This window comes from Schistocerca gregaria, chromosome X (genome assembly GCF_023897955.1).
Source record: "Schistocerca gregaria isolate iqSchGreg1 chromosome X, iqSchGreg1.2, whole genome shotgun sequence".
NCBI lineage: Eukaryota > Metazoa > Arthropoda > Insecta > Orthoptera > Acrididae > Schistocerca > Schistocerca gregaria.
The window spans coordinates 91,202,756-91,307,689 of record NC_064931.1 but is presented as its reverse complement, the minus strand read 5'-3'; the positions used below and the strand labels follow the sequence as shown (position 1 = coordinate 91,307,689).

General features: G+C 40.5%; 1 protein-coding gene across 1 annotated transcript; it reads right to left on the bottom strand.

Moving 5' to 3' along the window:
- Nucleotides 1-14,535: 14,535 nt before the first annotated feature.
- On the bottom strand, nt 14,536-89,946 carry LOC126299549 (succinyl-CoA:3-ketoacid coenzyme A transferase 1, mitochondrial). Its single transcript, XM_049991543.1, has 11 exons — nt 89,718-89,946; nt 64,380-64,488; nt 56,909-57,135; nt 54,291-54,547; nt 40,272-40,440; nt 37,484-37,601; nt 37,106-37,325; nt 36,829-36,904; nt 35,057-35,227; nt 27,076-27,269; nt 14,536-15,308 (listed from the first exon to the last, which is right to left on the bottom strand). Exons 1-10 carry the CDS (start codon nt 89,817-89,819, stop codon nt 27,111-27,113), a joined length of 1,608 nt encoding a protein of 535 aa, XP_049847500.1. The 5' UTR covers nt 89,820-89,946; the 3' UTR covers nt 14,536-15,308; nt 27,076-27,110.
- Between the last annotated feature and the right edge of the window lie 14,988 nt (nt 89,947-104,934).

Sequence of the window (104,934 nt, the reverse complement as noted above, 5' to 3'; positions counted from 1 at the left end):
TTGATTATGTCGTTGCAAACACAAACAAGTACATAAATAACAAGAGATCATCTGTGTATTACTCAAGGGCTAGAGATTGCATAACTACTACTGCTTCTGAAATAACGGCTCTTTTAGGAGCACTGCTTCTCATTGCTGTACAAAAAGGATGATGCAAAAATGTATTTGAACTGTGGGCATCAAATGGAACAGGAATTATTATTCTAAGGGCAGCATTTAGCTACAAGCACTTTCTGTTCTTGCTCCGGTCACTCAGGTCTGATGATACTTCTACAAGAACAGCACGACTAGCAACTGATAAACTTGCTGCCATCTGCAATTTCCACTCAGCATTTCTGAACAACTGCAGAAACAACTACAGTCCAGGGGAGTTCACAACCATAAACGAAATGCTTATCCCATTTCATGGCCGTTGCGGTTTTGTTCAGTACATTCCCAATAAGCCCGCTAAGTATGGATTGAAGCTGTATGCATTGTGCAATAGCAAGACATTTTATACTTTTAATTTTGAAGTATACTGTGGCAGACAGAATCCTGGACCATATGTTGCAGCTAACCAGCCAATGGATTTTGTGAAGGGGTTGGTTGAGCCAATCAAGGGAACTTACAGGAATGTAACTACAGACATCTACTACAGTAGTTACCCTGTAGCCCAGCATGTTTTAGAAAATGGGCTAACGTTCATTGGAACATTGAAAAAGAACAAGAAGAAAATTCTTCCGGAATTTTTCCCCAACAGACCGCAAGAAATTGGAAATTGTCTTTACGGATTTCAAGATGACTTCTGTCTTGTTTTGTGCCAAACAAAAAGGAACAAGGCTGTGCTTTTCCTGTCGTCAAAGCATGAAACTGCTGAAATCGACACCACTACAGGCAAGTCTGTTGTAAATTTGGACTACAGTGCAACAAAAGGTGGAGTTGATACTGTGGATTATATGTGTACATCCTACTCTACTCAAAGGATAACAAGAAGATGGCCCTTTGCATTGTTTTTTCGTTATCTGGATATTGCTGGGATAAATTCACAGGCCGTTTTTTTGTTTTTTTTCTTTCCCCCCCCCCCCCCCCCCCAGAGAAAGATTTATAAGAAGAACCTACCTAACAAACCTGGCCTTGGCTCTGATGGACTGCCATTTGAAAGAAAGGGCTCAGCTCTCTACTCTACCACAAGATATTCAAGGATTTCTGTCACCTCATCAATCAATACCAGCCAATCACGATGGTGTGGGAGATGCCATCTTTGTTGTGGTAAAAAATAATAATAAAACTGTCACTGGCAATAGCTGCAAAGGATTCGTTTGCAAGCAACATTGCCACAATGTTGTCACATGTAATGATTGCAGAGCTTCTCCAGAGGAAGAAAGTGTGTGATTCTTGATATGTATTTACTGACTGCCTTATTCTTCATTATTACTACAAAGTTTTTATACATATTACACTTTTTGTAAAACTTGCTTTAACAATGGTAAACAATCAAATCATATCTGTGGTTATAATTTATTTAGAATTTGTTATTAAATTAGCGCTTAGGAAATATCCTGGAAACGTATGTCAGATATTCTGTAACAATTTTAATTTTCCCATGCATCTTGGATAAATGTATACAGATCATATTAAAAGTTGCTGTTAAGAATTATGATATAAACAATAAATAATTCCACCAAAAAAAATAAAAAAACTGCTCTTTTATGTACTTAAATGTAGGCGGCGCTGAGTGCCGCACGAGCCTGCTGATACAACAATCTTAAGCATGCCAGCTGTAGGGTTAACAGAGTGTGCATCCAAGTTGCTAATGGTAATATATAGAAGAATGGAAAAGAAAATTGTCGAGCTGTGAGAAGTCGATCAGTTTGGCTCTAGGGAAGGTAAAGGTACCAGAGGAGTAGTTCTGACATTGCAGTTGGTAATGGAAGCGAGACAGAAGAAAAATGAAGATGGTTTCATAGGATTTGTTGACCTGGAAAAAGCATTCAGCACCTTAAAATGGTGCAAGACGTTCAAAATCCTGAGGAAAATAGGGGTAAGCTGTAGGGAAAGACAGTTAATATACAATATGTACAAGAACCAAGAAGGATCAATAAGAGTGGGAGACCAAGAAAAATTGCACTGATTAAAGAGGGTGTAAAACAAGGATGTAGTCTTTTTGCCCATGCTGTTCAATCTATACATCAAAGAAGCAATGATGGAAACAAAAGAAAGTTAGAGTGGAATTAAAATTCTAGGTGAAAGGATATCAATGTTAAGGTTCACTGATGACGTTGCTGTCCTCAGTGAAAATGAAGAATTATGAGATGTGTTGAATGGAATGAACAATGTAATGAGTACAGAATGTGGATTGTTGAGCAAATCAAAGAAAGACGAATGTAATGAGAAGTAGCATAAATTAGAAAAGTAAGAAACTTATCATAATTGGTGATTATGAAGTAGAAGTAGTTGAGGAATTCTGCTACCTAGGCAGCAAAATAATCCACGATGTATGGAGAAAGGACATAAAAAGCAGACTGGTAATGGCAAAAAGGGCATTCCTGGTCAAGAAAGTTTACTAGTACCAAACATAAGTCTCAATTTGAGGATAACATTTCTGAGAATGTGTGTTTGGAGCACAGCATTGTATGGCAGTGAAACATGGACTGTGGGAAAACTGGAACACAAGAGAATAGAAGCATTTGAGATGCAGTGCTACAGAAGAATGTTGAAAGATAGGCGGACTGATAAGGTAAGAAATGAGGAGATTCACCACATAACCAGTGAGGAAAGGAATATATGGAAAACACTGACAAGAAGGAGGGACAGGATGATAGGGCATCCGTTAAAACGTCACAGAACAACTTCGACGGCACTAGAGGGAACTCTTGAGGCTAAAAACTGTGGAGGAAGAAAGACTGGTATACATCCTGCAAATAATTCAGAATGTAGGTTGCAAGTGCTACTCTGAGATGAAAAGGCTGGCACAGGAGAGGAATTCATAGCAGGACACATCAAATCAGTCGGACAACTGATGGACTGGGTCCTCTGTTCCAAGTAAACTTATCATTGATTAGAAATGGTTGTGTTCGTCTATTTGGAGACCGTTTGTAGTCATTTGTGGACTTCATGTTCCCAAATAATGATGAAATTTTTTTGGATGACAATGTGCCTTATCACTGGGCCGAAGTCATTCACAATTGGTTTGAAGAACATTCTGGACAATTTGAGCAACTGATATGGCCAACCCAATTGCCTGACATGAATCCTATTTAACATTTATGGGACATGATCAAGAGGTCGATTTGTGTACAAAATCTTGCACCAGCAACACTTTTACAATCATGGATGGCTATAGAGGGAGCAGGGCTAAATATTTGTGCAGGGGGCTTCCAACAACTCGTTGAGTCCATGCTACATCGAGTTGCTGCATTACACCTTACAAGAGGCCCTACATGATTTCATGAGATATCCCTTGATTTTTGTCACCTCAGTGTAAAACACATGCAATCTTTGAGCAAATAACCTGCATATATGTATATTACGATCACATTGGCATTTCACTTTAAGATACTATGGTATTACATTTTTTAGTTTATTGTTTTAGTTTTTTGCTTACTGTCACTTCAGCAAGCAAAGTGCTAAGAAGAATTACAGTCTAAATTTTAGTTGTTCAAAGTGGAATCAAAAAGTCGGTCACAAGGCAATGATAGAGAGTACTTACGTGTAGGCCTTCTTGAACTCATCACAGATATCGTGACAAAAAGCTAAATTATTGTTTAAAAGAAATTCGAGACAGAACTGCTGTCCACTACTTACTTCCAGGAAACATAATATTTAGCATTGATGATACACATGTAAAAAGTGCAGGAAATTATTTGTGTGCAATAAATGTCACATCGGTGCACGAGTGTACTACGTGCTTGGATACGCAAATGACTTACCATTTCAGTGCAGCCTCACACTGTAGCTAAGAATATTACCATCTACATTCTATATATAAGGAAAGATTGCGCAACCTGTTTCTCATCCACAGATCACATTTAATGTTGTTTGTCATTAAAAGGTTGTGCTGGAATTCAATAGTGACAGGAGTGTGGTCTCCTTAGGCTGTAGTTTATCATTTCAAAGATATTCTGCTTAGATTGGCTGGGATCCTACAGTGCCACACAAATATGGAATAGGCAGGTACCAGAGGTCCATAATATAAAACAGACATATTATTCACTCAGATGAGTGAGAGTGCACAGCCACATCATGAACCTTCATTCAGGAAATGGGCTTGTGTACAATAAGAAAAGGATCCATACAGACAGTGAGATGATGTGTAGATCACTGTTGTGGATTCCCTCAACATGGCAGCAGAGAGGTGTGCTGACAATGGCACACCCAATGAAAACACTGGACATATGATGGCACCTTATTGTCTTTTCAGTGAAGTTCAAGTTCTAGGTCTCCATATATCGAGATGGACATATCCACATGTGGAATCTCCAATGAGAATGAACACTGCCAGGTAGCACCCGTCATCATCATATGGGTCCAGCACCTGGGTACAAAACATGCTCACCTCAGGTTTGCATAGGCAGTAATATGGAGGCAGCCATTACATTTATGACATGTTAAGATCAGTGGTTGTGTACTATCATCAAAGTCTCTTACGTTATCTTTCAACACGTCTTTAACATTATTTTTACGACAAAGTTCACAGAAATGAAGGACTACAAACACTGGAAGTTTAAATTCTCCCCAAACTATGAATAATTTGTTATGAGAAACACGTTCCAGTTACTACCACCTTAACTAACTGTATTTGCTTCTGACTGCACAGGACTACAGTCAGTTTGCTCTGAATATCACAATTATCGCCAATGACCATACTAAAATCATGGACTCTGGTTTCCTTTATTGACCTGGAGCTGAATATGATCTCTAATTAATGGAGCTTTCAGTACCTCTCTCGAGCAGTTTGCATCCAACTACACCAGATTATAAGTAGCTTTACTTTTTTATGTAGCATTTCTTTCTGTGTAATGAATCTGCAAATAGTATCCTGCAGATGCCGAGAGTATTTACCGGTATTAATGTACTGCCCGTGAGTCTGATAGGCTTTGTGATATACGGTAGTTAGCTTAAAGAGACACTTATTAGAGCAAGACCGATACAATACTATTGTTTGACAAAAACTACATACAGTTTCAAATATTTTTAAAATTGGGCAAACTGTTTCTACTGCTAATAGTTTCAGTAGTATTGCATTCTTAAATTCCAAAAAAGCACATAATACTTTTCATTTTATGCATTATTTTATTCTTTACTACACAATTTGGTATACTTCAACATCAATTGATATCACAATCATTAAAAAAAATACTGATTACAACTCAAATTACAAACAATTTTCAACACAGCTAATGCAGATATACTTTTTGTACATTTATACACACAAGAGACAATAAATATCGGGATAAACACATTTTCGCCACTAGGGTGTGTGTCATGGGCCTCTCTGCCTATCCAGCCCATCTCGGTTCACTGTGCAGTGGCATACATCCATATAAATACATGCATCAGGATTCAGCACAGTGGTGGTAAGTACAACATTGACAATGTTGTGGTCAGTCCAAAACTATTTTGGCACAGTGGTTTATGTTCAGAAAACCAATGGCTACACAAATATTACATTGAACACCTTCGACTTACATTAGTTTCTGTTTTGTTTCTACACAGTTCACAACATGCTGAAGGTCAAAGAGTATTCAGTAGACCTCAAAAATGTGGTACTTGATGCCCCACAGCAATGTCAGTCTCGGGCAGATGTTGCTCATGATTTCGGTTTGTCAAAAAAAATTGTGTGTGTTTCGAATAAGAAGAAATGATTAACAGGGACCACAGATAATAAACAAAGAATGGGAAGGTGCAGCAAAGTCACACCACAAACAAAGAATCTTGTAAAGTTGATGTCAATGGGTGACACAAGATGATTGCTGTTGACATAAACACAGAGATGTGTCAATTCCACAATGTGGAAATATCAAACAGTACTGCAAAGCTGATTCTCAGTGAGTCTAATCTTCATGGCTGGCGTGCTAGCAAAAAGCCATTAACATGAGCAGAGAATTGGAAAGCCCGACTTGATTTTGCCACAGCACATAAGGACGGGTCACGTCAACAGTGGTCGTGTGCTCTCCATAGCTATCAAAGTAAGTTTAAATTCTTTTCTTTCAGTGGGATTCTATACGTATGAAGACTAATCAATGCAAGAAATGATGGACAGTACCAAGTATCCACTGTTACACATGGCTGTGTGAATTTTGTGGTGTGGGGTACTTCTTCCATTCAGGTGCTGGTCCCCTGTACCCATTAAGTCATTGTGGATCATTTCAAATACTGTCAAACCTTGAAAACACAAGTTGGCCCATGCCAATTGTAACAGGACATCATCCTCGAGCATTACTTTTCCTCAACAGTAATTGTCAATACCAGTGAATTTTTCGAATTTTGGACAGGTTAATATTATCTCAATTGCTTTCCTGAAAACTTTCATATAATTTTATACACAGTATGCTATATTTCAAGCTAAAATTTATGACAAGGAAAAATATTTTGGTTTCGATGTTCTAATTGATAAGTATTAGTTCCGAATGTACAGTTAAAACCTTTTTTATTTTTAGAAGCATTTGAAATTATGAATTATTTGCACACTTAAAATTTCTATTATTAATTATTAAAACTAGTAGGAATTCATTTGTTAAGAAAAATTGTAAACCCTTTTGAATATGGTTATTTCCACAGAGAGTGGGAGTTGTAAGCTTGCCTACGATGTGATTGGACATATTTTTATACAACAGGTGCGAACATTGTGACTTCGGTTTTGTTAATGAGAAAAACCAAAATACTGTATGTCATACCACAATGTGAGAAAATCAATGGAAAATATATTTACGTAAAAGAAATTCTGCAACAACAATCTTCCAATTTATTTAGTTCAAATCAACTGTGATGATCTGATGTTAGATTTTCAGCTTCAAGAATCAGCCCCTAGACAAGAAGAACTGGAGTCATCTCAACATGACAAACTAAGTAAACTTGAAAGTTTATTGTAATCTTCACTCCTCTCAAATCTTCATAAAAGACTTTGCATATTAATTACTTGGACTGGGCATTGTTTAATGTGGACATTAGATGGAAGAAGGAAGGAGAGAGGAGATTACACAATAATAAAAATGGGACAAAACTGGTAGTTTCATCATGACACCAAACCTAAGCACCCCTCTGCTCATCACAGAATTTTTGAGATGGGTGCAAGGAAGAATGCTTAAGTGGCCTAGCCAAAGCCCAGATCTCAATCCGATCCAATACCTGTGGCAGGAATTTGATCGAAGGCTAAGACAACAAAAATTCTCCAGCCACAACCAATCATTGCAATCTTTTGTTAAAGAATGACAGAAGATCCCCATGCATCATTTGGCTGCCCTTGTTACTACATGCTTTGCGGCTGTAATTAAGGCAAGAAAGGTCATGCAAACAAAATTCTAATGGCTTTGGACACCGATTCAAGTTCCCCAAGTCTAAAGCTGTAAAACTAATTGTGATATTGCCAGTTATGGAACACAATGTTCCTTTTGATGTGACATTATCAAGTGCCATAATTATAAAGAGTTTCCTTTGAATAAGTTGTTTTTCTTATAAAAATTTGTTTGTCAAAATACTTATTGTCACTACTGTACATCCTGACAAAGAGCTTACTGTGCTAGATGCTGATCATACAGCAGGGAGCACAAAGCACAAAAGTAGTACCAGATAAAAAAAAGTCTTGAAAGAATTTTGCCAATGGAAAATTTTGTAGTCACTGCAATATAGTTTTGAGCTGACAACTTTACTCATAGTATTTGAAGTATACCAGGGGTTTGGCATGTGTGTTTAAACTGAGGAAACCTTCGGGTTATGGAAGTGTTTTGATTGTCATAAGACACTGCAAATGTGACAAGGTGCACATATGAATCCATCAAAACACAGGTTGTTCTGTTTATGGTATGGAATAAGTCCTGTGAAAGGTAAAGGAATGATAGAAACAAGCAGAGATATAAGAGCATTAATGGCACACAACACTCAAGAAACATTCCAGGGAATTTTAGAAGTGGCTTTGTACTAAGACGACCTGTACATTCCTGAATTTTATATGTACTGGAATCTACAAGGTCACTAGTGCAATATAAGTTTTTTCCACTGCCAGGACAAGGGCCCCAACATGGATATACACTTGAGATTAATGCACAGTGTCCTAAAACATATACAGTAAAACCCCTTTTTACACTTTTCAGCAGACTGACCCAAAAAAGTGTAAAATGCAGGAAATCACAGGTAACCGAAGTGAAAATGAATAAAGTACTCTTACTGTCATTCTCTTTAACTTGTTCAAAATATGAAATAAAAACAATAAAACTTTTGCCTGTTTAAAAAAGTCTGAAATAATTGTTTTTGTTTCTTTCTAGCACTATTTGGTTCTCCACCGTACACAACACATGAGTTTTTCCTCTTCATTTCGATCATATCCATTGGTGTAAATAAAACACAGAGACTTATTATTGAAAAACATAAAATTACAGTATACAGAATTTGTAACACAATATTGGTTAAACCACTGAAGTTGGCAGTCTTTGTAAACAGAAAACATTAGGCACAAAATCTACAGCTTGTTGCCAACAAGGAGGTCACTGGGTTCAGCGATGTCCTGAGTGAGAAAGAGGGTGGGAATTGTCACGTTACACAGCATCTCAAGGAGGGACTTGTATGTCTGGCATCCGGTTGCACCACATTAACATTATACACTTTTGTTTTTCAGTCAGCACACAGTACATCAATTCTATTCATATAATGGACATTTTACGAAACTGTGTGACACAGTCAACATTGTATCGTAATGTGATAGAAGATGGAAATATTAAGGTCTGTTTATGGTGCTGCAGCAATTGAAATTGAGAATGAAGAAGACTATTTCACAAGCAAGTAAGAGTCGTCATAACCAGACAGAGCTAAATGAAATGAATTGACAGACACCACGGTAAAGAGGCAAAAGAAATTTTATGCTTGTTGCAGAAAAGTTAAGAGGGGTAACACAAAATATGTATTGGTGACCACAAAGAAGTTTAACTGTACAAGATTGTAAAGATAATATTTGATGTAAAGATAATATTTGATGTAAAGATAATATTTTGCAAAATCCCTCGAAAATCATATCAGTATTCTTCAATAAAAGTAATTGTCTAAGTTACAATTTATGGAATTGAGCTATTATTTCTGTTAAAAAACCCAATTGTAAATGTGTTGTGTTGATAACTTTTATAGACAGTTTTGAAAGAGAAAGCTGCATTAGTTCCCAAAAATAACATGATTTGTTTCTTTGAAAGAAATGAAGGGCATAAAGGACATAATGGAGTCTGCTCCAGCATTTGTACACAAAGGCAATGCCTTAATTGCAGTTGAAGTATGTAGTGGAAACAGTATCTTGAATACAGACCAATCACGATTTCAGTATGAAATGGCAAGTGGATGAACTTTATTGAATGTAAGAGAAAAGCACATGTATGCTTATGTGAAAATCACTGTCTGTAACATTTTTAACTGCCCAGCTTCATATGTCATCTGCTGGATTTCCTAGTACAAAGATCTGAATTTGGCTTCAAGAACAAAATTGGTGACGCAATTAATAATATGGGAAAATCCATTTAACATGGAAAATCCATTTAACATGGAAAATCCATTTAAACTCTCACATATTTACACATAACCATGTTATCTGTTGGTTAAAAGACACCACCTTCCTGTTGCTCAACTCTTGGACTGGGTAAAACAGAGCTATATTTCAAGAACCAGAAAAGCAGAAATTTTTAAATGGAAAATTTATTCACACAGAGATAATCCCCACCATGAACCACTACATACATCCAGCCATTAGATGTCTACTTTTTCAGACCATGAAAACTTTTTGTTCGCATGCTTGAAGGTTGTATTAGAAATAAATTTATTTTGGAGGCACTGCACTATACATTACATGGTCAAGTGTTAATAATGAATCTTCATTCAGTAGTTTATCACCAGATGTCTTCATCTGTTTTCAATGACTCGATCATTTATGCCTGCAACGGAGGAATCTAGAACGAATTTCAGTTTCATACTAGAATCAATGTTACTAGTAGAAAATAGGGATAGTATCCAACACTGTGAAGACAGTGCTGTTATTAGCTATTTATACTGTTCTCAAATGTTCTGCCCAGAACATTTGGCAATATGACCTAACTATCACAAATTGACATCATCATACGATGCAGCAAAATACACCAATACAGAAGTGCCATTTTACAATAGAAAAGTACAAGTGCCGCGCGCGGGATTAGCCGAGCGGTCTAAGGCGCTGCAGTCGTGGACTGTGCGGCTCATCCCGGCGGTGGTTCGATTCCTCCCTAGAGTGTGTGTGTGTGTGTGTGTGTGTGTGTGTGTGTGTGTTTTTGTCCTTAGGGTAATTTAGGTTAAGTAGTGTGTAAGATTAGGGACTGATGACCTTCGCAGTTTAGTCCCATAAGATTAAAAAAAAAAAAGTACAAGTCTGCATTTGTAGAAACATACCTTACACTGACTTAATTAGTATAGCCTTTGTACATATAATTATGCATGCTTGTATATATGTTCAAGGATGTAAACAAATGTGTTCATTAGTGTGTAAACCATCTATTACATACTGTACAGTATGTTGCGCAGTTTATTTTAGTCACGAAATAACACTGCCGTTTGTCTGCAAAATGGACATATGGCTCATGAATACATGGCCTTATTGTACAAAAACTGTGCATTTCCTTAAGACTGGATCTTCACCAGTGTGTTCATGGACTCAAAATGAGCCCAATATATAAGAGTTTCACCCAAATACAACTCATACAACAGAAACATCTCGCTTGTCAGATTCACAACAACTTTTTCAGCTGCAAACAGCAAATTAAATGAGCCTGTTTACACATGTTCAATTTAATGGCTGAGACAACACAGCTGCATATGAATTTATGAATTCAGGCTCTGCAGATGGAACAACGTCAGTAGAGCACTAGCCCATGAAAGGTAAATGTCCCAAGTTTCTAGTCTCGGTCTGGTACATAGTTTTAATCTGTCATGAAGTTTCATACCATAGCACACTCCACTGCAGAGTGAAAATTTCATTCTAGGAACAATGTAGTTCACATCTGCAAAGATTGTCTTCAAACTGTTTGATGACGTCTTCTTATTGGTCGTTGCTACTTTCCATCTGCACAAATCATGTTTTGATGTACGCTCCAAGTGAAGATTTGGGCCATTGTCTTATGGCTGACACTTAAGATGTCACTTTTCCCTTATTCAAATGTAGCAACGTGTCATAATTTGTCTGGCAAGTAAAGCATAAGCACATGAATGGCCACATTTTGTCACTTGGGCTTCCTTCCCTTCAAATATATACGTTTCATCATGTCATGCATTCTTTCCAAGTGCATGTTTGTGTCAAGGCCAGTGTGCTGTCAGTAACAATATGCCCAATTTGCACATATGGTCTTTTACGTTTTTTTCTTTTTTTCCAAAATACATCCCAAATTTTGAAATGTACAAGTCTGTTTTCATGTGAAGTATAGCCTTTTCTAAAATTCAGACTAATGTCCTAATATTCTTACATACCTGTACTTGACTTCTATATCTCTTTACCACACAGAGATTTTTTTTCTCCATACTCTGTCAGTGTGCCACAGACAGAACAATCTATGTTTGGTTGGAGCCATTACTTTGCACCATGCTCTGAAAAACACGTCTGCCATATCAGACCAATATGTTTATCTGGAGAACACTTATAAGAATTTTTATGACAAACACTTCCATAACTTTAAGGTCTCTTTTGGGAAACATGAATGAACATGGGAGTCCCTGCCATAATTCACCTAACACCAGTAAAGTTGTTAGTTCAAAACTGTATTAATTTAAACGAGATGTGCTCTCCATGCAAACAGTTACTTCCAAATTTGTATAACATACCTTTTGGGGCATCATTCACTATTATTAAAATTAAATCCTTTCACAGATCCTATTCTTCCGATACACAACCTTCCACTTTGTATAATTGGAGAACAGAAGCTGTTTCCTCCATCTCCTTCACCCTAGATTCTACTTTAGTACCATCATTTGTGTGTCTTGTAGCCTCAGACTTTAGGTTGTAACTTTGAGCTATGTTGTGTGCATCTTTTCTTGACAAGAAGTTATGATGCTGCAAACCACTATCTTGAATCAGATATCCAAAAAAGTCAAGAATGTGGTCAAGTGGAATCTCCATTGCTGTTTTCCTAGCTATTTCCTTCCTTTCAAATTTTGAAACAGCCTATCTCAACAGATTAGCCCCATATGTGCTACAGAAGATAACTAACTTCCCCAGGTGAATGAAGTGTCATGTCCATTTTAGATGGGCAGTGACCACCAATTTTATTATTGCTTAATTTTATTATTTTAAGCTGTGGCACATAAAATATACCTTTACACTTTCATCTGCACTTTTAACCAACTGTCCTTGTGCATGTATGAACTTATTTAAGAATATCTTTTCCTACTTTGTGCTTCCACTCATAAAACTGATTTACATTACAAAAATCACAATTTTCTTCACAGATATTTATATCACAGATCAAAGAACAAAGCTGAAGCATTCCATATTCATTGGGACAGCTAAGTACATATAAAGTACTTTACTCCCACGTTCCATTCAGTAGGCAGCATCACTGTGTTGCTTTAGAGAGTCTACTCGGGGAGTGGAATACCTACATTACATACATATAAATTTTTCACCATCGCCAACTGGATGCTTGCAGCAGATGTGTCAATGTAAGTTTTTATTATTGCTGTATGTTTCAGTGCACAAATTTCCCAAATGAAAGATGTATTAACATAAACACACAATAACCAAAAACTGCAAACAGCATATAGACTAAAGCAAGCTTTTGCTCTCTGCCAACAGAAAACACTAAGAGCTGCAGATCTGAGGCCAGCGAGTGCACACAACTGGCACCAAATCACCAGATCTGCAGTCCCTAGACACAAGTGTGCTGACATATAATAGATAAATACAGTATGTGCCTTTTTACCCCATCAGCACGTGCCCATTCTCTTAACAGAAAACGTCTAGCTACGGGCTGCCGATACCGACTTGCCACTACACACCAGCCACTACAACTCATGTACTCTAGCACAGAGTTAAAGCAGCATGAAATGATATGACTGTATCCATCATCCGAGTTCACTTTCACTTGATGCCCAGCTGGGTCAGAGTAGGTGTGGCCATCACCAAAGGTGACACCTTTGTGCTAAATACACCAAACAACCTACAAATTTAATTATGTACCCTTCCTTATACTGCATAGGCACCATAAGAAAAAGTTTCATTACTAATATCCTACCTGGTGGTGTCATTTTAATGGCCAGTAGCATCCTTGGGGAGGAGAGGTATACGCTGGAGAAGACCCCATCACCCACACCCCATGATGAGGGGGGGGGTGTCAAGTTTTATTGAAGCAAATAAATTATATTTGTTTTGAAGGAAATTTGACTGTGGAGTTCATGTGTGTGATGTTTTTCCTTTTGACTTTCAACTCTGGTCTTATCTTTTTGTGGAGATAATCAGCAAAGTTGCCAAGAGGTATGTGGTGGTGGTGTATGAACTGCGACTGATTTATGTTTTCCAGTCCAGTTGCTGGATCTCTGAATCATTTCTGAAAGTACTCAGACTGCTATAGGGATTTTATTTTTGGTATAGAGGTAGTGACAATTTTTGTTGCGTCTTGTGGGTCAAAGCAATGCTGGCAGCCTTTATTTAAACTGATTTCATAAAGAAATTATCTGCTGCAACATTCCTTTCTTGGTTTACAAGTATCACTATCAGAGGTATTACAACTTACTCTCCTAAAATCTTTTTTTTCTCCTTACTGAGGTGTGCAATATGTATTATATGTAAACAATTCACCCCCACACACGTCGCAAACCTATGTTTGAGACATATTCATCTATCGGGCTGCTTAGGCAATACCAGGGTAAACCTTTTTCTAGGTAGTAGCTCCTCAGTATCTTTCCATTCTCACAGAAGTGAAATTTTTAGCTTGCTGAGGTCTGATCTGGGTTGACTTTCTGACAAATCTAACCCCCTGCCCCCACCCCCAATTAGTCTAGCATTCCATTCCGTTATTTTCTTCTCTCGTGAGACAAAATGTTCACACATTGAAAAGTCCAGACAGCATGATAACAGAGCACTTTTTAGTACTTCTGCAAATATATGAATCCAGAATGTTAACCACCTAACTTGGTTTAATATATTAAGTTTTTGTGATCATACAGATTTTTCCTCCACTGATATTTACCACTGCTTTAAACAAAAGGACTGTACAGGAACAATGAGGATAGCTACCAAAAATTCTAAATAACAGCTGTCACCAATGTAAGACATGTACATTATTTTGAAGTGTGCAAAGTGGAAATGCTTAAAAGTAACTATTAAACTATATAAGCAGTTGCAGTATCTAAAATTCTTCAGTCAACTTTATTATAAAAAAATACAGATTTTTGTAACAATATTTTTCATAATTTGAAGCAACACCTTGCTTTTATATACAAACGAGGCATAACAAAAGTTAAATTTCTTTATAGTTTCTCTCAGTCTTACAATATAGCTCATTTCTTAAAAATCTTACAAAATGGAAATTAAGCAGCAATTCACAGTTATGGTAAAGTAGATTGTTTTATTCACGTAAAATGTCATTGTTTTATTAATATGCATACTGTAGTGTCAGAAATGAAATTTATCAGGCAAAAACAAAATACCATGTCCCATAACACATGTATTAATGAGAGCATGACTGACTTCAGTGGCCAACGCCACAATGCAGAACAATTTAATCCACAAATTGCTGTGGTAGTTGCATCTTTTATATAACAATAAAACCAAGTTTCAACTTGGAACATTTATTACAAATTGCTTAGTCTTAAGACAAAGAACTAGTTCAATTCTCCAATGAAATGACAAAAGTAACTACACCCACTCACTCAGTCCTGGTTTTATAAATGTTAAGCCATTTCCAAAACTGAAATTTTTCTCAACATTCACTCAATTACCAAGTTGTTTTGTGTTGCATACAAACACAATTTTACAGTCATTATCACCATCCTATTTTCTTCATCATCATTATAATTATAATCATCATTTATTCTCATCATCAACATCACCATCTTATTCTCTTCATCATGACCACGTAAGACAGGAATCTGCCATTTGTTGAGTAACGATTTAGCAGAATCTGGAACAAGAATCACACCCATCTTACCCAAGTTGAAATTTCATCCTCTCATGAAGAATAGAGTTTTTCCTCATAAAATGTCTGAAAAATTAATATTCAGTACCCTAAACAACAAGAAATGTATTTCAGAATGGGACTTTTCACTCAGTAATTACAGGAGTAAAATTAGTATACTGCTACAGTGAAAGCCAGAATTTTGTCACTACTGGGAGAAGCAGTATCTTCAGAAAATATATATATACATATATTTAAAAAAAATGTTGTTCAACGTTCATTTGCTACAGTTTTATTTTCGTGGAACACTTATCTTCATTGACACTTTTATTCAGTGAATACTTATGGGTTTCGAATTCCTCAATTTAATTTATATAAGAACTGTCTATAGAATAATATTGCACTAATCTTATGTGTGGCAAGTAGTATAGACCGTTTCATGTGTTTAAGCAACAGTAGAGACCATCAAAAGATGTGAAGAAACATACAAGTTGTGATTCAGAAGTTTCACAACTGATTCATTTCTGAGTAGAGGAGCACGCGCAGACCGGTTCAGTCGGGTGGCGGAAGTAGTGGGGGGTCTAAGGGAACGAACAAACATTGCAGCAGTTGCCTCCAGAACCCTGGAGAGTGCGCATCGCTTGCAGCGTGAGTGCATGTCATTGACCTCAGTCGAAAAGTGGGAGAGGCAAAAATGGAGCAGTGTTATGCAATAAAGTTTTGCGTGCAAATGAAAAAAACTGTCACGGAGACGCTCGGTATGATTCAAGAGGCCTTTTAAGGAAGAAGCCACGTCCTGTGCAATGGTTCTCATGTGGCACAAACGTTTCAAAGATGGGCGTGGGAATGTTGAAGACGACGACCACTCAAAGGCCATCATTAAGGCAAATAGATCAAAACTTTGAGAGAATGCAGGAACTTTTAAGCAATGACCATTGTCTTATTACTAGATTAATTGCTGATGAACTGGGACGTAGAGTACAGTGTGGAGGATTGTGATGGAGAATTTGATGATGCGAAAAGTGTGTGCCAAATTGGTGCCAAAAGTTTTGTTGGTGGATCAAGAGAAACGGCACATGACTGTTTGCCAGGAAATGCTCCAACAGTTGGATGTTGATCCGAACCTTCTGGAGAAGTGGTAATGAGACCTGGGTCTACGAGTACGATCCTGAGTCAAAGCATCAAAACTCAGAATGGCACACTGCTTCCGTAGTGTGAAGTGTATGCCTTTTAAGTGATTCACAAGGAGTTTGTTGCTCGTGGACAGAATGTCAAAGGTAACTTTTATGCTGGAGTGCTCCACCACTTGAGGGATCGAGTTTACCACATCTGCCCGGCAATCGAGGGCATTTGATTCTCCACCACGACAATGCGCCCACTCACATGTCGCGTACTGCTGCCGAAGTTATGGGCAAGTTCAATGTGACGTCGCAGCCACCCTACAGCCCCGACATGGCTCCAAGTGACTTTCTTCTTCCCCTAAACCAAGACAGGCCTAAAAGGGAAGCAATTCGACTCCATCCAGCAGGCTTCGACAAGAGCCGTTGACAGCATGATGCCCGAGGCCTTCAAGAAGGGCTACGAACAGTGGAAGATGTGATGGCAGCACTGTGTTGATGCTGAAGGATCATATTTTGAAGAATTTTAGTCTGCTGTACTTAAATGTCCAATAAATTTCTAGTTCTGAGTTAAGTCTTGAAACTTTTGAATCACATCCTGTATGTAGTTTATGAGAGTCAACTGACAATCGTCACTTACAGCCTTCCTGATTTCTTGTGCAATAGCAGACCAGTGACTCTTGCCACACTATTTGCAGTCATGTGTCTATCAACATAAGCATTCTGTAATTAGCAATTAATATCTGCTACAGAAATGCCATTTTTAAAAGTAAACAGTCACCGCATACTGTTTAAATACTGTCAATACGATGATGAACAAGTGCACAGTACATTTTTCAACAAGAGGGTATTTTTTTCTTTATAAATAAATTCTACAACCCCAGCAACCACTGCTGGTACGGTATCTTTTGTTAAGGTTTTGTTTGTGTCATGATGGATTCTTATAGATTCTACAACTTCAAATGACCCAGATAAATAACTACTGAAGGCGAGGGAACTTTAAAAAGCAAGTTACACATTATCATAGCAGACCAAGTACCTTTTATTGAATGCTGCACTTTACTTCAAAGTGGCCCGATACATGAAAATTTCTCAATATTGTCGCAAAGTCTCTAAACAACTGCCAGAACATAATAGCAATTACTCAGTTCTTTGACAACAGAAACCCAGTTCTTGGTCATGGAGCCACTCAGGAAATGCTGTTTAAATGTCTTCAGTTTTGAAAAACTTCCCTCTTCCTCCCCTTCTGAATCTGCTGTCTATATTCATATCTTTGTCTCCCTGCTGAAAAACAGAATGCGACAGATACTTCAGGCGGACATGAAGGAAAAACCTGAAACACTGAATTGCACCTTCATACTACGCTAGCAACTCTTATGGCCCAAGATCCACGCAAGTCTGTTTTCACAGCCCTAGAAACCGTGGGATGATGATGATGAACTCTACTTATGCCAGTATGGAAAACACGCCATTAAGTGTACCTAGATGTCATTTAGATGTTATAAACAGATATCTATTCCTTTGTAATTGAGTAATTCAGCGCAAAAGCATCTTTCCCCACCAGCAGGAAATGTGGAAGTAATGAGCTGTCTCATACGTTGAAGGAAAAATAGAGAAAACAGGTGTCTGGTTCCACATAATAGTAAAGTGCTGACTTATTAACAGGATTGTGTTTCAGAAGAGACCTTTCAAGTTATGACAATGCTTTCTTTTGAAGAACTTTTCCACAGTGTGTCGTTGCATAGACATTTTTCCTTCAATTTACTGGATTTGAAGGGTTTAACGTAAATGGTTTCTTTTTTCCAGAAATTTCAATAAAATTGAACTGTGTTGTCAATAAAACTGATAAACTCATTTTCATTTCAGCATAACACAAAAACAGCTAAATGAGATAAAAACAACGAACATACAGTACTTCAAAAATAAGAAGTCAAAAACACATACAAGAATTGGCAAGAGAGACACCAAAAGCAGTAAATAACAACTACTATACCCGAAAAAAAACCATTGAAACTGGCTATAAAATAAACATTTCTTTTGCTGTCTTTTTAAAATTTTGAACATGGTTGGAGCAACAAATGTAGGATGAAATCTTTCTGTTGAAATAGTAAACAGCCAACCAGTTGCAAAATGAATGGTTTATTAAAACCCCTTTACCATGGTTTCAGTGTTTATAAAAATGTCTTCTGAAGGAGGAAATACTGACAACTGGCTTACACGTTGTGACAGAGGTGCGTTGACAGGCATCTTTCAGCTATATTTTAACATACGTTTACCACAACATGCAATTCAGTTGTCAGTATTTCCTCCTGAAGACTATGGGTTTCGAAACACTGAAACCATGGTAAAGGCGTTTTAATAAACATTCCATTCTGCAACTGATTGGATGTTTACTGTTTCTACAAATAAAATACTTACAATCTGAGAGTCCACGATTACCTGTAATTTTGCAGCACAGGTAATTTTGATTTTCTGTGCAAAAATCACCGGGGTCTGTAATATGTTTCCCAGCTCTCCCCAGAACCTAAGTTCTTGGAATTTCAACAGTAAACCTCTCCACAATATACAATGTCTCTCTTGTAGCATGTCACCTACAGTTTAATGAGCATCTCTTATGTTTCTGTGCTTACTAAATGATCCCATGATAAAATTTGCCTTTTGTTTGATCATCTCTAATGTGCAATACTCTAACATCCATCATAGAACTGTTCTGTAAGCCACTTCTTTCACTCATGACTTACATTTCCTGAAGTGTCTCAACGAATCTCAGCTCATTATCTTCTTTTCCTGCAATGAGTTGTGTGTGTTAATTTCCACTTCAGGTTACTCTGCATGATTACTTTAAATATTTTGAAGTTGCTACTGTTTCAGCGGTTTATCGCCAACAGCGTAATTGGACAGTAAGGGATTTCTTCCCCTACTTGTATTGGTTGGTTAATTTAAAAGGGGAGGGGGGACCAAAATTTAAGGTCATCGATCCCTTGTTCCTGGTAAAATAATTACACAAGGGAAAGAAGAAAAAGTAAATGTGCAGCACAATAACAGGAGAAAATGGCTCTGAGCACTATGGGACTTAACTTCTGAGGTCATCAGTCCCCTAGAACTTAGGACTACTTAAACCTAACCAACCTAAGGACATCACACACATCCATGCCCCCGGCAGGATTCGAACCTGCGACCATAGCAGTCGCGCGGTTCCGGACTGCGCGTCTAGAACCGCGAGACCACCGCGGCCGGCACAATAACAGGAGAACCAGCCACTCTGTGACACATTAAAACATCCATCCTAAAACCATTAGAGTTGACAACACAAAGGGACAAAGGACATGCGCCAAAACTTATATAGAATGATAAAATCCACCATCACGTATAAAACGTAAAACTAAATTAGCCAATGAGGCCTTGTCAGGCAACGAGTCTGGTAACTGAAGAGTGCGTCGCAGGGCAGCAAAAGAATGACATCTCACCAAGACAAGGGCCACTGTCAGCCGGGTGCAGAACTGACACTGAGGTGGGTCACCATGGCGCAGGAGATAGCCATGTGTCACCCAAGCATGGCCAATGCGAATCTGGCAGAGAACCACAAGGTCCCTGCGAGAGGCCCGCATGGAGGACTGCCACACATTCGTAATCTCCTTAATGGCACGCAGTTTGTTGTGCATGCTGATGTTATGCCATTTCGTCTCCCAAAACCGCAAAACCTTGCGGCCTAGTACTGAATGCAGGTCAGTTGCAGATAAGCCGACCTCCACAAGTGGTTTTGGCATAGCCTGTTTGGCCAGCCTGTCAGCAAGTTTGTTGCCTGTGATTCCGACTTGACCTGGGGTCCAGACAAACAACACTGAATGACCAGACCGTTGCAGGGCATATATGGACTCCTGGATGGTTGCTACCAAAGGATGACGAGGGTAGCACTGGTCGATAGCTTTTAGGCTGCTCAAGGAGTCGGTACACAGAAGAAACGAGTCCCCAGGGGACGAACAGATGTGCTCAAGAACACGAGATATAGCCACCACCTCGGCAGTGAAAACACTGCAGCCATCGGGCAAGGAATGCTGTTCAATATGTCCTCCATAGTCATACGTGAAGCAGACGTGACCATCAGCCATTGAGCAGTCCATGTACACCACTTCGTGGCTCGGTACATGTCAAGAATCAAGAGGAAATAGCAGCAGAGAGCCATGGGCTTAACTGAGTCCTTAGGACCATATGAAAGGTCCAGACGAAGCCATGGCCTAGGTGTACATCATGGAGGAGTACGTGAATGGACCTCAAGTATAGGTGGTAAAGGCAGAAACTCCAGTTCTGAAAGAAGGGATCGCACACGAACTGCAATGGGAAGCCCTGAGCTGCACTGCTGATGCAGGAGATGAACCGCTGTGGGTGGGAAAAGGAGACTGTGATTCGGATGTGCAGGACAACTACAAACTTACACAACATAACTGGCCAGCAGTTGTGCACGCCTAACCTACAATGAAGGGACTCCAGCCTCCACAAGGATGCTGGTCGCCAGACTCATCCTAAAACCTCCTGTCACTTGGCAAACGCCACAGTGAAGCACTGTGTCGAGTACATGCAATGATGCGGGCGCCACTGAACCATAAACCAGACTCCCATAGTCAAAGTGGGATTGAACAAGGGCTCTGTAGAGCTGCAGCAGCGTAAAGCGATCTGCACCCCAGTTGGTGTTGTTCAGACATCAGAAGGCATCGAGATGCTGCCACCACTTCCACTTAAGCTGACGAAGATGAAGAGGCCTAAGAATCGATATGTCTCCACTAAAGCAAGTGGATCGTCATTAAGGTAAACTTCTGGTTCTGGATGAACTGTATGGCGCACACAGAAGTGCATAACAAATGACTTTGTGGCCGAAAACTGGAAACTGTGGGGTAGAGCCCATGACTGCGCCTTATGGATGGCCCCTGGAGGTGCTGCTCAGCAACACCAGTACTAGGAGTAGTACGAAATGCAGAAGTTGTCTGCGTACAGAGAGGGAAAGACAGACTGCCCTACAGATGCTGCTAGACCGTTAATGGCCACTAAAAATAGTGATACACTCAATACAGAGTCCTGCGGGACCCCATTCTTCTGGATGTGCGGGCAACTATGGGAGGCACCAACTTGGACATAGAAAGTATGGAGTATTCTGAATACAAATCGGGAGTGGCCATCTGAGACCCCACCTATATAATGTGGCAAGAATATGATGTTGCCAGGTGGTGTCATACACTTTTCGTAAATAAAAAAATATGGCAACCAGGTGTTGGCATCTGGAAAAGGCTGTTTGGATGGCAGACTTGAGAGACCCAAGATTGTCAGTGGTAGAGCGACTCTGAGAACCTGCCCTTACATGGAGCCAGTAGGCCATGTGACTCCAGCGGCTTACAAACAACATTGGTGAGGCTGATGGGCCGATAGCTCTCCACATCAAGAGGGTTTTCACTGGGTTCGAGCACCGGAATGATGGTGCTCCCCTGCCATAGTGATGGAAAGACGCCATTGCCCCAGATCTGGTTGAAGATGATGAGGAGATGTCGCTTGTAGTCAGATGAGAGATGTTTAATAATCTGACTGTGGATCCAATCTGGCCCAGAAGCTGTGTCTGGGCAATGTGCAAGTGCACTGAGGAGCTCCCACTCTGTAAATGGGGCATTATAGGATTCACTGTGGCATTTAGTGAATGAGAGGATTTTCCCTTCCAGCCGCCGTTTGAGAGAGAGAAAGGCTGGGGGGTAATTCTCTGACACACAGGCTCAAGCATAGTGCTCAGCAATTGCATTTGTGTCGGTAGATAACATGCCATTTATATTAACACTGGGAACACCTGGTGGGGTCTGGTACCCGAAAAGAGATTTGATCTTTGTCGAGATTTGCGAAGGTGACATATGGCACCCAATGGTTGAGACATCTCTCTCCCAACTGTCCTGCTTCCATAGTTTTATAAGTTGACGAATACGGGCATGGTGCCGCTTATGCCGCTGTACAGCTTGCCGACACTCCTTAATTGCTTCAACGTCTTCCAGTGACCACCAAGGGACTGCTTTTCGCTGGGGCACCCTAAAGAGCGAGGTATCACATTTTCTGCCACAAACTATTATTGTAATCACCTGCTTAACCATCATATCGATGTTAAAGTGTGAGGGAGTTTCAACAGTAACATCAGAAGTGAAAGTTTCCCAGTCTGCCTTGATTAAAGCCCATCTGGGCAGGCATCCATGGGCCTGATGCCAGGGCACCGACAAGAAGATAGGGCAGTGGTCACTACCACACAGGTCGTCACGTGCTCTCCAGTGGATAGATGGGAGAAGTCCTGGGCTGCAAATTGATAAATCAATGGCCGAGTAACTTCCATGAGCCACACTAAAATGTGTGGCAGCCCCAGTATTTAAGAGGCAGAGGTCAAACTCCGACAGTATAGTTTCGGCATCTCTGCCTTGGCCAGTAAGCACGGTGCTACCCCACAAGGGGTTATGGGTGTTTAATCTCCCAAAAGTAGGAAAGGCTTAGGGAGTTGATCAATCAGTGCAGTTAATACATTCAGGGATACTGCACCATCTGGAGGAAGATACACGCTGCAGACAGTAATTTCCTTTGTCGTCCTTATTCTGAAAGCCACAGCTTCAAGACGGGTTTGAAGGGACACAGTTTCATTACAGACTGAGTTTAGGACATAAACGCAAACTCCAACCGACACTCGATTATAGTCACTATGGTTCCTGTAGTATCTCATAGCCGCAGAGGGCAGGGGTCCGCATTGCCATGGAGGGCAATGTAGAAAGCAGGTGTAAACTTAACAGTTGCTGCAGCTCAGCCAGGCAGTGAAAAAAAAAAAAATCTGCCAGAATCTCCACCTCATCCACAGACACACAGCTTGTAGATAGTGGTGGTGTGAGTGCAACTGCCATTCCCTTGGTCTTGGGAACCTTCTTTTTGATGTCTCTCATTACTCCTTATGTTTCCCTGGCTGGGAGGACTTCACTGATTCAGTCTCCAGGACTGAGGATGAGCGTGAAGCCCTGTGACAAGCTACTTTTGGGCTCTTCAGCCACTGGCAAGTGTCATCTTTCCCACTAGCACAAACCTGGGAAGGGAGTAACCCAAAGGACTCCTTTCTAGTGAGAGGAGTCAAAGAAGCCTTATGCTTCTCTGGCACAGAAGTGGGGACTGAAATCCTCAATGGTTGGGGGGATGCTGCTCCCGTCTTAAAGTAGGTGGTGCGGGAGCAACAGGGAGGGAAGTGCCCCCCACCGTCATGGGGGCAGGTGTAGTCTCCCAGTTCTGAGAGGCAACAGGAATGCGAGGAACTGATGGGGCACCAACTGTTCTCATAATGGCGGCGTAAGAGATGGTTATAGCCACAGGATGTAGGCCCTCAAATTTCCTCTTAGCCTCAGTGTAGATCAGTCACTCCAGGGTCTTATATTCCATGATTTCCCACTCTTTCTGTAAAATCCTGCAGTCTGGCGAGCAAGGTGAAAGAGGCTTTCTGTAGTTGACACAGATGGGAGGTGGGGCACATGGAGTATTGAGATGTGATGGACGTCCACAATCTCGATATGTGACACTGGAAGTACAGCAAGAAGACATATGGCCAAAATTCCAGCACTTAAAGCAACGCATTGGGGGAGGGATACATGGCTTGACATCACAGCGTGTGTTAGACCATCACCTTGACCTTCTCGGGCAATGGGTCACCCTTGAAGGCCAAGATGAAGGCACCGGTGGCAATCTGAATAGCCCTCGGACCCTGATGGGTGCACCAGACGAAATGAACACCTTGCCGCTCTAAACTGGCATGCAGCTCATTGTCAGACTGCAAAAGAAGGTCCCTGTGGAATATAATACCCTGGACTGTACTTAAGCTCTTATGGGGTGTGATGGCAACAGAAATATCCCCAAACTTGTCACAAGTGAGTAATGCCCGTGACTGGGCAGAGGATGCTGCTTTTATCAAGACTGACCCAGAGCACATTTTGGACAAGCCCTCCACCTCCCCAAACTTGTCCTCCAAATGCTCCACAAAAAAACTGAGGCTTCATGGACATGAAAGGTTCCCCATCAACTCTCTACATACGAGGTACTGGGGTGAATAAGCTTCACTGCCTTCCTTTGACTGGCGTTCATCCCATGGTGTGGCCAGGGAGGGGAACGATTTGAGGTCATATTTCTTAGCATCGAAGTTGGACTTTGCCCACTTAGAGACTGCTGGTGGTGGACCACCAGCAAGAGATGACATACTATGCTTCATGGCATGTCATCTGCCATGATGCCACCCACTCCGACCAGGGGCCTTCTGCACGGGTGCCACCCAGACTCAGCAAGGACCACCTGGCAGGATGACCATTGCCGGGAGTCCTGCTGCCCCAAGGAGATGGGCACCCCTACTCCATAGCATATGTGGGGAGTTAATGGCACAGGCATCAGCAGATCAATCACTGTGTTGTCAGGGGGCTACAATCAACAGGGCACATGGCGGCCTCACCACAACGGACTGGCTACTGTGCTGAATATGAGGTGCTAAGAAGTCCATGGGTCATTGTTGGTGCAGAAAGAGATACTGCATACTGCATGGTGGAAAACACACCCAGGAAGATGTCCTCATGCAAGAGATGGAGAATGAGCATGACCGCAATGCGACGACAAGAAAGTGGGCTGAAGATCTCTATGCACGATGGACACGATACACTATGTAAGGCGCCCTTCCCCAATTGGCTCACTCTTCGGGAAAATTTAGAAAGATGGAGGTGTAACCCGACAGGGAACCATCACATAAAGGTCGAAACGTGTGAGACTCCTTGTAGTCATCTCTTACAACAAGTAGGAATACCTTGGACTTAACCTAACCCAGGACTTGCAGGGGGACCCTATTTGTGTGCAATATATTAACTTTATTTATTATTTTGAGAGACAACTGCTGGTCCTTGCACCAATCATTGATTCCCCACAGGTCTTTTGATTATGTTCCATTAATAACATGTTTAATTCTGTCTGCTAGTAAGTCCAGAGTCCGGTCACAAATGACGGGGGTGGTGGGAGAAAATGCTAATGCGCAAGAGCCTATGGTGTGTCATTGCATGTTACACATTTGGTTAAATTTAGTGACAAGAAAATTAATACAATATGACTTCGCAATTTATACAGCAGACAATGCATTCGAAAATGTGACAATCGACTGTGCGTTCAAACTAATCCTTGCTAAAATGTGGGTTTGTTCTTTCTTCCACTGGCACCTTAAAATCTTATCTAATACACAGAAAGCTTTTATTTTTTCTGAAGATGTTACTGTGGAACTGAATCAATTGCCTTCCAAAAGTTAAGAAACTTAGCATCGATATATGAACCCTTATATACAGCACTCTGGATTTTGTGAGTGAACAGAGCTAGCTATGTTTAGCAAGATCTCTTTCCTCATTATTCCTCCCCCCCCCCCCCCCCCCCCCAATCCATAGTTTATGAACTGTCTATTTAGTCATTGACGTTTCTGTTCTTCTTTAGTCTTGCGAACTGTCATATCATACACTGGTTACATAACACCAGTCATGTGTTAAGAACATATTAGCGTCACAAGTAAACGTGATAAAGTGAGAGCAGTCACACAGACTTCTCACAGAAATTAAAAACAATAGACAGGTGTTAACTGTTTCACAATAAAGAAATTCAAGAGTCAAAACTTCCAAAATTGAATGCAGGAGTCCTAACATGTGGTACTTGTGTAGAACAAATAGGAGGTACATATGCCTGGTGTTCTCTTTGTTACACTTCGTAGTTGTTAACGGACGTTACAAAATGACACAGACACAAATCTGAATACAGATAACAGACACATCAATGTCTGGACAGATAGTTCCCAATTTTGTGATAAAAGAATATAACAGGGCAGGACACAGGTTTGAACACGGATCTTCCCCTTCACAACCCAATACCATAACCAAGACAGTGCCCATTCAACTAAGATCGATGCTGCTCATCTTTAACTTGAACGTTTCACTATTTCTAATTTAATTATTTTTTCGTAGTCAGTACACCTTTCTGTTTTCATGCTTGATATGTGGTCAGTTTTTGATGGACTATCTGCAGGGACATCTCATCACTAAATCTGAGGGGGGTGCAATGGGGAGTGTGTCTTGTATGTGGTTTGCAAGCTCACCCGGGCTGTAAATGGTGGTCGGCTACATATTTAGCACAAAGCAGCCTTCACAACGAGAACCTACAAAAAATGTCTTCATTTTTCTACTCTGACACATGGTAGCTTCAGAATTTATTCTTTACGAGCTCTGACAATAAATGTTTACCTATACCACTATTAGTCATTTGTCGGATAGGTTCCATTTTCTCCCAGATATACCTTCAGTGTTGCGAACTTTTTGCTCATTGTACTTACATTCATCTCTGAATGAAATTTTTAATGTTTAGGACTTTCGACCTTTTCACGTATTTTGTGTCCCTGTTCTGCAATGCACCTACAAATATTTCACAAAAGCAAAAAATAAAAAATGTAGACATATGGAAAATTTCTCATTGATATTCCAAATGATGAAACATAACTTCAGACAACAGCTCCAGCAAGAAATAAACAAACAACACATTCTAGTGATGTAAAAACAAAGGAATAACAATCATCTATTAGGAAAAACAAATTACAGCAGTCATTATACCTGTTGTCTTTACTTGAGGCATGTGATAAGAGGTGTCATTCATCTTCAACATTTACTTTCACTCTGCCCATTGGTTTCAGATCTGATGATACTTCAAAATTGCATCCTGTGGCCTGTATTATGTCTGGCACAGTTGTATCTTCTGCAATTTCAACCAGTGTCAAACCATCTTCTGCATCAACCTCAAAAACACCCTATAACAGATTTTTGATGAACTACAACATTTCATTTCATAAAACACATGAAATATATACACCTAGGGAAAAAATTCTTTGTTATTAACAAAATCCAACAGATAAATTTTACTTATAATGGATACTTAAATCTCAGTAAGTGGACAAATAATATTAAAAAAACCTAAGTGGCCTATCCAGTAACACCTTCCAGCTTTCGAATGTGGGTTATCTTCCAAATTTTACATACTTATGGACACAAATCATTTAGTCAAATTGCAAATTCACCAGATGGTTAAAAATATCTAATGACTGAAAACAAAACTGCTTCCATTGCTGCATGCATGCTAAAATTCCATATAATTATATAACCCGTTTCTATTAACACTTCGGTGGCAGAATTTTGGTTGGGTTCTTTGTGGAAGGAGACCAGACAGCAAGGTCATCGGTCTCATCAGATTAGGGAACGACAGGGAAGGAAGTCGGCCGTGCCCTTTCAAAGGAACCATCCCGGCATTTGCCTGGAGCGAGGGAAATCACGGAAAACCTAAATCAGGATGGCCGGACACGGGATTGAACCGTCGTCCTACCGAATGCAAGTGCTGAATTTTGGTCATGACTTTCTTTCTTAATATTATTTTAGAAAATAGAAAGCTAGTATACCTGATCATTCATGAAATTGTAAAAAATTGATTTTAACCTGATAAATATGGTGTGATCAAATATGATGCACATGGCTCATTTTAAACTTAAGATGCAGCTAGAAGCTTTATATGGCCCTATTCATCACTCGTGACACACACTCTTATCTGATAAAGATATTATTGCAAATAAAAACTCCATTTACCTGTTATATAATTGCTTCAATTAACAAAATAAAAAACTTACATTTTTAGACATTTGGGGGGAAAAAAAAAAAAAAAAAAAAAAAAAAAAAAAAAAAAAAAAAAGTCCACGCACATCAAACTCAGAGGGCAAATCTGACATTTCAATGACACTGCTTGCTATGTTTGATAGCATGCTTTCACCAATCTGCTTCTGGTAACAGTTGTTACATCGTCGTCTCACTGCAGTTTCAACCAGTTTGTGAGTACCATTCACTGGTGTCTCCTTAACATTGTCAATCCCAAGCAACTAATCTGCAAGAGCCTCATGGAAAGCAATGATACCCATTTTTTGTGTTTTAATTTGAACATACAAAGTATGAGCATTTATAAAAGTAGTATTGAAAAGTAATTCAAAGGCCACTTTGAAGAACCACTTCATTGACTTCCATAGATTTTCTTTTGATTTGAAAATCATTGAAGGATCTGGTGTATTGTAATCCACAATTGTATTTCATTCTTTCACTTCATCTCTCCTTGTTTTCACAGTCTGAAGCTAAGGTTTGTGTTTAGTTGTCAAAAAAATGATGTCCCTCGTCATGGCACTTTCTAACAATCACCTTTGTGTTGCTTTCCACAACCACCATTCCCCTCGTCTTCAATATTTTTATGATAATAGTTTTTGGATTTCCCCTTCTTTTTTCATGGAGAGTCCCTACCAGATGTGCTTTTTTTCTAGCAGAATGTGCACCAAGTTAATAGAAGTTTAGAAATTATCTACGAAGAGTGTCCTTCCAGAATTCAAGTGATTCCAATAACTCCATGACAATTTATGTCTATATCATTAATGTCTTTTCCACAACACACTTTAACATTCCAAGTACATCCACTTACAGCACACACTTGATATCATTTCATCCTGTATTTAAAATGTTTTCCAGAAATGTAATGATGAATGTGTAACCTTTCACCAAATGGAACCATTGTTCCATTGGTATGAACAGTTTAACCTGGAATGAAAGCTTCCTGGAATTTTGTGTTCAGACAGTTCACAATCTTCCTAATTTTTAACACTTTTTCATGTTTTCACTGTCACAAAAATGTATGCAGCAAAGCAAATATGCACAAATATGCATGGTGCATGATTTTTTTAAACAACGAAAATGATGTCTCCATGTTTCTCCCTATAGATGCATTTGAGACTGGGCAGTGCCCAAAACTAGTAGTGATGATAACGAGTATTTACAGGAACACAGAAACATCTATCACTACAACAATTTGAAGGAACCATAAGTGGCCTGAATTTGGATTATTTTCATGATCTAAAGTCCAATCAAGGAGGAAACATTAAGATAGCAGTTAAAAGGCTATTTAGTGTGCATTACATACATATAGATCTCAACATGAAAAATGTATGAAGGTGCTGAAATGCACATTGCCCACATCTCCAGTATTGTTTCCATGCAAATTAACATATTTCTCAATTTATTCTTTTCTGAATCCTGAAATGAACTGATTACTGCATGGCTTCGAATAATTCATTAACTGCGGTTCTTCTTGCTTCCGTCCCCAACAATGTACATAGCCAATTTCATGGTGCAACGTGTTTGATACCTTACTGTTTCACGATATGGGATAAGGTTGATTTCCAGTTATTTTTTATTCCACTGAAATAAGCTTTCATTCTATCAATATGTTTGATTTGTTTCTGTTTCATTAAAATTGTAATCATGATGGAAAATTATACACCTCCATATTTCACATGCCATATCTTCCACGAGCTAACCTGCCACTAGCTTAGACATCACTATGTTGATATTATATAACACTGAGATTAACAGCCCACTTCCACACTGGAAAGCTTAAAAACAGAGAAATTCTGGATTAAGTGCAATAGACTGTTTTACATACAGATAGTCTAAAAGGCGACGTTAGAATGTGTCAGGAGATAACAATATGACGAGTCTGTATAGTATTTCGCTACATGGCTTCTCCTAGACCAGCTAGGAAGCGGCACCATCACCACAAATATTTGGCAACACAGAGTGCATGGCCCTGAATAGACCTGCTAACTTCATTTGACATTCATTTCCTTGCTCAATGATTTATGCTATATAATCTTCATGTAAGGTGAGACACTGAGAAGTAAGGTTTCATTTCTGAACTCCACGTATTCTGTTCTTTATGTAAGTCAACTGTTCTTATGTTTGATGGTGCATTATGAGGCTCACTGACTGATCTTGCGATGAGAGCGCTGCTGTCAACAATGCCTCATTAGCTCAGTAGTTCTGCACACGTTACGATGTGACAGTGGTGGGGATTGCAACTTCAAATCATGGTGGGTACAAGGCCACTCAAAGTTTTCAGTTCCCATGGAGCTGAAAATTGCTAGAGGAAATTCTTTAACGAAATGAGAAGAAAACCTTTAAACATTCAGCCTTCTTGCACTCTTGACTCTGAACTGTTTTAATGGCCCTAGGTGTCCAATTTGCAAATATCAAGCTCCATCAATATACAAAGGTCTCTGAATAGATGTGAATCAACTCTCAATGATACCAATTTGAGTTTTGTTCGTCACATAGAACCCACATTTCAAGGGGAATAGTTATAAAGTGAACATACTGATTAATATAGTTCCTCTGTGCTAAGTTTCTGTAGTAGCAGTTAGGCACCCCCTTTAAACGTATGCTGACACTGGAGTTAGCAACTTCTTTACATTCTAGGTGGCTTTGAAGATGGGCAGACTTTTTGGTTTTTAAATCTAATTGAATATCTTAAATATTACTTTTGATTAACGTTAAGTTCTCCACGAGTCCATATGTGATCCTCAAAATGTGCAGTGTGTGTGCGCGCTGCTCTGAAAAGTATTTGTAGAATCTATCACATATATTTAATGTAAGAAAGCAAACAACAACAGTAAAATGCTGTGCACCACCATTACCTCACTGTGGCTTGCCAAAAATAGACTAATTCCTGACAAAATATCTGCATGAAGAAGCACTCCAAAAGAAGAAAGTGACCTATAAAGCATTAGTAATATTTAAAAATGTGGAGAGGTATTTTAATTGAATCACAAACTATAACAATAATTTTAGTGTAGGAAGTTTCAAAAACAAGGAAATAACTAACAAGTGAACCTTCCAGTCTCTAAAATTCAGTTCAGGATGAGACTTCACAGGTCGGTAGTAGACATCAGACTCACAGAAGTCTTAAAGTACACTATCTAGAAAATTCCGAGAAAAAAGGCTCTAAAGTTTTAAGCGTAGCTCATATGTACCTCATATACCATCAGAAATAGCATCACAGCATACGGGTGAAACTGTTAATCATTAGCATTCTAGAATGTTGTATGACCGATCTGGGTTTGATCCTACCTGCTGGCTCAATTTTATTTTGTTTTCTTAATTGTTTGAAAAATTATAACAACTTTTAAGTAAAATTAATAAACTAATGTATTATCAATTAAATCATAAATAATTTCATTTTGTTTATGAAATTGCTGTCCCAGGATAATTAAAATTTGAATTACACTCATCAATACTATCCTTTTTTACCTTGTCAATGGAGGTAAATTACAGTAGTAGTAATTACTGTCATTCCTATGTTATTACAAAATCGGGCAACATTTTAAGCTGTGGAAACGTTATAAATATTGTTGTAAATTTGAGGAACTGGAGTCTTCATAGAAAATCAGAGTATCACTACTGCCCTATTGTATATACAAACAGGAAGTGTCAAGGCCTGCATGGAACTAATCGAGCAATGTGCCTTACTTGTTACAGTGCCAGTCCTTTCCCCTGACTTTTGCAGAGACTGGAGCTTTCTGTACTGTGAAATATTATCGGAACTTTCACAATATTCTGAATTTAAAAAAATTGATCAAGGAATATATTATGAAAGTATCATAAGTTGCAGATTTATTATACAATGAAGTATTGAAGGTGATGTTAAAAAATGTGGTTGTTTGTTATGAAAGCTTGCTTGCCACAAATAACGTGATTGCATTGGAATCTTTAATGACAATTTCTCATGAAGCAGTGTTGATGGGAGAAGAAATTTACTGAAGTACTGTGGACATGTTGGTTGAAAAAATACTTGTGACTGATGATGAACTTGCTCGTGAAAATGAAAACTGTGAAGATGAACCTATCGAAAAGTATGAAGACCATAGCTCATCGGATGAATATGAACCAGAAGAAAAGAAGGCAAGAGAAGCATACTTTCTTAGGACTACAAAATTAACATTGTTAATATCACAAAGCCTCATCCCACGAGGAAAATACAAACATGACAAAAGGAAGAATGCAGCCGGCTAAGAAAGAATGTTTATCCCAATGGGAAAAAGAAATATAAAAAAAATGGAGAACTCAATTTGATAAGTATGCAGCAGTCAGTTCCTGGATGTATGATAATTTTGTTGAAGCCTGAGAGAAGTATGAGCAAGTGACTACATGGAATTTACAAGCATGGGCTTTAGCTGCAGCACAACAGTTTACATATTTTGAATTTAAAGTTTCAAAAATAAGTATGGGAATCGCCAGAGAAAAGTGACGAGATTTGTTTCAAGAAAAGAAACAGCGACAACTGAAAAAATGTTGCTAGCTGCAGACACTTTACAAACCCAGATGTTAAAACTGATACCAAATTTCAACATAGATTTTGTTATCAACACTGACCAGACAGGTACTTATTGTGGGGTATTTAAGAATTCATTTTCCTCTATTTTTAACAATTCTCTGACAAAATACTTCAATTTTTGTTTTTTTCCTTTTTTTCCTGTCCAGGATGTCAGTATTAGACGGTTCACAACAAGAGTCTGGCTGTCAGAGGAAGCAAAACTATTTTCGTCAAAATACACGACAGGAACAAAGTGACACACACATATACCGTTCAATACACTCTCCCTCTGTCTGGACACATCCTAGCTCAAGTGTGTTTTGTTTACAAGAGGCAACCGGTAACTTTTTTTAACACAGCAAGCTCCCAGTTCAGGTTAAGGCATTCACAAGCCTGCATGGATAACCAAATACATGAATAATCCAAAATACACATTTTTACCAGAAACTGCTGCTTACTGTATCAACAAAACATGCTACATGTCAAATTTGAAAGCCCACTGCATTATTTGCCAGGAATTAACAATTTATTTACAATATCACTTAAGACACACCATATTTTTTCTCTCTTGCTTTCAGCCACTATTGACAAACTGTTGTCCACCTTCTTTTTCTCTTTCTGCTCTTCATGAAATTGTTTTCTGATCATGGTTCACATTTTATGGAAAGCCATAACATTGGTATAATCAAACATATTTTATTCTGCATACACTAATAACAGATAAAAGCATTTTAGTGCCTCAGTGAGTGTGATACTGGTTCCTCGATCATTTAATTCACTATATCTGGGTGACTTACATGTAGTGGTAAGTTCATTATGCCTGTGAATGCACGCAGTTTGTTTGAAATTTTTGCTTATAGCGAATTTTTTCAATTTGTGTTCACTCACTAAATTCACAGTCTTATGTTCAGCAGCATGTGTTAAGTTCTATATATAGGCATGCCCTTCCACTACAGTCCTGTTTCATCAGTGTTTTAAATTTGTCTGGGAGAAAAGATTTCTATTCTTTGCAACTGGAGAATTTGCTGCAAAAAAGCGTAAGTTGTGTTTTTGTTAGCATTATGTTTCCCACTCTGAACAGCAATTTCTCAAATTTCAAAGCAGGGCTTATCAAGCTAGATATTCTGATAAAACATTACATTTTTATCCATTCCTCAAATTTTCTTCAAATCTGCTGCTTTCTATATCAACATTGAATCAGATGTGGTAACTTGTGCTGCTTCTGTTCTGAAACTACAAATGCAGTGCTTCATATAGTTTTTGATGCATCTAGTTTTCAACAAGTTGCTGTTTTCAGGTACTTATTCTTTGACAGCCTTTTGTCAGCTATTGTTGCAAAATTTAGTGTTTCTTTATTTTTCTTCAAGTCTTTCACTGTTTGTATGCATATTCCAAGATTCTGGGAAAGTTTTACTGTAGGTTCTCTCTTTTCTAAGCTTCTGTCTGCCTATGCTTGGATTAAAATAAGTGTGACTGACATTTCAGTGAGTCAAGTGGTAGGGTGCAGTAGCTTGCCAATTTAAGCCCCTCACTGAGCACCGTCTGGCTGGATCCTGACAATACTGCACCCCAGCATTCTACTCTGTCAATCGAAAAGTTATTTTATTCATTCCGTAGTACATATAACCATCCATAACTTCAGCAATTTAAAAAAAAAAAGATATATTTTGGTGAACACTCACTCAATGTCACTAATATAATCTAGACATTATGCTATTATTGATAAAGGTCAACAGCTAGAAAATTTGATCAACAACGTGTTCCTTCTGTCAGCACAGAGCAAGAATTCTGGATGTAACTGTCCCAGAAGAAAATCTAAATATTTTTTTTCCTATAAACTTCAAGTAAGTTGGAAATTATTGAACTTTGGCTTCTAGGGTACATGTTAGGTGAACATACAGACAGAAAATCTGCTACACTCATGTTAGAAATGTAGAGTTACTGCATTTATCTGAAGATTAAATGGGAAACAATGGATAAATATTTCAGAGATGTCTGACAGCACAACTGGAGCCTACGTCACTTTCTGGTGATAAAACATGAATTACATGCATAGTGGTGTATTCCAAACGAAGAAGTTACCCTTTAGTGAGGAACTAATGTAAACTGTAAAGTTTAGTCTTGACAATAAGTGATATAATGACTGTCAAAAGGTAGCAACTGGAAAGAGTAACTAAGTGCCATTATATAAAACACAACAATGCGAAAATCTGTACAGAATAAATGTCTCCCTTACACTTACCATTAAAATAAACTTCCCTTAAGACAATGTAAGGTGTGCATATGGAGTAGTACAACTGTTTTTAGTATTTAACATTCTACTAAAAAAATGAAAAAATGAAAAACATGGTCATTATTACACCTTACCTTTTCCGTTATTATCATGTCTACACAGCTTTTCCCTGTCAGTGGTAATGTACACTGTGACAGAATCTTGTGTGCACCTCCTTTTGCAGTATGCTCCATAGTCACAACCACTTTTGTTCCAGGGGCAGCTACCAAGTCCATTGCACCCCCCATTCCTTTGACCAGCTTCCCCTGAAACAAGACATAACGCAAATTTGATTTATCTGTATTATGTCATTATCAAATTTTGATGACCAAACTGTGTATTTTTTTCCTGCTACTTCAAATGATCCATTCCATTTCTGCTTGAGGACAACTTATCTTCAAACTATATAGACATCCAAATAAATGGTATATCAACAAAAATATCACTCTTTAAAAATATAATAGATCAAGAATCTACTCACCAAGTGGTGACAGGAGAAAACACATACAGAAGTTCAGGAAACATTAAGCTTTTGGAGCCAGGGGTGGTGCCTTCTGGCATAATGGTTGAAGGGGAAAAGAAGAATACAGGAAAATGACTGGTGAGATTTAAGAAGAAACGACAGTTAGGAAAAAGTCACCCAGAACACGGAGTTGGAGACTTACCAGAAAGGATGAGAAGGAAAGTCACCATTCCTCTTCCTTCACTCCTCTTCCATCCCTTTCAAACCTTCTGCTAGGAGGAGGAGCCACTGGCTCTGAAAGCTTGTACATTTCCAGAACTTTTATGTGCATTTTTGTAACGCAAACATAAGATACAGCCGAAGCTAAACTATTCTACACCATAACTATGCTTACATTCCTGCAAAGTATATAAGACAGCATAAAGATATTGGCCTATTGAAGCTTTAAACTGGTATAAGAAGTATGATCCAAATGCTCAGTTTGGTAGTGTGTTTCATGTGAAACTTAAGGACCAGGATTGAGACCTGGTCTGACTCATTTTAATAAGGTTAATGGCATACACAATGCCGCAGACAGAGATATATTCTGAATTTTTATCAGAATTCATCCTTCAGTGATCACACCAATAACACTGTCACACTGATAATTGATGGTATTTACCATGTAGTTTATTGGTTTAGTTAAATTCCAGCAAAACCCCTGTTTCTTTAAAGAATCAAACTCCAATGTATAAAACAATGATAAAAAGTTTAGAAAAGGTTTGAAATGATATGTAACCTTTGTTTGAAGCCACTAAGTGCTCCAAATCTCAAATACCAGATGAAGTATGAGTATTTGTGCACCAATAGTTATGTTTCCTCAAGACAAACACGCAGTTTGTAACTGTAATATTTGTCTTACTGTGTTAAACTTTTAACATCTGATTACATCTCTAAATGAGTAGATTATGACAGCATTTTAATGTTTTTTAAATTCGGCCTATAATTATGCAAAATAATCTACTCTAAGTTGTCCCTATGCTGAAGCTGGTATCGTGTTCCAGATAAGCATTTTAGTAATACAGATTATCTTCAATCAAGCAATTACAAGGGGAAAAACGATAGTTTGATAAATTCTTAAATTTTGAACACAACATAATTTACTAATAAGGGAAATAGTGGTAACTTTGACTAGTAATGAAATTACAGAACACAGTCTTGAACACCCAGTGGTGATAACCACAACAAAGCTGGATGACCAAAGACAAAATAATTTAGAAAATTTAAATGATTACCACAACCATAACCACCACCACATCAAAACACACACACACACACACACACACACACACACACACACACACACACACACACACACACACACACACACACACTCTTTACTCCAGTTAGTTGCTGAATACTTACTGGTATCATCCAATTAGCAAGATCGCCATACTGTGAGACCTGCATGGCTCCAAGGATAGTCAGGTCAACGTGTCCACTAAATTAATATAAAAAGAGAGAACATGATAATGATGATGATGATGATAATAAAAATAATAAAAACATCAAAACTGTAAAAAATAGGACTGCTAACATGATAAGAAAAAAATAAACAGAAAATGTGGGCTTTAATTGCAAGGCCATTAATCACATAAGACGGCATCTCTCCATTATTATTGTACATTGAAAAAATACAAACCCTCTTATCATTGCAAAGCTCTCATCACTGCTAAAAAATGACGCTCCAGGTTGAACTGTCACAGTTTGTTTGCCAGCATTAATCAGATCTGGATCAACCTCTTCCTGAGTAGCTGGGAATGGTCCTAGCCCTAATATACCATTCTCACTCTGCATGCAAACTGACATACCTTCAGGAATGTAGTTGCTGGCAAGCATTGGTATACCAATACCAAGATTAACTGCAAATATCATTAAGGACACACTCCCAAGTAATGTTAAATACAGTTATACAGAAATTAATTATTAAACAAGGAAGATTGGCATACAAAGATTACAAATTGCTTTCTATTCTGACCTAGAAAAGGGAATAGTTAGCAGACCACTTTCAAAAGGATACCATACATGCCATCCTTGAATTCAAGGGCAGCACGCCTAATAATTCTTTCACGCATTGCGGCTGCTGGGCTTGAACTTGCTGCAGAAGAGCTCTTTGATTTTTTCAGTAAGGTTAATTGCTGCAGAACACAAAACTACAGTAAGAATCAAAATTATGACTTACTGTCAACAATGAGAAACTTTGTTTCTATTACACTCAGTTTGCTGTGAATTATTTCATAACACACAACTCATAAAATCATCTAAAGCTACTGATACTGTTAGCTACAAATGCAAATGGAAGCACAGTTCTAAAATTAACTTATGGTTATCATGTTGACCCAAATATTTTTACAATGCAAACTCCAGGCAGCTTCTGGCCACATAGCACATGCAACCACCAATTCCAACATCTCGGGCCGGAATGCAACTTCACATGGGATCCAAGCAGCAATCCGGAAGGGAAGGGATAGTAGTGTATGGGTGGGGAGAGAGAGAAACTGTCTGGTAAAGTATGCAGGGACTAGACTGCCAACATGCACAGCATCAGGAGGTTGTGGGGTAGGGAGATGAGGAAGAAAGGAGAGGAGTGGGGAAAGATGGGCAGATGCATTGGGAGGGGGCAGCAAATAAACAGGTTGGGCAGAGGGTGTGGTGACAATGTTTTACCATAGGCTGTGGTCGGGATTATTACCGGAGCAGAGAATGTGTTTTAAGGATAAGTTTCCACCCCTTCTGTCCCATCATTTTCTCCCCATTCTCGTCTCCCACCCTAATATTTGCAGCAAACTGCCAACCCATCGGCCCATCTTTCCCCCACTACTCTCCTTTATGCACCTTTTCTCCCCACATCCGTGTCTCACAACCTCCTGAGGCTGCACCTGTTGGCAGTCTAGTGCCTGCTCACTCCAACAGACAGCATTCATCTCTCCCCCCACCCGTACACTATTATCCCTTCCCCTCCAGATCCCTGCTAGCATCCCACGTGATCTTGCATTCCAGCCCAAGACACTGGATTTGGCGCGCGTGCGTGTGTGCTCCGGGAGGGGGGTGGGGGTGGGGGGGGGGCGTATGTGTGTGTCTCTTAATGACAAAGGCTGTCGCTGAAAGCTATATGCAAGTGTCTTAATTGTGCCTATCTGCAACTTGACATGTCTTCTTCACGATACGTAGCACTCTGTCTTTTTCCCTACATTGCAAATCTACATCATTACTCTGCAATTCACATTTAACTGCTTGGCAGAGGGTTCATCGAACCACAATCTTACTATCTCTCTACCATTCCACTCCCGAACAGCGCACGGGAAAAACGAACGCCTGAACCTTTCTGTTCAAGCTCTGATTTCTCTTATTTTATTCTGATGATCATTCCTACCTATGTAGGTTGGGCTCAACAAAATATTTTTGTATTCGGAAGAGAAAGTTTGTGACAGAAATTTCGTAAATAAATCTCTCCGTGACGAAAAACGTCTTTGCTTTAATGACTTCCATCCCAACTCAGGTATCATATCTGCCATATTCTTACAATAATTTTAAAGGTTATCTTCACTTCTGTAGGACACCCACAATTATAGCATTACTTTATTTAATTTCTAACATCATTAATCCAATATACAAGGGTTATTGATCTGAAGTTGCTAGCTTTGTGGCTGCACCATATAATGTATTTCTTAGTGTATAGGTCAGCAGAATAACAGATGTGCTATCTTTAATTATTTTATTAATGAAGCAAATAAGTGTCAAAATTATCTGTTATGTTTTCCAAATTCTCCTTTACCTACAACAAAATAATTTTAGATGTAGCTATTGACACTTGGGAAGAAGATCTTGAAGACGCTGAGCACAGTTTTTTGGAATCAACCTAGCAAAATCCAAGGCATCTAAATATAATTGTCTGAATTTATTCTTTACATGCTCCAGAAGTTTCTTATGAATCTAAGTGGATGAAGAAACTGAGTTCTATACCATTTCTGTTTATTTGAGCAGTCAGAGGAGGGAAATAGATTACCGGGTGGCACCTTCCTGCAGAAATGGCTACAGGCTGTGTTAGGACTACCTTATTTCTGAACTCATTTTTGTCAAATGATCATTTAATAGAAGCTCTACATATGGACAAGGATATTTTAGCATGGTAATTATGCAGTAAATAACTGAAAATCTCAGAACTCTGCTAAAAAAATGCTGCCAATCATAGACAAATAAATAACTGCTACACATGTCTGTCAATTTCCATGAAATGCCCTCTCTGGTGTCTAAAAGACTGCAGCTAAGCATCGAGTATATTGTGCAGAATACAAATCATTTCAATTCAGTTCACGAGATAAGAAAATTATAAGCTCAGTGGAATGCGGGGTCAAAAATTTACATAAGAACAGTCCAGTACAGATACACACATTCCTAAAAACTGGCATAATTTCAAACAACTGTGTTCCAGGTATATTAATAAGCACACTATTGTCCAGTAATATACTGACCACCACAGTATAACAAAACTATACTGAACAAGAAAATAAAACAACACATCAACACTTAAAATAGTGGACAAGCAACAGAACAGTGAATACCAGCAAGAAAATGAATATAGATATGTTTAAAGTTAAAGAGAGCATATCATATAAGATACTAAAGCTCTACCACTGTTCCCAAATATATTCAACAAATTCTTGGAAATCATAAATACAAAGCATTATTTTAAGTAAACTGGTGTCTATGGTATTAGACTAATGATTTAAAGAGTTCTCAAACAATAAAAAGCAAACAGAATATATTTTTATTGTGTTACTTCTGCCAATGATTTTGCATTTTTTTACCTCTATCCTCTTTTCATAATTCTGTCCAGCAATTACTCGATCCACGTAAATACCAGGAAGATGAACTTCATCTGGGGGAATCGCACCAAGTGGCACTAGCTCTTCAACTTCAGCAATGGCCAAGCGAGCAGCTTTACACATAGCTGGATTAAAGTTCCGAGCACTCTTCCTAAAAGAAAAAGAAAGATCAATTTTTATGCAACACACAGTTTGAGGTGATTTCTACAAAATACAATGAAAATAGTTTTACAATTAACTGAAATTTTACAATATGCAAACTGAAGAACTCTGTACTGATGTTTCTTTTTTACATGTGTTTCATTTCAATTGATCATCAGGCATATTCAGAGGCCTGACCTTTAAATGTGATAAAATCTGTAAAGAATGTGTAACAGAATACTTTTTGGTTATTAACAGTTCTAGCAATCACGCCAACAATGCAAAGTAATAGAACAGGTTGTCGTTTTATCAGGTGTAACCTGTTAAAGAAACTAAGATCACCTGGCAGATTGTGGTAAAAGGCAACTTTTATAATTGTTCACCAACTACATCCATCCATCCAAGTATTTAATGGAAGAAGCACATGAAAGAGAATGAGAGGGTAAAGGGGAAAAGAAGGAGGAGGAGAAGAAGAAGGAGGAGGAGGAGGAGGAGGAGAAGAAGAAGAAGAAGAAGAGAGTAACATCATACTCACAATCATGCTATCATACACTAAGTGCTAGTTCAGATTGGACAAAGATGAAGAGGTAAATCAGCTATGAACTTTGCAAATAAAACAGTAACTTTCACCTTATATGATTTGTGAAAACTGCAAAAAACTATGGGTAGTTTGACAGGCATTTTCAGCCTTCACTTCCTGGATGTAGGTCCAGTGGAGAATTGTGGCAGTATAATTGCCCCAAGTAATGTTGCTGATTTATTTTTCTTTCGAACAATGTTATGTTCTACTGAAATTTATGAGAATCTTTGCTGGGAATGTGTAACAATGTTAACATTTAGGAGGGCATGACGAACTGCCCCTCCAAGCCAAACCTGTGGGGAGAGCTAACTCCTACAATCCACATCAATGCCAACACTGTCCAACTCAGTAATACCTTCCTCAGGTTGGGCAAATCCACAGTCTTCCCTGTTATCACTGGGTAGCTCTCACTGAAGGTCAAATAATGTTAGATACAAATGATCCAAATCTATGTAGTATGAAAGTCTTCACAAATCAGCAGGTTGAGAACATTTGGGAGTGTGTTGGGGGCTGCCCCTTTGGGCAAAATCTACTAAGGGGATAGTAATTTATGTTCAGTAATGTATATCCTCCACATAATGATTCTCAGTAAGCAACTCCCTTGAGGAAACCAAAAATACATTTCACCCACCCAAAACCACTGAAATTCAGCAGTAGTTAAGTGCAGTTGTGGTTGTTAAGGGTGATATACCTTTGATAAAATATTAGTTGTTTACTCCAAGAAGACTAGCATCTTGGTGGCTAAAGGAAGTAGCCGTTTCATTAAAAGGAAATTAGCAGTGGCCAGTGCTGACAGTTTTTTTTAAGGGCAGCCAATACAGTCAACCACAGTTAATAGACAACAGTGCTTCTACACACACTTAAACAAAAGGTGACATAGCACACAAAGATCACAAAAATGTTGTGTGTATTTGAAGCTGAAATAGTTTCGATTTGCTGATATCTTCAAAAATGATACTCTTTGTGCACAGTATTGAAAGCAAAGGTTGGTAGTGACCGGAGCAAATAAATATCAATCCAACATCCTACTTATACTGATTTCTATCAAAAGATCTACTCTCGTCAGCTATGGTGCGATACCTCTTCCAACAAGAACAATAATAAATACACAGCTACATATGCTCCCACGTGGAGTTACACCCATTCAGAAATTCGGTGACTGCATCATTGACTGCCATATAACATTAGTTTATTAAGAAGAAATCATTCTGCAAAAAACTAAAAATATCAGTCACTCAATATGTGACAGATTCCGATATCCTGAGAATAAAGCAGTCCATGATAATGACGCAAAAAGCAAACCTGTCAGTTACTAAAATACTGGACTCTTCCATTTTAAAGGAGAGGTCCCCAGCAGCAGGAACGGCTTTTTGAAATAGTCTTTCTAGTAAGGTGGGTCAAGGTTCCAGGTATCACACCCTGCAGGCATTCACCCTAGTGGGGCCTCTTTTGTGAGCAATCGATGACAAAAAATTTCAGAATTTCACTTGGATCCCTACAGTTTTCATAACGAGGAAATGCAACAGACTGATTGTGCAGTGTAATGGTTAATGTACAAGCTGCACATGCAAGAGGTTGTGGGTTAAAATCTCATCTTTTATTTTTAAGTCTACTGGAATGGCTTTGGTAATTATTTTTATTCAATTAACTGGGTTAAACCTATATTTTTAATTTTTATTCCTTTGTCACATCATTTTAATCACCAGGTAACTGCTTTAATTGCTCCTCATTTCCTTCCTATTATTCTTTTTCCACTTTGAATACATGAGCATGTGAATTAAATTATTTTTATTTAGCCACCATAATGTTTAAACATTTAGAACTGCTGATGTATCAGTCAAAAAACTAAAGACAAAATAATCTATTTGTAATAAAAATATTTTGGATGGCAATTGTCATACAAACATTTTAAACAAATTCTTATTGCACTACAGACAAAGTATTACAGATACAGATTTAAAAGTAAAATTAGATTATAAATAAAACAAAATTCATGCAAAATCAGGATTGGATATAATGAAGGTAGTAACGTGGACAAAAATATAGATGCTAAAACTGACGAAATTAAATCGAAGTTAATACATAAAAATACATAAAATCAAATCAACAAAGATTCCACATGGAAAAAGATTGACAGGAAGAAAAACCGAGCAATTGCACCCTGCACAACCAATTTGTTACATGGTGCTCATCTAAAGTTTTAGAGCATCACACGAAATTTTGATTACTTGCAAATACGGACCCATCAGGGTGAATGGCTGCACGGTTTGGCACATGGGACCCTAACCTACATCACTGTACAGGTGATTTCAGAAAGTCTAACTCACTGCTAGGGACCTCTCCTTGTAAGCACAAAACGGTCAACAACTTATCTCGATCTTGCACATATGTGATGCTCTCAGTCAATGCCTTTGTAACCACAACAGTTCCTGTCGTGGGGTTGCCACTAACGAAAACAAGGCGGGACCAAAGGGGGACGGCCTGCGAACGAACAAGACAGACGGACAATCGGGAATGGAAGCACAAGCACAATGACAGACAACTGAGCAAGACACCAAGAACAGCAATAAAGTATTAGGCAACAGGGTCACAAGAGACAACTTCAACAAACCTAAACAAAGCTCACTCATAAACGGGGAGTTCGCACCCGTAACATAAACACGATGTCTGTAAGCGAGATGTCAACTGAATCAACGCGGATACCAGACAGCCTCACTTAGTGAGATGCAGCCTCTTAAATACATGACAGGGTATATCGCTATTGGCCGCTGGGACCATGTGCTCCACAGTGGTGCCCTCACGTTAGACTCGGGGCCAGGAGCATGCGCAGCCATGGCTTACAGCACGACTGCTGCAGACCTCTAATGGTCATCGAGTTCCATGCCGTCTGGCACGGATTTGACACCTGTGGCGCTCTGAACCAGAAGTATAATGTTTTGTTTTGATAATTAGTGTGATAATATTCTTTACTGTAAGTCTTACATAAACCTTTTGTTTCATTTCTGTACTAATCTCTCCAGAAAAATAAAGACAATTGTGAACTAGTTATTGGTGAAACTGTTACAAATACCTGAAATAACCTCTCCATATACTGAACTGTTCATAAAGAATACATATTAAACCTCAAACTGACCAGGTGAATAAAACTTCTGATCATTTTCAGTGCAGTAATGTGATCAATTTATATAAGAGTTGAGAACCGATTTCTCTTTGATGACGAATGGCCAAAATAATCTAAGAATTGTCATATTGCACCTAAGTGTATTGTACATTTACATGTTTTGTGGTAAGTTTATTACCTCTTAAATGAAAATATGTTTAAGGTGTGTGTGTGTGTGTGTGTGTGTGTGTGTGTGTGTGAGTGTGAGAGAGAGAGAGAGAGAGAGAGAGAGAGAGAGAGAGAGAGGGGGGGGGGGGGGGAAGGAATCTTGATAGATGTTAAATTGGTCCAAATTATCTAATATAATGTAGTATGTGATTGTTTACAAGATGTGGGCAGAAATTTACCTTGAATTTATTTTGATACCCTCATTTATAAGTAGTAGTATTGTGTGCAGCGGCTGTGAACACTATTACTCGAGTTACAAACAGCTTAATTAAAAGTTGCCTCCCCAGAATAATTATTAATAACGAAAACTTAGGGACATTTTGATAATTTTTTGAGATGATACTTGCAGTTAGATACACACCACATTGTTTCTTTCACTGGCCTTATACAATTTAGTTCTGTTGGATAGCTAGAAGACCAATGAATAATAGTTTCAATAGTGCTGTCAACACACGTGAACATATTTTTCATCAGTACCTCCATACATATCAAACTTACTAACCACCAGCAATACCTCCACTTCGACAGCTGCCACACATTCCCAAGAGGTCCCTTCCATACAGCTTAGCCGAACATGGCTGTCGCATCTGTGGTGACGAGCAGCCTCTCTTGAAACACATCAAGGGTCTTACTGAGATTACCCTGCCAACTTTGTAGAAAAGCAGATCTCCCGTGCCTTATCTCTCCGTCAACCACTGCCTTCCAATGACCCCCTGTCAGATTTCAGAGGAGCATTCTCTTCATGATTCAGAACCACCCAGGACTGGAACAACTGAATCACATTCTCTGCCAGGGTTTCGACTACCTCTCACTCTGACCTGAAATGAGGAATAGCCTACCCTTATCCTTTCCACTCCTCCCACAGTGGTATTCTGCCACTCGCCAAACCTTGTCCATCCCTACACAAACCCTGTTTCCAACCCCCTTGCCTCATGGCTCATATCCCTGTAACAGACCTACATGCAAGACCTGTCCCATACATCCTCCAACCACCACCTACACCAGTTTGGTCACAAGCAATACCTATCTCTACCTGTGAAACCAGTCATGTGATCTACAAGCTAAGATGCAATAACTGTGCTGCAGTCTACATGGGCATGACAACTAACAGGCCTTTGGTCTGCATGAATGGCCACTGACAAACTGTGGCCAAGAAACAGCTAGCTCTTTATTCGCATGAAGTAATGGCCACTATCGACAGGGGATCTCAAGTTGATTCCGTATTTCTAGATTTCTGGAAAGCTTTTGACACCGTTCCTCACAAGCGACTTCTAATCAAGCTGCGGAGCTATGGGGTATAGTCTCAGTTGTGCGACTGGATTCGTGATTTCCTGTCAGGAAGGTCGCAGTTCGTAGTAATAGACGGCAAATCATCGAGTAAAACTGAAGTGATATCAGGTGTTCCCCAGGGAAGCGTCCTGGGACCTCTGCTGTTCCTGATCTATATAAATGACCTGGGTGACAATCTGAGCAGTTCTCTTAGATTGTTCGCAGATGATGCTGTAATTTACCATCTAGTAAGGTCATCCGAAGACCAGTATCAGTTGCAAAGCGATTTAGAAAAGATTGCTGTATGGTGTGTCAGGTGGCAGTTGACGCTAAATAACGAAAAGTGTGAGATGATCCACATGAGTTCCAAAAGAAATCCGTTGGAATTCAATTACTCAATAAATAGTACAATTCTCAAGGCTGTCAATTCAACTAAGTACCTGGGAGTTAAAATTACGAACAACTTCAGTTGGAAGGATCACATAGATAACATTGTCGGGAAGGCGAGCCAAAGGTTGCGTTTCATTGGCAGGACACTTAGAAGATGCAACAAGTCCATTAAAGAGACAGCTTACACTACACTCGTTCGTCCTCTGTTAGAATATTGCTGCGCAGTGGCAGCTCGTTTTGTATTATCACGTTATAGGGGCGAGAGTGTGGCAGATATGATACACAAGTTGGGATGGAAGTCATTACAGCATAGACGTTTTTCGTCGTGGCGAGACCTTTTTACGAAATTTCAGTCACCAACTTTCTCTTCCGAATGCGAAAATATTTTGTTGAGCCCAACCTACATAGGTAGGAATGATCACCAAAATAAAATAAGAGAAATCGGAGCTCGAACAGAAAGGTTTAGGTGTTCGTTTTTCCCGCTCGCTGTTCGGGAGTGGAATAGTAGAGAGATAGTATGATTGTGGTTCGCTGAACCCTCTGCCAAGCACTTAAATGTGAATTGCAGAGTAGTCATGTAGATGTAGATGTAGACCACCCAGTTGCTGAGCACGCTGCCAACAACACTCTTCATTTCAATGACTGCTTCTCAACCTTACCCATCTAGATCTGTCCCACCTACACCAGCTTCTCTGAATTGCACAGATGGCAACTCTCCCTACAATAAATCCTACATTCCCATAACCCTTCTCGTTTCAGCTTTCATTAGTCATTGTCCTTTACTCACCTATCCCCTTCCCTGTTCAATTCCAGCACTACAAGCCCTCTATTCCAACAATGCTTTTCCACTGCCTCCCCCCCCCCCCCCCCTTGCCATCCATCTAACCTCCCAATTGCACATAGCTGTCCTACCCTATCCCCACCTTGTCTCTGTATGCTACTGCAAGCAGCATTTTACTGTCCACCAACCCCATCCAACCAGCCTTCTTTCCACCCACCCACCCACCCCCTTCCCCTCCCCAGCCTCCTCCTTACCCCCACCACCCATCATGCGCTACTGCTTGCAGTCTGCCTTTGGCAGCTAGACTATGGTCGTGTGTGTGTGTGTGTGTGTGTGTGTGTGTGTGTGTGTGTGTGTGTGTGTGTGTAAGGTGAGTAGCAACTATCCTGTCAGTCTAATAAGTCTCATATTACACCAGATTCTCAAACTTCCCAGACCAGGGTATACACATGGACAAGAAAAAATTCCCAGATTTCTCCTGGATTTCATGTTCTCTCGGAACTGTATAACTTATCAATCCTTTTAACGGTTAGGGTTTTATACATTGGCATAGAATTTCCAAGCGCTTTAGAAAATGAAACTCACGGGAAAATACACATTTTGGAAAGATCTTTGATGTACAGCAACATGTACAGTGCATATTTTCGTATTATCAAAGTATAAATTCGAATTCCACCAAACACCACATGTTACTTTCCGAAGCATTGAAATTGAGATAGCGATGTGCTTTTGTAAACTCATGTCACGTGATCTCGCCAGCGGATATTCAGAGCTTAGGTCACATGATGTAGTCAGCCAATAGCAACATCACAGTTAAGTAGCGTTAACACACAAACATGAAGAGTTAATGGTTTAAATTAATATACATAGAGTTGCTACACGAAAAGCAAAGCTTTCACATACTTTATTGGTCTCTAAGATTAAAACACTGCAAGAGAAGCAAAGCTTTCACATATAATGTTAGTCTTTTATGCGCGTATTACACTTTAAGATACATCACACAAATGCGCCAGTAAACTTTCAATAACCCCATTAATGTCTGATCTTCTGGGCTCGAAATTCATCTAAATGGCTCATCATCAAAGAGTTTATTTTTAAATCAGAGTCAAATGCTCTCTGATTTAAGAAATTCATCGTACAGTCTCGCTCAGAGATAAACTTGCGTAAAAGGAAATTTACTTTTAAAGTAATGCTTTTCAAACCATCATTCACAATATTTTCCTGCAATGTGTTAAAAATAGGTTCGTTTCAGCAGTTGCCAGAGAGCGTAAGATAACAGGTGCCACCACACTTGTGCAGCTGTGATGACGTAGGAAGCCTGTAAGTTTGTACGTGTTAAACTTTAAAAGATCTTACATTATGTCATAAAAGAAACAAGACATCAGAGGATACTTCAAGAGTATCAGAATTTTGTGAACCATACTGAAACGTGCTCATTTAAAGTGCACATTCGTATATCCAGATTCCCAGAGCAGTAGGCCTCGACCTGATATTAAGCTTTTCAATGTGGTTTTTGGGATGTAAATTTTCTTGGAGTACCAGTACTGTGTTATCTCATGTTTGGTTCTTTATTATGGCATTATGCCATATGTGCTATAAGATGAAAACATGCACTAGAAATGCAGCAAACAGTTGAAGCTAGCCAATAGTGTGGGATTAAACCCTTCGTTTCAAATAAATTGACTGCCTCAGCAGAAAAGATTAATGAAAGCCAAATTTCTTTAACAAACCAACAAAAATAACTTCCCTGTTCTGCGTGGAGATTAACACTTGACTGTCAGGAAGGTGGTAATAAAATAAAATCTGAAACTAATAACATATTTTAGCCTTCTGTAATTATGTGAATATATTTTAATTCACTTGATAGCTCCCAGCCAGAGAAACCTGTTTTGCTTCCATTTGACGTGATAGCAATAAATGAAGGGGGAAACAGCAAAATCACTTAACATAAACATGGGCCACGTGGAGACTACCACCTCCCCACTACAACTCAAGGTTACTCTGTACATCAGGTCTGGATCTACGATATTTCCCAACTGGGGCAATAATAGATAGTGGCGCTCCCCCTCCCTCGAGCGTTTGAGGTAGGACTCCAAAAAAACTTCATTTTGTAACGCACATCGTTCTGAAGATTCTGATACATAAAACATATGCGTTCAAGGGCACCTAAGACATGTTATTTGGTATTAAGTCTGCCAAAGTGCAGTGCCACGCCTCTTCACACAGCATTTTTCCATCACATGTGTCTGTATTTCGCTCTGTGAAATTCAGACATATAATATTTTGTAATGGATGCCGTCTACCTACATTCAGGACAGTGGAAATTAAAATGTCCTGTTGTGCCTCTCCTGCTCCCAGTCGGCTGGTTTGAAATCCTACCCCACTTAAAACTCACAATTAATACTGGATGGGATTATTTGTAACGAGCAGAACACGAACTCTTACGAAAATTTGCAGTCTTTACTGCCTATTAGCTAATAACTTGCTGTTTTGTGCAACATAAAATTAAATATAGGATACATAAAACCAGTAAAGACAAGAAACAAGCAAGACAGTACACATTTCTCCAATACTTAAATCCCAGAAATTTTTTTTTTTTTTTTTTTTTTTTTTTTTTTTTTTTTTTTTTTTTTTTTTTTCCTCTAATCTTGCCACACCTTTATGTGGCATACTTTCCTTTCTGGGAAAGAATCTATTACCTCATCAAAGTTCATCAATGCTTTGCTACATGAAAAAACGAAATGTTGTTGTCTTATAGTACAAAAACTTAATATTGCAGCAATTATCACACACACCAAATAAACAAGACTGTTTTGGCACAAATGGTCATTTTTGTAACACAACACAATATAATTCACAAAGTACCAATATCAATTGCCTATTAGTCCTACTACAAGCAAAAGGTTTTATGTTAGGAAATAGTTTCACATTTCATTCATACTCTCTAGCTTCTGAAACAAGATCGAAAAGTAGTATTACGAAATTTTTATATAAATTTGGAATCATCATATTCTTTCATAACTTGTGTGAGTCCCCATTTCTTCTCCTTCCTCATTCTAACAAACAGTCTTGTCATCACTAGTTCTGTAACTATTCCTGCCAGTGTCAAAACTTATTCTCTGGGTAACTTCACTAACCCTGCCACCACTGTGCTACGAGTTTACCCAAAGAATCAAACTGATGGCCAAATGTCTGTATGCTTTTTTTGCCGTAGAACCAGACTGCTGGGCTCGTTTTTTAAAATCATGTTCAGGCCAGAATTGAAAAGCCTTAGGTTCTCCGCTAATTGAACTCGTGACCCAACATGCAAATCTACACATTGTAGAAGCATCATTTTTTCTTCCAAAGAAATACTGTTCATCTTTTCTAACCAGTTTACTCGTAGGCACTGATTCAAGTTACTACAGAATGTGACTCTTACACAAGTGCGTGTGCGCATTCAGAGACGTACTCACTATATGACAAAGGCAGAATTCAAATTTTACTGACTACTGTTAATGAAGTTCAATCTAACGGAGGATTTTGTTTCAGAATTCTTAATTAAATATCCAATAACCATTTTTATCTTTTAACGCAAGAAAACGTTTTTGCCTAGTTCTTTTCGCGACATGTTGGCACGATTCGGAACATCTGCTGTCTACTGTATTCTGTTTTCAGCTGTGACAACTTAAATGATCTGATGGCAATTACTCTAGCAGCAACCTTCATTCTGCTCTGTGTTATGTTACAACAGCTTTAATTTAACTCCACAGTCATCTACACAAATAAACACCACTTTTGAAGATGGCTGTCTCTACAATGGGGCTTCACAAATTATTGTTGCTTCCATGTGAAATACGCTAATCCGTACTAGGCACGCAGTCTTAGGTTGGTTCAACCTGATGTCAGACATAAACGTTCCTACTCATGATGCTCTTTAACATGACTAAAATTTCCACCCTTTTTTTTTGTCACCCAGGACATCCCTGAGATGAGTGACCTCCTTGTCGGCAACAAGCTGCAGATTCCGTGCCTATTCTTCTGTGTTTATGGAGTCTGCCAATTTTAGTGTTTTAATCAATATATATGTCTCACATTAGAACATTAATATCTTTTTTATGTGGTTTCATGAAAGACTTTAGCGTCTGTGTTTTATTTACACCATTAGACACGATCATAACAATGAAGGAAATGAGCATTCGTGTGTGTTAGCTCTCGGCCACTGCCTTATGATCATCACAAAGCAACTCGGCATACTTGCCCACCCTTCTAGACACTGAGACCCTATAGTAAAGACTGCGGTGACACAACACACCGATAATGTAAATCTTGCTTACTGCACGAACACTATGTTACATGATCAATAACCTTTTGCATAGTCTGCATGTTATGCTTTGTTCCAAGGCTGACTGAGCAGGAATAGGACTTCCTTTTTGCAGAAATTTGTATGAAAATCAATGTTAAAGGTCGTGATAATGTAAAGGAAAGCACAAAACGCATAAATTTTTTTAAATATGGAATTGTTAATGATGGAAAAGCATTGTATTCAGTGAATAGGACTTCTGTTGGGACCGACAAAAATGAATGTAAAAACCAGGAAAACGTAAAATGCAAGAACATTACTATCGACTACCTGTACAAATATACTATAGATTCATTGTTTCAATGGTATTTTTATGCAAAATCTAAACTTTAACACTATTCCATCTAGCACTAAATAATTGCAGCTAAAATTGACAATATCTTTTTCTTTGTGGTTTTTTTTTTTTTTTAAGTATTACCTCTGAGATATTATGAAACCTTAAGTCTTGGTTTAAGAATCATGAAAGAAGGTTGTATACATGGAAGAACCCTGGAGATACTAAAAGGTATCAGATAGATCATATAATGGTAAGACAGAGATTTAGGAACCAGGTTTTAAATTGTAAGACATTTCCAGGGGCAGAAGTGGACTGACCACAATCTATTGGTTATGACCTGTAGATTAAAACTGAAGAAACTGCAAAAAGGTGGGGATTTAAAGAGATGGGTCATGGATAAACTGAAAGAACCAGAGGTTGTACAGAGATTCAGGGAGAGCGTAAGGGAACAATTGACAGGAATGGGGGAAAGAAATACAGTAGAAGAAGAATGGGTAGCTTTGAGGGATGAAGTAGTGAAGGCAGCAGAGGACCCAGTAGGTAAAAAGACAAGGGCTAGTAGAAATCCTTGGGTAACAGAAAAAATATTGAATTTAATTGATGAAAGGAGAAAATATAAAAATGCAGTAAATGAAGCAGGCAAAAAGGAATACAAATGTCTCAAAAATGAGATCGACAGGAAATGCAAAATGGCTAAGCAGGGATGGCTAGAGGACAATTTTAAGGATGTAGAGGCTTATCTCACTAGGGGGTAAGATAGATACTGCCTACAGGAAAATTAAAGAAACCTTCGGAGATAAGAGAACCACTTGTATGAACATCAAGAACTCAGATGGAAACCCAGTTCTAAGCAAAGAAGGGAAAGCAGAAAGGTGGAAGGAGTATATAGAGGGTCTATACAAGGGCGGTGTACTTGAGAACAGTATTATGGAAATGGAAGAGGATGTAGATGAAAATGAAATGGGAGATATGATACTGCGTGAAGAGTTTGACAGAGCACTGAAAGACCCGAGTCGAAACAAGGCCCCCGGAGTACACAACATTCCATTGGAACTACTGACGGCCTTGGGAGAGCCAGTCCTGACAAAACTCTACCATCTGGTGAGCAAGATGTATGAAACAGGCGAAATACCCTCAGACTTCAAGAAGAATGTAATAATTCCAATCCCAAAGAAAGCAGGTGTTGACAGATGTGAAAATTACTGAACTACCAGTTTAATGAGCCACAGCTGCAAAATACTAACGCGAATTCTTTACAGACGAATGGAAAAACTAGTAGAAGCCGACCTCGGGGAAGATCAGTTTGGATTCCGTAGAAATACTGGAACACGTGAGGCAATACTGGCCCTACACCTTATCTTAGAAGAAAGATTAAGGAAAGGCAAACCTACGTTTCTAGCATTTGTAGACTCAGAGAAAGCTTTTGACAATGTTGACTGGAATACTCTCTTTAAAATTCTAAAGGTGGCAGGGGTAAAATACAGGGAGCGATAGGCAATTTACAATTTGTACAGAAACCAGATGGCAGTTATAAGAGTCTAGGGACATGAAAGGGAAGCAGTGGTTGGGAAGGGAGTAAGACAGGGTTGTAGCCTTTCCCCGATGTTATTCAATCTGTATATTCAGCAAGCAGTAAAGGAAACAAAAGAAAAATTTGGAGTAGGTATTAAAATCCACGGAGAAGAAATAAAAACTTTGAGGTTCGCTGATGACATTGTAATTCTGTCAGAGGCAGCAAAGGACTTGGAAGAGCAGTTGAACGGAATGAACAGTGTCTTGAAAGGAGGATATAAGATGAACATCAACAAAAGCAAAACGAGGATAATGGAATGTAGTAGAATTAAGTCGGGTAATGTTGAGGGAATTACATTAGGAAATGAGACACTTAAAGTAGTAAAGGAGTTTTGCTATTTGGGGAGCAAAATAACTGATGATGGTTGAAGTAGAGAGGATATAAAATGTAGACTGGCAATGGCAAGGAAAGCGTTTCTGAAGAAGAAAAATTTGTTAACATCGAGCATAGATCTAAGTGTCAGGAAGTCTTTTGTGAAAGTATTTGTATGGAGTGTAGCCATGTATGGAAGTGAAACATGAACGATAAATAGTTTGGACAAGAAGAGAACAGAAGCTTTCGAAATGTGGTGCTACAGAAGAATGCTGAAGATCAGATGGGTAGATCACATAGCTAATGAGGAAGTATTGAATAGGATTGGGGAGAACAGAAATTTGTGGCACAACTTGACCAGAAGAAGGGATCGGTTGGTAGGACATGATCTGAGGCATCAAGGGATCACAAATTTAGTATTGGAGGGCAGTGTGGAGGGTAAAAATTGTAGAGGGAGACCAAGAGATGACTACACTAAGCAGATTCAGAAGGATGTAGGTTGCAGTAGGTACTGGGAGATGAAGCAGCTTGCACAGGATAGAGCAGCATGGAGAGCTGCATCAAAACAGTCTCAGGACTGAAGACAACAACAAGTCTTATTACACAAAAATTCATATTGCAATATGTTAATAAATGCACTTTTATTGGACTTCTCTTGTTTACTATTTTACATCTAAAATGGTATCACACAGTTTGACACCTTAGAATCATTAAACTTTTAAACATATATATCAGCTGTCATCAATCTTAAGAGTAGGATATTTTGGTGTCTCTCAAAACTGTCTGGAAACATCTGGTTGTAAAATCTCAGTTAACTTATCTAAATGCATGGAAACATTTGCCATCTGTTGCTAAATTCGTTAAACAAATGACAGGTGTGCAATCATATTAATTGAATTGAACTTGTAAATAATGCGTGTCCTGTCATTTTTAAGGGCCCCATGATGATCAAGATGCAAAAATGAACACGTATTATGAATGTGGAATGGTTATAAAACATATGTATACCTAAATATTAGATTTCCAACAGGGTCAGCTTTCCAGGCCTTTACAATTGCATAGTCACCAGTTATTGCCTCTTCTAAAATATAATTTTTCCCATCAAAAGATGCAGATGCTCTCTTTTTGCTTGCTATTTCCACTTTCCCAGAAGATGAGTATTTAATAGGAGCACCTCCTTCATGGACTAATGTCCCATAAGCAGTGGGTGTGTAAAAGGCTGGTATGCCAGCTCCTCCAGCTCTGATACGTTCTGCAAGAGTTCCCTGAAAATACAAAAGCTAATGTTATTTTATGTTTACACCTGACAGTTCCACTATGATGACATTAATAAGAGCAAATGATAGAGAGCTCAAATTTGTTTGTTTGTTCCTTCTAGGAGTATATCTTCCTGAATACTGCAGCTAAGTCTTAAATAAGCTGCTTAAACAGAAAACAACAATGAAATACACAAAGACCAAATAACTGTGTGCTGTGCTTTTCACTTTTTAACTGAACAACATCCACAACACTTCTTTCAGTTACGAGGGTAAGTCAATTACTATCCGCAATTTAGTTATATTTTGTTTATTTTGGTAGTACTGTTGTTTTACATTGATAATGCATGCTTTATTTATTTGTTATTATATCTTTGCAAGTTTCAAGCTGCTAGGCTAGTTCCATTATCACTGCCACACTGTTAACCAAGGCTACTCAGTTGTTTATTTGCACCAAAGAAGAGCAATGTTCAGTGATCTGCTTTTTGTGACCAGAAGGTGTATCAGCGGCCCAAATTCACTGAAGACTTTCGGTGCAGTATGGGAACAGTGTTTAGCCACAACGGAGTGTCTACAAATGGGTTGAAAAATTCCGAAATTGTTGCACAAGTGTTGTGCTCGATGAAGGAGCTGGACGACCGTTTACCGCGACAAATGAAGAAACCATTGAGTGTTCACGTGAAAGGATTCTCTTAGATAGACAATTAACTATTGACGAAGTGACAGATTGTCTGCAAATTAGTCACGATTCTGCTTATGAAATCATCTACAACACACTTGGGTTTTATAAAGTTTGCGCAAGATGGGTCCCAAAAAAACTCTCACAGTTGCATAAACAAATGCGCTTGGACATCTGCAAAAAACATTTGTATTGTTATGGTAATGAAGGGGACAACTTCTTAGGGTCATTGCTGGTGATGAAACAAGGATCCATCATTAGGAGCTGGAGAGTAAGGAATGGAAACATCCAAATTCGCCGTGCAAGAAAAAGTTCAAGACCCTACAGTCCACAGGAAAACCGATGCCTACGGTTTTTTGGGATGCACAAGGTCCAGTACTGGAACATTATGGGGAAAGGGTCACAACAATAAACAATGTACATTACACTGTGATGCTTACTGCATTGTGAATTCTTAAGATCCCTAATCATCAGAGATGGTGCATGAGCTCAGCTGGGGCAGTTACCTTATACAAAATTCATCATAACTTGTTCTGAGGAATTGCCCCTGTATTCACTTGAAGTGATTTGGGAAAACTGCAGAAAACATAAATTAGGGTGACCATACACGAATTTGAAACAAATGACTCCCAAATGAGACCACTTTCTCAATCAAGATGTCTCCTTGCTTTGTACATTTGTCTAGAGTCAACAGTTTTCAGGACAAGGAACAGATAGATCCTGCCATGGGATATGAATTGTTTATCTACATACACAGCTGATGTTAAGTGACTAAACTACACCAAACATCAGACATGAAGTCAGCAGAATCCAAATGTGTGTAACCATTCCAGAGATCAATTAATGAAAATAAAATAAATCTGAATAACATTGTTTATATCTAAATACATTAAAACATATGCTGTTTATATTTAAATGAGAAAGACAGTTTTCCTAACTTCTTGAATATTTTTCCAGTTCAATGAAATACGCTATAATCTTTATGTACATGTTTTCAAGAACAGGTAATCTACAGCCATTGAATATCAAAGACAGAATTACTTATAACCCTCTATATATTTATACAAACAACTGTTACCAGTTCTGGGGCACAAGTTTGTTAAAATTTCATCTGTTCTTCAAACTACTGCCACCAACAATTTATTGTTCTTAACATTATAAACTACTAGTCCAAACAGCAATTTTACCCCTTCTCATTTATCACAATATTTGAAATACATCACTTCCATCTAAAAATCACTTCCATCTGCTAGTGAGGATATTTAATACTTGACAAAAAATTTTAAAAATTAAGAAGTTTATCTTGCACTTGCAATCTTTTCAGCAGTAATACTAATTGAAGTAACCCATCCAGATAGTCACATGCATTGAAGCACCAGCTTCTGGGACACAGGGAGGCACACTGCTCCAAGATCGAATCCCCACTGCTGACTAACAACAGGGGCTGGTGTGCCACCCAGTCTAGATATGGGTTCACAAAACATTCGAATAATAGATTTAGTTATTTAATGTGAGGAGTAAGTTTGAGAAACACACACATTCATGGCTGGTACATATTAATACAGTGTATCATACATGAAAAAAATAAGATTATGGTAGAAACTGTATTCGAAGACTATAAATATACTAGTAATTGTAATAGAATAGTTACTCATCAGTATGCAGCATACACTCTTAACATTCTTGCTCACCTGAGGTGTAAGTTCAACTTCCAATTCACCAGCAAGATACTGCCTTTCAAATTCTGCATTTTCACCAACATAGGACGCTATAATACGCCGAATTCTATGTTCTTTTAACAGCAGCCCCAAGCCAAAATTATCTACTCCAGCATTATTGCTTATAACGGTCAGATCTTTCACGCCTGTCTCCAGTAATGCAGATATTAAATTTTCCGGTATTCCACAGAGTCCAAAACCTTGAACAATGGAAAACCCAGTGTAATATGATTGGAAAAATGTTTTGCTTAAATTAAAAAGTAGTTCTGTTCACTATGTCTCATTATTACATATGGATCAATAAGACACTTGCGCGAAAATTCAAATACTAGCAAACTATCAAAACATTAGGTTTGTGCATGATTTTGTATTATTTGCATTTGGTCTGGAGTCTAAGTAACAATGACAGTTGGTATGATGTTCTCAGAACACAGACAGCTGGTAGCAGGTGGAGGAGACAAAGGAGTGAACCACCAGCGTAGGGGAGAAGCCACAAAGGAAAGGAAGAGGCACAGTAGCACTGGAAGGCAGGAGAGGGGACAGGACCACCAATGGCAATGCTGAACAGTAGGATAACACAGATTAATATGAGTAGCAATTTAAAAAATGCTCAGGAGGAAGGGAGATGTGAGGAACGGGATGGGAAGGAGAGGAAAGAGGAGTAAAATATTTTGGACAGGAGAGAATTGGCATGGGATATAGCAAGAACTGACAGAGTAACAGACAGGGATTGGAATATAGCACATGGGAACTGACATAGGTTTAAGCAAGGGGGATTGTGAGAATGGAGTTTTTGCTGGAAGGACAGTTTCACTCTGTGCATTTCAGAGAAGTTGTAGCTGGCCAGGAAAGGGGAGGGAGGCAGGATCCAAATAGTAAGGATGTTTAAGCAACTGTCAAAAATCAGTGAAATTATAATGTGCATCAACTAGGTGGTCAAGTATGTGATTAGATAAAATTTGGCAATGTTCATTCATGCAGCCGCACAAGGTCTCCATGCAGCTGATATCATTAGTTCCTTCCCCTTCCTTTCCCGCCTTCAGTTTACGTAAGAGTCAATTGTGTGTTACTGTAGTAAACAATGAATTACATTATATCACCACTGAAGTAAGCCACAGTGACCTATGGAGAAGACCATTTAACCCTGGTTTTTGTTACTCAGGGCAAGGTGCCCAGAAGGAGACGGAATTTCATTCGCTACCAGTGGTGGCTGATATTGCCGTGCACAACAGTTCAAAACCAGGACAACTTTCACTATAATGCACATTACAGAAGATGTGGCTGCTGCCATACTTAATTACACTTTTACTGCATAGGAAATGCCTGTGACAGGACTGAAGTGGGCTGCATGGGTGGGTGTACGGTACAGATCTTGCAAGGGAATGAACTATGAGGTGCAAGATCAGGAGAGTAAATGGGTGGAAAATGAGTGAGAAAAGGCTGGAAAAGGTACTGGCTGCCGTGCTCGATATCAGATGCAAGGCAGACCATGGTCATCGTTGACGCGGAAATCGACACTGCATAGTACATGGAGGAAAACACACCCAGGAAGGTGTCCTCACCCAAAAGATGGAGAATGGGCAGGACTGCAATGCGACGACGAGAAAGTGGGCTAAGGATCTCAATGCACGATGGACACAATGCACCTTGTAAGGCGCCTTTCCCCAATTGGCTTGCTCTTCAGGAAAATTTTGAAGAATGGAGGTCAAACCCTACAGGAGCTCATCACATTAAGGCCAAAACGTGTGAAACTCCTTCCTGCCTCGTACGACAGGCAGGAATACCACAGGCCTATTCAAACCCCCGGACCGGCAGGGAGTAAGGAATGAGTACATCACGGGAACAGTGAAAGTAGGGCCCACAGGGAAGGAGATCCAAGGAAGTAGGCTAAGGTGGTATGGACATGTGCAGAGAAGACGGGAGTACTACGTGGGGAGAAGAGTTGAAGACCTAGAAATCAAAGGATCAAGGGGAAGAGGAAGACCAATACTGAGATGGTAAGACAAGGTAGCAGGGGATCTACGGGAGAAAGGATGGCTCAGAGAAAAGACAATGGATAGGTATTTATGGAAGAGAAGGATACAGCAAAGCAACGTCGACCCCACATGATGTGAGAAAAGGCTGAGATGACGACGATAAATCTACTGAAAGTGCATAACAGTGTTTCATTCCGACAGTGTATTAATCCTGTAAATATTAGCAGTTCCAGTTTACCATCATATATTCACATATTTTGACAATCTCCTGACTAGTGATCAGGAAAGTGAGTATTATATTGAAATGTTTTATGTTTTTTATGTTATACTTCCCGACTTGTTCCACACCCGCGAAACTCATCTCATTTTTGGGTCTATGGAACGAAAACTATAATCTAATTCTAAGGATGAGCAGAAACTTTGTAGTAGATATCTTTATGAACTACCTGTACTAGATGTTGTCTGTAAAACCTCATGTGAGATTATCAGCATATGTACATAGCTCCAGCTTCCCAATAGTGTGGTATCCATAATGTAGGAACTTCTTGAGATGAAACAGATAGGAGATTTACTAGTGGGTGTTTATGTTCTGGACAGCAGAACAACTAATTTCCTGTGCTACCATTATATTCTGTTCCTATCAGGTAAAACCACTACCCGCCATAAGAACTCTTTTTCTCCCACACACCCCTCCCTTCAATCCATTGTAACACCATACCCTGCCTTGCTGATCCGCTCTGCCTCAGAAGCTTTCCTTGTATCATTCTTCCTGCACTCCATAAGTAAATGGAACAGAAAGAGACCATAATTACTGGCACAATGGAACATACCCTCTGCAATGCACTTCATGGTGGTTTGTAGAGTATCGCTGTAGCTGTAGATACTTCTTGCAAAAGCACAACTTCCAAATACCCTTTCCTGACAGATTGTCATCATCTTACCACCTAAAAATCTCTAAGCCCTGTGTAAATCTCAAAGAGACTCACCTTTAGCCCCCAAATCCAGGTTTAACCATGTGGACCTGGTCAAGGAACTGATTTCCTTTATTTGCTCTCTTCAACGGAAACGTTTCTTTGCCACTCATCTATTGCCCAAAGACTGTCCAAAATAAACTTTAAAACCTTGTTTTATCCACAATAAATATCCCTCCAACTGTGACCTCCTCTCTTTTCTTGCAGCCTCCGTCTAACTCTCCAGAAATTTGCCCCTCCAAACTGTCTTCATTTTGCCTTAGCAAATTCCTTCCCAGTGATTTCAACATCACAGTCAGAGGGCGAACAGTAATTAACAACTTGAAAATAATTTCTGGCTTAATATCCTTCCTGCTGGCAAGGAGTTCACAAATGTGTTCTTTAGCTATAGCAATTATATGGCTGAGAGTTTCTGGCAGCTTTCTGATATATTTAATTTACTAACCTTGTCACCATGATTCCATTTCAGAAGTATAGTACAGTACAGTATACAACAACTCATAAAAAAATTAGGTTCAATCCAAAATCTGTCCCCTAAATTCATTTTCCTACTCACAATGACAACTTTATAACAGCCACACCTTATTTGTCTAAAGAACTCTGCAAATAGAGCTCCACTGGTACTTCTGCTGGTTACTCCATTATGGTGCAACCCTCCCTATTCCCAAGAAGCACATCACTTTCTATGTGCAATATCTGAAAGTATGACAAAATGTGAAAGCAGTTACATCACCTGCCATCTATGTTGTTACTACTATCTGCAATTTTATGTAGGTATGACAATTTACCAGCTGTCCACCTGCACGACAGGCCAATGCCTACTGTAGCCAATTGCAAGCTCTACAGTCCAATTGCTGAAAATTTTACACATCAAAACACAGACTTCAATGGCTAGCTTAAACATGCTTGCCATTTGGACTCTATTCCACAGTACCAGTTTCACTGACTTGCACAGATGGTAACCATCTCCTTAGCACATCCTCTGTCCATCCTTGGTCACCTCATTCCCAATTCCCTTCCATCATAGTTTTTCCTCTTGCTATTTTCCTTTCCTCATGAATATCCTACTCCACATTGTTGCTTATCTCCCCCCATCACCCCCACAAACATACTGTCCTCACAGTCATGTAGGTGGTGAGCGAGGTTTGTTTTGCCCCATTGTATCCAGCCTTAAACTATGATCATTACAATCTAATGATAACTATCTGGCTGTTGGGAGCAACCACTAAGACATTTCCCATATACAGCCACTCTCATCAGACACCATGCCGAGTGTCAACTTTGTTTGCATGTATACTACATTTACCTCATGATTATGATACATTAAATTGCTCATGAAAAATGTTAAAATAATTATTGTGTGATATTGAAAATCACAATGAAATCTGTGACAAATTCATGGCAACAAAACAGATCATAATGCAGGGGTGTAAAGACTTGCCAGTATCACAGGCTGCGAACTCCTTATTGTTACTACGTAAGAACTGCAAGATCAGAAATATCTAGCCACAAGACAAGTTGTTATTCCAGTTAAAATGCCTCTGCCCCAATGCTAGGTAAACTGGGCTCAAAAGAACAAAGTTCTACAAGATATTGCTCTCTCCATTTTGGGAGGGAATGAAAGACGTGCATAAAATGAAAATGAAGATAATAATTTATAATAATAATAATAATTTATAATAATAATAATAATAATAATAATAATAATAATAATAATACAAGAATGAATGTCTTGTGCTGGCCACAATCAGATCAATGGTGGGCTGGATGCAGCCTGTGGTCCATGCATCTCTGCTCTAATTACTTTTGATTGTACTTAGAGGCACATGAACTACATTAAATTCTCTGATATGCAACCAACAAAGTATTGCCAACATTAAAACTGGAGAAATGCACACTTTTTCCTTAGGAAGTCCACACCAGAAGAATGCCAATGCCAACTGCTTTCAATTGCAGAAACGTTTTCTCTGCAGTCTCACAGAAGCACTTACATTTGTATCCATTTTTTGCTTAGCTATTCTGATTACTTTAGCAATTATTTCAGGTCAATGGGCTCTTTATCAGTGTGCAAGCTTAACAGACTAATTGTATTCCAGATATCCACTTGTCTCTGATGCCATTATTCCCATACACATATGTCTACATTATCATCGTTGTTCCAAACACTTATCCTATGAGCTGCTCAGAAGCAGTGAAATTTTTTTTTCCAAGAAACCAGTTTCTCAAAATAACTCTGCAGGTTTCATGACCATACACTAAGCTGGTCTACACTAAGACAACACATCTCCTGTGAAACCCTGATCTGATGCAAGAGGCCTGATGGCCTCAATCAGATCAGGTTAAATACATAATGTAAATTACCTACTTTCTCTGGAATAATTATATTTAAATATTATATAGCACCTCTATATTTTAATTTCTTCTCTTGCATGAATTTCTTGGAGGTGTCAACAAATACAATAGCAATAGACTGTTAAACTAATGTTATTCACTTTAAATGGTTGAGGCCCAATACACTGGAAAAGAAAGCACCAATTTGCTGGCTCAAAATTTGTTATCAGCAATATACAGAGTACAGAAGAGAAGCCTTACGTCCAGTGAACCTCAAAACCATGAGCAAACGCTCTTCCCATCTATTCTTAAATGTTTGTCACACCTTGCCATTCCTGCTTACGACACACGAAAACTTGTCCAATTAGCAATAAGATATCTTATGTTTCCTATATTTACAATGTCATCAATGAAATCCTTTCCACAATTTTTGGTTCTGCTAACTGTACAATTTACACCATTAAAGGATGACATCTTTTACTGTTGCATGTGGAGAGGCAAAAAGAGGGACATTTTATAAACCAGTTTCAACTCTGAATATTTTCAATGCAACAAGCACACTAAGGTGAAACTGCACTGCAAGGTGTCCATATGCTGTAGTGATGTGCTATAGAGATCAGATGTTGGCAATGTATCAAAGTTGAGACAGCCAATGGGAGAGTAGTATGGGGTAACCAAAGATAGTACCTTGACCTGAAGATATCTGTAAGGTGGAAAATACAAATTATTCGCAGTGTGTGGACAACCTTCCTTCAGTTCAGTTCCCACCTATGTCAGAGACTGATGTGTTCGTTATCAATATACATAATAGCTTTTCACTTATTTATGTTGTAATAGTTTTTAATGATTTTTTTAACTCTAAAAACGATTTTTTGCACTCTGACCCTCTTGTTTAGAAGTTTTTCATAATATCTCACTGCTACCAGTTTCACTATTAACATTAATGCATGCATGTAAAAGATAGACCAGTCTGACCTTGGCAGCCAGACACAGAGGTCATGTGTGTGTGAGCTGCATTTTTTTTGAGTATGTATGTATGTATGTACGTACATGTCTAATTTGGAATGATGCCTTTTTACTGAAAGCTTACTTGTTTAACAGTCTTTTCGATGTGCCTATCTGTGACCCAACATCTCCGCTACATGGTGAGTAGTAACCTATCCTTTTCATAAAACTGTCATTACTCCAGTCCAGATTTTCCAGTTTTTGATTAATACATGTTTCATATTGCAGATGGTATAACTCAACCAAGTGAAAAACACACTGTGTTTCACACTGGCTACAGACTTACAGAAGCAAGAATAGAATTTCCACTGCCTTGAGGGCAATTCTATCTGATACCTTCAGTCACACACAACGGTGTGAGAGTTCCTGAATGAATAATGAATATGTGACTTAACACAGTCAAGAGCAAAGCGAGTGAACCATTGAATCCGAGTTAAATCATATCTCTATTACAGATGTGGAACACTGTAATTGTGATAAATAAAAGTTTTCTGTAACGAGTGCAACAATTCACCTTTCATGGCAACAGAATTTTTATGTTCCCATTATCTGCTTCAGTGAACCTGGTAACTCACCACCACATAGTAGAGTTTTTAGTATTCATTCATAGCAATGTGGGAGTTATCATGTAGCTGTGGCAAGACACAAAAATTATCAAAACAAGTAAGCACTGAATGTGGCGAGCTATCTAAGAGTTCTTCTACATCATAAAATCATCAAGTCAAATTGGTGGCATTACTACTTACAGTTATTTGATCCCATAGGAGTAATCCCAATGCTCAAATCATTTATGCACCAGGAGACCAGGAATAATACTACTTAAACAAATAATTTTAAGTAATGCCATGGAGTCTACCTCTGCATACCAACCTGGTCAACGTGACTGATACATTAAAACAAATCTTGCACAATAAAAATCTTCAATGTTACGCAGTAACTTTGTGACAGCAAATAAGTGTCAGACTAAAAATCTATAGGTAGGATTTTAACTATCACATTAATTAAGTTATAAATGACAGTGTTTTGTATACATGAAAAGTCAATCTGCAATATGGTTCACTTTGCTAAGCTGCAGGTCCGCTTAAAAATGGCTAGGTGAGCCAGTGCTCAGATAGATAGATAGATAGATAGAGATAGAGATAGAGAGAGAGAATACATTACCTCCAACTAAAATTTTAGCTCCATCTGGAATGTCCTTCACAGCTTCTCCAGCACTAGCATATATTTTACTTGACCCAGATGCTTTAGCAGACAGTGAACGAGATAATAGCTGCAACAGAATAAATTGTACATTTCATATAGTTACCTCTAGTTCTATCTTGGAAATTGATATATTAAAACAGCTTAATGTTATGCCATTTAATTTCCTTAACAAATTCTATTCACTGATTGTGAATTACAAATTGACAATATGTTCAAAAAATTTAGTTTTTCAACCACACTTCACTATTTTTCATACATAAATTGGAGAGTACAAATGATGATCTAGTGCACATTGCACAAGCAATTCTCTCTAAAGTGCGTGATTAAGTTAGCACACACACAAAACAAGATTTAGCACTCAAACAACTGAAAATCTACTAGTTATATACAGTGAGTAATCAGCAACAATAAAGTAAATACATTACAACTGTCAGTGAGTATTTCACATAATGCACATTGTCTTCAGAGCAGATTCTGAAAGCAATCTTTGGCTATCTCTAAATATTTAGCACCTCACTGAAGTGTGCTGCTCTGAATGCTTTAGAACACAGCTTCATTAACAGTTATGCATAGATCTGTCATTAAGCTCGTTAAGTCACATAAAGAGTCATACAGCAGGTGAACAATGACTATATTGATCGTACAATGACACATTTTGGAATTATTTCCATCTTTAGAGTCCCAAGTGCAAAGGCAGCACAAGAGTAAGAGTGTTATCAGACATGTTTGTACCACGAGATCAATTTGTCATACCTTCATTATTTCATTAACAGTTGTAAGAGCAGCACTGACAATCTACAGACTAATCCATTCATTCCTGGAATCTGTTCCTATATACAAATATTGCCAGTTCAGTGTACTGTGTCTAGGTCACGTTTTGCTCAGCACCCTTCTGTGCAGCTTTCTGTTCTATTCACAGCCTGACTGACCTCTGCAGCTGGAGGTTGCAGAGCTTCATATGCATGTTATGTAGATCAATAGGACGAATTTTCATCTGATGCTTAATGTGCTAAAAATGACACAATATTTGAATACCATTTAACTTTAGACTATGTAAACTAACTAGTTCAACATCATTACACCTTATCACTCTATGTGACCCTTGGAACATGCAATTAGGTAACCAAACAACAAACCCACCAATCAACTCTACTTAGCACATGGTCTATGACTGCAACCACTTGCATGATTGTAGTTATGGAGGGAAGTGTGGAATAGCTTATATCATTTACAAAATAAACATTCCATCTTTTTCTCTTCTCTCTCTTTCTGTGGATGACACAGTTGTCTAACACAGGGGCTTTCAAGAGTCTTTAAACTGTGTCACCTGAAGGCAGAGCCACAAGGAACTTATTGTACACAAAGTCTTGCGACTATGTGGGTACTGAACCCACCTTTTACTTTGTCTTTCAGCTGAGGATTGACTCTGGTACTTTTCAGTTCCCTCGCCCTGTTCACAAATCTTCATATCTATTGTGAGTGAGCAAACTCCCAAAGAATTCTGTAAATAATCCTTAATTTCGTCACTTTGACCGTTTGTTTATAGTTTGTCTTTCTTTCAAATGGCAGTATCTTTGTACTTATTCCTTATTTTCTTTCTGCCTGACAGAATGGTTCTGTGAACTGCGAGGTTCTATCTCTGCTTTTTCCTCTGGTTCTGTTCGTAAGCTGGAGGGAGAGCGTAAGCTGAACAAATTCACGATGAGGAATTCCCTTTTCTGTAGCAGAATTTTTATTACAAATGCGAGCATGAAAACAAAAACAAGTAGTTTTTAAGCCTTTTTTTTTTACTTTAGAATATGCTAGTCAATTTTTTTATCTTTACTTCCTGGATTTTCTTCTCCTTAGAAAATATTCGGCAGTTACAATAACAAGCAGCACAATTCTAAAAGAAAAATTCACTTATGATGAGCAGAAGACCTCTCATGTGCAAATGTGCCTCATTTCATACAACTTGGTTGGCCCTTGAATATGACGATGACATGTGATGACCAATATCCCACATAGTGCCTAATGACAGTGGATTAACCACATATCTAACATATTTAGCAACAGATGGCAAATGTTTCCATGCATTTAGATAAGTTAACTGAGATTTTACAACCAGATGTTTCCAGACAGTTTTGAGAGACACCAAAATATCCTACTCTTAAGATTGATGACAGCTGATATATATGTTTAAAAGTTTAATGATTCTAAGGTGTCAAACTGTGTGATACCATTTTAGATGTAAAATAGTAAACAAGAGAAGTCCAATAAAAGTGCATTTATTAACATATTGCAATATGAATTTTTGTGTAATAAGACTTGTTGTTGTCTTCAGTCCTGAGACTGTTTTGATGCAGCTCTCCATGCTACTCTATCCTGTGCAAGCTGCTTCATCTCCCAGTACCTACTGCAACCTACATCCTTCTGAATCTGCTTAGTGTAGTCATCTCTTGGTCTCCCTCTACAATTTTTACCCTCCACACTGCCCTCCAATACTAAATTTGTGATCCCTTGATGCCTCAGATCATGTCCTACCAACCGATCCCTTCTTCTGGTCAAGTTGTGCCACAAATTTCTGTTCTCCCCAATCCTATTCAATACTTCCTCATTAGCTATGTGATCTACCCATCTGATCTTCAGCATTCTTCTGTAGCACCACATTTCGAAAGCTTCTATTCTCTTCTTGTCCAAACTAGTTATCGTCCATGTTTCATTTCCATACATGGCTACACTCCAAACAAATACTTTCAGAAACGACTTCCTGAAACATAAATCTATATTCGATGTTAACAAATTTCTCTTCTTCAGAAACGCTTTCCTTGCCATTGCCAGTCTACATTTTATATCCTCTCTATTTCGACCATCATCAGTTATTTTGCTCCCCAAATAGCAAAACTCCTTTACTACTTTAAGTGTCTCATTTCCTAATCTAATTCCCTCAGCATCACTCGATTTAATTTGACTACATTCCATTATCCTCGTTTTGCTTTTGTTAATGTTCATCTTATATCCTCCTTTCAAGACACTGTCCATTCTGTTCAACTGCTCTTCCAAGTCCTTTGCCGTCTCTGACAGAATTACAATGTCATCGGCGAACCTCAAAGTTTTTACTTCGTCTCCATGAATTTTAATACCTACTCCAAATTTTTCTTTTGTTTCCTTTACTGCTTGCTCAATATACAGATTGAATAACATCGGGGAGAGGCTACAACCCTGTCTCACTCCTTTCCCAACCACTGCTTCCCTTTCATGCCCCTCGACTCTTATTACTGCCATCTGGTTTCTGTACAAATTATAAATAGCCTTTCGCTCCCTGTATTTTACCCCTGCCACCTTTAGAATTTGAAGAAGAGTATTCCAGTCAACATTGTCAAAAGCTTTCTCTAAGTCTACAAATGCTAGAAATGTAGGTTTGCCTTTTCTTAATCTTTCTTCTAAGATAAGTCGTAAGGTCAGTATTGCCTCACGTGTTCCAACATTTCTACGGAATCCAAACTGATCTTCCCCGAGGTCTGCATCTACCAGTTTTTCCATTCGTCTGTAAAGAATTCGCATTAGTATTTTGCAGCCGTGGCTTATTAAACTGATAGTTCGGTAATTTTCACATCTGTCGACACCTGCTTTCTTTGGGATTGGAATTATTATATTCTTCTCGAAGTCTGAGGGTATTTCGCCTGTCTCATACATCTTGCTCACCAGCTGGTAGAGTTTTGTCATGACTGGCTCTCTCCAAGCCATGTCTCCGCAATATAATAATAATAATAATAATAATAATAATAATAATAATAATAATAATAATAATAATAATAATAAATACACAACTTACCTGACAAAAGAAAGAAATATTTTTGTGGAATTTCAATGTTTTGTACATAATTAAGTACAGTTTAGGGTAGCAACAAAATAATATTTAAGCTTTCGCAACTCTCCATTTTGCATATTTGCGCAACTGGGAGTTTTCATGCTTTTGCATTTTTTCGGACAAATGTACAAGGTCCCTGACAGATGTATTAGTACATGAATTTGCTTCCCGGCTGAAAGTCATATATTCTTACACTGCACCCACACAACAACTTGTGCTATCTGTACACTTCCTTGCTAAATGTTTGCTCATAGTCACGCTTATTTGATTTCGTCACTCTCTCCATCAAAGAATCTGTTCTCTGAGGCCCTAGTTCCTTTGTGGCTAACTTTTACTGGTAATTTAAGTTTCTGTTCCCAAATGAGATTTTCACTCTACAGTGGACTGTGTGCTGATATGAAACTTCCTGGCAGATTAAGGCTGTGTGCCAGACCAAGACTTGAACTCAGGACCTTTGCCTTTCATGTGCAAATGCCGTATCAGCTGAGCTACTCAAGCAAGACTCACGACCTGTCCTCAAAGCTTTAATTTTCTGTTAACATTTAAAATAGATTCAACATAGTTCATATTTACATTGCACACGAAAGCCGATTCCCGCACAGTACACAAACAAACTCCTAACACAAATGTGCCGTTTATGGAAATAATTAAACTCAAGTAGTAATGTCTACCGACATGGTCACTTTAATACAAATGAGACACTGAGATCTGTAAGGGCCTACAGCATACTACCATCCATCCCTTGTTTAAGTGAATATCAGAGAAACAAATGATACAGCTTTTCGTCAATTTTCATATATACAGTGTGGGCCTACAGCACAGATAAACCTGACTCCTCATAAGATCAACAGATTTTGGAAGCATGAATAAATACTACAATCTCACATTCAATCATGATGTGCTTCAAGCCCTTATGATTCTCAGAGCCTCAAATGCAATACTATATGATAAAATTCGTAACTTAATATACTAAAACTCATTCAGAAACCAACAAAATAGGTTTAGTGTCAGTACAACTTTAACATATACTGATGTCTGACCTAATTTTCCTACGGTAAATAGTGAGTGAATTAGCATATCTGAGTAGTGTGCTATTATCTAGCAGGATTTATGCAAAGTGAACAGGGATAGAAGTCTGCTGCAGTGTACTACCACCTGGTGGCGCTGACAAACTTCTAGTCAAGTGTGAACCTCATCAAACGTGCACATTGATTATCAAATCCGTATGTATTTAGCCCATAAGGCAGTTATGTCATGCTCCTTAAAACGCGCACAATTAAAGGTGTTTCCAGAATGAGATTTTCACTCTGCAGCGGAGTGTGCCCTGATATGAAACTTCCTGGCAGATTAAAACTGTGTGCCCGACCGAGACTCTAACTCGGGAACTTGCCTTTCGCGGGCAAGTGCTCCACCAACTGAGCCACCGAAGCACGACTCACGCCCGGCACTCACAGCTTTACTTCTGCCAGTTGCCAGTACCTCGTCTCCTACCTTCCAAACTTTACAGAAGCTCTCCTGCGAACCATTCCATTCTGGAAACATCTCCCAGGCTGTGGCTAAGCCATGTCTCCGCAATATCCTTTCTTTCAGGAGCGCTAGTTCTGCAGGTTTGCAGGAGAGCTTCTGTAAAGTTTGGAAGGTAGGAGATGAGGTACTGGCAGAAGTAAAGCTGTGAATGCCGGGCGTGAGTCGTGCTTCAGTGGCTCAGTTGGTGGAGCACTTGCCCGCGAAAGGCAAGGGTCCCGAGTTCGAGTCTCGGTCAGGCACACAGTTTTAATCTGCCAGGAAGTTTCAATTAAAGGTGTGCTCGTGACCCTGATGTCAAGTTTCACAAAGTCCAGAGGAGCAGTAGTGTACTAGATTTAAATGCCACATCTTTCAGACTGCACCATTTATGTTACGTTTAACAGAATTCAAAGAAAAATAACCAATAAATCTGCAAGGAGGAAAAGTTAGGGGGTTCATGTGCTCTTACACAGCAGCCGTCACTGCTGACAAGCATTCAGATCAAGAACCCCAGGTTCACTATACCAAATCACTAGCTCCTGCTGAATGGGCTCTATGGGCTGCTAACAATTTAGCACCACTCAGGATGCTTGTGAAGCGTAGGTATGCTTTCAACAATGCAAGCATTAGCCCCACATGCAAAGTGTCTACTATAAGGTGAAGTATAATTTCTTGCTGCTGTAATTCTGTAACATTTCAACTTCATTTTCTTTTGTGGTGGTGGTGGTGGCGGCGGGTGGGGGGGGGGGTTACTGTAGTAGCACAGTGGTGAAATAAGGGAGGTGCACCCAAGCTGGTGGTCACTCTGGCCTGCTTCCCAGAAGATTGCAACATTTACTTGCAATCAGGCATCCCCTGGGCAATGGTGGAATTAGAAACTGATCCTTTCTGTACAAAATAACCTTTTGAAATTAAAGAAAATCTTCCACCTAAACATAAGCCCTTGTCAGGGCCAATGACAACAATAATTTGTGATACAGAAGGTTTATCTCCAACTAAAGCAAATTTGCTGATGCAGCTATCTATCGATCACAAACATGATGTCTTGTGTGTCCAAGAAACCCACAGAGACAGCTATCAACCTTGTTTTATGATCCTGGGATCTAAGATCTTTATATGTCAATGTTCCTGCTAATCAAATAGTTAGTACTGTGCTTAAGAATGATAAACCAGACGGCCGCATTCATAAGTTTTCAACTAAAATATGCAGATCTTTCTCAAGCACTAACTCAAGACGAACCAGAGAGGGAAATATCAGGTGCTAAAGCTGGTGAAGATGCTGACTTAGATGATAGAAGGGTCAAGTAACTAAATCTTACATTTCTTCAATAGCTGTTTCAGTAAATGCAGATACCAAAGTTTGTGTAGTTGCCGTTCTGAAACCAGGCAAGCAACTTGACAACCTAGAGAGTTAGAGACCTGTTTCTTTTTTATGTCATCTCTACAAGATCTTTCAGTGAATGATCCACAACAGACTCTTAGAAGTGTGAGTATGTGTGTGTGTGTGTGTGGGGGGGGGGGGGGGGGGGGGGGCGCATGTTTGGATCTGATGGGCACCCAATGGTGACATCATCAGCGCTCAAACTTGAGAACACAAACAAATATGGAAATGAACTAAAAGTGTTGTACACACATGCACTCGACCTGACTGCACAGTCACACTGTATCACATGCACTAAACCCAATTAGGAGGGAAGAGAGCTAATCAAGAAATTAAAACACAGAAGAACTAAACGAAAAGCACAGACAAATGAGACTGGCTGACCACTTACAAAAAAATAGGGTGAGCCAGCCACCCTTTGAAAAATTAAGAACAGTTCCCTAAAATCTTGTTAAAATATTAGCCAATTCACAAAACTTTAAAACCCTAACCACATTTGTTTGATCATTACATAAGATCGGCGGCAAATATGCCGCCAAATCCGCTGCAGTCTGCTGGTCGGCAAATAAAATGCTGTCCAATAAAAGGTGGTGCACCATGATCTGCACGCCCCAAGCACCACACATTGGAGGGTCCTCTCGCTGGAGTAAGAATCCCTGTGTCATAGGGCTGTGGCCTACGCGAAGACAAATAAGAAGGACCTCCATGGCAGAGTTGTGGGCTTGACAACATTGAGCTTGTTATTGCTCACTCCGAGCCACTCTTCTTCCCATCAACATATGACTTTGTACCTCAACAGAGGTGATAGCATGCACAGGGATAGCACACTGAAATACCAGAGGATCACAACACACCTCCTTGGCTGCTTGATCTGCCTTTTCATTTCTTGCAATTCCAACGTGCCCAGGTACCCAGCAGAAAGACACCTCCTACCCCAGTTGTCGTAGTTGTAGGAGGGCATCCTGGATATTCTGGGTTACTGGAGCAGCTGTGTATAAATGTTTGTGAGAGTGAAGGGCGCTCAGAGAATCTGAGCACATGAGAAATCTAACACCAGGAGAACATCTCATCTGTTCCAGTGCTCGCAAGATCGCATATAATTCTGCATCAAAGATGGTAAATTCTGGAGGCAGTCTGACCTTGAGGACACGATCTGGGAAAATGACAGAGCAACCAACAGAGTCCCCCTGCTTAGAAAAACAACTACATGATTGTGGCACTCAGATAAAATATCAGAGAATATCACATTAAAACAGAAACAGGAGTGCTCTCTCTCTCTCTCTCTCTCTCCTGTAGTGCACCAAATCTAAAATCACGCTGGGTCTCTCCAGTAACCAGGGTGGCAGACGGTTAAAATCCTGATTTGTGGTCGTACTGGCTCCACAATGACTCCAGCACATGCTGCATGCAGATCGCAAATGACACTGCGGCTCGTGGATAGTTGGAAAAAAGGATTCCCAGAGGTGGACGAGCAACAGAATGGTGTGCAGGTGAAGTTGGAGGTGCAAGGAACTTATACACTTGTTGCACCACAAGGAGCTGGAGCCAGATGGTAAGTGGAAGTTCCCCTGCCTCAAAACAGATGCTAGGTATGGGACTTGTCCGGTAAGCACCTGAGGCCAGCCAAATCCCCTCATAATGGACAGCATCAACGATCCGCAAGTAAGAGGGTTTCACTGACCCATACACCGTGCAACCATAGACCAGCCGCGAACACACAAAAGCCCGACAAAACTAAAGGAGACGCGCCCTATCCACTCCCCCAAGACCTGTGGCTAAGGCACTTCATGATGATCAGTGCTTTCTGGGTTTTGAATTCCAAATCTCCTAGGTATGGTAACCACGACAATTGGGAGTCAAAAATGAGGCCCAGAAACTGCACTACCTCTAAATTGTAGGATGGTGTCCCCCATATTCAAGGTAGGCAAATTAAAAATATGACGAGAATGATTAACACACACACACAGAGAGAAAACTGGAAACCCATCTTTGTAGTCCACTCCTCTAAGCTCCACACTGTATGTTGGAATTGACGGCTGGAGGAGGAACAGAAAACAGCGAAACCGTCTACACATAAGAAGCACTGTACAGGACTCCTTATCGTAGATGTGATCCTGTTGATGGCTATGGCAAAGAGCGTAACACTTAAAACACTGCCCTGATGAACGCCTGCTCAAATCAATCAGACAGGGTGTTACCAACTCGGGCCCTAAAAAACCACTGAGACAGGAAAGACTGTATGAAGATGGAGAGGTGGACATGAAAGCCCCATTGGTGCAGTTGCGCTAGAATACAGTGTCTCCTGATATCGAAGACTATATACCTATACAGTGATGCTTACAGAGGAAAACCTGCTGAACAGTCACCTCTACAAGAGACAGATTGTCGAAAGTGGGCCGAAATTTTCAGAATACACACAGAGAGGCTAAGGAGTTGCCTAGTGTCTAACATCCAGACCAGATGATGGTTAACCATTCGCTCCAGGGTCTTTCCTACACAGCTCATTAAGGCGATGATCTGATAACTACTGGGACATGTGCAGTCCTTTCCTGGTTTGATGAGAGAGATCAGAACTGCCTCTCCACGGGTTGGGTGAACTCGCCTGTGTCATATTAGATTAAAACATTCGAGAAGGATTTCCTTTGATGTTGCTGGCAAATTTCAAAGCATGCAGCACCAAATCTGGTTGTGACTGGGTGCAGTGTCACGGATCTCAGTCAGTGCCGATGCAGGCTCCCACATGGAGAAAGGGGAGTTGTAGGCCTCAGAACTGTTTGACCTGAAGTCCAACTCTTCCCTATCTACAGTCGCACGAGAGCGATTAAATGCCAGATGCTGGCTTGCATTGGCAGCTGTTTGTGCAAAATATTCAGCCAGCATCTGAGCAATGTCTCTTGGTGTTGTTTGGAGGCACCCTTGTTTCAGCACTACTGCTATCAGTAAACGGCTGTGTTTACCATAAATCCTCTGGATGGCCTCCCATACTTTTATAGAAGAAGTGGAAAGATTGATAGAGTCCATGAATGCTTGCCATGACCTTTTCTTACTCTCCATAATGACACATCATGCCTTGGCCCTCTCAACTCAAAAGACCCTAAGGTTGTCTGCTGTTGGTCGGCATTTAAAATGTCGAAGAGCCGCACACCTTTCCCAGATTGTGGAACGGCACTCACCTGTCCACCAAGGTACTGATCGCCTCCTAAGATGACCTGAGGACTGTGGTAGGGAGAGGTCAGCAGCACACCACCCATCCTCAGATGCTGTCGCAGTGTTTGAACACAGCCAGCTGGCTGAACTGCGTCCAGTTAGCCCTGCTTACCATTCATTTTGGGGGTTAACTTCAGATGGTGAGCCATTTAGCAGGTGAAGGTGGACGGGGAAGTGGTCACTGGAATGAAGTTTGTTAGTGACCTCCCAGTGAACAGTCAGTGAGGGCGGGAGAACAAAAGAGATGTTGATGGCTGAGATTGACCCAGTAACAGTAGAGAAATGTGTGTGAGTACCCATGTTGAGGATGCACAGCTCATGAGACGTCATGAGGCCCTCCAAAACCCAAACCCGAGAGCAAGTATTGGTCGAGCCCAACATGACATGATGGGCATTGAAGTCCTCCAGGAGGAATAGTCATTGGAGTTGTGTGTTAAGATCCATGAGAGCTTCAGCGTCTCGAGCATCTTGCGGAAGTACATACAGTGAGCAAACAGTGATCCTTCGACACACATGAATTTGAACGGCAACTGCTTGCAGGGCAGTAGCCAAGGGGGGAGAGGAGGAGTGGTGTGCTTTAGTGACAAACACTGCAATACCTCCCATTCCCCCAATAGGTAATCCTTGTGGTATAGTGTATATCCCTGTAGCGCAGGGACATTTGTATTTTTAAAGAGTTTCTTGTAAACAAAAGCACAAGGGACATGCCTGTGCTAGGTGTCTCAGTTCCTAGACATGAGTCCTGAACCCATTCATGTTCCACAGTAGTATGGAAGCTATGTCACTGGTGCGGTTTAATTTACCCCTATCTTTGCACTGGAGAGGTGAAGTACTTTAAGAGCAAGGGGGAGTGGAGGGGCTGCCTGGATCCAAGGCATCCTCCTCATAAGTCAGATGAGAAAGAATGACGTCTAATGGCACTCGGGACAGCTTTTGACCCAAATGTCTTGAGATTTTCCCTGCACCCTGTCCCTTTGAGGATGAGGAGCAAAGGGGGCATTGAGAGGCACTCTGCTTTTCTTGTACCTTCTGGATGCTCCCTGAGGAACTGTTATCAGTCTTTCCTGGTGGAGCTACCTGGATTGCTTTGTCCTTACTCTTTTTCCCTTGACATGTCCATGTGCAAGTACAGGTGCTTGTGGTGGATACAGGCACACTAGGCTCGTCTGTGCTGAAGCGTCCGCCTTGGCAATAGGTGTCTGCACCACGGAAGAATATGAGATGGCAAAGATAAGGTCTTCCGTTGCCTTATATTTTTTTCAGCTTCGGCATAGGGGATCCGCTTGGCCATTTTTATCTCCTGTATTCTGCGTTCTTCAGCAAAAACAGGGCAGTCTCAGTTCCAGACTGGGTGGTTCCCAGAGCACTTGATGCAGATATGACAAAGCAGTCTTTTCAGTTGCTCCATTATTTCTGCGCGTTCATTGCTCCACATCAACTATTCCCTGGGATGCGTATTCTAGCGTCAGTTCTTCTACATCCGTGTCCCTCATATCTGTGCATGTGACAACACCCTCACTGGAGTTGAGAGAGGTGTGCATCTCAACAACGATATCATAGTCACCCAGTTTCTGCAATTTCTTAAGAAGGTCTACCTGCTTTGACTTGCTAGTTTTGCCAGCAATGAGCCATTACCGAATCTTTTTATAGATTTTAATGTTCCAGCAAGACTTTCCAAGCCCTTATGGATATAAAAGGGAGACACTTTTTCAAATGTCCCCTCCTTCCCCTTTATCACTAGAAACACATTGTTGTTCATGACTCTGTGAGCCCTGTTACTGCAGTCCAAAGTATTCTCATTATCAGGACGACTAGCCTCTCTCATTCTTTTGGATGAATGGGTGTGAAAACTCCCAGGCAGTACACCCTTCCCACTGGGAGGAGAAGATGACGATTTCGAGGGTTCCCTCTTGGTCCCATGAGCAGCTAGGGAAATAAGGGCCCACTCAGACAGGCCCGGCAGGTTCCCCAGAAGGTTCGCCGCTCTAAATTGGCACACAGCTTGTTGTCAGACTGCAAAGAAAGTACCTGTGGAATATAATACCTTGGACCATATTTAAGCTCTTATGGGGCGTGATGGCAACAGAAATATCGCCCAACTTGTCACAAGCGAGTCATGTCCGTGACTGGGCAGAGGGTACTGTTTTTATCAAAACTGACCTAGATCTCATTTTGAACAAGCCCTCAACCTACTCCAACTTGTCCTCCAAATGCTCCACAAAAAACTGAGGCTTCATGGACATGAAAGATTCCCCATCAACTCTCGTACATTCGAGGTACTGGGGTGAATAAGCTTCACTGCCTTCCTTAGCCTGGCATTGCTCCCACGGTGTGGCCACGGAAGGGAACAATTTGGGGTCATATTTTTTAGCATTATAGCTAGACTTTGCCCACTTAGAGACTGCTAGTGGCAGACCACAAGCAAGAGATGGCCCACTATGCTTCATGGTGTGTTATCCGCCCTGATGCCACGCACTCCGACCAGCGGCCCTCCCCACGGGCGCCACCCAGCCGCAGCAAAGGCCACCTGGCAGGATGGCCACTGCCAGGAGTCCCGATGCCACAGGGGAATGGGCATCTAAACTTTGGCATATATAGGGCGTTTATGGTGCAGGCATCAGCAGAGCGATCCCTGTGTGGTCAGGGGGGCTACAACCAACAGGGTACATGGTGGCCCCACCACAATGGACTGGCTACCGTGCGGGATATGAGGTGCAAAGAAGAAGTGACACTGCATAGTGCATGATGGAAAACGCACCCAGGAAGGTCTCCTCACCCAGGAGATGGCATATGGGCAGGACTGCAATGCGACGATGAGAAAGTGGGCTACAGATATCAATGCACGATGGACATGATGCACCATGTAAGGCACCCTTACCCAATTGGCTCGCTCTCTGGGAAAATTTTGAAACATTGAGGTCAAACCCTACAGGGGACCATCACATAAAGGCCAAAACATGTGACTCCTTGTAGTCGCCTCTTAGGACAGGCAGGAATACTGCCAGCCTATTCTAACCCCGGGAACTAAAGGGGGATGATGCTAAGTGTGAAGGAGGGACAGGATGATCAGAAAATAATCAGTCACACAGGTCATCACGAATTTTCAAATGGGTGAAGGGGACAGGATCAGGGCTGCGTATGGAAAGTCCAATGGTCAAATACGATCCATATGCTACACTGAAGTGTATGGGGGGAGGGGGCGTGTACTAGCACTCACAAGAAAGGTCAAGTTCTGTGAGCAATGTTTTGATAGCTGTACCATGGCTAATGGTCACAGTTCCACCCTACAAAATGGTGTGGGCATTGAAGTCACCAAAAATGAGGAAGAGTGGGGGGACTCTTAAGAAACAGTGCAGACAATGCAGTCTGAGATACTTAACTACTATGAGAGAGATACATACATACATACATACATACATACTTACTTACATACATACATACTTACAGACAGTGAAGTTCAGAGACATCCTCACACAAACAGCCACAGCCTCTAAAATTGCACTGAGAGCATGTGTTCTGCTGTACACAGAGTCCAGAATGTACATGCTAACTCTGCCTGACACTATTTCATAGTCTGCTTCATTCTTAAAGTAGTTCTGATAACCACACTGGATAGGGGTTCATAAATGGTGGGAACCAAGTTTCCTGGAGGTCATTGCAGAAAGCAGGGGAAACACATTAGACATGAGGTAGCTCAAGCCAAGTGGCGGAAAAAAAACCACAACAGCTTTACTGGGCATCACACTATTGGTATCCTGTGCAGGACATGAAGAGACAAAGGTGGCAAGTCGTACCCTAGGATCACCTGCTGCCACTGGTAGCGAGGATACAACAATACATATTGGTTCTAAATCAGATCATGTGGTGGAATCCGGTGCCACAGGGGCCACCAGGACCTCAGTCTTGGGTACTGAGGTGGAACATGTGGGTTTCAGCGACATGGGACCACTGGAATCTCCTGTGCCTTGGAGGTTTTCTTTTGTTGCTCTTCTACTCTGATGACTGATGTCTGCAACAGCTTGTCTGCCCTACTTACAGGGACAGATGAGAAACTTGAAGCTCTACAACCAGCAACCTGTGGCTTCTTCAGCCACTGGCTGGTGTCCAGTTGTAGATCAGCAGAATCTCGGCACGAGTGTATGCCAAGGGACCCGAACCTGGTGGGAGATTGGAGTAGTGTGTTGTGGTTGGTTGGATTGGAGAAAGGGACCAAACTACACGGTCATCAGTCCCTCTGACCTTGGAATAACAAACTGATAAAACCTCACACTATAAGAGGGAACTACAATGGCCATAAAATTACAAATTTTTAACAGAGATAGAAGGAAGTAGCCAAAAGAAGAGAGGAGAGAAAGAAAGTGACTAATGACAGGGGCATGAAGGAAGAAGTACAGATAGACAAGATAGACATTAGAGATAAAACAGACCCCCATATAGAAAGGAGTGGGAAGGCAGAGGCCCAGTCGAAGCCAGTCTAGTCAGGGCAAAGGGGAGGGAGGGGGGCCAAGACAGCCTGCCATCCCCTCCACCCACCGACAAGGTTGGAGGTCTCACCCTTAAATAAAGCACTAAAAATCCCGATCACAAAGAAATCGTAAAACTAGATCACCCGCTGAGGCATTGTCATATAACGCCAGGGGTAACAAGTCAGGAAAGCTGAAAGTCCGTCGCAGAGGGGCTTAGTCAGGACAGTCCAGTAAGAGGTGAACCACAGTCAATATTGATCCAAAACAACAGAGAGGGGGGTCATCATGACAGAGGAGATAACGGTGAGTCAGCCAAGTATGGCTGATGCAGAGCTGGCAAAGGATGACAGAGGCTTTAAGAGAGGCCCACAAGGAGGACCGCCACATAGTTTTAGAATCCTTTATCTCTCTGAGCTTGTTCGGCAAAGAATGATTATGCCATTCTGCATTCCAAAGTCCCAAAACCCGACAACGTAATGACAAGTGAAGGTTTATTTCCACAATGCCAATAGCAAGAGATGGTCTGTTAGTAGCCAGTCGATTGGCAAGTTAATTGCCGGGATCCCAACGAAAACCACCGAGCATCCACATTGATCAAGGAGAGAAAGATAGTCCTGGATAGCTATGACTAACGTGTGGCGAGGGAAGCATTGGCCGATAGCTTGCAAACTGCTCAAGGACTCACTACAGGTAGAGAAGGACAGTCCTGAGCAGAAGTGGACATGGTACAGTGCGCGAAAGATGGCTACCAATTCTGCAGTAAAAGCACTACAGCCATATGGCAAGGAATGAAGTTCTGTGTGTCTCGCATAGGTGTAAGCATAACCAGTGTGACCAGCAACCATAGAGTCATGGAGCCATCAGTATACATCACTTCCAAACCCTGGAATGAACTGAGGAGACAGTAGAATTGGTGGTGAAGGTCCTCTGGAGGGATAGAACCCTTTGAATTGATGGAGAGATCAAGACAGAGCTGTGGCCAAGAGAGAACCACGAACGGGTACATGTGCGAGTGGAGTAACGAGGCAGTAAAGGGAAGTGATGCAGCTCGGAAAAGAGCGACTGAATGCAGGTAGTCATGGTAAGCCCACATGTGGCCGCTACCGCAAGATATTGATTTCCATGTCTGGAAAAAGGAGACCATAATTAGGGTGCTTTGGGGTGTAGTGAATGCGGACCGCGTAAGATATCAGGGTTGGCACAAAACTCGCAGCGGTAGAATCCCCGCCTCTGTGAGAAGGCTAATCACGGGGCTAGTCCAGAAGGCACCAGTCGCAAGTCGTACCCCACAATAGTAGATGGGGTCTAGTATCTGCAATGTCGAAGGTGACGCAGAACCATAGACAGGGTTCCCGTAGTCTAAACGGGACTGGACCAGCGCTTTGTACAACCGCAAGAGAATAGAGTGGTCTGCACCTCAGGTGGTATTGCACAGACATCTACGAACATTGAGATGTAGCCAGCATGTCCTCTCCAGCTAGTGAAGATGAGGGATCCATGTCAACTGGGCATCAAAGACCAGACCCAAGAAGCGATGGGTGTCCACCTAGAGGGATTGGCCATCGAGGAGCAGGTCCGGATGGGGATGGACTGTACGGCGACGGCAGAAATGCATGGCACACGACTTGGCCTCCAAAAACTGAAAGCCATGGAATAGAGTGCAAGATTCCGCCTGGTAGATTGTCCCCTGTAGACGGCATTATGGAGTGCCCATGACGGAGGAAGTGAAGTAGATACAAAAATCGTCAACAAACAAAGAGGGGGGACACTGTCAGCCCAGCAAAAGCCACCAGTCCATTAATGGCGATGAGTAAGACAGGCACGCTCAGCACGAAACCCTGAGGAACCCCATTTTCTTGCCGATGGGAAGTGCTGTAGGAGGAACCAACTTGGACCCAGTAAGAGTGACAAGAAAGAAAGTTACAGATAAAAACGGGCAGAGCACCACGAAGGCCCCATTCGTGTACAGTGGTGAGGATGTGGTGGTGCCAGGTGGTGTCATAAGCTTTATGCAGGTCAAAGAAAACTGCAATGAGGTGTTACTGATGGGCAAAAGCCAACCGGATAGCAGACTCCAGGTGGACCAAGTTATCCACCGTAGAGCGGTCACAGCGAAAACCACCTTCAGTCGATGACAAAAGGTCGAGCACTTCAAGGATCCAAAACAGCTGCCGACTCACCAGGCGTTCAAGGAGCTTGCAGAGGGTGTTGGTAAGGTTAATTTGATGGCAGCTATCCAACTGAAGAGGTGGCTTCCCAGGCTTTAGCATGGGATTAACAATGCTTTCCTGCCACTGGGTAGGAAATATCCCCTCACTCCACAGATGGTTGAAAAGGGTCAGAATATGATGGTGGCCAGTCACCGATAAGTGTTGGAGCATTTGGTTATGTATCCGATCTGGTCCAGGAGCCGTGTCGAGACAAAGTGAGAGGGCACTGGAGAGTTCCCACTCGCTAAATTGGGCATTATAAGGTTCCAAGCAGCAAGAAACTAAAGAGTCATTCCAAGTGCTCTTTCAGGAGGAGGAACGTGCGTGGATACTGAGTCGATGCAGAGGCTTGAGGAAAGTGTTGAGTGAAATGCTCTGCTACAAAGTCCACACGGGTAAGGACAACGCCATGCACAGAAATTCCTGTAATGAAGGGGGGGGGGGGGGGGGGGGGGGGGGGAAGGACGATGGCCAAAAATTTGCCTGAGTTACAACCAGACTTGTAAAGAGGGTGTGTGCGGTCCTATGGCAGCCACATATCATTCCCAGCAAATCCATTTCTGAGATTTGATTAGGTAACGGGCTTGGGCATGGGACAGTTTGAAGACCAGAAGGAGAGCAGTAGAAGGGTGCCACTTGAAGCATTGAAGAGAACAGCGGCGGTCTTTTATGGCTGCAGAAATTTACAGAGTCCACCAAGGATCCATTTTCCAACCGGGGGACCCGAGAAAGAAGAGATGGCTGAAACAGCTGTGGAAAGAATTCCAGCAGTCAAAGTTTGCGTGTACTCATCAATACTACTGTGTGGTAGAACAGGGGGGATGGTAGCAGAGAAGGCACCCCAAACAGCTTTAAAGAAGCAGTAGCCTTATACTGAAACTTCCTGGCAGATTAAAACTGTGTTCCCGACCGAGACTCGAACTCGGGACTCCCGAGTTCGAGTCTCGGTCGGGCACACAGTTTTAATCTGCCAGGAAGTTTCATATCAGCACACACTCCGCTGCAGAGTGAAAATCTCATTCAGCCTTCTACTGTTTGCCGATGATGTAGTCTACAGGAAAGTAGTGAACAAATCAGTGAGGATTTGCAAAAACAAAATATGTGGTGTAATGACTGGCAGTTATCTCTCAATATTAGTAAGTGTAACCTTCTGCATATAACAAGATGAAAATCAGAATTAATGTACGAGTACAAAATAAATGCACAGTCTTTGGAAGCGGCAACGACCGTAAAGTACCTGGGTGTGACTATTCGAAATGATCTCAAATGGAATGATCAGATTACACAAGTAACGGATAAGGCGAACTCTAGATTGTGGTTTATTGGTAGAATCCTCAAGTGATGCAGTCCTTCAACAAAGGAAATAGCTTACAATACATTAGTTCGTCCAGTCTTTGAGTACTGTTCATCTGTTTGGGACCCTTAACAGTTGGCTCTGATTCAAGAGATTGAGAAGGTTAAAAGAAGAGCAGCAAGATTCGCGACGTACATTTAGCCATCGCGAGAGCATTACAAATCTCATAGAAAGTTTGAAGTGGGACACACTTGCTGATAGACTGCAGTCTAAACAGAAGGGGCTGCTCACTAAATTCCGAAATCTAATCTTCACCGAGGATGTAGAGCATATATTATTACCACCAACTTTCAAATCACGCAATGATCACCATTCAAAGATAACGGAAATAAGAGCTCGTACTGAGGCATTCAGGCAGTCATTTTTCCCTTCGTGTGACCCGAGAGTGAGAGTGGAACAGGGGAGAAAGGCCGGCAGGTAATTTTAAGAGCTCGAAATCTTAGCAAAGTGTTGACCCAATGAGTTGGGAATTGCGACGGGGTCCACTAAAGTATCATGCGCAACAGTGAGCCTAGAGATTGGGGATAAACTAGGCATGCCAGATAACCGTAGAATACGACTCCAAACTTCTGAGGAGGGAGTGAAGGTGTTAAATGAGCTAGTAAAGAAGTCCCAGCTTGCCTTCCTGCTATCGCAGATGATGCAACGGCATCGCGCACGTAACTGCTTATAGTGGAAACAGATGGTCCAAGTAGGATGGTGGCAGAAAACACGAAGAGCACGTTGCCGCTCACATATTGCATCACAGCACGTTCCACCAAGGAAATGGGGGGCGCCGGGGGAAATCAGAGGTGCACGGTATTGAACATTCTACGGCTGTAAGGATAACTTCTGTAACATGAGTGACTTTATCATCGACGCGAAGAAAGTGACGGTCATCGAATGTTGCTAAAGACGAAAAAAGTGACAAATCGGCTTTGGCAAACTTCCATTATCTCAGGCAGTTGTGGCTGCAATCGAAGGACACATGGAAAATGGTCACTCGAGTGTGTATCAGCAAGAGTACCGAGCTAGCTGAACAGTACTGACTGAAAGGTCCAATGAGAGAAATTCGTCGTCGAGGCAGACAAAAATGTAGGTTCCCCAGTGTTGAGGCAAACAATATCCACTTGGTGCAAGATGTCAATCAATAGGGAGTATCGCGGACAAGGATGCGGAGATCCCCAAAGCGGGTGGTGGGCATTGAAGTCCCCAACCCGCAAATAGGGCGGGGAGGGGGGGGGGGGGGCTGACCAAGGAGATAAGCTCTTGCCATCGATGTGGATGATGGAATGTATACAGTACAGAGAGAGAAGGTGTATCCAGAAAGGGAAAGACGAACAGCAACAGCTTGGAAGGAACTGTTTAAGGGGATTGGGTGATAATGGACAGTATCATAGAGAAGAATCATAAGTCCTCCATGTGCTGGAGTGCCATCAACAGAGGGGGGATCAAACCGGACTGACTGAAAATGAGGGAAAACAAAGTGAATGTGGGGACGAAGCAGCTTTGTTTACTGAAGACAGAAGATGACAGGTGAGTAGGATAGTACGAGGATCGAGAATTCATCCCAACTGGCTGTAATGGCACTGATATTCCAATGGATAATTGACATAGGCTGGACAGAAAAGGGAAGAATCTTACCACACTTGCTCTCAACTCAATGACTGCTGAGAGCCGGCGGCCGACAGCATGGAATGGCATTCAGCCAATGGCAGAAGATCCTGATCCATAGATTGTTCTGGGGCATCTCCTGCCACCAGTGCGCGTTGACAACATGGAAAATGGCTGAGGGCGGTTACCATCAAGTGGCACTGTAGATGAGATGCGCTGTGGGGAAGAAGAAGAGAAACTTGGTTTCTTATGAGCCTTCTTGGAAACAGAATGTTGAGATGAGATAGGAATCCATGGTTGTGAAGTCGGGGTACACAAAAAATCTTCGCGAGTAGGCTCTTTTTTGGAAGTCTGGGTGTCTGATTCTGGGGCTCGTGATTTAGCAAAATCTGATGAAGGGTGGGCTGTAGAGTGAGCAGGTGATAGCGGGGAGGTTGAACGGGCGATCCTTGTGCTGGCCGATCTGACAACTGTGGCACTAACACAAGTCTGCATGGCTGCCTCCTTAGCAGGCCGAGGAGATGCAAGGACAGTGCTATATTTACCTGCTGGAGGCACAGTGGGCTTTCGACTGGCAAATAACTTACGAGCAGCAAATGTAGACACCTTTTCCTTCACTCTGATTTCCTGAATAAGTCGTTCATCTTTGAAAATGGAGCAATGTCTAGAGAAAGCGTGGTCACCCATACAGTTGATGCAACAAGGGGATGGAGGTGTACAAGCACCCTCATGGGCATCCTTGCCACACACAACACATTTGGGTGGATTGGAACATGACTGGCTGGTATGATTAAACTGCTGACACCGATAGCAACGTGTAGGGTTGGGGATGAAAGGGCGAACTGAAATTATCTCATAGCCCGCTTTAATGTTTGATGGAAGATGAACTCTGTCAAATGTCAAGAAGATAGTACGGGTTGGAACAAAGCCCTTGTCAACCCTTTTCATGGCTCGATGTACAGCCGTTACGCCCTAGTCATACAGGTAGTTTTGAATTTCCTCATCGGACAATCCGTCGAGTGAGAATGTATAAACAACCCCGTGCGATGAATTTAAAGTGTGGTGTTCTTCCACCTGGACAGGGAATGTGTGTAGCAGTGTAGTTCACAGCAATTTTTGCACCTGGAGGGCACTGACTGTTTGTAACAACAAGGTGCCATTTCGTAATCGGGAACAAGACTTTACAGGACCTGCAATTGCATCGACACCTTTCTGAATAATGAAAGGGTTGATTGGAGAAGTCTTTACCTGCATCAGACTGAGAAACAACTAGGAACTTTGGCACTGATGGAAGAACTGTCTGTGGCCGAGACTCACCTAGCTTTTGCTTGTGAGCAGAAGTTGTAGACTTAGAGGAAACCATTGCGAATGTATCCCCCATGATTACCGGCATCTCTGATGGCGCGCTCCTTCCTCGTGGGGGCCCACTCTGAGGGCACTCCCACTTGAAGTGGTTGTCCACACCTCAGGTCACACCTCCTGAGAAACAGAATGAGCATTTTCGGAAGGTACCAGCTCGGGTAATCACCCCTCCCTGGACCTGGCCTTTACCAGGGGTTATGTATGTGTCCTCCCTGTCTACCATGGACAGGGAATTACGCGATACCCCATCACCAGCTACACGCAGGAACGTGTGGATCGGTCTTCAGGCACCCACAGGGAGGAAAGAAAGAGAAAGGGAGGAACAAAGAAAAAGAAAGAAGATATGTCTCAAATGCAGCAGTGGAGAAGAGGGTAAAGCAATGAAGCAAGGAAAAGAAGGACAAAGGGAGGACAGAGGCTTTCCAGCATAGCGAGCAAAGAAGAGAAACTATGTCTTACAGTTACAAGTGTCCACCTCCAGATGTAGGCACGAAGCATACTCCCAAAGAGAGGGAGAAGTGGAAGGGAAGAGGCGGGGGAGAGGGGGAAGGATGGAGGACACGGAAGGATGTTGAAAAGGAAGGTATGCAGCCTGAAAAGGAAAGAGCCGCACTAGCTTGGGGTCCTGTGCTCGTCACATGTATCTACAAAGGAGTTGTGAACCCCCCGGGAGGCCCATGGTCCAATTAATTAGTACCAACTAATATTCTTGCCACATTCAGGTCCATTAAATTTTGTTAGGGCCTTACATCACCAGTAGGGCTAGCAATGTGCTTTGCAAGCAATTTCCAAACTCTTATCATTTGTATGTATTATCACCATGGAACCATTAATTATGGCTTTCAACATAGAGTCTGACAAGCACATGCTGTTTAGGAAGTATCTTCATGCAGTACTATCATCATCAATCGAAATGTGGAAACATCACATCCATTACTGTTCAGGAAACAGTGTAATTTGAAAACAAACAATTAGGAGGCTCGGGATGAATTATGCATAACAAAAGCTGTACGAGAAGTGATGCGCATTATGTGGAATATCCTGCTGCAACAAATGTTGCAGCACCAGATGGGGACTAATTGCTAACAGAGTAACGTGCCCTTTGATATACTCCATGTAAATTCATAAACATATCAAATTTTCTTCTTGTGTTAATCTAAAACACTGTTTGTTTGTTTTAGGGCGCAAAAACAACTAGGATCATATGCGCCACTGTCAGAACTGTAGAACATGAAGACAAAGAGAGGAGTTAACAATGACTACACATTAATCCCAACTGACAGATGAGAAAACAGATAAAAACAGATGTGGAGAAAGGTCTATAAAATATGCCACAGAGAAATGGAGGCCCTGGGCTATAAATTAAATGGTCTTCGCCATATTCCCAAAATGGATAAAAAGTAAAAAGCAGTCAACAGCAGGCAGAGCGTTAGCTGATAATGCAGATGGCAAACACAAATGAGAATGAGAGTGGTTAAAAAAGGGAAATGGTGGACCGTCAAAGGTTGAGCGCAATGAGCAAGAAGTGGTAGGATCATTCAAACCACTGGGAGAGGCTTAATACCCTGGAGCTTGTACCCATGAAGGGAGGACCAGCAGTGATGCAAAAGTAACACCAGCTGCTGACATGGCAATAAAGAAATCATTTGAGGGAACATAAGAACTAGTGGGCTGAGGTACGAGGACTGCAGCCTTTACAGCAGCATCAGCAGCCTCGTTTTCCATCAGACAGACGTGACCAGGAACCCACATAAACATCACAGTGTCTTCATCCAAAATGATCAAGTGATAGTTCTCCTGGACCCATTGCACTAAGGGTTGGACGTGCACAGCACACTGAGGCTCATAAGGACACAGAATCGGAGTAGACGATGCAACTGAAAAGCCTGTGCCAGCGGATGAACTGCATGACCTGATACAGGAAGAAGAGCTCTGCTGTAAATACTGAGCAGCAGTCCAGAATCTGATTCTGAAAAACAGCTGTGTCAATGGCAAAGGCATACCTCTCACCATGGTCAGTCTGAGAGACATCAGTATACACAAAGGTACTATCATGAAGTTCTGTGCAGAGGCTGTGACATTTACGGCTATAGAGCGACGATGGAGTAGTGTATTTAGGAAGTGAATGAAGGCCAAGGTGAATACGGGCTGCCGCACAAAACCAAGGTGGTGAACGGTAAACACCGGTCGGGAAAGTGGCACGTAGCGTGAAGTTACAGTGCCAGAGAAAGACGCGAAAACCAGCTCCAGGAAGTAACACAGAAGAGGGACACATCCCATACTGGTGGTCAAAGGAGTCGAAGGAGGTGGTGTAGGATGGGTGGCCAAGCATGGCAGACAAACGGCATGCGTATCTGCCAAGCAGAAAGTCATGGCAGTATGACAGTGGCAGCTTTAGCATACAGACTCTCATCCGAAATACTGTAAAATGCACTAGTTTCCAAACAGATGCCATGATGGTGGATAGTATTGAGACATCAGAAGAGGAGCGGATGTGCAGATGCATAAAGGAAACACCCAGTCTAGTTTTGAACAGACAATGGACTGATACCTGGACTGTTCGTCAAATTCCATCTCAAAACAGTTAAAACACAATAATTCAAAGAACAATGATTGTGTTATATAGAGACAGACAGTGTACATAACTTCCCTCCCTTAGGTTCCCTTGACGACTGTGGTACCAGGAAGGCATCCAGCCAACAAGTTAAATAATAAAATTTGCCTGAACTAGGTGGGATAAATGTTAGGCAAAATAATGAAGGAAAGACAATAATTATGTAACACGTAAGAAACCTCTCCTTCTTCCTGCATGGTATAATATTTTCAGGTCTAACATAGTGCAAGGTGGTGATAACGAAAAAAGCCATTAAAAATCTATTCCTATGGCGATACAATTACTTTGTTAGTCTTTGTTTTGATTCAACTTCGGGGTTGTTAGTGACAGTGTCCACAGGTCATTTGTTGATGCTAGTCTCTCCACTATGTTGATGACACTGGGCTGAGGCCACAGTATCCTACTGTTTACTAATCATGGGATTCTAACATCACTTGTCAGAACTGTAAGTCCATTGCTGTAACAACTGCAATACTATCCTGAGTCATAAAATATAGAATGTGACAATGCTCAGAATTCACTTCCAACAACTGAAACAATGCTATAGGTAAGGAATCGACTTAATGACAAAGCCATCATATACATGGTGAAGAAGAGATTAAAGATTAAATTTAGGGCACCAAATTTTTTCCAGTTCACTGATGATTTTATTACACTGCAAGTAACGAAGTGACGACACTATGGTCGTGGGAGTACAGCACGACCATGGTCTCTAAAGTTCATGCTACATATATCACTTCCTAAGCTGCAGTGAGTTACTATACAACACCATTCATTTTACTATGGTTGTTGTGATAACGTTCGTTGTTATATTCATTTTCGTATGACTTATTCCATGGTACCTTATTTCTCAATACTGTTCAGATAAAGGCTGGCTTGTTGCGAAAATCGGTTGGCGCGGTTGAAAATAATAGAGCAAGAGGCTCTGTTATTTGAGTCCATATTTACTGTCTAAAGTGACAATTCCTGTTACCAGGTGGGGCAGTATAATTCCTAAAGTAGCAACTAATGAATAAAAAATATGTATACATCGAAAACTTGTTTATGTACATACCTTATGTTCCTGAAATTGTATTGTAGCTATTTGTTGTTGATCTGTACGCTTGATTTCAATTTACAACATTGTTGTGGTTATATTTATCTATATAATGCACATGAGTTCCCAACAGAAATACAAGGCCCGAGTGTAAAAATCCGTTCAGACCGACTGTGATCTCGGAAAACAATTTCTAAATCTGATAAATACATATAATGATCTACTGTAATTTGTCCTTAACAAGACAGGTCTGCTTCTAAACGAACAATACTGAAAATGCAGTTAAAAATATATCTAAATAAAACACATACACATTATTAATTACGCGCACATATTTTCAAGCGTCTCAGCTTCAGTATGGTTGTGAAAAAACATATGAATTTTAGCTTTCTTCTTTTACATATAAAAACAGCTATTTATGAACATACACGGATTTAAAAACAAGAAAAAACTAGAATCACACCACCAATGTGGTAAGCAACAACAATTGTTACATAACCACTACAACCTGTTCAGCAGTACCTAGTATTACTTGCAAAATAAAGGGACAGTTTTCGATACACCCAAGTAATTTCACAGCAATGTAAAACTAAGCAATATTCAATTAAACCGGCTTTATAGTTTCCTTGAGTTGACGTATGTTCACTGGTATTTATGTACGAATGCCAATAACATTATTTGCCGATACTAAATTGGAAAATCGTGTGAATACATTACCTTTGTCGTGCGGCAAATGAGTAACTTCTTTCGGGCGGAAGTAACAACAAATTCCACCACAGATTTTGTAACAAACAACATTTCCGAAGTCAAAACATTCATATACAGCACTACCGACCCACACTACGCTGCAAACAGAGCTGCATCTGTAGACAGCAAATCTTCGTGCCAATCGGGTGAGCCGATCGGTTGCACTCGGCTGTCCTCGCGCCTGAAGTTCATAGCACATCCTGGTGGCAGACAGCGAAAGCTTAAATTCGCCTTTAAGACAAGAAACTGTTGGATTCATTTCGCGCGAAATTTGAAATTGTTTGTCACTGAAATTTTTAAAGACGTGTAAGTTGCCACAATTTTCATGTTTTGTCGAAATATCTGCGACAATTATGCAATTTTAGGACCTACAGTTTACTTTACAAAAAAGGTTTCGAAAATATACCCTACAACTAAAAGAGTAGTTGCCTATATTCATCCCAAATAACAACTAACTTCATGAGAAAAGTGTTACAGTTCTTATTATCTTCTCGGACTGAATTTGCCACTAGCACAAATATTACTGTGATTATATTTCACAATCCTGGAGGTGGACTAGTATTTATTAATGTACTGGACTGGAGTGGAGAATCAGCAACAACTACCTGGCTTTAACGTTATAGCATGTTTTAAGAGAAGAACTATGTAGCCTTAGGAGTGCATTTGTTTATGTTCTTTCTTACAAATACCTTATTGGTATTGATCCCAGACACTAGAACAATACTTTAGAATTGATAGCGCAGTTGATTTAAGTAAAACGCTTCAAACTCTGTCCGTCTAGAGCTTCATCATGTTTAAAAACCACCCGCTTCTTCTTCTTACCCATCTGTTATATCATCACAACACTTTCATATCTACTATATACCTATAAGGGGTGCTAACCTCCTCGACACGCGCAGATCTGGAGAAACCTTGTGCACTTAGGTGGGTACCGTGAGTAAGATTGGTGTGGAAGAGCACTTATGGACTCGACTCGCTCTGTTCCTTCATGAGACGTGGAATGTAGTGGTCTCCTTCTGGTCAGCTGCAAATTAAATGAGTGACAATGTTACAGGGAGAGTTCGTTAAAGAAAATGATAGGAGATCTTTCAAGCTCTGATTTTATCCTAAGAATTCGAGAATGCTCTGTGACTCCCATCCGTACAGGGAACAAAAGTAAACAATACACTATGATCGAAGTGCTAGAAGTATGCAGATCGCTGTCTGGTACACTTTGGTGTATATGTTCGAGAATTAACGATGAATGAACGTACTTCACAATCATCTATCTGCATTCGCAATGGTACTCGCAAAGTAGATGAGTGGAGGTGTTAGTGATGGTATGCACGCTGCCGCGCCATTGGTTGGTCTTGATATTAGGGTGAAATTGCTAAAATTGATCGCTCTATCAACTTTGATGCTTGTTACAGCACATCGACGGTGTCTTTTCCATACCATCTGTCCACTGGTATGCTATTGATTACCACAAAGTGATTGACTGACACCACTTGTTTGAGATGGAGAAAGAGCCTTGGTGGACGGGGAACATCTTCCAGGGATGGCTAGCACCGAAACAGTGATCATGTGCATGACTGCAGTATGAGGAATTAGTCGCAATAGGACACCAAGCCATTTGCTACCTGGGCACCGTGAAAGATGAGTTTAAATGCAGAGGTCAGCAGTCACCCTCGAACAGCTGTTTGGAAACGCTCGACATTGCAGCAGAAATCTTCCAGTTTCCATGTGTTGAGACTGTATTTCATTTAAAAATGGCTCTTAGCACTATGGAACTTAACATCGCAGGTCATCAGTCCCCCATTTCATTTAAAGTCATCCAGTGTGTGTGTGTGTGTGTTTTGCTGTTGTTGTAGTTGGAGCAGGCAGCAACATAATTTCTACTGTTATAGTCCAGTTTTCTGTGAGAGCCAATGGATCGAAATGTGTTAATGTCAGTTTAGAACCTGACACAGACCTCAAAGTCGTGGTGGAGAAAACAAAATCTATGGCGGTGATTTCTGGTCAGATGAGTATAGTGTATTATCAACAGCAGCATAAAATGGTATAATGGGAGTAGGATTCGTTATGAATAGGACGGTAGGGCAGAGAGTGTGTTACTGTGTACAGTTCAGTGATAGTGTTGTTCTTATCATAATCGACAGCAAACCAACACTGACAACGATAGTTCTGGTATATATGCCGACGTCGCAAGCTGAAAATGAATAAATAGAGAAAGTGTATGAGGATGTTGATAGGGTAGTATAGTATGTAAAGGGATATGAAAATCTAATAGTCATGAGAGACTGGAATGCAGTTGTAGGGGGTAAAGTAGAAGAAATTACAGGAGAATATGCGCTTGGGACAAAGAATGAGAAAGGAGAAAGACTAATTGAGTTTTGTAACAAGTTTCAGCTTGTAAGAGCGAATTCTCTGTTCGAGAATCACAAGAGGAGGAGGTATACTTGGAAAAGGATGGGTGGCATGGGAAGATTTCAGTTAGATTATATCATAGCGAGACAGAGATTCCAAAATCAGATTCTGGATTGTAAGGTGTACCCAGGAGCAGACATAGATTTAGATCCCAATATAGTTGTGATCAATAGTAGGCTGAAGTTTAAGACATTTGTCAGGAAGAATCAATATGCAAAGAAGTGTGATACGGAAGTACTAGGAATGACGAGATAGGTTGAAGTTCTCTACAGCTATAGATACAGCAATAAGGAATAGCTCAGTAGGCAGTACAGTTGAATAGGAATGGACTTCTCTAAAAAGAGCCATCACCGAAGTTGGGAAGGAAAACATAGGTACAAAGAAGGTAACTGCGAATAAACCATAGGTAACAGAATAAATACTTCAATTGATTGATGAAAGGAGGAAGTACAAAAATGTTCTGGGAAATTCAGGAATAGAGAAATGAAAGTTGCTGAGGAATGAAATAAATAGGAAGTGCAGGGGAGCTAAGACGAAATGGCTGCAGAAAAAATGTGAAGACTTCGAAAAAGAAATGATTGTCGGAAGGATAGACTTAGCATACTGGAAAGTCAAAACAACCTTTGGTGACATTAAAATCAAGGGTCATAACATTAAGAGTGCAATGGGAATTCCACTGTTAAATGTAGAGGAGGGAGCGGACAGGTGAAAAGAATATATTGCAAGCCTTTATGAGGAGGAAGATTTGTCTGATGTGATAGAAGAAGAAACAGGCGTCGATTTAGAAGATATGGGGGATCCAGTATTAGAATCTGAATTTAAAAGAGCTTTGGAGGACATAAGATCAAATAAGATAGAAGGAATAGATAACGTTCCATCGGAATTTCTAAAATCATTGGGGGAAGTGGCAACAAAACGACTATTCATGTTGGTGCGTAGAATGTATGAGTCTGGTGACAAACCATCTGATATTTGGAAAAGCATCATCCTGAAGATGCCAAGAGCTGACAAGTGCCAGAATTATCAGTCAATCAGCTTAACAGATCATGCTTTCGAGTTGTTCAGAAGAATTATATACAGAAGCATGGAAAAGAAAATTGAGGGTGTATTAGATGACGATCAGTTTGGCTTTAGGAAAGGTAAAGGCACCAGAGAGGCAATTCCGTCATTGTGGTTGGTAATGGAAGCACGAACAAAGAAAAATCAAGACACATCCATAGGATTTGACGACCTAGAAAAAGCGTTCGACATTGTAAAATGGTGCAAGATGTTCGAAATTCTGAAAAAAGTAGGGGTAAGCTATAGGGAGAGATGGGTCATATACAATATGTACAAAAGCCAAGAGGGAATAATAAGAGTGAACGACCAAAGGGTGTAAGACAAGAATGTAGCCTTTCTCCCCTACTGTTCAATCTGAACATCGAGGAAGCAATGATGGAAATAAAAGAAAGGTTCAGGAGTGGAATTAAAATTCAAGGTGAAAGGATATCAATGATACGATTCGCTGATGACATTGCTATCCTGCGTGAAAGTGAAAAAGAATTACACGATCTGCTGAACCGAATGAACAGTCTAATGAGTACAGAGTATGGATTGAGAGTAAATCGAAGAAATACGAACGTAATGAGAAGTAGTAGAACTGAAAACAGAGATAAATTTAACATCAGGATTGATGGTCACGAAGTAGATGAAGTTAACGAATTCTGCTACCTAGGCAGTAAAATAACCAATGAGGAATGAAGCAAAGAGGACATCAAAAGCAGACTAGCAATGGCAAAAAGGGAATTCCTGGCCAAGAGAAGTCTACTAATATCAAACGTCGGCCTTAATTTGAAGAAGAAATTTCTGAGAATGTAAGTTTGGAGTACAGCATTGTAGGCTAGTGAAACATGGACTGTGGGAAAACTGGAACAGAAGAAACTCGAAGCATCTGAGATGTGGTGCTACAGGCGAATGTTGAAAATTAGATGGACTGATAAGGTAAGGAATGAGGAGGTTCTGTGCAGAATCAGAGAGGAAAGGAATATGTGGGAAACATTGATAAGGAAAAGGGACAGGATGATAGGACATCTGTTAAGACATGAGGGAATGACTTCGATAATACTAGAGGGAGCTGTAGAGGGAAAAAAACTGTAGAGGAAGACAGAGATTGGAATACATCCAGCAAATAATTGAGGATGTAGATTGCAAGTGCTACTCTGAGATGAGGAGGTTAGCACAGGAGAGGAATTCGTGGTGGGCCGCATCAAACCAGTCAGAAGAATGATGGGAAAAAAAACCGGTGGTGTTCAAAGCTGTAGTGATACGCTGCTTGGACGTATACAGCAGAAAAAAGCAATGAATGAAACAACAACACAGGAACCCTCTCTTGAGACTGGGATATGTCTATGGGATACGGTAGTACTCCTACAGTACAGGCGATGATTACATTGGCCTGTGCTGGAAACTTCAATCACTGACTGGACCAATACCTGTATATATAATGGGGGTCAGCGCATATGCTCGATTCCAGCACACATACAGTATTTGTTTTGATTTATATATCAGAAAATTGGGTCACGGTAATATCTTATTGAGCTCTGTACCAGATTATGTTAGTGGCGTTTTTATAGTCTGTAGTTCTCTGTTAGATGGAGCTAAATAGAGAAAATGTTTGGGTGGCAGACGTGAATGCACCCTGAGTAATCCAGATCCCCTTTGGACTGTAGTACCTGTATGTAATTTGGAGATGCACCACAGTGCAATAGCAAAATCCTCGTCCTTCTTCCAGTTCCCATATTGTCTTTTCTACCACCTCGTGTTTCTTCCTTTTATCGCTGGTCTTACACATTGTACATGATTGGCGGAGCTACGACAACATGTTCCCATTTTCCAGATTTTGGTCAAAACACTGCCCTGTCTCACTAACTCAGCTCACCCTGTTTCTGCACAGGTTGCAGAAGGTGACAGGTATACCACTCTCTGACTTCTGCTCAGTTCCGATTTAAATTGGAATGATCCCATGCACAAGATGCAGAGGGACTGTCTATAACAACATTGGAGTTTTACTATAGCAGATAGATTCATCAAAGGTGACTCGCTTTGAGACATGAGAGTGCAAGGCATATGATTCACTAGTGGGTGTAATCATCTCCATATGATCTAATTCAGGTGAGTAGTTGAGTGGAAAGACTCGATTCCAAGTTGTAGACAGCATTTCTACTGGAAAGCGTAACATTATAGATCTTAAAAGCCAGTGTACATTTCTTATGATCTCAATATAGCACTGATTTTTTTTTTTTTTAAGTGAGCCATTGCATAGCACACCACATACTGTATGTGATCATTCTCAATCAACCATCATCCTTCCTCGCCTATAGCCCAGTGGATATATCACAGAACCTCTGACGTGGCATTGCGATAGAATGTGTTACAAATAGTGGAGAATTGTCTAGCGGCAACATGAGGGAGTTACAAATACTGGCTTCTTACCGTGTTCCTTAACTGAATCACTTTCTAAATTCGGTGATTTTATTACGAGCTTACACCGCTAGCGACGTGCACCGCCATGCTTTCGGCCTATTAATACACACCCTAGTGATCACCATCTGTATTCAGTCTCTCGGTATTTGTGAAGGAAACCACTTCATTGAGAAGCAGTACTATATCTCGAGCTCTAAAGCTTGTATAGTTTTTAATATGGATATTTGTGGGTGCTGGTAGAACCAAGACAGCTTGTGACAGTAACATAGTCGTCGCGATCGTGTTTTTAACATCTGGTGGCTTGTAAGCCGATTACGTCTCTGTTTCTAAGACACACTGGTACCACTCGCAAGAAAAACAAATGAGACGTGTCCATCCACTGCGAATTTTCGCTCAGTACTGTTTTGCGTCACCAGCATTCAGTTATTGGAGAAGTATTATTCTGTACTTAGTAATAGGGGATACTTGATAGACTCAGTGTGATCAGTGGGCTTGTAAAGTATGTGTGTGCTCCGACATGTGCAAAGAAATTGGCTTTGTCCTGTCGTGTCCATCCACTGCGAATTTTCGCTCAGTACTGTTTTGCGTCACCAGCATTCAGTTATTGGAGAAGTATTATTCTGTACTTAGTAATAGGGGATACGTGATAGACTCAGTGTGATCAGCGGGCTTGTAAAGTATGTGTGTGCTCCGACATGTGCAAAGAAATTGGCTTTGTCCTGTCGTAATTAAGGTATGGATGTGACATGGAAAACTGTGATAGCCGTAAGGGGAATGAAAGATTTTTTTACTTGGAGAATTATGCCCAGTCATAAGAATATTTCCAGAGCCACAGCCGTCAGGAGAGGGTATTTCTGATACTTCATTCTTTTTTTGAATGTTGTCAGGTTGAGGCAGCAATCGTAATATTTAATTGTAAGTACAAGGATAAAATGTATGTAGCTTGTTTCCTAGGACGATTCAGTCTCGAATGGAGGGTGCGTGGGGTCAGTGTCCTGTGGTCGGAACGATGGACGTTTCCGGTTTCCGGTTGGAGCTGTCTGTACTGCAGAGCCCAGCTGGGGTACAGGAATGCAGCTGACCTAACCTTTTCGCCCTCTAGGCACGTGAATAGCGAACTAATACTCATATTTCACTGTAAAAATACAGTGACTGGTGGCTGTATTTTTACAATGAATTATCATTATCCACGGTCACGGAGGTCAACAGTCCAAATAAAATGGACAAATTGTTATTAACTAATACTCATTATGTGTTGGCAGTCTTTGTTATCACATGGAAATTTGAGAAGATTCAATATGGGCGTGTGTTTGCACTGGACAGTTATTCCCTCCCATGTAAGTTGTCTGGTAGACTGCTTCTATACATTTCTCGTCTTTATTTGGTTTAGAGAACATCTATTGTGGTGTGTGTTGTATGCATGTAGATGGTGAAAGACATGTGGAAGAGACATTTGCTGGTTGGCTAGTACAAGGATGATTTGGAATCTGTTATATCACTGGCATCGGTATTCAAGAGGGGAACTATCAGTTTAATTTTTCGAGTTTTCATGTAAAGATCTTCGCAGATGAGATAAGTTTCTAGTTACTCAGTGGTTTGCAGCCTGTCCCACCTCGCTGCATCTCGCTAAAGTTTCGGGTTTCTAGAGATGTAGTTTCCACTCTTTATCTTCGGAATTATACTCAAAATGGCGCTGAGCACTATGGGACTTAACTTCTGAGGTCATCAGTCGCCTAGAACTTAGAACTACTTAAACCTAGCTAACCTATGGACATCACGCACATCCATGCCCGAGGCAGGATTCGAACCTTGGACCGTAGCGGTCGCGCGGCTCCAGACTGTAGCGCCTAGAACCGCTCGACCGCCCGGCCGGCAGGAATTATACTGTGCAAGCGATTGGTAGCATACTGCTATGTGCTTGATATCGAGAACTATCGCTTAAATGGAATGATATTCTCGCAAACCACGTGAAAATACATATCTTCATGTTATCCCAGAGTTGGAGTTGGATGTAGAAAGCGTGGCAGCAAGCAAGTCAAAGCTAGAAACAGTATAGTATTTGCGCCACGGCAACTAGCCCAGTCTTTGTACAGCACTTTGGAGACTGACCACGGTCCGCTAAGGGCACTCTGATTGCGGGTCGGACTAGTGCGTGTGTGGGAACACTTGACTCATGAACGATGGCCACAATGGATGACCAAGTGAGCTCGTGCTGTGACTGTATGCACGGTGCTTGTGCTTATGTTTTGTTTTGGGATCTGTCGGTCTTCCCGGTACAAGCACAAGTGTCTAGCGGTCAATAGCTCTACACAGGAAGCAAGAGTGACGATTCTGTGTGGTGCAGGATACGAATTGTTTTTACTACATCGATATGGTACCTGTATGCAGTGATACAACCCAGTTGGAGATCGGTTTCACTCTGAATAATTCAAGCTTTCCTCTACAGTACCAGAGCAGTGTAATTGAGGAAGTGTCTTTGGTGGTAGTTTTCGTATTTCATGATCTGTAACTGACAGTGCAATATGGGTGCTGTATGTTTTTATTTCGATCTATACAAAATAGTTTTTTCATTTTTCCACTGAAAGTCACGGAATTTGTCCGTCTGCAGAAAAAAAAAGGCAGTCAGTGTCCCGACACCGGCAGCAGCAGCAATTTGACGGGTGTCACACCGAAAAACTCAAGCTTTCCTCGACAGTAGCAGAGCAGAGCAGTGTAATTGAGGAAGTGTCTTTGGCGATAGTTTTTCTGTTTCATGATCTGTAGACCACTTCTGCAGGGTTTAACTGTCGCTCCAGTCTGACTGCTGTATGTTTTTTTCGATATGTACAAAATAGTTTTGTCGCTGAAAGTCTCGTCTTCCGAAAAAGGAGGGCAGTACTCCCACACCGGCAGCAGCAACAGTTTGACAGATAAATTTGGTAAGATCCAATCAGATTGCTCCATTCACAAGACATTCTTTGCGTGGTGCATAGAATGATTCAAACAAGACAGGGAAAGATACCTACAGAAATTTCTGTGATGTCTGAGATTAATGTGATGTCTTCTTTGTTTGAGTGTTCAGAGACATGTCCAAGCACACAAACCACTTCTGGTGGGGTGCTGTCCCTCATCCACCATTGTGACTTTAGAGCATCTCCAGACCAGCAGCCTTAGGGCATGGAAAATTCCAGCCATTTTTTTCTCGTCTGTAGGACAGTGCTTCGAATTGTTCTGATTTTGCCATATGTGCTTCGAGAAGAGAGGAAAAAATAAAGTCCCTGACTCTAGCAGCAGCAAATATAAAACTAAGCACACTCATCGTTTCAGAAAAGTGATGAACAAACAGCAGCTGTAGGACTCAGAAATTTTTCTATCTCTGGCAATGCCTTCAGACAAGCAGATAAAACTCGAAAAGTGGTAAGCGTCCTGTTTCGAGCTTCAGAGATGTTTATTTTGACTTTCAAGTATCATCGTTTCGGCTTGTAAAGTCAGATATTGCAGCTGATATCGGTTTTGGGACCTGCTTCCCCCAAAGCATGTGAAGTGTCTCAGGGATGATTTCACAAGTGTGCCGTGATCCTTTTTTAGAGTCTGTGTTTAAGTGGGGTGGTATGCATCGCAAAATTGAAGCAAGCTACCGTGTAGTGATCTTTTTGAAAGAACATTTAGACACGAATTCAATTGGATTTAGGACAAGGGCATTTCCCACAAAAGCATACCAAGTGTCTCATGGATAGTTTCACAAGTGTGTTGCGATCTTTTTAGAGCCCATGTTTAAGTGTGGCGGTGGTGGCATTCCTCAGGATAAAATGTGTAATTATTTAAATATTCTTGTGTACTCTAAGGATGTCTTTCTTTGTTCAGTCATACATTTAGTTCCTGTGATATCTTCAAGTTATGTATGTTACACTATTCCGCAACACCAGATGTAATAACAACTGGAGCAGTTCGCGTTCAACGACAAATCTTCAATTACTCGTTTCAACTTATGATCGGTGCAAACTAAGCTTATATCCTGTGCATGATTAAGCAAATGGTTTAATGACGATTCAATTGTAAAGACCTGGACACGCATTGGAACACTAACCTGCAGGGGTTCTAGATTAGCTTGTACACTCATGACGAAGCTGCCGCCTACTGAGTATGCACAACTTACTTAAAAAATGTTCAAATGTGTGTGAAATCTTATAGGACTTAACTGCTAAGGTCATCATTCTCTAAGCTTACACACTACTTAACCTAAATTATCCTAACGACAAACACACACACCCATGCCTGAGGGAGGACTGGAACCTCCGCCGGGAGCAGCCGCACAGTCCATAACTGCAGTGCCCTAGGCAGCTCGGCTAATCCCACGCGGCATCACTTACTTCACTGATGCTATCGGTCATAATAGTTATATCTCGGTTCAATGAGTGTCGCAAATAGTGACTCCATTCAGTGACTGCACTCAGCTTCCACCCCATGTATCGTAAGTTCATATTGTAATCGTCCCTTCGTTAAACACAAAATACCCAGCACATCCCTCTGTCTCATTATACGGCTCCCTAACTTTCGATTCATTTGTATTACGACAATGCGCCAGAACACTTGGCCAACTTAATACAACCACACTCTGCTACTACTGAATCGGGAGCAAATGGGTTAGGAAGAGGTTTTGAGCGAAACCTCATGAAAATTATATAAAATCTCATCAAATAACATTTATTTAACAATTTTCAGGTCCAGTTGCAACGTGGACACAACCAGTAAACATACAATTAAAAAAGAACAAAAAAAAACAACCTTTAATAAATTAAATCCTCACTCAATGAGATATGTAATCATTACATCTTCAATGAACTCGGTTAATAAATATTCACAATTAAGTATATTTCTTTTAAAATTACACTGAATGACTATAATAGCTGTATATATGACGTTGGTGCCAGAATAACCTTAATTTTCTGTCGCTTGCATGCTTCAAAAGAGTCTGTGGTTTAAGTGCTATAAACCTTCACTAAGTGCAGACAGCCCCAAAAATGTCTTAATAAACAGGGCCCTTAAAAGTAAAAAGAACATACCACAACAGCCTTAAGACTAGAGAATAGAAGGGGAAATTAAAAAAAAACAAATCTTAAACGTTATTCTAATAATTAAAATTAATACACAATCACAAATTTTCATTGAAAGAAAGCAACAGTTTTGGTCTGGCTGAAAATAGCAATGGCCCAAATTATTATTTTAACAAATATTTAAAAATTCTCTATTTTTCAGTTAACCATCTTTTGAACAGAATAATTTCTAATAACGGCCCATCGACCAAGTTAGTATACAACGACAGTAGCTCGTGCCTTCTGCCTGCAGTGGGAGGAGCGAATCTGAGCCGCGCTGAGTGACCGCGCGGTTTGAGGCGTCATGTGCCGGACTGCGCAGTCCCTCCCGTCGGAGGTTTGAGTCCTCCCTCAGGCATGGGTGTGTGCATTGTTCTTAGTAAAGTTAGTATAAGTAGTGTGTAAGTCTAGGGACCGATGACCTAAGCAGTTTGGTCCCTTAGGAATTAAAACACATTTTAACATTTGAACGAATCTGATGAGTTTATGATGTAAATGCGTTATTTTTTGTGTTACTTTATAATAATCTTTTTAGAGTGACTTTAGAAGCTGAATTGTCTTGTAATGGTCATCTTCGATTATTTTATGGTGACACGTTCTGGTATAAGGCCCATTGTGCGAATGATTGGGTAAGGGGAATTGTGAGCTTTGTTAAAGAATGATTCGGAATTTCTTTTGAGGAGTTCTGTGGATTATTGTTTTCCACAGGTTTGCCCAATCCTGTATCATTTGGCGGTGTTATTGTAGTTTTTTGGCAATAAGATGGAGGTTTGGGCCGCTCCTGCAGAGGTCGGTACCGTCTGCTCTCCTTCAGACGCCTTTATACAGGGTGAAAAGTATTTAAACCGACAAACTCTGGGAGGCTGTAGGGGACATCAAAACACTTATTGTCCCCTAATGTCATTTTTTCCTATGAGGATTATTTAAACCGGTGGAGGCCTTATTACGCTCTTCAGTTGTTAGAGGCCGTATTACGATCTTCAGTTCTTAGAGGGCGTATTACGCTCTTCATTTGTAGGCAACTGCTGTCCACCAGTGTAGTAGTGCATTGTCTCTATTTACTAATGGAGCGATACACCTGGAGCGAGTACAATGATATACTTGGTGCGAACTACGTACGCACCACAACGGATGAGTTGCACAGCGGGTTTATCAACAACAGTATCCTAATCGCGGTATCCCGCATCATACGGCCTTTGCTGCTGTGTACCAACGTCTGCGTGAGACCGGGTTATTTAGCAGATTACCAGGACAGGCACGCCGTCGCACGGTTAATTGTTTGAGGAAGCTGTCTTGCAGCATTTGGAGCGGGATCCTTCAATCAACACTCGTGTAACTGCACGTAACGTGGGGACGAATCAGACGAATGTAAGAACAGTCCTTCGAGAGCAGTTGTTACGCCCATTTCACTTACAGCGTGTCCACAACCTGGAACCATTTGATTATCCACCCAGAGCACAGTTTTCGCAGTGGTACCTGGAACAGTGTGAAATGCATCCTACATTTCCATTCTCTGTGTTGTTTACCGATGAAGCAACCTTCGGGCGTGATGGAGTCTTCAACATGCACAACCCGCATGTTTGGAGTGAGGATTACCCACATGCCACAGTTACTAGCGCCCATCAAGAGCGGTTCTTCGTTAATGTGTGGGTCAGTGTTGTTGGAGATTGTTTAATTGGGCCGTATATGCTACCTAGGCCATTGACTGGCAGGCACTATTACAATTTTTTCACCAGAGCATTGCCAGAATTGCTGGAAGACGTCCCACTCCTTACAAGACAACGCTTGTGGTTCCAACATGATGGGGCGCCGGCACAATTCAGTCGTCGTTTTCGTCGATTCCTGGACCGACGTGGATTTGCAGAGGTGGTCCTGTACCTTGGCCTGCTCGATCCCCAGATATGTCCCCTTTGGACTTTTTTGTGTGGGGAGAGATGCGCAACCTTGTTTACGCAACTCCTGTTTGTATCAGAAGACGATCTGGTTGCCCGGATAGTAGCAGCAGCAGGAACAATTCAGAATAGTCCTGGAGTTTTTGCCCATGTCACTCAGAACATGATCCAACGGTGTAACCTTTGTCTATGTGTCAATGGACACATTTTTGAAAATCTACTGTAATTTAAATTGGCTTGTGTTAATGTGTTGTCTCTTGGTCATAAAAAAATGGAAAAGTGTTTGTTGGTTTAATTAATTTGCTGCCAGAGAAATCTTCCTCTACCGGTTTAAATAATCCTCATAGGAAAAAATGGCGTAAAGGAAAAATATTTGCTTTGATGTCCCCTACAACCTCCAAGAGTTTGTCGGTTTAAATACTTTTCACCCTGTACTGTGCGGTAGGACACGTAGCCGCTTCCACGTGGGTGCTTCCGTTCACTGCCTGCGGCATCTCGTATGTGACCATATGTGGTCACCACCAGCACACTGCGGCCTCTCGTATGTGACCATATATGGTCACCACCAGCACACTGCTGCCTCTTGTTGCTCTCCACGTGAGTTCACGTGATACCTCGTGTGTCTGCATAACATTTCCGGCAATGCCAAAACCAACGCCCTTCCTGTGGACTCTTCTTTGTACTCGGAGAACTTTCTAGAAAACTGTTTCACTTTGACTACAGTTCTGCTGTCTTTCAGACGTTGCATCTTTAAATATGCGACACCCCACTCCTTTAGGCTAAAATTTGTAGGCGCTACCCCAGCGACTACAAACTTTTATACAAGTTTTTCACATGTTTTATTCAATTAACGGGAAGCATTCACATTTGTTTTACGATAATACTCAAAAGACACACATGAATGTTTTACAGTCCTCCACAACAATAATGCATATAAATCAATCTTTTCCTGTAAGAGAACGCATTTACATTTTTATATTTGTCACTTTATATCATTATTTCATTCTGATACCTGAAATAAAATTCCATTTCTCTTTACAACATGGAACATTTCATATCATTATTGCAGTTTTGTTTTCTGGTAGGTGAGTTGTACATTTTTAACTTACAATCAACTTTACTATCAACTGTGCTCCATACATCGATGTACACTTCATGCTATAATTGCAACTTTAATACATGAAAGAGAAAACTATTTACATTAGTCTTCACTCTTTCTTCCAGTGTTACGTTCTTTAGGGTTTGTCCATTTTTACTTTATCACTTTTATAAACACCACCTCTAACATTACTCTGTGTATTTCTAACAGGCACTAGAGATCTTTTAAAAATGACCTCTTCACTGTCTCGAGATATTTTTCTGGTAGGACAGTACCTGACTACATCGCTTTCTGGGCACAAATTTACGTCAGTGTTTTCACACGTATATTCCTACAACAATCATCACTCATTGTTACGAAAACAAACTTAAAACCGTCCTGGAAACAATTACAGTATTTACATAGACAGCATGTAGTTATTAGTATCACTACAACAAAGTCCATGAAACTCTAAAAAGAGTAATGACTTAACTAGAAGTTGCTGAAGGTACTTCTCTCCTGATAATTTCGATTTGCAACTCACCCAGCTTACGTCCTGCAACTGTTAGTTTATCTAGCTGCCTAATTGCACGCTGTATTGGCAGTCCTATCTTAAATTCACTTAAATTTTTCCTCTCATTATTTTCTATGCAGCAATCTATTTCCATGGTCAAGCCTGGTATTATAGGGACAGTTGTTCGTATTATATGTTCGGATTGTATCACCATTTGAGGCTGAGCCGTATATCCACGACATATACCTAAAAATTTTAACTTCCCTATGCCTCGAAGCACAATATTTGTGGGTCTCCCTACGACAAAGGACGGTTATGCACCTGTCCACAGGGGCAACAAACAGTCATTTATTATTAACTTTCTTCGGTGCTGTTAGCTTTTGCACGCAATTCCTGGAAAGTTCTCACACTGGTTGCAACATCTTTGCCTCACGTCTCTCATGGTCATACGTGAACAAGAGTGTAAACACTTACTCGCATATTCTGAGGCTCTGACGAACTGTTTTACACTGCAACAACTCGTTACTTAACTTCGTACATTGCCGTTCCGCGTCATCAGTTAGCAATAGCTCTTTCTCAGGGCCAATATACATAAATAAATGACCCATTTTGTCCGCTTCTGATGGTAACGGCAATATTCTATAGAGGTTGTACTCATTGTGCTTTACTAGTGGGTTATTAACACGAACGGAACCGATTAGCCTTGATGTCGTCTTTTATCCGTTCTAGATACTTTACGGCCTGAACTGGATTGGTCAGATGC

Excerpts from the sequence above, each read along its gene's own strand:
- LOC126299549 (XM_049991543.1), bottom strand. The coding sequence starts at position 89,819 with ATGAATGTTTTGACTTCGGAAATGTTGTTTGTTACAAAATCTGTGGTG. Across the intron at positions 64,489-89,717 it reads TCATTTGCCGCACGACAAAG|CTATTATCTCGTTCACTGTC; the intron begins GTAATGTATTCA and ends ATTCTGTTGCAG. Across the intron at positions 37,326-37,483 it reads ATTCAAGGATGGCATGTATG|TTAATCTTGGTATTGGTATA; the intron begins GTATCCTTTTGA and ends TGATATTTGCAG.